A 144179-nucleotide genomic window follows, 5' to 3' on the forward strand; every position below is an offset into this window, starting at 1 on the left:
GAAAATGTGGACACTTAAAAAAAATGGTTCCTATTAACATGTTACCTTCAGCTAGAAGTCTAGGGGAGGAGTTGGTTTCTCCCAGGGGAGCATTAGTACCTTATTCTGCTGGGTGAATTTTCTCTGTTTAGACTAGACCTGAATTTTCTACTGACTTGCCCACTCTTGAGGCTGCCGATGCAGAGAGGCGAGAGGGTGTGGGCAGAAATAAAGTGCCCAAGACTCCGCAGCATTTCCAAGGGTGGGGCAAATCCCTAAAAGGCAAAATAAAGACTTATTTGGAGAGGGGTGAGGAAAGGGAAGAAAATACACCCCTGTGAAGGTGAAAAGCAGAAAAAGTAGAAACACTGTAGGAATGGGGGGGGATCAGAATTGCCAAAGACACACAATTTTGTTTCAGTTAGAGCTGCCCACTAAGCAGTAAACCCATTGGTTGCTCCAAGGGGTGGAGGTGGGGGCACCAAAACCCTATCTGAGTTGATGCTTTCTAGTGGGAGAGGGGAGAGTAGACGATCTCAGTGAGACACAGAGACTGAGGTCATTTACCCCTACTTTATCTAGGCATCTGTTACATGCTTTTCTTCTTTAAGTGGCTTGAGACAATCCTTGGGTTTAAAACCATGAATTGAATTGAAAGCTAAAAATACCTGTCTCAAAAAAAAAAAAAAATACCTATCTCACTGTGGAACTGGTTGGATTAATTAGGTTCTCTTTGCCTTATTTCTAGTTCAGGTATATTTGATTGTCTTTTTTTTTTTTTTTAAACAAAGCTGCACTTTAGTAAGTGAGTGGTTGGCAGTATGAGACCCGCAAGCTGCCCTAAGTTCCTTGTAGCTTCTCTGATTCTTTGCAGTGCCTTCTCCTACAGGTTAACACAATTCATTGTAATAATGGAAACCCTGATTTCCTGGAAAGATTATGCTCTAACTCTTACAAAAATCTAGAAAAAAGCTAAGGACTTCAAATTTTTTCTTCTTTCCTCTTGGCATCCAATCTTGTTCTCAAAGCAAATTTTTGTAAATTTGTTTTGGTTTTTATTATTAATTTTACATTTAATCTTCATTAAGGCAAAGATTTTTTTTCCAGTTCAGCTTGGTGGTTTCCTCTTTATTGATGTGCCTCCTACCTTCTCCCCACAATTTCAGTCCCTTCCATCTACCCCCAAAAAAGAAGGTTTTGAAAGGAAGGGAATGTTGGGGTTCTGAGTCCCTTGGGCAGTTAGAAAGGGAGCAGAAACCAAACAATCGCTGGATGTGACAGATTGACAATCCGGAAGTCTAAAGCAGAGTGGGAAAGGTGGTAAGAGAAAGGGGAGAAAGGGGAGAAAGGAGAAGTCCAAGAGGTCACCTTCCCCATAAGCCCTCCTGCTAAGAGGGGCTGGAAGAGAGCCTCAAACATTAGGAAGTGTAGGTCCTGAAGAAGGGAGGTGGTGGTTGAGCCCCAAGGAGGAGTAGGTCAAGGAAGTGGGGGGCACCTCTCTCTTTGTAGAACGGGACCCCCCATCTCAGGGGGAGCAGCTTCACAGACCGTAGACACTTCCATCACTGTAGGCGATGTATAGAAAGGAGTCTTCTTCATGGTGTTCCTGGTATAGCTGACCCATTGTGGCACTGGTGGGTGGAATGACATTGTTGACAAAGAAAAACAAGGCATCCTCAGCTCGGAGATGATTTCACTTCCGGATCAAGAAGTAGAACAGACCAACTGTGAGATCAGAAGGCACCAGATATTTCTTTTTGTCCAGGTCGCCTATCTGAGCTTCGGGAGCCTTTTCTATTATCACCCGAACCCGGTCCAGGTATTTCTTTCAGATCTTCTCGCCTTCAGAGCGGCGTTTCTCGAACGGATGCTCCTCTTTATACATGAACTTCATCCTCCCAGGAACTGGGCTGGACGGGGCTGGGCTGAGGGAACCCGGGCGGGAGGCGGCGGCGACCAAGGCAAAGATTTTTATATGGTTTGTTCACTTGTTATCCCCAGGGCCTAGAGCATATTAGGTATTCAGTAACTACGCATTGTTGGGGTGCCTGCGTGGCTCAGTGGTTAAGCGTCTGCCTTCGGCTCAGGTCATGGTCCCAGGATCCTGGGATCGAGCCCCGCATCGGGCTCCCCACTCAGCGGGTAAGCCTCCTTCGCCCTCTCCCACTCCACCTGCTTGTGTTCCCTCTCTCGCTGGGTTTCTCTCTGTCAAATAAATAAAATCTTAAAAAAAAATACGCCTTGAATGTAAGGGTGAGTGAATGAACACATGAATTAGACATAAATAGCATTTTGGTACCAATAGATAAAAAATGCTAAGCTAAAATCACATCACAACTTTGAGCAGTATGATAAGGACACTCTAAAAGACATTATGAAGGTGGGGGGAGCCTGGGTGGCCCAGGCAGTTAAGCGACACCCTATGGCTGGGGTCATGATCTCAGGTTCCTGGGATGGAGGCCCACGTCCGGCTCTCTGCTCAGCTGGGAGTCTGCTTCTCCCTCTCATTCTCCCTCTGTGCCCCCCCCAACAAATAATAAAATCTTTTCTTTTTAAAGATTTTTATTTATTTGACAGAGAGCACAAGCAGGGGGAGCAGCAGGCAGAGGGAGAGGGAGAAGCAGGCTTCCTGCTGAGCAGGGAGACCCTGATGTGGGACTCGATCCCAGGACCCCAGGATCATGATCTGAGCTGAAGGCAGTCACCTAACCAACTGAGCCACCCAGGTGTCCTCAATAATAAAATCTTAAAAAAAAAGACAATATGAAGATACTTAATGGAGTTTTAAAAAATGTTAATTACAAAAAAAAATGAAGGAGTATTCATGGAAGCCTTAAGAAATATTCAGCTATATAAATATATTATTAAATTTTTACATATGTATGATTTGCAGTCTTAATGTTTATTGTGCTTGACTTGCAATAGAGTCTATGACTAAAGGCACTGTGCTATGGCCAAAGATGCCAAATGACATTTTTGAGTCTGTGTTAAATATGTGAAGTTTCCACAAATGCCTAGAGGTCTAAACTGTTTCCTAAAGAGGCAGAAGGTCAGTCAATGTGATAAGGGAGAAAATTCCATTTTCCTTGAGAGCTCACTGAGCAGAAACCAACAGGCACAGAGGCAGCAGTCTCATTAAAATGGCTGGGATGCATTCACTTTGCCATTTGAAGGGATTCAGCAGTACAGATGAGAGCTACAGAAGCAAAAATGCTTAAGTGCACACAAGAAAGTCTCATTTGCTTTGGGAATGGTTTGCTTTTCTTGTTTGGAAAGGAAGTCTCTAGGATGTCCAACTTCCACAACAAAGCAGAGCTAGATAAATTCCCATCATCTGGGAAGTAGAGCCTCTTTTTGCTGATCTGGCTGTCTGCAGATCTCCCAGGTGAAAAAAGGTCATCAGATATATAGGTAGATCGGCTGTGATCCCAAGAGGCTTGAAGTACTGGGGGAATGCAAAACCGTTTAGGGATAAAGCTGGCCTTTGTGTCTCTAATCTCAATGATTAAAAAAAATTTTTTTTTAAATCCATTTATTAAGTGTGAATAAATCCCTGAATTCTGCTGTGCCCAGTCCTCGCAGCTCCAAATGCCTGAAATAGGAACAGTGGTAGTGTGAATTAGTTGGCCTAAGCTCTTGGGCTGCTTCCAACTTCGCTATTGCTCATGCCCCACAGGTCAAGGAAAGAAGTGATGTAATGCACTTAGCTGGGCCACTTTAATTACAATGCAATGGAGAGGGGGAGGGCTTATAGGCGGTGACAAGTTTAGCGCATGACTTGCCCTAGGGGTGCAGGAAACAAAAACATGGACAACCATTGGCTGCGTCCACTTCCGACCGGGTATCTAGCTGCTTGTCTGGAACCCTGAAACACTTATTTCCTGGGAAGAGGGGTGGTGCTAGCTTACAGAGCGTCAACCATAAACACACAGCGCGCGCGCGCGCGCACACACACACACACACACACACACACGCACGCACGGAGGCTGGCAGCGTCTTCTCTGCTGAAATGGGCGTGGGGCCGAGTGCTTGGCCCACGGTGCCCAGAAGGTTGCCCCAAAGACGGCCGCAGCAGCTGGGCTCGGCGCTGGGAACCCGCGGAGGACCCGCGTCCGCGGAAACTGGTGTCACCCGGGCCCGTTCCCAGTGAGCCGCGCTCGCGTCATTCATTCGCAGCGTCCGGAGCGCCCTTCCAGCAGCGAGCTGGGCTTCGCTGCGTGTGCCAGTGGCCCCGGCGGGGAGTGTTACCGCGCGGTGACCTCGAGCGCGCGGAGCGGCTAGAGACGGAGGCGGCCCGGAGCTCGGCTAGGTGCTGCGGGAGCAGCCGTGCCCCAGCCCAGCTCGGCCCTCGCCGCGGGGCAGCGTGCGCTCCTGTCGCCCGCAGCCCTGCTCGCCGCGGCCCCGGATCGCGGGACTGAGCGCCACCACTTCCCCCTCCGCCCGCTCCTCGCGCCGCCGTGGGCCGGAGCCGAGCTGCGGGGCGGCGGGCCTGGGCTCGCGGGGGGCGGCGCCGCCGCCGGGAGGATGCTGCTCGCCGCGCCCGTGTCCTCGCCGTCCTCCCCGGCCTCCCGCGGGGGCTTTGTTGTGGCCCGGGCGCCGCGGGCGGCCGGCTGGTGAAGTCGCTCTCCGCCGCCGCACCTAGCAGGCAGGAGGGCGCGCGTGTGCCCGGGAGTGCGCGCCTGTGCGCGCCGGTGTGTGCAGGACCCGACCCGCGGCCCCATTGTGTGTCCGCTCGCGGCGCCCGGGAACATGTGGGTGAACCCCGAAGAGGTGCTGCTGGCTAACGCGCTGTGGATCACCGAGAGGGCCAACCCCTACTTCATCCTGCAGCGTAGGAAGGGGCACGCGGGCGATGGAGGCGGCGGCGGCGGACTAGCGGGTAAGGACCTGCGGCCAGTCGGTGCGGGAGGGTCCGGGAGCGCTGCGGCGCCGCCCGCGGCCCTCGGCTGCGGGCACCCGGGACGCCGCCCGGTCCCCCGGGGCTGGGCGGCCCGCCCCCACTGGGGTGCGTGGAAGGTATCGGGAGTCGTGATTTTTCAGTCTTTGAAAGAGATGATTCTTCTCTTACCCTGTCAGGCTAGGGGGCCCTTCGAGTACCGGGCACCCCCTAAGTGGGTGATGTTGATGAAAATGGAGATGGGGGGGAAGCAGCCCTTATGAATTGAATGCAGTACTTCTCCCTAACCCCCCTCCCTTCCCCATCCCTCTTCAAAAATATCGCTTTGTATATGGGCGAGAAAAGTAGAGGACGGTTAATTTTTACTTCATTCTGTTTGCTGATCATGGCAGGATCAGGTATAAAATGCTCTTTTGTTTCCAGGGAAGCGATCAGTAAGAGGCTGGTGTGGTCATTTCCTCTATTAGTTATGATTGAAGAGAATGAAAAAGGATTTTTATTGTTGTTGTTGCAACCTAATTAGACATAAGAAAGCAAGTTATCTGGTTGTAAAAAGAATTAGCAGTGTAACTGCATTTTAACTATTTTAACTCAATCACTTAGCCGAACCCCCTCACAAGGTATTATTAATAATGTAACTACTAGTAAAACCATGCCCTATCATTTAAGGATTGTAAAATCAGACCCATAGCCCAAGTAGTGCCATATTAGAAAGGTCTTCGTTCTTAACTAACTTGTTTGCTTGCTGGGAGATTACAAAATAATCTTGAACTCATACCATACTAGAGAAATTGGACCTTCCCCTCTCCATGGTGGTTAGAATGAAGAGAACTGGGATACTTTTTACAGTCCAGAAGTTAGCAGAAGAAATAGGAGAGGTTTAACCAGGAAAGAGACTGCAGAAAAGAGATGAACTTTGACCTCTGTAGAGTCCAAACTGTATCACCCTCTGGGAGCTTACATGCTAGCTTTCAAAATGCTGTGCTATGAACTAAAAATTTTTGATAAGGTGCATATGTAGTCATGATTATAGTTTACAGACTAATTTTCTCAAGATTAAAATTCAAATAAATAAAAATATGTTTTATGGCATATATGGGTTTAAAGGATCTTGGTTAGTATATCATATCACTTATAGCCAACCTGATTATTCTACACTTTTTCTGCCATAAAAGAGAAGGCAATATGCAGAGCTCCAGACCCTGTTCTGGAGATTCTGATTAGTGGCCTAGAATCAGAATTTTCCAGTTCATTTTGTAGAAGTTGTCTAACTATATACACTAATCCGTAGCTTGCATATCTAATACTGGGATCAGCCCAGGTTGTCCTTCTTTAAGCCTAAAACAACAAGGTAAATAGGTAGTTTATTGTATTAACAAAGAACATTTCCTGCCTGGAGTTAACCATCCTACGCTGTGTAACTACTAAGTAGTATTTCTTTTCTAGAGTCATATGCAATAGGTTATGAAAAATTCAGAGTTGCAGAGCCTTGTTTTCCTAGTTAATATTTTTATTATGTTCCTACTGACTCAGAGCTGTAACTAACCACAGTCCACCTGGAATCTCATTATTGATAACTTACTTCAGAAAGGTAAAGTTGTGTCTTGAAATTATTATCACAAGTAAAAATATTCCTGCCAACAAAGGCCTTTTTTCAACTAAAAGAGGAAAAATGTCTGCTCTGATAGATTGGTGCCACATTAAATACAGCAGGAACGTTTTAGAAATCCTTGAACTATGTATAGTATATTTTGATCCTGATGTGAGTTCCTTAACTTAATGTGCTTTCATTAACTTACTGAATCATTTAACAAATATTTGTTGGCAGTGTCTGAAGTGCCAGTGTCATGAAACTCACAGCCTTGTGGAGAAGACAAGTGTTGATAAAATAATCATATAAATTAATATAAAATTGCCACTCCACGGGGTCCCAGCAGAAAACAGAACCAAACCTAGTTCAAATGAAGAGAGTTGGTGAAAAGACAACTTAGAAAGATGGAGGCAGGGTTACCCGAACCAGTGAAAGGCCCAGCGGCGGAGGCTGTTACCACCCTAGGAGACAGGAATGATGCTTCTGGAAGCCTTGTGAGCTGGAGCCAGGCAGGAGGAGCTTGGGCCTCCGGAGAAGCAGGGTCCCCTAGAAACTCAGAGTACAGCAAAAAGGAAGTGGAGAGGACATGCCCGGCTTCTCTCCTCCTACCCTGTCGGCTTCTGCCACTGTCTTTCATCGGTGGGACCCAAGAGAAGCCAGCTGGACAGGATGTCCTGGTGCTCTAGTCCCTAGGGATCAGCCTCCTAGGGATGGATCTGGGAGGTGGGAACAAACAGAATGATCAGTCCTAATCAAAAGGAGAGAAACGTGATGTTGGTTACCCTTTCTTTCATATCATCATCATCATCGTCGTCATCATCATCGTCGTCGTCGTCCGTTTAATGAGTGCACTGGTGCAGAGAGGAATTACTAGCTCCTAGGTTATGTGTATCATCAGCTTTAGCAGGTAATACCAAACTGTTTTCCAGAGTAGTTGTACCAGTATACTCCCACCAGCAATGTATGGGAATTTCCCTTGCTCCATACCCTTGCCAACATCATCAGTCTTTGTAATTTTAACCATTCTGGTGGTTTTATAGTAATACCACATTGTGGAGTTTATTTGCTTTTTCCTGACTAATGAGGTTGAGCACCTTTTTCATGTTAATTGGCCATTTGAGATATTCTGACATGCTTGTTCGAGTCTTTTGCCCACTTTTCAATTGGATCGTTTGTCTTTTTCTTACTGATTATTGGTTTTTTTTTTTTCAATATATTCTGGAGGTGAGTTCATAGTTGGTTATATGTATGGCAAAATCTTCATTCTGTTGCTTGCCTGCGTGTTTAGTCTCTTAAGGAGAGAGTGATTTTTCGTTTAATTTTCATGTCTGAATTCTTTATGGCTTCCATTTCCTTTACGGGTAGTGTTTTATTGTGTCCTGTTCAATAAGTCTTTTTCTAGATTGAGGTTATAAACCTGTTATCTTCTAGAAACTTTTCAGTTTAACACCTAAACTTAAATTTACAAATCACTGGGAATTAATTTTTGCATATTGTGTGAGATAAGGGTCAAGTTTTATTTTTAAAAAATTTGTGTGGACATCCAGTTGCCCCACCATGATTTATTGGTAAATCTGTTGTCACTGCTCTGTATGACCAAGGCTACCTTGGTCATATGTCAAGTGCCCAGATATATGACAGTTGACTTGTTAGGGCACTCTAGCCTATTCCTTTTTTTTTTTTTTTAATTAAAAGATTTTATTTCACAGAGAAAGACACAGCGAGAGAGGGAACACAAGCAGGGGGAGTGAAGGAGGGAGAAGCAGGCCCCCCGCGGAGCAGGGAGCCCGATGTGGGGCTCGATCCCAGAACCCTGGGATCATGACCTGAGCTGAAGGCAGACGCTTAACTGAGCCACCCAGGCGCCCCTTTGATCAAGTATTCTTATCTTGTTTTTTGTTCTTTAAGAATTTCTTAGCTTTGTCTTTTACATTTACATGGCATTTTAGAGTCAACTTATTAAAGTTCCACCAAAACAAAACAAAGCAAAACCACAGCAGCAACAAAGACTTAAACTGTTGGGATTTTGATTGCAATTGCATCGAGTCTATAAATAAATTTGGGCAAAATTGATACCTTTATAATATCAAGTCTTCTGGTCCATGAACATAGTATGTTCCTCTATTTAGTTCTGTTAAAATTTCTCTCAGTGATGTTTCATAGTTCTCTGTGTAGAGGGCTTACATATTTTTATTAGATTTGTTCCTAGATATTTCATGTTTTTTCACTCTACTAAAATTTCATTTTCTAGGGTACCTGGAAGTGGGGGTTGCTCAGTCAGTTGAGCGTTGACTTTTGGTTTCACCCCAGGTCATGATCTCAGGGCCATGGGATCCAGCCCCGAGTCAGGCTCTGTGCTCAGCGCCCAGTCTGCTTGTCCATTTCCCTTTGCTCCTTCCCCTACTCTCTCTCGAATAAATACATAAAATCCTTAGAAAAAGGAAATAAATACCTAGGATGCCTGGGTGGCTCAGTTGATTGGGCTTCTGATTCTTGATCTTAGCTCAGGTCTTGATCTCAGGGGTGTGAGTTCAAGCCCCATGTTGGGCTCCACGCTGGGTGTGGAGCCTACTTAAAAAAAGAAATTCTCTCTAAAATTGCATTTTCTAATCATTTTTTTGCTGACCTCTAGACGTATAGTTGTTGTTTTTTTTATATTGACCTTATATCTAGGCTCCCCCACTTGCTAATCTTTTATTTAGGAATTTTGCATCCTTATAAATTAGTAGGATTGAATTGTACTTTTTCTTTTTCATAACATTGTGAAATTTGGTATCAAGATTATACTGGCCTTAAAAATTAAGTAGGAGAGGGGCGCCCTAGGTGGCGCAGTTGGTTAAGCATCCGACTCTTCGTTTCAGCTCAGGTCATGATGTCTGGTAGTGAGATCCAGCCCCTCCTGGGGCTTGGCACCCAGCAGAGTTAGCTTGAGACTCTCTCCCTCTCCCTCCCCCCCTTTCCCCATGCTCTCCTCTCTCTCTCTCTCAAATAAATAAATAAATCTTAAAAAAAAAGTAAGTTGGAGAGAGCTCACTCTGTTTAGTTTTCTAGAAGAGTTGGTGTGATAGCAGTATTATTTCATCCTGACATGTTTGGCAAAATTCACTGGTGAGGAAGTCTAGCCTTGAACTTTTATTCATGGGTTTGTTGAATGGTATGACAACTCTTCAAATAATTTAAAATTTTCTTTTATTGTCAGTTTTATAAGCTATTTCTAGGATTTATCTTTTTCATCTAGATTTTCAAATATTGGCATAAATTTGTTAATAATCTCATTTTTAATATCGGTAGGATGTACAGTGATATTTTTTATTTTTATTTATTTTTTAAAGATTTTATTTATTTATTTGACAGAGACACAGCGAGAGAAGGAACACAAGCAGTGGGAGTGGGAGAGGGAGAAGCAGGCTTCCCGCGGAGCAGGGAGCCCGATGTGGGGCTCGATACCAGGACCCTGGGATCACGACCTGAGCCGAAGGCAGATGCTTAACGACTGAGCCACCCAGGCGCCCCTGTACAGTGATATTTTAGATGTGTCTTTTATATTTAACAGAGTTGATTTTTTTTTCCTAATCCACCTTGAAAATTTTTGCCTCCTAATTGGATTATTTAGTCAATGTACATGTGACTTGGGTTTAACTCTACTTATTAAGTGCTTTCTCTTTTTTTTTTCCTATCTGCTCTATTTTTTATTTTTCTTGCCTTTTGGTAGGCTATGGGATTTTTTTTTTTTTAATGATTACATTTTCAAGCCTCTATTAGCTAGAAATTTTATATTCATTTCACTATTCTTTTAGTGGTTACTCTGGAGATTATAATGCATTCTTAATTTATCAAAGTATATTGTTCATTGGTATTTTCATTTTATTTAATTTTTTAAAATTGGTACTTTAATTTTTTCTCAGATAAGGACCTTGGAATACTTTAACTCCATTAACCACCCCCCCACCCCCAACTTGTATACCATTGTTTTAGTATATTTTAATTCTTATATGTTTCAACATGAAAACATATAATTACTACTATTTTTCAGTCTGTATTGTTACATTTCCACATATGTTTATAGTTTTTGTTGTATTTTTTTCCATTTCTGTGCTTTTTTTGGAACCATTTTTCTATTGTCTGAAAAAAAAGGCCTTTTCTGTTTCCCTTAGAGCCTGCTGCTGAGAAATTTTGTTTTTTATGTCTGAAAATGTATTCATTCTGCTTTTGTTCTTGAAGGATATTGCTGTTTTGAATGGTTGGCAGTTAATTTTTTTGTAAGTAGGGTTAAGATATTGTTCTGTTGTCTAATGATTTACTTTTGTTTTTTTTTGAGGACTAAACTGTCACTCTGAATTATTATTCCTTTGTAGGTAATATGCCTTTTTCTCCAGCTGCCTTTAAGGTTTTCTCTTTGATTTTGGCTTTCTGCAGTTTTTCTTTTTTTTTTTTTTAAGATTTTATTTATTTGACAGAGAAAGACACAGTGAGAGAGGGAACACAAACATGGGGAGTGGGAGAGGGAGAAGCAGGCTTCCCGCGGAGCGGGGAGCCCACGGGGCTCGATCCCAGGACCCTGGGACCATGACCTGAGCCGAAGGCAGACACTTAATGACTGAGCCACCCAGGCACCCCGGTTTTCTGTAGTTTTTTTTTTTTTTTTTTATTTTACTTAAATTCAATGAATTAACATATAGTGTATTATTAGTTTCAGAGGTAGAGTTCGGTGATTCATCAGTTGGCATGTAACACCCAGTGCTCATCACATCATGTGCCTTCCTTAATAATGCCCATCACCTAGTTCCCCCCACCCCCCAGCAACCCTCAGGGTTTTCTGCAGTTTTATTATGACCCAGCTATTTGTGGATTTTTAAAAATCCTGCTTGGTGTAGTAGGACTTCTTTCATTGGTTTTGTAAACTCATCCACTGTCTCTTCAAATCCTGCTTTTCCCTCATTCTTTTCATCTTTCTTTCTGGCGCACCCATTACGTGTATACTAGATCTTTTCATTGTGTCTTCTATGTCTGTTACCTTCTGATTTTTACTTGCTTTATCTCGGTTATTTTCTTTTGATAATATGTTTTAATTTACCATCTCTTTAACTGTATTTAGTCTGTTAAGCCTACCCATTCTGAATTACTTTTTAAATTCTAAAATTCCCATTTGGCTTATTTTTATAAATTCCAGTTACCTATCAAAACTCTCAGTATTTAAAAAAAACTCTATCTTGGGGGCGCCTGGGTGGCTCAGTCAGTTGAGCCTCTGACTTGGTTCAGCTCAGGTCATGATCTCAGGGTCGTGAGATTGAGCCCTTGAGAGTCTCTCCCTTTCCTTCTGCTCCTCTCCTAGTTCTTTCTCTCTCTCTAAAATAAATAAGTCTTAAAAAGAAAAATCTATCTTGAGCATGGCTTGCATGGTTATTTTACAGTCTCTGTTCTCTTCCATATCCCAAAGCCCATGTAGGTTTGTTCTGTTGTCTCTTGTTTCTCCCAGTTTTCATTCATGCTGTTATGTCTTCCTGTATGCCTGGCTACTTTGGATTGTGTGCTGGACATTGTACTTCTACTTTGCAGAAGTAATCTGAAGTAGAAGATGATTGATACAAGAGAGAATTTTTTTTCCTGCCACTTGCAAATCAAAATCACTTTAGTTTTAGGGGCGCCTGGGTAGCTTGGTCAGTTAAGCGTCTGCCTTCGGCTCAGGTCATGATCCCAGGGTCCTGGGATCGAGCCCCGCATCGGGCTCCCTGCTCCGTGGGAAGCCTGCTTCTCCCTCTCCCACTGCCCCCTGCTTGTTGTGTTCCTTCTCTCTCTCGCTGTGTCTCTCTCTGTCAAATAAATAAAATCTTTAAAACAAAGCAAAACAAAATCACTTTAGTTTTAGGTATTGATATATTTCAAAACTGAGCTCTAACCAAGGTGATTTTGTCTACTTAAGATTCACACTTATGATTAGGTTGTAGGTCTTAACAGGTCGCAAAGCAAAGAGAGGGAAGCAACATTGTTTTCTCTACCTCCTTGGTGGCACTGAGTCCCATCCTTGTCTTCCCCATCTCTGATTCTGTTAAAAGCACATCCAGACTTTCCGCCACTCAGCAGCCCCTTCTAGAAGAGGCAAATGCCTCCCAAAATAATAGCTGTCCCATATGTAGGGCTCTTCTCTTTGAGCTGCTCTCTTTCCTAAGTGAAGTAATTTCTCTTTTTTTAGTTCTTTGATATTTTAAAGTATATTTTATCCCTTTTGTATAGTTGTCCTTAGTAGCAAATTATCTTGTGTAGGGTGGATGTTACTATTACCCCATTTTATAGAAAAAGAAAGTAAAGTGTTAGGTTGTGTGACTTGCCCTGGGTCACAGCTAATAAGTTAAAGGCCTATTAGATTTTGTATTTACTTTTCTTTACAAGACTAATTATAATGGTGTGGACTAACATGTTCTTTACTATCCTCCTTGAGAATCTAATAAAAACTATTGACTCTATCTCCAGAAAAATGAAAACACCCCCAGAATCTACATGCAATTTCAGGAGCTCCATGGATGCCACGTGAATTAGAACATAGGTGCTTCAAGTTAGAGGATGTCACCAAGAGATCAAAAGAATTTCTCATTATGCAAATCAAAAGTATAATATTTGCTGTTACCAGTTCTGTCAGAAATGCGTTTGAGGGGGCGCCTGGGTGGCTCAGTCGTTAAGCGTCTGCCTTCGGCTCAGGTCATGATCCCAGGGTCCTGGGATCGAGCCCCGCATCGGGCTCCCTGCTCGGCGGGGAGCCTGCTTCTCCCTCTCACACTCCCCCTGCTTGTGTTCCCTCTCTCGCTGTGTCTCTCTCTGTCAAATAAATAAATAAAATCTTTTAAAAAAAATGTGTTTGAGTACCAGCTATTAATGAATGCTGAACTTTATAAAGATATACAAGAAGGAAAAGGCAAGATTCTCTTGCTGAGCCATTCATTACTAACATAGCGATCAAACCTGTATTAATAAATTTGGGAGAACTGAGAACATAGGCATGGAGATGATGACACCAGCGAAGACTAAGTCTCTCAGATTGTTTCCATCGGAGATTCAGCACTGGACTGTCCAGGAATTGGACTTTTTGAATCACATGGAGACCTTCACAACTAGGGAAATGCCCCATTTGCTTACTGATAAAGAAAACCAGCTGTCACCTAAAAACATGTCCCTTTCACGTAGGAATTACGTTGATCTGTAAGCAAATAAGAAGCAGTAAACACGAAAAAGCTCTCACTTTTCTGCCTCAAGGCAGGACATAAATTCCCCTTTTCCTGGAGACAGATTCTTATTAGCCCAGAGAGGCACCAGAGGAATCTGTAAACAAACCTGGTTAAACTAACCCTTATCTTCCTAATTAAGGAAGATGACGACCATCTAGCTCTAGTTGGATTACTCCTAGCCCAAACCCTTGTGTCCTGTCAATCTTTCACGAAGTATAGTTCTTTGACTAAAAGGTATAAAAGCTTCCTGCTCTGGCCACGTCTTTGTTTCTTTATTCTCTTGTGAAGGCTCCCTTGTACATGTACAAATTCAGTAAAATTTGTATGTTTTTCTCCTGTTATCTTCGTCAGTTTAATTTTCAGACCCAGCTAGGGATCCTAAGAGAGTCAAGGAAAATGTTTCCTCCCCTTCGTGAAGAACTCCCAGTGGTGAGAGAAATAACACAGCAATGCTCTTAAAGCTCTCACCAGTTAACAGGTGCCTGCTTTTAGGGTAAATGCTTTCATCTTGCTAATCTGTAAGTACTGTATCAGCAAAGTTGCTTCTAGTTGCACATAGCAGTAAAAGTTTTTCTTTGTGGATTATATATAAAAGCAAGTAAAATTTGTGTTAGTTCCTTAATGTCATTACGGGTGATTCTGTGTTGGGATGGGCAGCCCTCTACAGCTGTGTATGCAGTTGGCTCATAATACATAATAAGCAAGTTCTACTAGCAAGGAGCATGATTAGATAAAAGCAGGTGTTGCTTGCTTGTTCCATGAATTCTTCCCCCTCTGCTTGTTATTATGAACTTTGTTGTTGTTGTTGTTATGAACTTTAAGAGAATTTCGTCCACGGAATGATTTAATCACCCGTTCTAATTTGTCTTGAGACTTTACCTTATTCTACAAAGAAGCTGAAGAGTGACTGCTTATAATTTGTGTAGGATTTGAGATGGCTTTTGATGTCTTCCGGGTTTTTGTAAACTGGTCTCAAAAAGTAGGGGGGTAGGGGTGCCTGGCTGGCTCAGTCCGGGGAGTGTGTGACTCTTGATCTCGGGGTGGTGAGTTCAAGTCCCACATTGGGGGTAGAGATTACTTAAATAAATAAATACATGAACTTCTAAAAAGGAGGGAGGGGAATATTTACTCCAAGATTCCTTTCATAAATTTGAGGGGTTGGGGCTGACCTCCTGTTCAGGGATACTGCGTATACTTTCTGCTTTGCTGTCATGCATAGGGTTCCCACTTTATGAAGAGATAAGGTTCTCAGTTGTGGGATGGTTCCCACAGCTGCACAAAAGCCTACACAAAACCCGTTTTGTAGTTGTGTACAAATCAGGACTTTGTCATTTGGAACTGGGCAGCTTATGCCAACAGCTCTGGTAGGTACCACCTTGAGTTCTGGGTGTTGGAGGCTAAAGCCCGTGTGCGCTTCAGGGCACAGCGGAGTGTAAGGAATGCCACAGGCAAGTTGGAAAACCACCAGGATTGCTCTTTGCACAACTTTGTGTTCAGTAGTTGCATCACAGGGCTCTGGTCTTTTCCAGTCCTTCCCTTAGTAAGGAGACCTTCGGAATCAAATCCCAGCCCCATCTATTACCAAGAGATAGCATTTGGGAAGTTTCTCTTCCTTGCTGAGCTTGATTTCCTTAAGTGAAATGGCTTAATAATCCTTTAGCGACTGTTGTCAAGATTTTATGAGTTAAGTTATGTAAAGTACAGGAAACATAAAGAGCCATTCACAGATAATGGCCCATCATTGTTCTACCCTTGCAGATGATCTAGGGAAGGTGTTTGGAGGCAGCTGACTTCTAATTAATTCACACCAGTGTGTGAGCCGTGGAAGTCTCCAGTTTACAGAAACCTTGCGTTTTTCAGAGAGTGCTGTTAAAGCAAATGGAAAACTGCCTGATAGGCAACTTAAAAAAGCTGTCATTTTCAGGGTTTTTGGAAGATGGTAATTTTTTTTAAAGGTGATTTTTGATCAGCAACTTTAAAATTGTTTCTACATACCTCCCTTTTTTCCCTTCCTCCCTCCCTCTCCCCCTTCCCTTCCAGGACAGGTACTTTTTGAAAACTGCCAGGAAACCTATTACTCTCTCTCACTCTCCTGCCTCTCTCCTCTGTCTTTCTTCCCTCCTCTCCTTGTACAAATGATTCACTCTGACCATGGCAAGTGGGACTTCTTAGAAGAAGACTGGGGTAGGAGGCAGAGAGGGGCTACCTTTTCTCTCTATATGTATAAATGGTTAATTAGTCCATCAGGAGTTTGTAATTTAGAAACAGGGATTCTAGTAGTTAAACCAGAGAATGATGAAGTCGTTAACCCACTTTCCCCATTTCTTTGTTTTCCTTTCCCTTCAGATGTATGTTCTAGAGAGCTCCGAGGATAGGGCAGTCATTTTTAAAGGTGTTCTAAAGTTGCCACTGGCTTCTAGCTTTCTTCCAGTCTCCTTTCACGCTTTTGCTCTTAGGTTATTTACACGTCCTTTCAGGAGAGCTGCGATCCATTCTAGAGTTCCATTAAGGTTCTTCTAACTCCTCTGGAGACCTGGATTAGAAACTGGCATTTAGATGAATCAACTCTTACTTTCTCTGTGGATCCTAGGAGCACAAAGCTGAGCAGGTAACTTTGTCTAGTCTGAGAGGTGAGGTCTGTGAAACACTCCCCCTCTCAGCTGCATTATTCTAAGGCTTGCTGGGCAAGTCCTTGCCAGAGGGAAGGTCAAGCACAACATTAAGGACTCTATCTCTGTTTACACTCTGAACAACAAAGAAGTGAACTCTGTTGATCCCCTAGATTACCTGCATGTAATACTTCTTAATAAGGCAAACTATTTACATTTCAGTAGTACCAATCCTTTTTTTTTTTTAAGATTTCATTTATTTATTGCAGAGAGAGAGAGAGAGAGAGAGAAGCAGGCTCCCCGCTGAGCAGGGAGCCCCATGCAGGGCTCGATCCCAGGACCCTGGGATTAAGACCTGAGCCGAAGGCAGATGCTTAATCAACTGGGCCACCCAGGCGCCCCTCAGTAGTACCGGTCTTTTAAATCTGTGTTAACCTAGGAATCAAGGTAGTCTTTAATAAAAATAAGCAAGACTTAACAGACCTATATTTGGACTCTTTCATTAAAGCATAAAAGGAAGAAATTATGGCATTTTATAACATTTACATATCAATTGCTATAGTAAATAATAGAAAATACACTGTTTCTAAAAGCATCTTTGTAATAAGATTTCAATCTATGTGATCGAAAGCTAAATTTCAAAGCATTGTTATTGTGGTCCTATTTTTTGTTTAACACTTGATAGTGTATATTTTTTATTAATTTTATAAATGTCATAAAGTATAAAGGCAGAGGAGCTAACATTTGCAGAAAGCCTCTATGGTTCAACTTATGATATGTCACAAATTTGATTTTCAGAGCAACCCTGTAGGTTAAATGTTCCCTCTATTATAGATGAGGAAACTGAATGCTTCGAGAAGTAAGGTACTTGAGGAGGCCCTGCTACTAACAGACAGAGCTTGGATTTGTACTTGAGTTTGATTGAATTTGGAAAGGGAAAAGGGAGATGAAAAAGGAGAGAGGAAGAAGCACTTGGAAAGAAACTGGGGCAAAGTGAGCCCCAGTCGTAGGAAATGAAGAACAGGCAGAGCAAGGCTGCTCCTTTTCCTGGGTTGTGATGTCATTGACCAGTGGCTGTCATGGGCGACCCTTACGTGACTCTGACCACCAGGGTGGAAATCCGAACACCATCTCTGGATTTTCCTAAAAGGGTTTCTAAACTTTTCCCATTTCCAGTTTTCTAGCAAGCTGTCTTTGGGACCATAGTATGGAGCCATTCCAGTCAAGAAGCATTGACTCTCTGGGTGGAGGACAGACAAGGGAAAGGCCTGTTTGTATGAATATTCCACAAAGAAGACCAGTATCCATGCTCATTGTGAATGAGGTCAATCTCAAAGAATTTATGGCCACCAAGGAGGAAAAATGTAAACTTGACATACAGTATTGATTTTTTAGTAGTGTAATGTATGTCAGATGTCATAAAGATTTTCTCTACTTTTTTCTGTGGATATAAAAATAATGAGTTTTTTATGGGATCGTACTCCTCAGACCTTTTTTTCTTTTAGAAATACTTAAGCTGGTGGGGATTTCAGGAGGTCCTTGAATGGCTTGAAATCATGCACAAGACTTAGGGAATTCACTATGAGCGTGTATTTTTCTAGAACTGAGGCTCCGCCACTTTCATGAGCTACTGAAAGGGGACTGTGAATCAAATAAATGAAGAGCTAATACCCTGGAGTCTTCCCTTTCTCAATGCTGAATTTTCCACCGAAGCAATTCTCAGGAATTTATTGCTGTTGCTTGTACCAGGATTACTATGGATTGTAAGAAGGCTTATCCATTTCCGGGTAATTCTGTTGCTCTGTATTGTTGAAACAATAGTAATAACATCACTGTCTTTGAATACTGTGATAAAAATGCTGGTGCTTCTTTTACTCTTAGCTTGATAGCCAGATGTGAGACTGTTCAACTACAGTTCTTGGTTTCTTAGGGTGGGGAAAGCCCTGCGCGCACGTGCCTGCGTGTGTGTGTGTGTGTGTGTGTGTGTGTGTGTGTGTGTGTGTGTATAGGGGGAGAGGGGAGGGAGCTGGCTCTTCCCTACAGATGCCCTTCGCAGGCAGCCCTCCTTGGGATGCTCTGTAATGTAGAGCACACAACTCTAACAGGTAACTCCCCCGTTTCTCCCATGCTAATTCTCCTTTTCTATGGGCAAGTGGACGGAGGAATGGAGTCTACAGTAACAGACCAGTGAGTTGACGTTTCCCTTTTGCTCTCTTCAGGTCAGCTATCGGGCTGTCATTGTGCCGATCCAAGCAGATGGCATGGCTAATCATTACAGAGCACGCACTGCACTCCACTTAGCTGCCGGAAGGCTAATCCTCAGGATAAGAACTGCAGGCTTCTCTTTCTTCCTATTCTCTGTTTTGCAGCTGGACCACCTCTTGTTGCTCGGTGCTGGCCCGAGATGACTGCCCGAGTGTGACCTGTGATCTTTAGGAAGAGGGTGCCACCTGCCCTGTGACTTTAACTATTTATCTGTTCTTACCCGTCTGTCTGAGAGCCCACTGTCCCCTTCTTCCTCGCTCTCTCCCTGGTAAGAGCCAGTTTCCCTCTCATCTGACAACCCCATCTTCATGGCAGATTCCATGGAGTCTTCATAAAGGCCTCCTGTCATTTTGTTTTTGAAAAGATTCGTAGATGTGTGGGCTGTTCTTTTTTGGAGTCCTGCTAGTTTTGTCCATATGATGCCAATTTCAGGATGTGTTTGACCACGCAAACACCCTAGGACTTTTTCACAACTTTAGTAACGTAGGTTGCACCCCGGGTAGAAATATTAGATGTGTTGTGATCTGTCTCCCCTTTCTTAGTGCCAATAGAAACTTCCGGGCAGCAGAGGATACCTCCTTGATCTTTTGCCTTTTGTGGACCTTTCAGTTTGTTACTGGGACTGTATATACCTTTGGATGAACAGCTGTACTAAACTTCAGCACGTGTGCTTTTAAAAGCCACTTGCGGGGGAGCCTGGGTGGCTCAGGTGGTTAAGTGACTGCCTTCGGCTCAGGTCATGATCCTGGAGTCCCAGGATCGAGTCCCGCATCGGGCTCCCTGCTCAGTGGGGAGTCAGCTTCTCCCTCTGACCCTACCTCCTCTCAAGCTCTCTCTCTCTCAAATAAATAAAATCTTTAAAAAAAAAAAAAGCCACCTGCGGGTTTCTGTTTCTATTGTGCTTATAACTTTTTTTTTTAAAGATTTTATTTATTTATTATTTGACAGAGAGAGAGACAGCGAGAGAGGAAACACAAGCAGGGGGAGTGGGAGAGGAAGAAGCAGGCCTCCTGCTGAGCAGGGAGCCTGACATGGGGCTTGGATCCCAGCACCCTGGGATCACGACCCGAGCCGAAGGCAGATGCCCAACGACTGAGCCACCCAGGCGCCCTGTAACCCACATTTTTAAAGTTTAGAAGAGCACACAGATTTTTACAGTCCTTAGCTGAATACTTTCTTTTTCTTGTTCTTATTTACCAGGTAGATCTTTGTCTTAAAGGATCCAGAATTCTTATACAGAATGGGAGAGAGAGTATTTTCAAAAAGCTCACTGGGGGGCGCCTGGGTGGCTCAGTCGTTAAGCCTCTGCCTTCGGCTCAGGTCATGATCCCAGGGTCCTGGGATCGAGCCCCGCATCGGGCTCCCTGCTCAGCGGGAAGGCTGCTTCTCCCTCTCCCGCTCCCCCTGCTTGTGTTCTCTCTCTCGCTGTCTCTGTCAAATAAATAAATAAAATCTTAAAAAAACACACACACAAAAAAACAAAAAGCTCACTGGTAAATGGGAATAGTCATCTCTGAAAGGGCCTTGGAGATGCCCTTCAAATAGAATGTAAATGTCAAAGAGAATATTTGTTGCTATTTGAGATTGTTTATGGCAGAGAGAAAGAGTTTGACAAAAAGAAATTCTGTATTTATTTTTCATTGTAAATTATGTTTGTTGTGAAAGAGTTTAAACATTTTTGGTGGTTGCTCTCTTAAAGGGGTTTCTAGAATGGAAGGAGACCCAGCAATGCTGTCTCTTAAATGTGTGACCACCATTCTTAACTTCTTTTCCATCTGAAAAGGGGGATGGTCCCCCTAACCACCTGACACGTTCACTGGGAGGATCAAATGAGATACTGAAAGTGCTTTGGAGGCTGGAATGATACCAGGATTTTGTATTTCCAAAGAATCCTCCATCCACTCAGCCAAATCAGGAACAGCCGCAGTGACTGGATCCGGAACCCACTGGCCGGCCAGTCAGCTCGGTGGCAGCAAGCACCAAGTGAAAACAGTGCGTAAATAAGACAAACTTGCCCACAGGAGCGGACAGACATTCATTAGAAAAAAGGAAGGAAAGAAAGGAAGGGGAGGAAAGAAGAGAAGAGAAAGGAAAAGAAAAGAAAAATGTTTGGTTTCAGTAACTATCTGGGATGGCAAATTGTCAGGTTCTGTATAAATCCAAGTGAAACTGACTGACTTGCTTCTTTCTTTGGGAGTAGATCACGCATTATTTTTACATCACACACAGTCAAACAGTTTCGTGTACCTTGTTATGATTTCATTCTGGGACAATCAAAGGAGGAAGTGGGGAGGAAGCCTGCCTACCTGTTCTTGGGCGGCCCTTTGTCCAGCTTACCAGGCTCCCAGGTACAGTCAGGAAGAAATGAGTGTGTAAACAGACATAGTAAGAACTTAATGTTGTTTAGTTTAAAGTTGTTGGGTTGTTTGCTGAAATTTAACAGGGAAAATGAAGATCTGGGCATTAAGAAAGACTCACAGTCCCTCCCTCCCCCAAAACCCTGAAGGATCTAGAAAACATCTCTCAGAAAGCAAAATTTCTCTGGGAAGACTTTTTCTTGTTTTCCTCAGGGCAAGTCTGATCTTGACACCAGCTAAATAAAGGAGGGATTAGTACCTGGATGTTTAATAACTCCTGGCATTTTAAACTCAAATAATGATTTTGGAAGGGGAGCGAGGAAGGAGGGATTGGAAGGAAGAGGGATATTGTCTCTATAGTAAAGGTCAGTTTTTTAAAATGTTAAACACTTAGGAATATTCTTTTTTTAAAGATTTTATTTATTTATTTGACAGAGAGAGAGAGACAGCGAGAGAGGGAACACAAGCAGGAGGAGTGGGGGAGGGAGAAGCAGGCTTCCCACGGAGCAGGGAGCCCAATGCAGGGCTGGAACCCAATGCGGGACTCCATCCCGGGACTCCGGGGTCATGACCTGAGCCGAAGGCAGACGCTTAACCAACTGAGCCACCCAGGCGCCCCAGGAATATTCTTTATTGCACAAAGAAATACCTTTTCCCAAATATTTTGACACATATAGTCCTCTCAGCCTGTTTTGGTTTGTTTGTTTTTCCAGCTTTACTAGAGATGTAGTTTATGGTTATAGAAATACTATACTATACTATACTATACTATGAACAATGATTGTAGTTTTTTTGAGTGCAAGGTGGTAAGTGGAAACTGGCCTTCATCCCAGTGTCGGGGAGACCATCAGGAGTGATGGTACCAGGGCAGAGTTGGCGAGTCCCTGCCTTCCTGAGCTAGCTGTTACTTAACACTGGCAATTGTATTGGACAGTTTCACCATGATGCCTATTACTACAATTTACAAATAGATGCTGTTGGTTGGAATGTATCAGTAGGAATGTTCATTCCTTGCTGTTTATTCAACAGCTTTGAAATTAGCCCCAAAGTGTTAACTGCTTCTAATAATCACACTTTCCATACATAGAAAACCTGGTTTCCTGGTAACAGTGAGGGAATTCTGGGGCTCGGTGGAGTGTTACATCCTGTGGTATAAACAGCTCTGGAAAGACTTGAGTTCTATATTGAAACCGCTTCTAACTGGTGGTGGTGTGTGGCTGATGCAAGCTGACCAAGACCAGATTTTATTTCAATTAATGCCATAAACACTTAATGAGATGAGATGGGAACTGAGCAATGTTTTGTTTAGAACTTGGATGAATAAACAATAACAGTGTCCTAATTGGGAAAGGTGTTCTGATTTCCCAAAGGTCTTCTTGTACTTGAGACATCTTACGTTAGTATCTACCTATTAAGGCAGAACACATTTGCAAAATTGAATATATTTGTAGCTGTACAACGATACCTGTTAGTGTTTGGTTTTCTTTCCAAACAAGGCCTATGGCAGGTGTCTGACAAGGATAAGCAACTGTCCATGGAGACTTGCTGTCTAGGACAGCGAAGATTAAGGTATAATCTACCCCATGCCTCTAAATGCCACTCCCCTTTAATAACTTAGAATCCATTACTTATTATGCATTATTCATTCATTCATCAGTGCTCTTTTGAGTTTACATTTTCAACGGGTTCTCCCCATAGGGACAGTGGTGTAGTGTTTAAGGGTATAGACTTGTGTTTAAGAGCATGGCTTTGAGCTGCTTACTGAGCAGGTCCTGCACAGGGCCTTGTGCACTTAGAACAAGTTGTCCCTTCTGAGCTGTGTCGTTGGGAAGGCACAGTCCCCACCCCCATGGAGCTGGAGCTACATTTCAGCACCACCCACCACCCATCCCTCTTACTCAGGTACTTTTGGCAGTGCATACATTGCTCCGAGACCTAAAACAGCCCAGTACTTGAGTTTGAAATCTACTTCTCACTTCCAGACTGGTGTGATATCGGGCAAATGGCAAGTGTTGAGGACAACACTCGGAACCTAGCAAGAGCTCAGTAAGTCATGGCTCTGATGAAGAGGAGTTACAGAATGGGCCGTGAGAGTGGGGACGTTTACCCATGGCACTCCACTCCTTCTGTTAGGTGGTTTCCATTACTGGAAAGAAGTGGAGGCTCCAAGTAGCCATGCTTCTTACTGGCTTCAGCCTTGAGGTCCAAAGCACCAGTTAAGAAACATTTCCACTTCGTGGTGTAGCGGAAAGAGAAGAGGATTTGGAATAAGAAATAAATTGGGCTGGGACGCGTGGGTGGCTCAGTTGGTTAAGCAGCTGCCTTTGGCCCGGGTCATGATCCCAGGGTCCTGGGATTGAGTCCCACATGTGGCTCCTTTCTCAGCAGGGAGCCTGCTTCTCACTCTCTCTCCTTCTGTTTGTGCTCTCTCTGTCAAATAAATAAAATCTTTAAAAAAATAAAAAAAGAAAGAAATTGGGCTTTGAGTCCCAGTGTTACCAGTTTCAGTTTTTCATACAGGTATAAAGTGAGAAAGATAACCGCTCCTCAGGATTTTCACTAAGATCAGATGAATTATGAGTCTGGATGCGATGAGGTGCTTTGCAGATGTTTAGCTTAGTTTCGTTTTACTGTGAGGTTGCACGGGTTTTAGACTGGGTATTCTTCCATGAGACAGGCACCAGCTTGCAAACCATTTACCCTTTTGTGAATCAATCTTCTGGTGATTTCAAAGTCTTGTGTTTTTTTTTGTTGTTGTTTTTTGTTTGTTTTTTAAATGGGTTAGTCAGAAGACAGTGTCTGGATTTGGGCAGTGAGACTCCTCATAATAATTAGTGATCCTGGGCGCCTGGGTGGCTCAGTTGGTTAAGCGACTGCCTTCGGCTCAGGTCATGATCCTGGAGTCCCGGGATCGAGTCCCACATCGGGCTCCCTGCTCAGCGGGGAGTCTGCTTCTCCCTCTGACCCTCTTCCCTCTCGTGCTTTCTATCTCTCATTCTCTCTCGCTCTCAAATAAATAAATAAAAAATAAAAAAATAATTAGTGATCCTAATAATAATGATATGTAATACCAGTTGAATACTTACTAAGAGTCTGGCGCTCTCCTTTGACTAACAGAACCCTCAAAAGTAACACCATTATCCCCGCCTTTGGGTGGAGGAGACTGAGCCTAAGGTCACTCAGCCAGTAAGTGCTTGAGCTAGTGGTGTATGAACCCAGGCAGGCTGCCTTGAGCCCACCTGCTGAAACACTTTGCAGCTTACCTCCTTCCCCCCTTGCGTTTCTGGAACCTCAAGAGCAAGTTTAAATGGCCCCATGGTGTGGGTAACAATGTGGCTGACCATCTTTGGATAATGGATAGGTATCATTTAACTCATTTGACTTGAATTAGTTGAAGACAGGTAAGTAGTGTTTTAGTGATTATTTTTTAAAAGATTCTATTTATTCATCTGAGAGAGAGAGCACAAGCAGTGGGAAGAGGGAGAGGGGGAAGCAGACTCCGGACTGAGCCAGGAGCCTGACATGGGGCTTGATCCCAGGAACTGGAGATCATGACCTGAGTCAAAGGCAGACGCCCAACCATCTGAGCCACCCAGGTGCCCCTGACTGATTGTTTAGAATAGCAGTTCAAAGCCTGTTGAGGGGGACAGTGATTGTTCTGGCAGTAAGAAGGCCTATCTGCAGTGTTCTCCATTTTGGGGTGGAAAGGACCCATCATTCACATTTGCTACCTGTGGTGCTCAGCTCCTTACCATTGTGTGTTGGTGGCTTTGGTGTGCAAGCAGATACATGTTCTGTTTCTTGTGGATGTCTCAGGTAGACAGTGCCATCAGATCCGTCATTTGTCAGGGTATCTGATGTTTGATTTCCCCTGATTCCAACAGCTTAGGGTGGAGGCCTTCTTCCTGACCAGGTGCCCTGGTCCTCAGAGTGGCCAGCTTGCACACACCAGGCTGTTGGAGAGGTGTTGATTGTCAGAGTGGTCTGAAGAGGGAGAGCTGCTCATGATAGACCCAAGCAGCCTTGTTATTTATGTCAAGGACTGAGCACTCAAACAAAGCCTTTTAGTGCCTCCAGGAAGAGTGGGACTAAAGGGTGAAGCTCTATGAAGTTATGGGAAGAGACCAAGCAGGTGAAGGTTTTTTCTGTCTAAAGTAGCCAGGAGTCTATGCAGGGAAAGACATAATCTCTGCCCCTGTAGAGGTCACAACAAAAATGTCTGGACAAGTCAGTGATGATATCCCTCCAAAATAGAGTGCTTGCTCAAATCCCAAATGAAATAATTGCTCAAAAGGGAGATTTTTACAAAGGAACATGGTAAGGGAGAAAATCCTGTTGCATCATTGTTTTTTATTCTACTTTGGGAAAACCAAGAGGAAGGAAAGTAGGGCTTCTTCAATAGAACAGAAGTTACCACCTCCCCTGGTGCCTTCAGTGGGTTCTTGGCTGTTGCGGTGGACAAGTTGAACTTGGGGAATATGGTTGAATGCAATCTCCTATCCACATCATCGGAGTCTTCTAGCGGTAGTTAAATCTCATTAAAACTAGGGATTTGTTCAAACCATGTGCATCCCTAACGTCTTAGGGAAAGCAGATTAGCTGATGTACACCTTTACCCCCATTACTTTTATGAGGGCTTCACACTCTGAAATCCACTGAGATGGCTTCACTGTGTTATCATGTGAAACCTGAAATGTCAACAGAGAGATGGGGCAACCGGTTAACAGCACTTCCATAGCTATGGTGAATGAGGACTGTGACACAGAGAAAACCCAAAAAGGAGAAAGATACAAAGGGGAACAAAGCAGTGCCAGAAGAATCTGGTATGGACCCCAGGATGGCAATACATACTTCCATTTATTTGTATTACATTTGCCTACATTTTCATCAAAGGAAGTAGATTTCCACCTTTTCTAAAGTGGCTAACTTAATCGAAAGCTTTGGCAGAACAGTTACTTCTCTACCATTTGAAGTAAAATAAATAAGTAAATGAAGACCTTCACATAGCTCAGAAGCTGCTTAAGCTTGAGAGAAAATTGTTTCCTTTCCTTCTTAGATTGGATTGTGACCAACATTCCTGACTGATATTGAACGTGGTATCAAAAGAATGCGCCTGAAGTATGTAGCCAGTGACCTTTATAATCACTGTACCATTTGATGGAAAAGTGTTTACCACATTACATTCTTTATTAACTTAGGTCCAGTAGAATCTACTCCTTTTAGTTTTAGTCTTGGTGAGGGCCAAATGTCAGACTGACTCTCTGTAATATATCTGCAAATGCTTTACAAATAAATGGACGTGAAAACTCTAAAAACCATAGTCTATCAGAGAAATATAATAAAGAATACTATAATTGGAGAAAGATTTTAATTAGGAAAGGGTAATACTGCTTCTGTGTAATCAAAGAGATGTTAGAGATATAAAGGAGAGGCCAACTAATGTCTCAAGTAGAGTCTGCCAGCACATAGTATGGTTGGATGAGCTCTTTTGTGCCTTTTCCCTTTTTTTACTCTCTGCTGATTCATCATTCATTCATTCATTTATTCATCCGTTGACTCACTCATCCATCAAACAGATATTAGGTGTTTACCACCTGTTGGGCACTGAGGATGCAAAAATATATGACATCATCCCTACGCTTGAGAGACTGGATTCAGCAAGAATCTGCACAGATGTTTCATGCTGAAATTAGTTTCTTGGTTTTGATTAAGACTTAATGAGAGAGGGGCACCTGGGTGGCTCAGTCGGTTAAGCGGCTGCCTTGGGCTCAGGTCATAATCCCAGGGTCCTGGGATCGAGCCCTGCGTCGGGCTCCCTGCTGGACGGGGAGCCTGCTTCTCCCTCTCCCTCTGCCTGCCTCGCTGCCTACTTGTTCTCTCTCTGTATCTCTCTGCCAAATAAATAAATAAAACCTTTAAAAAAAAAAAGACTTAATGAGAGAGACTTTGAAATGCAGATTGAAATGCATGTGCCCTCTATAGAGATTTGTTATTTGTACGAAATGGGTATTATGTCATGGGGATCATCCACACCCTTATCCTAGCCCACAGGTGGTTTGAGACTCTGCCCCAGGCTAGGGTTTGAAAACCTGGAAGTAGGCACAGGAATGGGACCAGGCTATTCCACAGCTGTGGGCAGTGACCCAAAGAGGGCATTGAAGGTGATGGCAGACTCAGGGGCCAGACTTGACCCCTCAGAAGCTTGAAAACCAGGGCAGAGTCTTCAACTGGGGCAATGAGTAGAAGCACCATCTCTCAAACATAGTAACTGATTACAGTTGTGTTCTGCATCCTAGGGTCTGGGTTCACTCTCAGCCTGAGTTCTTGTCATAATTTTTATGAAGCATTAGTTTTATAGTAAGTGTTTGAAAACACCGTAATTGTCTGTTCTTAGGGGAGTGGTTAAATACATGATAGAGGGGCGCCTGGGTGGCTCAGTCATTGAGCGTCTGCCTTCAGCTCAGTCATGATCTCCGGGTCCTGGGATCGAGCCCCACATTGGGCTCCCTGCTCCCCGGGAGGCCTGCTTCTCCCTCCCCCACTCCCCATGCTTGTGTTCTCTCCCTGTCTCTATCTCTGTCAAATAAATAAATAAAATCTTTAAAAAAAATAAATACATGATAGATTTGCCATATAATGAAATGATAGGCAGACATAAAAAAGAAAAGAATGGCGACATTCTATGTCCTGATATACTGATGTTAAAAATTAGTAATATGAATAAAATAATCTTAATACAAGTTTATCCTGGGTTATTGGAGTGACCATTCTATGAATGATACCAATTTCAGTGTTCAGGTAGCACTTGGCTTTATGTCTGATACTTCCATATCAGCTGTTTTCAGCCATTGAGAAAGTGACAGAGGAGGTGAATACATCAAAGATGCATTTGGCCAGAGGAAGGTCTGATGATTTCACAACACACTACACAAACGTTTCCTGAATGTGAATAGAGGAAGATGGTGGTAGAATCACCGTACTGCATAACCAAAGGTAATGCAATATACTGAATCCCAGAGAACCTCTACAGGATTCCTGCTCCAAGGGACAGTGTAGTTCAAACAAATAAACCTCATCTTTCAATTATAATGCGGTTATTTGAGATTTTTCTTGGTTCTATAATTCTGTATTTAATTTGAAAATGCATTTTGGTTTTATTTATTAAAGTTTAGTTTAGAGAGACTTTTTTTTTTTTAAGATTTTATTTATTTATTTGACAGAGAGAGACACAGCGAGAGAGGGAACACAAGCAGGGGCAGTGGGAGAGGGAGAAGCAGGCTTCCCGCCGAGCAAGGAGCCCGATGCGGGGCTCGATCCCAGGACCCTGGGATCATGACCTGAGTCGAAGGCAGACGCTTAACTGACAGAGCCACTCAGGCGCCCCATACATTTTGGTTTTAGAATTGCAAATGAGCTTTGAGCATAAAAAGTTTATACTTGGTTCTGTGCTTGTGTGTATGTAAGTAATGCCATTTCAAGGAAAGGTACTACTGTGGGTGGGGGTTGTGAGAACGTTTTCACCTTTAAGGTCCATAATTCACGTTTGGGAAGCTATACAAGACAAGAGACTGCAAGTGATGACCCTTAGGAACTTTCTTTCCCTCAGGTATCCTCTAATTCTTGAGGTTAATGATTTATTAATGTTCTCAGGGAAGAACATCTTCAACAGTCAGGAAGACACTTCTTAAAATTTAAATAAGTTTTGAATAATAATAACCTTTCCATGATTCAAAGACCCAAAGATATTAAAAGGTATACACTGCACTCTCTCTCAGCCCCGTTCCTCCCTCTTGGTGACCACTATATTCATTTTTTGTGTATCTTCCCCAGATCCTTTTTTTTTTTTAAGATTTTATTTATTTGTTTGGCAGAGAGCACAAGCAGAGGGAGAGGGAGAAGCAGGCTCCCCACCAAGTAGGGAGCCTGATGCGGGGCTCGATCCCAGGACCCTGGGATCATGACCTGGGCCAAAGGCAGACGCTTAACCAGCTGAGCCACCCAGATGCCCCTTCCCCAGATCCTTTTTTACACATAGAAGCAAACACCAGTATATAGCTTTAGCCCACCCTTCCCTGAACTTCTTGTACAGAAAGGCTTTTCTGCAACTTACTCTTTCAGTGAATAGTATATCTTCCTCTTTCAGGACATAGAATGCCACCATTCTTTTTTCTTTTTTTATGGCTGCCTATTATTCCACTATATGGCAAATCCATCATTTATTTAACTTCTCCCCTATGTTTTCAAACATTTACTGTAAAATTAATGCTGCAATAAATAACCGTGTAAATGTTACTTAGCCAAGTGAAACATATCTGTAGGATAAATACCAAGAAATGAAATTGCTGGGCCATTGGGTACTTGCATTTGGAATTTTGATACATGTTGCCAAATCACCCTCCGTGAGATTTTACTGAGTTCCACTCTCCCAAGCAATATGTGAGGAGTGCCCTTTTTCCCAGACTGGCTATAAAGAGAATGTGTTATCAAACTTTGGATTCTTCCCATTCTGATAAGTGAAAATAGTATTTCAGTATGTTTTTAATTTGCATTTCTCCTATAAGTGATATTGAACATTTTCCATATATTTATAAGCTGTTTCTCTTTCCCCTTCTGTAAATTGTCTTGTTCTTGTTCTTTGCTCCCTTTCTATTGGGTGGCTGCTCTTTTTTTTAGCAATATTTAGGAGCTATTTATATATTAAGGATGTGAGCCTTTTGTCTGATCTGAGTTGCATCTTTTTTCCCTGTCTGTCTTTTGACTTAACTTAGGGTATTTTTGGCATGTAGAAATTTGGGGGTTTAAAAAAAGCAGTTTCTGGATTGTGAATCATAGAAAACCTTCCTACTCCAAATTCAAAGGGAATTTTGAAAAAAATCCTTCAAAAACGTGTACTCAGCAGTGCTGATGAGGTTGCCCTTCTGGGCTACATCATAGCCATGTGACATTGGAGCTCCTGTGGTACTTCCTACCTCATTCCTTAATCTATTGCAGAGCTTCAGGGAGCTGAAGCTGGATGAGGATGTTTTAGTCGCCTCTCAAACCAGTAATAGACCAACTCTGGCCTTAGCCTGTGTCCTGTTTTTTTTTCCTTAGCACTTTTTGAGGGAGTGATAAGAGAGAAAGGTAGAGCAGAAATGGCCAGCTGACCCTGGAAACTGCACAGTGACCTTGCATTAATCAGGCCCGTTTGGTCTCATTTCACAAATATACCATCGCTTGCTATTTTTGTGACTTTTGTTATCTTAAATTTATTCATAAAGTAATGCTGCCAATGCGGTTGAAAAGCAGTGTCGTTGTTGGTTTTTTTAGGGGGGTGGGGAGGGACAGAGGGAGAGAGAGAATCCTAAGCAGGCTCCCCGCCCAGCGCGTAGCCTAACACAGGGCTGGATCTCACGACTCTGAGATCCTGATCTGAGCCAAAATCAAGAGTCAGATGTTTAACCGACTGAGCCACCCAGGCGCCCCCGAAAAGCAGCATTTTTGATCATTAAATTTGACATTTAATAGAGCCTATATGTTAAAATGTTCTCATTTCAGTAATTCTAAACGCCTATCCAAGTTGGAAGGAAGCTGTCAAAGACTGGGAAGTAATGATATAAATCGGTTAGTTTGTTGCCGGGTTTGTTGGTGATACCTTCTTCATAGTAAGTCCTTGAAGGAAGGCCATAATGATTAAGTTGTGGTAGATGGATACCCTTTTATTTATGTCAGCCACCCAGGGTCTTGAGAAGCTGAGAGTGAATGCACAGCATATAAGGGGTAATTACTAGGAGTTATTAAGAGTTTGTGATTCCAGACGCCATAATCACTCAGACACAATAAGGCCTTTCTCATTTGAAAGGACTCTAATGAGTAGATACTGTGCTTTCCATCATGCAATATAATTTGATGGTCGAAGAAAAAATGAAAAGCTCACCCACTCCCAAAGGAAGTTGAAAGAAATAAAGAAGGGGCAGAAAAGCAGGATGAGGGGAGGCATGAAAGACGGTAAGAGAGAGCCCGAAGAGTAATTAGCCATAATTCAATGGACAGGGAGGAGAATTACTGGCAAAATGCAATGCTCTGAGAAGGAAAGAAGAGGGAAAATCCGAGGCACACCTTGGAGGGGATGAGAATGACATTTCAGACAAAATGGTGATGAGAGTCTTTTCAAAGTAATATGGGGGAAAAAAACACCAAATAAGCAACGGTAACATGGAACAGAAAATAGTGGTTTAATTGTTTTAATAATAGCTGAAGAGTGAAAGGTTGAGAATGGTATTACTTTTTTTTTGTAATTTTTTTAAAAAAAGATTTTATTTATTTGACAGCAAGAGGGCACAAGCAGGGGGTGGGGCAGAGGGAGAGGGAGACGCAGGCTCTCCTTTGAGCAAGGAGCCTGATGCGGGACTCGATCCCAGAATCCTGGGATCATGACGTGAGCCGAAGGCAGGCGCTTAACCGACTGAGCCACCCAGGCGCCCCAGAATGGTATTACTTTTGGGAATTAATGTTAGGCCAGAATCATAGGGTGATCTAGCTTATGTTATTTACCAAATTAGTTAATCGCCACTAACCTCGGGTTTAGTTAAGATCAACATAGCATTGCCATGACTTGGCCTCATGCCAGACATCTGATAAGTCACTGTGTAAATGTTTGGTGGATGAATGAATGATTGAATTGATAAATGAATGATCTTTTCGGGGCATGTTTAGATCTCTGACCTAAATTCAGACTGAGTAAAAATATGTATGGCCTTGGCTTTATTATGACAGTAATCTATGTCTTTGAAGAACCAGGTGGAAAGGTTAATGGAAAGGATTTCAGTAAACACACTTGGTGCAGTATACGTGGCAACCGTTCCTTGATTTCTGAGGGCTTATGTTTTTTATGGGAAATGAGTGGAGGTGAAAAATGATCAGTGGAACTTCTCAAATGACCAAATACCTGTTCTTCATGGCATATGTGGTGATCACTTCGGCAAACAATAATTGGTTCATATGCCCAGGTAATGTAACATTTCTTTGATTTCGTGTCATTTGGAGCTATTCTGATTATTGAAGCTTGGCTTGAGTAAACTTTTTCTCATCCACCAAAGGTCCCTACTTCTGTGGATTCAGCACCAGTTATTACTTCCATTGATTAAAAAACAGGTTCCAGGCCTGTGGGAATCCAGGCAGGGGAGGGTTAAATCCTGGGTTGGTGATGGGACAAGCCGGCCCTGGGAGAATGGAGCTAGACACTTAGACACACTGAGGCTAGGCACGTTTCTGAAAAAGTCTCAGCAAAAGGCAGTTGGTTAAGACATAGGCAGAGATGAGCAGGTGTTAGCAAGTAGGAAGGCTGTGTGCTGGGGAATGGGGATGCTGGGCAAGACACCAAGACAGCCATTCAGCCACTGGAGAATAATTCTAGACAGTGGGTCAAAATGACTTTGTTAGTAACAGGGTCAAAATGACTTTGTTAGTAACAGGACCAGCAGGAAGATGGGGGTTCCTCAAGTACTCCTTGTCACAAAACATTGCTGATAGGCAAGTACCAGTGTTCCGCCTTCGGCCATTCTGGGATTTAGGAAGATGGAGAGAGAGATGAAGGACCACTGCAGGCTCACAGGCAGGAGGCTAAATCAGGATCAGTAACAGGCTAACCAGTACACTAAGCTGACTCACAGTTTCCAAGACAATCCTGTTCTGAGTATTTCGTCTTGACTGTGAATCATCTTTATATATGAGAATTTCTGACAGTTCCACAAGTGGAGGTTGAGGAGAATACCACAGTTTCTATAGATTGTCAGTTAAGAAAATCATCAAAATGGTAAGGACGCTATAGGATCTGAAGTACATGAGGACTGAAATAAGGTTGAATTTTCTGGAAACTAGAGAAAGTTCTTATTATTACTCTTTTTATTTTTATTACTTCCTTATGAGCATCCTCCACTCCCTTAAAGAAATGATTCTAGAAGCTGATACAGTAAACCATCACAGGCTTTGGAATCCTCCTGCCCTGGGCCCGGTGACGGGACCTGCCTCCTAAGCTACATGCCACTGGGCAAGTTGCTCCACTTCTCTGAGCCCTCGTGTTCTCATTCATCAAATAGGGATGACTATATATATATTGGGGTGCTTGGGTGGCTTAGTCAGTTCAGAGTCTGCCTTTGGCTCAGGTCATGACCCAGGGTCGTGGGATCAAGTCCCACATCGGTCTCCCTGCTCAGCAGGGAGTCTGCTTCTCCCTCTGCCTGCCGCTCCTTCTGCTTGTACTCTCTCTCTCTCTGACAAATAAATAAATAAAATCTTTCAAAAAATATATACATATATACATATGACATAGGATATTGTGAGGATTAAATTAGAAAGTACATATAAAGTGATAAGGACAGCAGCTAGGATATGGTCACCACCGTTAGCTGTTATTGGTGATATCTGGTGGTGGTTTCAGGGGTCCATTGGAATAATAATATACGTCTGCTTGGCATCTATAACAATTTTTTTTTAAAGATTTTATTTATTTATTTGAGAGAGAGAGAGAATGAGAAAGAGAACACAAGAGGTCAGAGGGAGAAGCAGACTCCCTGCTGAGCAGGGAGCCCGATGCGGGACTCGATCCCAGGACTCCAGGATCATGACCTGAGCCGAAGGCAGTCGCTTAACCAACTGAGCCACCCAGGCACCCCCTCTATAACAATTTTCATTTCATTTCTCCAACCAGAGTATAAACAGGCTTCTAATGGAAATGTGGATTCTGTTCCCCAGACCCTAAGGATCTCCCTTTGGGTCTAGTTACCTGTTGTTAGGTGCCAGGGTAATTATGGAAACTTTCTTTGAAGGCTGGCTGATTTACAGTGAGGATATTTATCCCAGACAGAAAAGCACCTTCTAGGAACCAGGAAAGGAGCTGTGTTTGCTGCTGGGACCACAGTGGCTCCCCTCTGGGTGCACACACGAGGAGCTGGTCTGTGGGCCCAGCTACAAGGGTCCATCTTCCCTTCTGGAAAATAAGCACAAAACACTGAACTTGTGAGGGTTGGACCTGCTCCTAGTGGTAGAAGCTTTTGGGTCACCTTGGAAACCAGCTCTTCAAAGGCCAGTCTGTTTGTGTCCCGTCCCCCCTCCCCCCCCCCGCCACCACAGCCACTGAGAAAGAGTGGATTAAGAAGCCTTGCCCCGATGGAAATAAAAATAGCAGAGAATTTACCACCTTCCCTTCCCTGCGGTGGCCAATATCACCGTCCAAGTAATGAAGCGGCGGTATTCAGTTTCCCTGGCTGCACCTGCAGTCCGTGGCCCTTATCAACCACAACTGTGGACTCAACGTGGTCAGTTAACAGATCTTGGCTTCATCTCTTAATCTCTCTGAGCCTCTATTGCCTCATCTGTGAAATGGGGATAAGGACTTGCTGGGGGTTCACAAGGATCAAAGAGGTGATTCTGTATAAGGAAAGTTCTTGGTATAAAAGGAGGGGCTCAATAAATCTCCTCCTCATAAAAAGTTTCCTAATTTGTCTTCTGGCTTCCGTTCCCCCTTTCCCAACTACTACACAGTGCCATCAGAGGGATTTCTGAACTACCTATGTAGCTCCAGCCCAGAAACTGTCATGGGTAGAACAAAGTCCAAACAGTGTATCACAGGGCTGCCCAGTCACAATCTGGTCTCTCTTCCAAACCTCGTGGTCACTCCCCAAGCATGCCCCATACCTTCCCTCTTGGCTGGGCTACCTTTGCCACACTTCAGCAACCGCAGTAGGTCCTATTATTGAACACTTAGAAAGTGCCCAGCGCTGTGTAAATGTTTCTTACACATCACACCCTTTAATCCTTACTGCAGCCCTGTCTGGGTGAAGAAATTGTGGTTTTTATAAATTGTATGCCTTGCTCCATCCTGACCCTAGGATGTAGTCAAACTGGGATTCCACTTAGATTCTCCATGCTAGCTATTTATGTATTTAAGAATGTATGTGTTTATTTATATATTTGAGGTTTAATTGACATATAACGTTATATTAGTTTCAGCTGTACAACATAATGACCCAGTATTTGTATATATTACAAAGTGATCACTGCAATAAGTCAAGTTAACATCTTCACCATACATAGTTACAAGAACATTTTTCTTTCTTGTGGTGTAAACTTTTAAGATCTACTTTCTTAGCAGGTTTTATCTCCATGCTTTTAAGTATTACCTTCTATCAAAGCCCAGCTCCAGGACACTGTTCAAAACTGTCTGTTGCATGAGAACCCCAGCCCTGGGCAGTCTGCCCCATGGCATCTCTTATATGTGTCCTTGAACTAACTGAGCGAATTGTCATTTTAATAGTTCTTGTCTGCACGAGCTACCTCTGTCTTCCCAGCCAGATCCTGTTTTCCTCCAAGGGAGCAGAGATAGATTATATGCCCAACAAAGTGTCCTCTTCACAGGTGCTCAGTTTCTGTTTCATTTGGATGAGGATGAAAACACACATCTCCAGGACTGAGACCATATTTATTCCTCCACCTTTTCTAGACAGTAATAACCATGGTGACTACTTAGTAAGATTCAGAACATAACCTTGGCAAGCACTTTTTCATCTAATGCTCGGTCTCCTTCTCTGTAATACAAGAAGATGGAAATGTACAACCTAAAGCTTCTCTCTCGCTCTAAAATTAAATATTATTTAAAAAAATCTAGATACATTACACAGGGAAGATATTCTACATGTCATCTGATTTTCCCAACAGCCCTGGGAGACAGACAGAGAAGATAAATTATCCCCTACTTAGTGGCAGGAAACTATGGCTCAGAGAGGCTAAGTGATTTGTCTGAAGCCACATGGCTCCTAAGTGGGGAAGTGGGAACCTAAATCCACTGTCTGTGATTACTTTGCATGACATGGCGTGGGTCTTGCCATGTTAGAAACGTTCCTATTACATCAAGGAAGTAGGCCAGTGCAAACATCTAAACGTTTCCCTTGGATTCCTGGGTACTCTCCCAGGTTTAAGTTAAAGGAGCTGAGTTTTTCTTTTTGTTGTTGTTGTTTTTTTAATTTTTTTTTTAAAGATTTTATTTATTTATTTGACAGAGAGAGGCACAGCAAGAGAGGGAACACAAGCAGGGGGAGTGGGAGAGGGAGAAGCAGGCTTTCCGCGGAGCAGGGAGCCTAATGCGGGGCTTGATCCCAGGACTCTGGGATCATGTCCTGAACTGAAGGCAGACGCTTAACGACTGAGCCACCCAGGCGCCCCAGAGCTGAGTTTTTCTAAGGGGTTTTCCTGGTGATGTTTTTGAAAATAATTTGAAGTAGGCATGTTAGTAATTTCTTAATCATTTGGCTCGCTCTCGGGAAGGTGTTCAGTCACAGTGGTTGTCTGTCCATTAGACTCTCTGGCTAGGGGGCAGGAGGCCTGAGACTTGGGCACCCGTTGTATGGGGTGGCCCTGGCTCACTTCCTCAGGGTCCCTTCAGAAGACTGAAGAAAGGGATCAGAGATCCCAGCACTTAGGGGGAGACTTTTTTGATCCTAATAAGAATTTCCAAGGAACTAGCATAAAGAGAAACAAAGATCAGGCAAAATGTCACATGAGTCACCTCCCACTATACAAATTTAGGTGTATTTTTTTCTTTTTAAAAAATTTTATTTATTTATTTGTTTGAGAGAGAGAGCATGAGCCAGGGGGAGTGTGGGGGAAAGGGAGAGAATCTCAAGCAGACTCCCCACTGAGCACAGAGCCCGATGCTGGGCTCCATCTCATGACCCTGAGATCGTGACCTGAGCCGAGATCAAGAGTTGGACACTTAACCAACTGAGCCACCTAGGCGCACCTATTTTTGTTTGTTATAAAAGAAGAACAATACATATATTGCATTTAAGTAAACTAAAGCATGTTTAGTACCACTTTATAGGCAAAGTATGGGACAACTACATACTGTTAACTCAATTGAATGATGTGCGTGTGCACTGAGATTAAATGTGTAGAAATTCTGTAGTGTAATGTGCTGCGACCTGAAGGCTTGTTGTGCTTTGTTTTGTCTAACAGAGCTTTCCACCGATTTTCACATCACAGCACACTTTGCAAATGGTAGTGTGAGCACACAGGGGAAGACCCCGCTCAGCTCCACCAAGGGCTGAGGAATCCATGTGCCTCTCCAATGCTTTCAAAACCAAACTTGAGTGGCATGGTTTGTCTTCCACAAAAACCCTCGAGAATGGCCTTTCTCTCTATTCAATAAAACTGAAAATGCAACAGACAAACAACAGCAACAACAAACACTTGTCACCATCTCGTGGCCTAGCAGACAGAATTAAGGGGTGGGCAGCTGGGAGCCCAGGGTCCTGCTTTCCTGTCGCTCATAGATTGCACTGTAGAGCTCCCAGGGGAAACTGTGAGTGCAGGGAACATTTGCCTCTCCCGAGTGCATGATCTTCACGATGTGACTGAGCTGTGGGAATAATCTGTTTTCCTAATCCGTGTTCTAGATTTCAGAGGCCCTGGCCCTCCAGCCATGAAGGACAAGTTTTGAAGCCAGGGAGTGCTGGGATGTGGTGCCTCACTGTGCCCGAGCCTCCTCAGCAGAGCATTTACCTCAGCTTTCTGTGCCCAGAATCGTCCCTGTCCCTGCCATCAGCGGGTCCAGCGGACATGCTGTTGGGAAGTGAATTTGGTAGCCATCAACTGTCATAATGGGCACAAAGGGGGAGTCATGTCTAAAAAGATAAGGGATAGTGAATTCGACATCAGGGAACAATCACTGGCATTCTTTTTTTTTTTTTTTTTTAAGATTTTACTTATTTATTTGACAGAGAGCACAAGCAGAGGGAGAGGGAGAAGCAGGCCTCCCGCTGAGCAGGAAGCCCGACGTGGGACTCGATCCCAGGACCCTGGGATCATGACCCGAGCCGAAGGTCATGCTTAACTGACTGAGCCACCCAGGCGCCCCAGTCACTGGCATTCTTGAATCCTTTATGTAGTAACTATGAACAGGAAGGCTGGTGCAGTTCTTCAATATTGTTAGATTAGGGGCGCCTGGGTGGCTCAGTCGGTTAAGCGTCTGACTTGATTTCGGCTCAGGTCATGATCTCAGGGTCATGAGATTGAGCCCCGTGTCTGGCTCCATGCTCAGCAGGGAGTCTGCTTGAGATTCTCTGCCTCTCCCTCTCCTTCTGCCCCTCCCCCCACTTGTGTTCTCTTTCTCTCTCTAAAATAAAATTTTTTAAAAAACATTGTTATTTTATAACTGATAATTTTTTTTAAAAAAACAGGCCTTTTCTCTATCCTTCTCTATTTCTTTTTTCTTAAAAGATTTTACTTATTTGACAGAGAGAGATAGCGAGAGCAGTAACACAAGCAGGGGGAGCAGGAGAGGGAGAGGCAGGCTTCCCACTGAGCAGGGAGCCCAATGCGGGGCTCAATCCCCAGACCCTGGGATCATGACCTGAGCCGAAGGCAGACGCTTAACGACTGAGCCACCCAGGCGCCCCATCCCTCTCTATTTCTATTTCTCTCTCTCTCTCAAACAAATGACAGAAAGGAAAGTTGGGGCAAAACTCTTCTGTCCTAAGGTGATTCTCTACAGAATGATGTTTAGGGCGGCATAACAATCTGAGGGAGAGAATGAAATTTTTATGTTTATTCAGAGAGCATATTGGTTGAGAAACACTGTCATAAAACGAATTCTTTCATGTGATTATCTTTTTAAAAAGCTTGACGGTACTTATCATTGGGTTTCATTAAATCCAAAGATCGAAACCAAACTTTGAGGGGTCTTTCAGAGCCCACCCTACTCTAAACTCAGTTTAAATGAGCATGCTTTCAATGAGCGTAATGTATTAGAATATGTGTGTATACTATATATGTACATACATGTATGTGTACATATGTCACTTTTGCTTACCAATTAAGGAATTGGGTGTAAAAGATACAATCCAGTGTGAAAGAAACATAATAATACCTTTATTACTTTAATTTCCCCATTCATTAGTGAAACAATAATATGAAAAATAATTTCCAGGGCGCCTGGGTGGCTCAGTTGGTTAAGTGCCTGCCTTCAGCTCAGGTCATGACCTTGGGGTCCTGGGACCAGTCCCACGTCTGGCTTCCTGCTCAGTGAGGAATCTGCTTCTCCCTCTCCCTCTGCCTTCAGCTCCCCCTGCTTGTGCTCTCTCTCTCTCTGTCAAATAAATAAAATCTTAAAAAAAAACAAAAAAAGAAAATTCCCTCACCTTTCATCTTTGTTCTTCAGTCTCTTATTTGAGGATGTATGAGGTGGTCACGTTGCTGGGTATCATACTGCTCTGTGTCTCTTGTGTCATGATACTGTTTATCACATGAGAAAAGAACAGTTTCTTGGAAACAGCTTAAAATCACTTTGCAACGGAATCCTCCCCACCTCAGTATACTGCTTTTGTAATTGTCAGTGATCCCCTTTTCCATCCATTATCAATATTTTTCCAAATAGGCTATTTCTAGGCCATACCTGAACTATTTCTTAGGAAATCTCAATTGGATCTCCTGTATTCCATAAGGGACTCGTCTGCATATGCAGGTCATTTACATAGATTGCAAAACGCATAATATCATGATGAACAACTTGACAAAATAAAGGCGTTACTTGCTGCTCTAGACCTGGCTTTGCAAAGTGAAACCATATTTGGGAAGCTTCCTTGTTTAGGTCTTCAGTCATTGGTACCATGATAGCCTCTTTATTTTCAGGTCTTCCCTGCTCACTTTTCTCTTTGAAGTTTTCTCTGGACCTTAGGTGAAGGTTGCTCTCACTTGATGTATCACAAACTGAATGTGTCCCCTTAACCTTATCCAGGTGCAGTAAGGCTGAGCTAGAACTGGAGTTCTTCTATCTATCTAGATATCAATCTATCTTATTTATTTGAGAGAGGGAGTGTGCACATGCTAGCAGGGGAGAGGGGCAGAGAGAATCCTCAAGCCAACGCCCCGCTGAGCAGAAAGCCGGAAGATAAAGACGTAGGGCTTCGTCCCAGGAACCCCAAGATCACGACAGGAGCTGAGACCAAGAGTTGGCGGCCCAACCGACTGAGCCACCCAGGCGCCCCAAGCTGGAATTCTTCTGAAGGGGCAGTGCAAGTGGAGGTGCATGCCTTGCAGGTGATAGAGTCAGAATTCCCAGTGCTCAAGCTGGGCTGCTGTATCTCCCCTGTAAATAGCATGGCTGTTTTAATTACAGTTCTGTAGCTGCTATTTTTGTCTGTTCTGGAATATTGGGATGCAAGGCTGGAAAGCGTATTATTAAACTGCTATTAATGCCCTGATACTTGGTTATATAACACTAGCCTTCTGCCGTACAGAAGGGAATGTTTACTCAGTTCATCTTAGATGAGCCAACGGGGTTAGTTAGGGTTTTCGGTTGGGCGCTTTGGGTTGCAAGGAACTCAGGGCTCTAGTGCCTGGTGCTTGTAGCCAGGATGCACAGGGACTGGAACCGGGCTTGGAAAGCTGACAGAGAGCCAGGCAGCAGTGGGGAAGTGGCCCCTCTGCTCCCTCCTCCCCTGCCGGCTCCTGGGGATCGCGCGCGCGTGTGTGTGTGTGTGTGTGTGTGTGTGTGTGTGCGCGCGCGCTTGTCTGCCCTCTCCATTTCTGTCCCCTTCTCTTTTTGCCCACGGCTGGCTTTCTTGATCTCTGCTTTCTAGCTTTCCTTTACCTCAGTGTTTCTGCTTCCCGGTCATCTGGCTTGTGTGCTACATTCCCTTGCCTTGAAATCCTTTCATCTGCTTCTGTAGCTATTTGACTTTTCACTTACCAGTTCTCAGCTCAAATTCCCCGGAAGAGGGTGTGACTGGCCTGCCTCATCTTTCACCCCAGGTCACCTCTGAGCCCTGTGTGTTAGCCTCAACCATAGTCCCTGGTGAAGGGCAGCCTTGTCTGGTCCAGCGTGGCAGTCCTGCTCTCCGTCCCCAGTCATGGCGAGCCGAAGGTGGGTGACATGTTTCTGGTAGCCACATCCTGGCACAGAGAATACCAGAGCTGATTGGTTACAGAGTTTCATCTTTTATAAAGTCTTAGAGCAGGATATATTCATGATGATATTTTTTCCTTTACTAGTTCTTGGGTTATTATTTTATTATAATACTTGCACACGCGTCTGGTTTTACATAATTCCAACAGCATAAAAATTACTTTTAAAAATACGGTTCTGGGCGCCTGGGTGGCTCAGTTGGTTAAGCGACTGCCTTTGGCTCAGGTCATGATCCTGGAGTCCCGGGATCGAGTCCCACATTGGGCTCCCAGCTCAGCGGGGAGTCTGCTTCTCCCTCTGACCATCTTCCCTCTTGTGCTCTCTATCTCTCATTCTCTCTCTCTCAAATAAATAAAATCTTAAAAAAAAATAAAAATAAAAATACGGTTCTGATAGTCAAAAGAGTCTGACTTCTTCCCAGTGGTGTGTCTCCCCAAATCAATGTCATTTCCCAGAAGTAACCGTTATTAACAGTTTAATGTACATCCTTCCTGGACATTTCCTATGTAGATACAAGCACATAGCATCTTTCTTTGCCTCACTTACATGTAGCCAAAGGCAGCGCCGTGGGTATTTACCATTATAATGAAGACTCAGTAATAAAAGTAGCAAAACGAATTTCATCCGTTTAATGTTTGTAGTTTGTAGATTTTATTATTTATTTATTTATTTTTAAAGATTTTATTTATCTGGAAGTAGGAGAGAGCACAAGCAGGGGGAGTAGCAGAGGGAGAAGCAGACTCCCTGCCAAGCAGGGAGCCCGACTCGGGGCTCAGTTTCAGGACCCTGGGATCATGACCTGAGCCGAAGGCAGACGCCTAACCGACTGAGCCACCCAGGCGCCCCAATGTTTGTAGTTTTTATTTGGGGAATATAAACTTCCTGACTTAAGCTAGTTGTTTAAATATGTAGTCCCTACAATTGAGTTAAGTAATTTGGTGCTGTGTGATTGAGTATGTATCAGTTTATGGTATTGATGCACTTCGTATACTAGAGGGAAAAAATGAACTTTAAACAAATTTCGAAAAGATAAAAGGCAGGCCCCTCTCCATCAGAGTGTGTTTTTGAGGATGCCACTCTTTGAGATATTGACCTGTGGGATTGCATTCTAGCAACAAGATGACTAACCTGTGACTATCTTTTTTTTTTTTAAGGTTTTATTTATTTATTTGACAGAGAGAGACACAGCAAGAGAGGGAACACAAGCAGGGGGAGTGGGAGAGGGAGAAGCAGGCTTCCCGCAGAGCAGGGAGCCCGATGCGGGGCTCGATCCCAGGACCCTGGGATCATGACCTGAGCTGAAGGCAGAGGCTTAACGACTGAGCCACCCAGGCATCCCTAAGCTGTGACTATCTTGAATGAAGTAGCAGCTTTATTATAAACACAGTGACCATTTACTTGCTTAAGGCTATTACCTCTCTTTAACTAAAAAAAGCCCAAAGTAGAAGGTCGGAAGTAATTGAGATAACAAAGCAATTTTTTTGCATCAGAAAAATATTGAATGTACATTTGGAAAACTTTTAGAAATACAGAACAATACAGATAAAAGTAAAATTATTTTACCCACCAATATGTTAATTTTATAGTCTTTAAAAATCATGTATTTTAGTTTATAATATAGTAATATTATACTTATATTTTGATTGGAATCATAGGGAACAAAAATTTTAAGTTTTGTGCTCTTTTCTTCACGTAACATACTAGATATGCTTCATCGTGACATTAAATAATCATTTGAGAGCATGATTTTATTTTTTATTTTTTAAAGATTTTATTTATTTATTTGAGAGAGAGTGCGCGTGTGCACGAGTAGGGGTGAGAGGGGCAGAGGGAAAGGGAGAAGCAGACTCCCCGCTGAGCAGGGAGCGGGGTGCAGGCCTGGGTCCCAGGACCCTGAGATCATGACCTGGGCTGAAGTCCAACGCTTAACTCACTGAACCACCCAGGCGCCCCACGGGCATGATTTAAATGTCTATCATTGCATAAATGTATTGTAACTTATTTAGACGTACTAGGTCATTACCTAAATGTAATTTAAAATTCATGATTGCTTCTATTTCATGATACTGATTCATTGTGGAGAAGGGGTTACATGAATTAGGAGGGTTGGCAATGTTCTTAGGACTGAGTGAGTGGCTCCTACAAATGTGGGCCCACCTGGTAGAAGGTATACGAGGGCCATCATGCCCAGGTTTCCCTGAGGTGGTGGATGTGGCTTATCTCTTAGAAACGGTGGGCTTCACAGTGAGGAGCTACTCCCACCAGCACCAGAAAGGTCCCTTCATCTTCATTCTGCAGGCTGACCTTGGCCAGCCCTGAGCCATCATTTCAGGTTTTCAAACCTGCCTCTATAGTCAAGATTAGAACGAGTACACCTTCCTGCTGCATATATGGAAGCATCAGTCCATGTAACAAAAGTGCGTCTACCTTCCTCTTTCTGGGTTCAGGGCTTGTTTGCAGATTGAGCACACACAGGAGCCTAGAGTGTTTTTTGAATGAATTCAGTTCATTGTCCTCACTGGTCTCTATCAGAGCAAACTTGAATCCCTGATAAAAGTCTGAGAACAACAAGCTTGTCTGTGGGGATGAAATCACCACTGCAGCGCTGGGGTCAGTGACAGCCTCTTGGGGATGTGGCCTTGTGCTGTAGCACAGGAACCCGCATTTGAAAGGGGTCCCGGCTTGGTTGAATGTTCTACTAGTTGTCTTGAACTTAAGAATTTTTGAGCAAGGGGCCTTGCATTTTCTTTTTGCCCTGGGCCCTGCAAATTGTAGCTGGTCCTAACCAGGGTGTTAGGTAAGGTGGTAAACTATTTTAATGATTCCTTCTCAGACACGGCCCCAAAGAGAAGGAAAAATCAATTGCAACTGCCCTCCGTTTTTGTAGGAGGAGGTGCGTGTGACTTTAAGAGACTGGCTTACAGGGTGAAATGGAGCAGCTCCTGGAAGACTGGGCCTTCAAGGGTGCTTGGTTGATTGGAGCAGCACATACTAATTGGCTGTATGACAAAGGCTCTGCTGAGGAGATGCTCTTCAGATTTCAGTTTTCTGCAATTACTTTAGGTATAAACCCGCCTGTGTGCTTTATCTTCTGTGGTGGAAAATATGAAAGTCATGGCTTCTTTCTCTCCTTTTGAGCCCTCACTTTCTGTGTGCCGTAGTTTTCCCTTGTCTGTGGGGGATACGTTCTAACCCCCCGTGGATGCCTGGTACTGTGGGTAGCACTGGACCCCATGTATACTGTGTTTTTCCTGTACATACATACCGGTGATAAAGTTTAATTTATAAATTAGGCACAGCAAGAGAGTAGCAATTATTACTACTAATAAAATAGAACAATTATAACAATATACTGTAAGAAAGTTATGCAAATGTGGTCTCTCTCACTTGAAATATCTCCCTCTCTTGTACTCACTCACCTTCTCCCTGTGATAATGTGAGATGAGAAGTTGTCTACACGGTGAGATGAAGTGAAATGGATGACGTAGGCGTTGTGCGGTAGCGTGAGGCTACTGTTGACCTAACCCCAAATCAGAAAGAGGGTCATCTACTTCTCCTTTTTTTTTAAGATTTTATTTATTTATTTGACAGAGAGAGACACAGCAAGAGATGGAACACAAATAGGGGGAGTGGGAGAGGGAGAAGCAGGCTCCCCGCGGAGCAGGGAAGAATCCCAGTATTGGGATTGGTCTCTCCCTTTTAGCCAGTACGACCCCTACTTGAGAAAGGTTGTTAGACTCTTTGGGGTTGTGAAACTGAGAAAGCTCATTGCCCCCCATCTCCAGCCCCAGGCATCTCCCCCAATACACCTACGTTCCTCAGCTTCTTCCCCAGAGAACAGACATGGCCTCTCTCAGAGATACTGTAGCTGGGCTACAGTAGCCTGTGTGTACCTTCACATCAATCATGGGGACACTGTGAACTCGGGTGCGTTTATAGCTCTGGAGCTGACCCCTCACCTGGCAATTCCAGCATTCCCCTTCACTGCTGGGCACACAGGATGGTTTTCGTAATCTCTCACCTGGTCCCTTGGCCAGTATGGTACGCAAATGAATTGTTTACCAATCTGTGTGTGGGTGCAAGAGTTTCAACTGGTTAAACTTTGGGGTAATTTTGTGCTTTTTTGGCAACAGCTGCCCATCTCTGGACTAGTTCCCAAAAGTAGAATAGAAAGGCTCGTGTTTTCCCTAAATATCTCTTTTTTTGATCCATCTTAATTCCAGATAAATCTCGATATTCATTAAAAAGTGACAAATTACTTCCGAAATTAGAGAAGTTGATCTCCCAGGGTACAAAGTTTAGATGTGAGTTTGATCTGTATTATCTTGCACTCTCTGAAGTGGGATTTTTCCAACCTTTTCTCAAGTATTGGTCTCCATTCATTGAATGATTCTTAGACAATTTTAATTATTTAAGGTCAACTTGCTAGAACTTATTAGGTACTATGGTAGCTGAATAAGGTTTGAAAATAATTCTTGGTTTCCCCCCAATGTCCATCAAAGTGGAAACTTTGTGGCCCAATTGATAAATATTCAGCGTAACTTGAGGGACTTACCGTAGGCTTTGGGAATTCCAAGGTAAAACAAGGCTGTGCCTGCCCTCCAGGAGCTCACAGACTGGTGGGAAGAAACTGCAAACAAGAGTCATTAAGAGAAGTATAAAAACTATGGTGTGGCTGGAGGTTATAATGCTGTCAGCAGTTGCTTCTGGGTGTTACTGTTTAATTACTTTCTGCCTAAGAGCATGTGATCTTAGTCAGTGCTAAGACTTGCAAGGGATGTACCAGTAACAACTTGGGAGCAGCAGGTAGGAGAAGGTGAGAGCCCGTGACCTACAGAAACTTCCCATGGGAGCAATGCAGAGGGGTTTGCAGATACTGGTCCCAAATTCCTCCATTTATATAGAATATATATAAAGAAGTAAGTCCAAGTACACTGCCTGTCTGGCTTTAGGGAGATCAGTGGGTATTTGGTGAAATGAATTGATCGGGGTATATATTCGTGGAAGCCTCTAAATGGTAAACTCCGAATCTCTGAACTGGATCTCCAGCACAAGTCAGTTCAGTGGGAAAGGCAAATAGCTCACAGAATGGAAAACCTGAGTAAATAATAAACAGGAAAAGATACTCAAACTCATTAATAATTAGAAAAATGCAAATTTAAACAACAAATGGAGGGGCACCTGGCTTGCTCACTTGGTAGAGCATGTAATTCTTGATCTCAGAGTTGTGAGTTCAAGCGCCAGTGTTGGGTGTAGAGCTTACTTAAAAACAAAAATAACAAATGGATATTATCTCTCACCCTTGAGATTGGTGAAAATAAAAAACCAAACACTGATAATACTAAGTGTTTGGACCATTGTAGAGAAACATATTGTCTGGCTTTCCTGGTAAGAGTAAGTTGGCACAATCACTTTGGAAAGCAATTTTGTAATGTCTGATGAGGTTTAAAGATGCACTTACCCTATGACAGTTCCATTCTAAAATGTTTTCACACGCTTAAAACATCATATACAAAGAAAATGATTGCAGTGCCTATTACAAGAAAAAAATTGGAGGTAAACCCAAATGTCCTTTATTAGGAAAAAGAGTAACTTATATTTATACAGTGGATATTATATAGCATTTAAAATGAGTGAATCAAATTTACAAGTCTAACCTGGGTAAATTTTATAATCATTTTATTGGGTGAAAACAGGTTGCCAAACAGTATCTACTCATTATCATTAATGCAAATTTTAAAGTGCACAGCAGTGTAAAGTGTGCATTCATGTACATACACGTGGGGCGATAAAAGTTTAAGGACCTGGTTGGGGAGAATACAAAGCAAGCTGACAGTGGTCAATGGAGAGAGGGAAATAGAATTGAGGAGACATTAAAGGGACCTTTGCTATGTGTGTTACATTTTCTTTGTTTAAAGAAAAAAAAAAGGCAGATGAGGCCAGATGTTGAAAGTCAGAGTAGTGGTGCATGTATTTGTAATTTCCTATACTCTTCTGTGGTTTTGCAATATGTCCTTGAACAGTAGTGCTTAGGGCATCCGTGGCATTCTCTGAGGAGGGACTTTTATTGCCCATGCCCTTGACCTTTCGCTTCCATGGTCATTGTAGACCTCTGACTGGCTGCATGGCCAAGGGGGCAGAGAAAGGCCGAATGAGCTTCAGGACCTTGTCCGCTTTGACATTAAGTAATTCCAAGATCGTCAGTAGGTGATTGATCATTGTCACGGGCACATTCCTACATGTCCACACTCTCCTGACACGGGAGCCGAGCAAGTGATGACTCTGTGTGTCACACCCTCCAGTGCCCACAGGCAGATGGGAAGCCTAAACGTACCAATTTTGTAGTGTTTTCTGAATCTCCTTGAAAACAGCATGTTTACGTTACATGATGCCTCCGAACTAATACCATAGGTAGATGTGGGGAAGAGTTATTTTGAGGGCCATAATTTGACTCCGTTATCTCAGGCAATCAAAGATTGTTTAACACCAGAAATAGCTGACCAGAGCAGCTGCTAAAACAGCGCTTCGTGTGGGAAATAAGAGGTTCAGTATTTTGACAGCCATTTCAGAGTTATGAGTAATAAAACTTCTAAGAAAATCTTGACGGCTGGGTTGGTTTTTTTCTTTGGGGGGGTGTGTTGGTGGGGGGATTGGATTCTCCGGCTCAGATTTCCCATCTTGCAGGATTCTGTGTGGATAGAGCCTAAAGGAGGAATATTTTCCCTCTCCCAGAGTCTTGATTCTTTGTATCCATAGCGTTTAGGCAGCACAGTGATAACTTATGTAGGTTTTCAAAAACTAGGGAACTCATCCATTGATCAAACGTGTGGTCAGGGCTTACTGTGCTCCAAGCAAAGGGCAGGACCTAGGAGTCGGAAAGAGTCAGCCTCCGCCATAAGAGGCCGTCTGGAAAGAGGAGGAGATGTGGAATGAGGCAAAATGTACAAGTAATTTTAAATAAATTCAATAGGTACTACAGAAGCAGAACTTGGAGGGGAGGAGGGATAGAAAGAGAGGTATTAAACAATTAGGAGTTTGTCATTTAAGGCGGTGGGAAGGGGGATAAGCACAACATTGCAAACCGAGGGAGGATTCTGCTCAGTGTTACAAAGGGAAAGGGTGAGTCTGGGTTAATGTGGAAGAGTGTAGTTATTGATTTGGCTGGCCACCTGCGTACCTCGATTGACAGTATTACTTTCTGTCTGAATATCTCGTACCTTAAGTTTTCAAAGAATTTTCACAACAGTTTTCTAACTGTACGTGCACCTCATGTGAGTATTACAATGCTATACTGTCTGTAGTTTAAAATATTTCAGCATGGACCCTAGAGTAGGTATGTATGTACCTGTTCGTTTTCATCTAAATCTTAGTGGAAGGTGGTGGTGCCAAGTTGTGAATGCACACTCAGTGTTGATGAGCTGGTATCTCATCAGAAGCCCTCACTCTGCAGAGGTGGCGGCGGGTGGGGGTGGGGGTGGGGTGTCTTCCTTAAACAACTCAGTTTTCTTTGTCCCTGAGTGACACCGGAGATTTTGTTAAATCAGATAATGGGTGTTGGAGGTGGATTTCACTTGGGGACCTTTGTGGTGGTCAAGATGAGTGGATCAGGGTGAACCTTTTCAGGGGCCTTCCCTGCTGTGTGTTACAGAATATACAAGTCTAGTGAGACATTAAGGGTGGGGAAACTGAGGCTCAGGGAGGCTGGGTGTGAGAGTGGGGTAGTGGCAGGGCCAGGACTGAAGAATTCCAGAACTGGGACCACTTCTGTTGGCTGCTCTGCCCGGTGAGCTGTGCTTGCCCTTGAAGAACCTTTATCTGTGATGACACTCCTTTAGAGGCTCATTAAACCATGTAAGCTAATCCTTGACTGAATTCCCTAAGCCCAGACTGTAGTGTGTGTTCCTTAGAACCAATGTATGCGCCATTTCCAGTATTGTGGGGATTTTGTTTCTTCTTTTGATTCAAGAAGAGTGAAGTATTACAAACACTCAGTTACGAATGATGTACTTGTATTTCTAGTTAACAGTGAAGGGACTCCAGCTTAGCTGGCGCACTCTTTTCTGCTCTTCCTGTTAATATACTCTTCCATGAGCAGATAATTGAAAATTAATTAGAGAGGTCTTTGCAGTAAATCCACGCCACAGTAGAGAAAACAAAAATGCATACATGTGTGACATTACGTGGAAATTTACCCCTTGGAAAACTACAGGCCGCAGGGATTTTAATGTATTTCATACAGGCCAGATCAAACAAATGAATTAATTTCCACTTTAGTGAACGTTTGTTTTTCCTGGTGTGTTCAGGTCGGCTATGGTCACTGTGGGTTTGGAGTGAACCTAAATGAATTCCTGTCCTTGGACAAAGACCAAGGACAACTGTAGGACTTGCCCATGGTTAACCTCCCGTAGGCTTTTTGATTAATAACCCTGGTTCAGGAAGGCAAGTGCTATTATGATCACTTTACAACTGAGCCAGTCAAAGCAACGAGAAGTGGCATGTCCACACCACAGAACTGGTTATAACAGAGTCAGAGCCAGAACTGAGCTCGTCTGAACACTAGGTGACTCAACGATACAGCTCTTTCTATGACCCCAGGTTGCCAGAGCAGAAGGAAGTGAATTTCATTGGTAGCATGCCCATCAAGGTATTCCATATGGTGATACGGTGGGAACCAAACCTTAAGACATTGTTATAAGACAACACGTCAGGAAACTGTCACTAGTGGTGACAGTTTCAGAAGAACTTGTGGTTCAGATTTCAGCAGAACTTCATGAAAATCCTCCTATGAGCCAGGCACTGAGCTTCATGGTTCCCAGTATGCTGCTTATTTTTAGCAGGAGCAGAGCAAGGGAGCCTGGGGACCTTTCGCCTCCCCCGCTCAGCCTCAAGCATTTATCAGTAGTATCCCAAAGCCATTTTTGACAGACATGCCATCTAAGTAGAAGTCAAATTAAATAAAGGAGTGTCTTGGCAAGTTCCAGACAGGTTTCTTAACCCCTTACTCCACGCAGCCCGTTGCCCTTAAATCCCATTACATTCAGTCTTATTACAAGAACAATCTCGTAACTGTGATATTGTCTTCCATTTTATCCTTGAGAAAACCGAGGCATTGAAAATAAGATGTCTTGCCCTAAGATGAAAACTATCCAGAGTTCCTAATTGGTTCTTCTGAGTCCAAATCCCACTCTGTGCTAATTTCCACCCGACTTTTGGAATAATTATGGGCATTTACTTTATGGGGATCTTTTGGATTCATCCTGTCAAGTAAGGGATCTAGTTTATTTGACTTCGTGGAATTTGTGTGTCTGTGTGTCCCTGTTATTTTAGAACAATGAAGAAGATGTCCGGTGCTTAATCCCAGGTTGGGATAGATAAAGAAGGCACACTTTCCAGGAGAGGGGGATGTTGGAGGAATGGTGGTTATAAGATAGAGTTGCACTCCTGGAAAGAGAAGACACTGCCTCTTCTTAAGTGAGCATCGGTGCACTGAGTATTTGCATTTCTCACGAATAAATGGGTAAATTCATTTGCTGACTGTTCAGGCCTCCTGGACTTGGATGACATGGGCGAGTTTCCCCCTGGGGTCTGGACAGATCAGTGAGGTTCCTGTCCCACAGAATGCCACCGTATGCTACCCCAATGCCTTTCCTGACCCTCAGCCTAGCTATTGCATCATTGTAGAGGGCAGTCATCTGCAGCCATCTCTGGTTTTAATGACTGATGTGACAAATGCCAAAGGACTCTGCCACTGAGGTGGGGAAATGCTTGTTTCACAGCCCTTGTTCACTCCTAAACAAGTGTGAAAATCACTGCTTTGCCTTCTCCCCTACTAGATTATACATACCTTAAGGACTCTGTCTTACTGTGTTTTGTGCCCACGGGGTTTGCCTTGCCCACAGTAGGTACTTACTTGATGTTTGCTGAGCTGACCTAAACTTTTCCAATACAAAGAAAAGTGGGACAGATTAAAATAATATGTAGGCCAGCCTGGCACACTGACTCAGATAGACATGACTGCTTCCCGGCCTGGACGAGTGACTCAAATTAAGGATTTGTTTCTTAGGTGAAAGGGGGGAAGAAATAATGCACATTGGGCATAATGTAGATAAAACAGAGACACCAACATATAAGTGCTTAATACCCTACTTATTTTTCTTTTAAGTAGGCATTTGTAAGTACGGGCATCTGCCAGGGACCCAGCTCCCAGCTTTGTCAGCCTCCCATTAGTTTTAACACCAGCAGACTGCCTTCCAACTTAGGCAGTTTCTCTTGGAGGTTGTTGGAACAAGTAATGTAGAGCCAGCATCAGACTGTTTAAGATGAAGCTTTGCCAAGGTGGGGTGCAACGGGAGGGGCTGTCGAGAAGGGTTGTATGGGAAGAGTGCTGGGAGGTCCAACAGAAAGGGTGCGTTGACTCTGCCTCTGGGAATTTGGGGGAAGCACTGGGGAAACTCTTAAGCATTCTTCTCTCTTCTCCACCCTCAGGCCTTCTCGTGGGTACCCTTGATGTTGTGCTGGACTCCAGTGCCCGGGTGGCTCCTTACCGAATCCTTTACCAGACTCCAGACTCTTTGGTCTATTGGACCATCGCCTGTGGTAAGTAGCGATATTCAGAAATACGGAGAAATCTGGTGAGTAACAACTTTCTGCCAGAAGGGAAGGACCCTTTATTTGGGAATACAATCACTTGGTATTTTAGGGTAGTTAAGCATAGCCACTTCAGCAGGGAAACTCCAAATCTTAATGGCTCCTTTGTCTACCCCACTCTCGCTCTGGCAAAGTCTCCTTTGGATCCTGTGGCCTTCTCCGGCTGTAGTGACACGAAGCCTCCATGGGAGGGTGACTTAGAAGGGAAAAATGGGAGATAGAGGCACACCCACATTTAACTCCCTGGGCCCAGACGTGTCACGCCCCACTTCCACTCACACTGTGTTGGCTAGAACCAGTCACATGGGACTCCAGTTTAACTCCATGTGCAGCTGGGAAATGAAGAGGAACATGGGGACTACTTAGGTGTACTCAGCAATACTTACATATCTGAGCACAGTACTTCCTACTTGAGGAGGGATTTTTTTTTTCCCTGATCATAATCTATAATAATATCCTGTGTTTAAAGTGGTGGTCAGCAGCCCTGCCATTATGGGGTCTCTCACAAGAATTTTTAATCTAGGGGCTCCTGGGTGGTAGTCAGTTAAGTGGCTGCCTTCGGCTCAGGTCATGGGTCCTGACCTGAGCTGAAGGTCTGCCTGCCGCTCTGCCTACTTGTGTGCTCTCTCTATCTCTCTGTCAGATAAATAAGTAAAATCTTAAAAAAAAAAAAAAATTTAATCCAAAGTGGCCAAGATTTTTTTTTTTAAGATTTTATTTATTTATTTGACAGAGAGAGACGGCGAGAGAGGGAACAGAAGCAGGCGGAGTAGGAGAGGGAGAAGCAGGCTTCCCGCGGAGCAGGGAGCCCCATGCGGGGCTCGATCCCAGCACCCTGGGATCATGACCTGAGCCGAAGGCAGATGCTTAATGACTGAGCCACCCAGCCGCCCTGGCCAAGATTTTTTTAGTTATTTGTTTGCATGTGGCTTTGCAGATAACCATAGGAAAAGCAAGGGCACTGAGCACTTAATTTTTTTTTCATTTTTTTACCTCCATTTGATTTTTTTTATTATTATTAATAGACTTTATTTTTTAGAACAGTCTTAGATCAGAGAGTTCAGAGAGCTCCCATCTGCCCTCCACATACATAGTTTCCCTTATTATTAACATCTTAGTATGGTACATTTGTTTTAGTTAATGAACCCATATTGATACACTGTTACGTTTTTTTTAAGATTTTATTTATTTATTTGACAGAGAGAGCACAAGCAAGGGGAGCAGCAAGCAGAGGGAGAGGGAGAAACGGTTTCCCCACCAAGTAGGGAGCCTGACTTGGGGCTCAATCCCAGGACCCTGGGATCATGACCTGAGCCAAAGGCAGATGCTTAACCATCTGAGCCACCCAGGTGCCGCTTGATACACTATTACTAAACAAAAGCCATAGTTTGTTTACTTTATCTTATTTTTTTAAAAAGATCTTATTTATGTATTTGACGGAGAAAGACACAGCAAGAGAGGGAACACAAGCAGGGAGTGTGGGAGAGGGAGAAGCAGGCTTCCTGCTGAGCATCGAGCCCGATGCGGGGCTCCATCCCAGGGTCCTGGGATCATGACCTGAGCCGAAGGCAGATGCTTAACGACTGAGCCACCCCGGCGCCCAAAGCCATAGTTTATTTAGATTTCACCTAATGTTCTTTTTCTGTTCCAAGACCCTATGCAGGATACTATATTATATTTAGTTGTCATGTGTGCTTAGGCTCTTGGCTGTGGAAGTTTCTCAGGCTTTCCTTGTTTTGGATGACCCTTCTGGTTTTGAAGGATACTAGTCAAGTATATTGTAGAATTTCCCTCTATTGCAATTTGGTGTTTTTCTCATGTTTAGGCTAAGGTGATGGATTTTTGTTGAGGGAGATCACAGAGATAAAGTGCTATTTTTATCAGATTATGTCAAGCAAGGGTACATATTGTTAATTTATGACTGATGAGGTTTTCCTCAATCATCCAGCTGAAGTAGTATTTTTTGGGTTTCTCCACTCTTATTATTTTCTGCCCCTTTCCATGCTGTTCACTCTCTGGAAGTCACTATACACAGCCCACCCTTAAGGAGTGGGGAGTTTTCATTTATTCAGTTATTTTTATCAGTATGGAATCATGCATATTGATTTTATACTTTGGAGAGTCCAGTGCTACTTTATTTTGTTGCTCAAATCATTCTAGCTTTGGCCGTTGGGAGCTCTTTCAGTTGACTTTGCTCAGTCTTTAAATTGATCTCTACTCAGTAGGAAGTGCTGTGCTAGGTTCTAAAGATATAATGATAATTAGATCCGGTCTCTGCTCTTGAGAACATAAGTAAGTATTCAATTATAACCCAGTGTGAACCAGTACCACACAGTGCCAGGTGATTGCAGGGTGCCCAGCTAAATGCAAGAATCTCAGCTGGGCTTTTACACAGTAGGAGAGGTTATCTGGGTGTGATTTCCAGCTGCCAGAAGGCCCTGGTGCCCTAGGAGTGCTTCCTCAAGGATTTAATGGTACCTGACATTCTAGCATTGTAGTCTTGTATCCCTTTCGAGTTATTCTGGTTTAGATGCAAACAGCCCCATGAGAAATGATGGAATATATCAGTCATTTATGCATTCTGGTGAATGAAGGCATGGCATCAGGGTGCAGGGCGTGGAGAAAACCACCTGGGAGTGAAGGGTGGGGATTGGAGTGAGAAGAAGGAGATCAAGGCTACAGGGAGAGGGAAGCTGGGACCCCAAAGAAGACAGGCTTACCGGGCCACCCAGGCTCCTCTAAGCCATCATTGAATACACAGCGGAAGGGCCCAGTAGCTGCTGTTGAGGGGGAAGTGTCCTGAGGTGGTTAGTGGGAAAGCGTCACATTTAGTTGGCAAACATTCTAGAATGTGTTAAAACAGACATTGTAGTCAGCAAGTGACGAAGTAAAAAGAAAGGGAATTAGAAAGCTGGCAGAGCCACTTAACAAGGGTGTGGAAAGGACACTCTGACACATTCTCTCTCACCTTCCAACCTGCCTACCACTTGTGTCCGGAGGCTTTTGAGATCCTTTGGAGCGTGGAGCTCCTTAGAGCCCTCCTTTCTGTCCTTACAGCAATTCTAGGCGCCTGGTCTTGCCAGGCAGTGTGCATTTACACTGAGGGGAGCTTCTGGTTTGTGCCTCTGTGACTCTTCTTTCCCTGCCCCCTCAGGCCTGAGCTTTTCTTTCTTTCCCTGTGACCTGACATCACTACTCCTCTCAGTTTCTGAGGCTTTGCCATTCTATGAAGCAGATGCTCTTGTGAATGCTCGTGTAGGAAAGAGCCCAGAGTTACAAAGCTGAATTATTCCTGAATTATTTGCCAAACCAACATTAAGGAACACGAGGCAGGACATGCTGATGGCATACTTTATACCACAAAGAGATGTACTTTCATTTTCCCAGTAAATAACGCCTGTCACAACTGCATGATCTCATTATAATAAGCCCAGAACAGTTTTAGCTTTTGTATATATTGATTACCCATAGAGATACCTCCAGAATTTCCTTGTGGAAGACTCCACAGAAGTGACATCCAGCGTGAAAAGTCCCATTCACCCATTAGTCCTTCTTATTGATTCACCCATTTAAAACCCAAATTGCCGGCTCCCTTTCAGGAGAGGATTTTAAGAGTGGAAGCTGCCAGCTTTCAGATTTCTCTGATATGCTGACCTTTTGGTTTGTCATTTTAATGGGTTTTTTTTTTGAAAACTACAAAGTTGGTATTTGGTGGGACAGTGTGTCAAGAGCTTTTTAATTTGCTTGACTTTTCATGAATCTTTGCTGTAAGAGAAGTGTCAGCAGAAAACCAGGTGAGTCTAACTCACTGCCCTGTAGAATCCACAGGATTGCAAAACGTTGCTGTACGCCATGCACGTCGTGAATCTGCAACATGTAAGTTGGATTCAAGGGAGCATCTACCATCAGTGACTCGCCTTAGACTTGAGTCACAACGAGTCTTTTGCATTGAGTCTTACTCCCAACGTAGCCGTCAGTCACCTGGCGCTTGGCAATAATATGAACCATACAGAAAGAAGAGTGGAAAAAAAGTAAGAGTTATTTGGTGAAACATTATTTTCATAAGCTGCTTCTAATCTTTTTTTTTTTTTAATATTTATTTGAGAGAGAAGGGAGCATGAGCAGAGGGGAGGGGCAGAGGGAGAGGGAGAAGCAAGCTCCCCGCTGAGCAGGGATCCTGATGTGGGGCTCGATCCCAGGACCCTGGGATCATGACCTGAGCTGAAGGCAGACGCTTAACCGACTGAGCCACCCGGGGGCCCCTGCTTCTAATCTTCTAACAGTTGTATCCAGATTGGTTTGATTTTTTTACTTTTCCTTGGCATTGAGACCTTTAATTGGGAAAGGGAACCAAAAACATTCCTAAGTAATGACTTTCTTTTCACTACTACCCAAATTGAAGCCACCATTCTCTTTGTTTTCTTGTTTTTTTTTTTAATTTTTTGAGAGAGAGAGAACACATGTAAGCACAAGCAAGGGGAGTGGCAGGCAGAGGGAGAAGCAGGAAGACCAGGAACCTGTGATCATGACCTGAGCCGAAGGCAGACGCTTAACCACCTGAGCCACCCAGGCATCCCGACCACCTTTCTCTTCGGTTGATATTCCATTGTGCCATCAATTCTAGCCTGCTGAATTGCATTTTGCTCAGTGGTTTATGCAGTAAATTGCACCTTTTGCCATCTCTTAAGAGCATAAAGGAAGCAGTACCCTAGGAATTTGTCTAGCCAGCTTTGCTGACCTCATTATATTCTGACAGTCTCCTCCTCTCCCCAGCAGTCAGTTGACTATTTTTCATCTGAGGCTCTCATTAGGAAGCTAAACAGCTACAGGTCTTCCCTCAGCAGCTGATGTTTTGTACTTGGTGCTCCAGAGGCAGGAGAGAGCCCAGTCCTCTGCCCTCCTTGGCCTTCAGTGGATTTCAGCAGAAGGCAACCCATTTGGCTCTCCCCATTAGAAGAGCTAGAAGGTTCTAACAGTAAGAAGGGTTATACAGCCTCAGTGAGAATATAGACACATAAAAATGATGGTAACTCCAAGGACGTTGTCTAAAGAGGAGCTCTGGGACCACTGAGAAGAGCAATAAGCAGAAAGAAGGAGATGATGACAATTCCCTCTGGATCTCACTTTTCAGCAGGACTGATAAAGGAAATGTGTGTTTGATGGGCACTTCACTGATGACACAGCCCTGCATGGTGCCTTGATCTGGCTGCCTGTTGATTTAGTTTCTCTTTTCTTTACCATCCCAGAATTTCACCTGGGCCTAGATGCTCATTCGTTTTCAGAACTGAAAGCTATTTTAGCCACCATCTTGCCTAACGGTTTTGTTTTACTAGGATGCGGAGGCAAGGTGAGTTGCCCAAGTTCACAATCCTAGTTGTAGCTAGTTAGTGCAGAGCTGAGACCTAATTCTTAGGTCTCCCTCTTCCTAGCCCAGTACTTTTTGAGTAGCACCATACTGGCCTTTATGATTAAGCATTCTTTTAGTCAGCAGCTGGTAAGACCCAGAGTTTAATTAAAGATTGCTAGTTGGTTCTGCTTCTGCCATTTCTGTACAATAGAGAGAGAATATGTGGGGTAATTTAGTTGCCATCCACATGAAATACATGTAATGTGCAAGTTGGCATTTTATAATCCTTTCTTGGTCTGGGTATCTCAAAAACTATTCTTGCATCTTTGGGAACACAGCAGCTTTTTAAAACAACTTGTGGGGCGCCTGAGTGGCGCGGTCAGGCATCCAACTCTTGATTTGGGCTTGGGTCATGGTCTCAGGGTTGTGGGGTCTAGCCCCGTGTCAGGCTCTGTGCTCAGCAGGGAGTCTGCTTGGGATTCTCTTTTCCTCTCCCTCTGCCTCTCCTGCTTGTGCTCTCTCTCTCTCTCGAATAAATAAATAAATCTTAAAAAAAAACTTGTTTTTTTCTTTAAGTAATACATGTTCATTGCAGAAAATTAGAAAATAAAGATAAGCAAAAAGAATAAAATTTAAAAACAATACCACACTCCAGATCACCTTTTATTTATTTTTATATTTTTTTAAAAAATTTATTTATTTATTTTAGAGAAAGAGAGAAGGAACATACGAGTATGGAGGGTGGCAGAGGGAGAGGGAGAAAGAAACTTTAGCAGACTCCTCGCTGAGTTCGAAGCCCTACATGGGGCTTGATCTTAAGACCCTGAGATTACAACCTGAACCAAAACCAAGAGCAGTCAGTTGCTCAAAACCTGAGCAACCCAGGGGCCCCTCCAAATCACCTTTTAGACTTTGTATACACACACACACACACACACACACACACACACGTATATATGTGTGTATGTACATATATGTATAGACTTTCCATGTCAGTAAAACATATTTCTGACATGTTTTAATGAGTAGATATTTTATTGTGTGTGTAACATAATTTATCTGATACACTATTATCGGAAACATGAGTCTTTTTTCCCCTAATGTTAATTGCATTTTGAACAACCTTAATCAATACCCTCTGGAAAAAAAAAAATCTTTTCACATTCCTTTAATTATCACTTGAGGACAAATTTATAGAAATGAATATGCTGAGTCAAAAATATACATATCTGTAAGGCTTTTAGTGTCCCTAGCTTGATTGCCTTCCAGAAAGATAGCCATTTACTTTCTCCCCATCAGAGTGGGAAAAGACCTTGGCACTTAAGTGAAATTAAAATAAGGACATCAACCACATCCAGGACTGTAGGAATCTTACAGTCAAGGCTGGATGAGTTACCTGGGCTTCTCTTTTCTCAAAGTGGTTATAAAGCGGGACACCTGGGTGCCTTCAGCTCAGGTCATGATCCCAGGGTTCTGGGATCAAGCCCTGCATTGGGCTCCCCACTCAGCGGGGAGCCTGCTTCTCCCTCTGCCTCTGCTCCCCCTGCTTGTGTTCCCTCTCTCTGACAAATAAATAAATAAAATCTTAAAAACAAAAGTGGTTATAAAGCTATGAGCATATTGTTATGGCCCATAAGAGATTTAAGCAGTTATGTAAGAAGCTTAACAGTAGTTACACAAGGAGTTGTTCTATGCACGCCTTACTCCAGTAATGTGTACACCTAGCAGTCCAGACATAATGATGCCATGGCCAGAGAGATTTCTGCTGAATGCATGTTAGTCAGGCAAGGGTTAAACAGCCGATGTTTTAGCGCCCCGACATCAGAAGTTAGAAATACCTCCAGCATCGCAAGTCAAGATGAGATCTTTGTCTATTGCTTGCGATGGTAATAGCAAAAGTAACTGTTTATTTAGTGCTTTGTATATTCTAGACCTGTGCTCAGGACTTCATATGTGTGTATAATCTTCTTTAATCCCCAGCACAAACCAATGTGGCAGGTGTTGTTACCTACATATTAGAGATGAGGCATTTGAAGCACAAAGAAATGAATTTACCTATGATTACAAAGTCAGTATGTGTACTTTTGAAACCAGCTGTACTTTTTTTGACATCAAAGCCTGTGTTCTGATCTGTGATGTGATATTGTCTCCCTGATAACCAGGCTTCTTCTTATTCCAGATAATCTAACCGCTAGTCATACTTACTGTGCTTAAGTAGGTTTTGTTTTTTGGGTTTTTGTTTTGTTTTGTTTTTCTAAATAACATCTTTTTAAAAAAAAAAATTAAATTAGCCAACATACAGTACATCATTAGTTTCAGATGTAATGTTCAATAACTCATCAGTTGCATATGATACCCAGTGCTCATCACATCATGTACCCTCCTTAATGCCCATCACCCAGTTGCCCCATCCCCACACCCACCTCCTCTTCCGCAACGCTCAGCTTGTTTTTCAGAATCAAGAGTTTCTCATGGTTTGGCTCCCTCCCTGATTTCTTCCCATTCAGTTTTCCCTCCCTTCCCCTATGATCCTCTGCACTGTTTCTTATATTCCACATGTGAGTGAAACCAGTATTTCTCTGATTGACTTATTTCCCTTAGCATAATCCCCTCCAGTTCCATCCATGCCGATGTAAATGGTAGGTATTCATCCTTAAGTATAGGTTTTGGAGCTAGGTAATCATGCATCACAAAGAAATATCTGCTGATTATCTATCAGTAGGGCTGTAAGCCTTTGTTCTTAATCCTCAGAGGCCAGATATGACAGAATCAAATCATGGTTCCATCTTAATGCCTCTTCCTTTTCATTTCAAATAGGCTTTATGTACTTTAAGATACATTTAAAGCTAGATGAGAAATTAGACTAGGATGATTTTATATTTTTCATCATCTTAAAGAATGTTCAGATTTTGCCTGGATATATGCACAGGGCCCATGGCTAGTATTCTTCAAAACAAAACAAACGAAACAAAAACCACCACTCTGAAAGATAAAAGATTCCCATTTTTCTTTAAAATTAATTTCTAAGTAACCTTAAGCCAGCCCATCAAGTGTTGATCTAGTTTTTACCACAGCAGAATGCTTTAACCTGGATTAACTTGGATTTTCTTGAGGATTCTCTTTCCCAAGACTGGCTTTCTTTGTTGTGCCAGCTGATTGCACAGTCAGGTCAGTTTTTTTTTCCTGCTGTATCTCTGTAAATGAAGCCTTTCCAGAAAATGGACAGCCAAGCCCTTCCTTTCTGGTTCTGAGCATCTAACACCTTCTGTTCAAACTGCTGAGTAGGGGCGCCTGGGGGGCTCAGTCGTTAAGTATCTGCCTTTGGCTCAGGTCATGATTCCAGGGTCCTGGGATCGAGCCCTACACTGGGCTCCTCGCTCAGCGGGAAACCTGCTTCTCCCTCTCCTACTTCCCCTGCTTGTGTTCCCTCTCTCGCTATATCTCTCTCTGTCAAATAAATAAATAAAATCTTTAAAAAAAAAACAAAAAACAAAAAACTGCTGAGTAAATAGACCAGTCCCTATTCACAGCACAAGAGCTCCATGTTACCTCACCTTAAAAAATAACCAAAGAAAACTTCCAAGATCTTAAATATTGCAGCACTTGTATTTAGTGTCTTAAGAAAGGAAAGAGCTATTTATAAGGAACATTTAGGATTCCAACATTTTTCCTTTGGAGTTTAGCTCATTCCTGAAGAGTGGTCCAGCAAAGTAACAGTGGGTCTCAAACAGCAGGACCTTTGCTCTGTGATCTCTGAGAGGTAATGTGGACTCTTTGGTCTGGAGTGAGAAGTGTACAGAAATGGACACCTGATTTCACAAATAATTTTTACAAGACTGGCATCTTCAGAATTTGTCTTGTCTGCTGGGTCAGGGAATCCAGCTCTGCTTTGTCGGTATTGATCATACTTCTAATCCCCAGAACCTGGAACATTTAGGAAAGTGTTCAGAGAATGTGGTGTTTTTGTATAGTAAGCTATAAACGTAAAAGGTACATTTCATTACTTGCCCTAGAAAGTATTGTTGGATATAGATAAGTATCCATAGTTAATTCCTGAAACTACCATTGGCTGATGGCATTTGTGTCTTTTTCTCTTCTCAAATATGGTGATAATGGTTTTATATAATGGTACAGAAAGTCCTTCCTTATCTAGAGTTCAGTCTTCTGGAACTTTGATATCTTAGATGTAGATAGAGCCAGAAGAAACCTCCAAAACCGGTTTGGTAGTACAGAAGCAGGCCCAAGGCACCGAGTACGCTGAAAGGGTTGCAAGACCTAAAGATGTTGAGATATGCAGTGTCGGCTCCTTTCCTATATGTGGGAGCAGTGAGTGGCTCAGGATAGCTCTAGAAGCCTAGTCTTTTTATGTGACCCTCAGAAGTATGGGGAGAAGCAACAGGAGATGGAGAGCTAAATGGAAATCGCATTAGCAGCATCAGTAGGGGGCAGTGGTAGCAACAGAAGATAGAAATGTGGGGATTTACATTCTGGGCAGCAAGAAGTAGAGAGAAGAGCCAATGGTGCAAATGGTGTTAGGTGGTAGGAGGTAGAGATCATGGAAATGATGGACAGTGCACCGGGGTGGGACACAGCAGGTCCTGGGACAGCAGAGAAGGCAGGAGGTGGGGAAACAATGTTTATAGTAAATCTGAAATTTAGCACAAGAGTGCTCGGCTGGCCTACTTGAAGATGGGGGGGCACCTGGTGGCAGAGTTGGTTACGTGCAATTGATTTTGTCTTAGGCCATGATCTTGGGGTCCTGTGTGTCGGGCTCCACGCTCTCCTCTTCCTCTCTTCTGCCCCCTGTGCTTGGTCTCTTTGAAAATGAATAAATAAAATCTTCAAAAATATATATTTAAAAGAAAAAGTTGGGAATTAGGCATAATGTCTTTGTATTCTATCCACGACAGTTGGAAGTATGAGTAAATGTTTGTTGAATCAGTATATGCGTGCATATACACCATTTTTACCCTGCGTGTGTGGGTGGGTGGGTGTGCTTACGTGACTATGGACAGAAAGAACACTTTGTTTTTTTTATTATTATGTTATGTTAATCACCATACATTACATCATTAGTTTTTGATGTTGTGTTCCATGATTCATTGTTTGCGTATAACACCCAGTGCTCCATGCACAACGTGCCCTCTTTAATACCCATCACCAGGCTAACCCATCCCCTACCCTGCTCCCCTCTAGAACCCTCAGTTTGTTTTCCATCGTCTCTCATGGTTCGTCTCCCCCTCCAATTCCCCCCCCTTCATTCTTTCCCTCCTGCTATCTTCTTCTTCTTTTTTTTTTTTTAACATATAATGTATTATTTGTTTCAGAGGTACAGAAAGAACACTTTGAAGGCAACATGTGCAAAGCTGAAAGCACACCTGTTAGGTCTCGTAGCTGATGGACTTTTCTATCCAGGATAATTGAGGATTAGTGAGGTTGAGCTGAGGTTGGATTCCAGAGCCAATGTAACAGGAACTGTAAGGTCCAGTACCTCGAGTGACTACCTGGTCAAGGGCAGAGCATGGTGAGATAGCAGTCAGTAGCCTGACCATGTGAAAACCAGCCTCTGGAAGGCACATCTGCAATCAGCATAGGCAGGGGCAGGAGACAAGATCAGAAGACGCTGAGAATTCTGCCCGACAGGTCTGCAGAAGCTCAGCAGTCCCGTGGGTCTCCAGGAGTGCCTCTGTCCTGAGGTGCACACATCTGAGAGGCCAGCAAGCACGGGTGGCCATGGTGAAGGGCTCATGGTAGGCATTAACAGGGCTCTATCACAGCCAGTCACAGCTGGTGATAGTAGGGACCTGTTTACAGACAAGGAAGGGCATTGTATACTTCAGAAATTTTTCCAGCAACCAGGGCACATGGGTGGCTCAGTCGGTTAAGTGTCTGCCTTTGGCTCAGGTCATGATCTTGGGGTCCTGGGATCGAGCCCGGAGTCGGGCTCCCTGCTCGGCAAGGAGTCTGCTTCTTCCTCTCCCTCTACCCTACCCCCGTTCACGCTTGCTTGCTCACTCTCAAATCTTTTTAAAAAAAAAATTTTCCAGTAACTATTTAAAAATTTAAAGTGTATAATATTTTAAAGGCCTCTGGTAAACTCCAAAATGACTCATTCTCCTAAATATTTCAGATGGGCATTGTTCTTTGCATCTGAAAAATATTTCCTCTTTTCCAAATTATCTCTGAGGACATTATTCCTTGGGATTTTTATAGCATTGCTCTGAGATGGATAAGGGTTTGTTGTGTGTGTTTGTGTGTGTGTGTTTCATTCATCTCCATTTTACAGATTAAACAAACTGTCTAAAGTCACCCAACTGGCTAGTGGCAGAGGGAGGGGGACCCAGGTGTTCTGAGTTCTAGCTCTCTCCGTGACATCGTAGTTGCCTTTACCCAAATAAGCGGACCATGGGTAATGCCCAAAAAGAGCTGCAATCTGTTCTTTCGTGTTTTCGAAGGCCTGCCTCCCCACTAACAAATCTGCTTTTCAGCCTCTCCATCAGTATTCCGTGTAGGCAGTTTTGGTGTTTAGTCTTAAAATAAAAGAAAATGAACTTGGGTTTGGTTTTGTTTTTCCTTTCCTTAAACAGTGTTTCTGAAACCCCTCAAGCCTACCTCACCTCAAGGAGATTTTAGTTCTGCTCTTACAGTTCTTTTTTTTTTTTTAAGATTTTATTTCTTTATTTGACAGACACAGCGAGAGAGGGAACACAAGCAGGGGGAGTGGGAGAGGGAGAAGCAGGCTTCCTGCCGAGCAGGGAGCCTGATGCGGGGCTCTATCCCGGGACCCTGGGACCATGACCCGAGCCGAAGGCAGATGCTTAACGCCTAAGCCACCCAGGCGCCCCGCTCTTACAGTTCTGAGTATCATTGTAGACACACTCGTGTCTCCCGCCCTTCTTTGTCAGGAGTCAGAGAGAGGTTCTGACTTACCTTGAATTGCTGGTGACAGAGGACAAAGAGAAGAAAAGACACTGTTAAGAAATCAAGGAAAACAAAGCTTGGAAATCTGAGGAGATGCCTGGAGGTTGAACCAGTGGAATCAGAGAATCTTTCCTTAATTCTGGAATGAGTAGTGCATACGATTTGTCTATATGTATATAAACGATTTATAAAACATGGTTTTCTGCAAGATCTTTAACAATCCCAGAGCAAGAATAAAAGGGGAAGGGGAAGGAATTTACCCCAGTATCTTTACAACCACATCCTGACAGCACGCCTCCGTGTGACACCTGCAGTTGTGAGCGGAGAGTAGTGCCCGTTACATATGCTACAAGGCTGGGGTGGTTTCAGTGTGGAGCTTGCCAGGCGAGGTGACTTAATGCTTCTCACCACTGACTGAAGTGCAGTGACTTGCTCGGAGGCTGTGAGGATGACCTCATCCCATTACATTTCAAGGCAGCTGTGCTTGCAAGAGCCAGGCAGCTCTTCTCCAGCGATCGTCCCTTTTCACATCTCATTCATAATTGAAGTGAGTGAGGATCATTTTTGCCCATTATAGGAGGTGGTTACATCAGACCTCCAGGGGCATAAGAAAGCTCTCAAATCATTGCAACTTAACAACTGTAACCTAGTATCCTAACAAGATCTAGGTTACCCTGTGAAATGCAGGTTCTAGGAGGGAGACAAGTGGAGGGTTGTGCTCAAGTCCCAATCCAGAGACGTGAGTAGGAGAAATGTTGCTAACATTTCTAACTGGAGACAGCTAGGAAAGTTTCTGAACCCACCTGATCAGACGAGACTGTAATGCAGTGCTTACTCTCGGGTTTCCATATCTTTAGGTGTCTTCTGTGTCTTGTCTGAAGGGGAGAAAACATTTAAAGGCAGGGCTATTGGGACAGTGGTCTCCTTTAGTGATACTGATGAAGGGAGCCTGTTTAAGTATCTTTTAAATTCCCAAAATTTTATTATTTTTTTTATCATCTTACTGTTCATGCAGGCGGTTCCAGAAAAGAAATCACTGAACACTGGGAATGGCTTGAGCAGAATCTACTGCAGACACTCTCCATCTTTGAAAACGAGAATGATATCACCACATTTGTGAGAGGAAAAATACAGGTAGTGGGTCGTTTGTTTTGTTTTGCTTTAACTTTTAATTGGAAACAATTTCAAACTTACAGAAAAGTTGAAAAAATAAGAGCCTGTAGTAGACCTTTTGCATATTCTCCTATTGTTAACATTTTACCCCATTTACATTATCATTTGAGTGCACATTTACTTTCTATTTGAGTGGAATTTCCCCCATATACTTCAGTGTGTATTTCTAAGAATATTCTGTTAAATAATAACACTGCGGTTATCACCTTCGATAAATTTAACATTAACATTATACTTTAATATTTGGCACATATTCCAATCTTGTTAATTGACCCAATGTCTAGCGTTTTTTCCCTTTCAGTCCAGCTCAGGATCCAGTCTGGGAAGGAGTTGAGTTGGTTTTCATCTCTTGTCTCCTTCAATCTAGAACGTTTCTATAGCCTTTCTTTGTCTTTTATGACATTCATGTTTGTTGTTTTTTTTTTTAAGATTTTATTTATTTTTTGGCAGAGAGAGAAAGAGAGCGAGAGAGGGAACACAGGCAGGGGGAGTAGGAGAGGGAGAAGCAGGCTTCCCGCGGAGCAGGGAGCCCAATGCGGGGCTCGATCCCAGGAGCCTGGGATCATGACCCGAGCCGAAGGCAGACGCCCAATGACTGAGCCACCCACGTGCCCCTATGACATTTTTTTTTAATGGGACATTTTTTCGTCTTGGGTTTTGTCAGATGTTTCCTAGGATTTGATTCTGATTATTCATGCCCAGGTGGAGCACTTCATAAGTAATCTTACATCCTTTTAAGAGTATCATTTCTGGAGGCACGTGATATCTCCCCTCGTGGGTGATAGAAACCCAGAAAGGTGTTACCTACCCGGGTTCTCCACTGTAGAGTGACTAATTTTGCCTTTTCCAATAATAAACAATTTGAAATTTTTTCTTTTTTTTTTAAAGATTTTATTTATTTATTTATTTGACAGAAAGATAGAGAGAGCACAAGTTGGCAGAATGGCAGGCAGTGGGAGAGGGAGAAGCAGGTTCTCCACTGAGCGGAGAGCCGGATGCAGGGCTCCATCGCAGGACCCTGGGATCATGACCTGAGCCGAAGGCAGACGCTTAACCCATTGAGCCACCCAGGTGTCCCCATGTCCCAGACTCATCTTGTAATTTCTCTGTCCCAGTCCTGGAATCAGCCCTTTGTTTCTGTTTGCTTTCAGTTTCAGGCCCTTTCTTCTTTGCTGCATTGTTCGTTTAATTTTATTTTTTACATGCAGAAAATAATAGCATGCTTCCAAAAGCTTAAATTTCCCAAAGTGTTACTCCCTTCTGCATCCTTGCTACCCTGTTCTCCCCAACTTTTTGTAGTTAACCAACTTCCTTGTTATCTGGTCTATCCTTCCTGTGTTTCTTTTTGTAAAAAGTGGCAGATATGTGTATTTTTCTTATATTTCTCTGATTCTTACACCTAAGTCTTCATGTGCTTATGCTCCTCTGCATTTGCTCCTTTCACTCAATAATTCTTGGGTAATACTTCATATCAGTTCATAGAGAGTATCCACATGTTGTGTTTGTTTTTTAAAAAACATTTTCGTAGTTTGATTTTTTTTGAAATATTAATTTTTAGACTTACAGAAGAACTATAAAAGATAGGTCAGAGAATTCCCATAGACCCTATCACTCAGCTCCCATTAATACTAACATCTTCTGTATCCATAGTATATTTATCAAAACTAAGAAATGAACATTAATGCAATATTGTTAACTACAGGGGCACCTGGGTGGCTCAGTCAATTAAGCATCTGATGCTTGGTTTGGGCTCAGGTCATGATCTCATGGGTCATGAGATCGAGCTTCGCATCAAGCTCCACACTCAGTGTGGAGTCTGCTTGAGATTCTCCCCCTCTCCCTCTGACCCTCCCCCTGCTCACCCTTTCTTGCACATGCACTCACTCTCTCAAATAAATAATCTTGTTTTTTTTTAAGATTTTATTTATTTGTCAGAGAGAGAGAGAGAGAGCACAAGCAGGAGGAGCAGCAGGTAGAGGGAGAAGCAGGCTCCCTGCTGAGCAGGGAGCCTCATGTGGGGTCAATCCCAGGACCCTGGGATCATGACCTGAGCTGAAGACAGACACTTAACCAACTGAGCCACCCAGGTGCCCCAATAAATAAATATTTAGAAAAAAATATATTGTTAACTACAGACTTTATTTGGATTTTACCAGTTTTTCCACTTCATGTCCTTTTTTATTCCATGATCCAAACCAGGATCCCACATTGCATTTAGTGCCTGATTCTTTTTAATAGGTGCATATTATGTGGGTATGTACTGTAGAGAATTCAGCACTCTTCTACCCTTGGACATTTAAGTAGTTTCCAATATTTTGCAATTAAAAATACACACACACACACACACGCACACAAACATAATATACAATTATAATTGTACATACGATTATAATTCATACGTATAATAATATACATGGCTGTGTGTGTGTGTGTGTGTGTGTGTGTGTGTGTGTTTGTATTGTGGGGATCTATCTTTAAGATAAACTGGTAGAAGTGGTACTGCCAAATCAAGGGGTAAATGCATGTGTCATTTTGCTTCATATTGTCAAATCCCCCCCCCCGCCAACACACGCACAGGAGTTGTACCAGTTTACATTCCCACTGGTGTGTATGGAAATGCCTGTTTTCCCACAACTTCACCAAGAAAGCAGATTATCAAGCTTTTGAGTTTTTGCCAATCTGATGGGAAAATATTTTAGTGTTTTAATTTGCATTTATCTCACTTATGAGTGAAGTTGAACATCTTTTTAAATGTTTAATGGCCATTTTTATATCTCTCTAGATTCTCTGCTCATGTCTTTCACTTATTTTTCTATGGGACTTTTGGTCTTATTTTTCTTTAATTCTTAAAAGTTCTTTTATATAAAGGCCATTAGCCTTTTACTGGTGATATATATCATAGATATTTTCCTTAAGTTTGTCATTTGTCTTTTGATAAATGTCTTTTGTCTTTTGCTCATGATAGTTTTTTTTGTCTTTTGCCCATGATAGTTTTTGCCATGGAACATTTAAATGTTTTATTTAGTCAAAATTACAAATTCTTTCCAAATTTTTAGTCATCATTAGAAAGCCTTTCTTTACGCCCAGGTTAAGGAAGAATTCTAGGAAGTGATCTGATAGTTCGCTTCTCATTAAAATTACACAGGATGGTCAGTTTCTTCTCTTTCACTAAACTTGTACAGGAACAAGTAGTAGTTTTATAATCAGAAAAAGAAGTGGAATATCATTGGTTTTTAGGGTCTGATATTTTTGAGGGAGAGAACTGGATTTTAACTGGACCACATAAAATTAGGGAGGGCTGAGCAGCACAAAAGCACATATATCAGCCTCTTCCATTCTCCCACCCTTTGCCCCTCAGGGTGGATATTTTTCACTGCTTCAGGATGGCTGATTTCAGTTTTTACTCCGTGGTTAGAATTAAAGAAACTAGACAGGTAGTGAAGAGGGTAAAAATGGGAGCAGGGAAGATGTTGGGCAGGGTCAGTTTGAAGCTGGGAGGAGCTTCCAAACAAAAAAAGTGTTCTGGAATAACTGAGAGTTGTTTTATTGATAAAACCCATCTGATTTTATAACTTCTTCATTTCATTTCTGAGTCACGTGTCTGAATTTCTGGGAAGTAATGGCTGAATTTCTGGGAAGTGATGGAAACGGAGAGAGTGTGAGGTTCCTCATTTGACCGTCATTTGACCGTATTGCAGGGGGCAGCTGACTCGTGCGGGGATGGGCATGAGGCCTCGTGCCCATGCAGGAGCCATTACTGAGGTCCCCAGTTAGGTTTTGCTAGTCCTCCCTCAGATGGTACCGTCTTTGGGCAATAGATACAAATTGCTTAGAAGTGACAATAGCCAGGAGGAAAACAAAAACAAACATACAAAAAAAACCCAGAAAATAAAACAAGGACCAATTATGTCAAATAGCCATTCTTCTCACTGTTTTCATTATACCAAAAATGTCACATTTAATTCCCCTGAAACCAATTATGAGGAAGGAATTGCTATTAATGCAATTATGTGTGAAAGAATGTCATTCATGTGCAAATGAATGCTTTAAGCATTCCAGTTGTCCAATAATGAAGGGAACCAACAAATTTATTTGTTTTGAGATTTAATTAACTTTTATAAATTATGAATGTAATCATTAACTACAGAGGCAACCATAATCCAAACCCATAGATCACATTTTGTGTGTTTCTTTCTAGATTTCTGGAGTGCATTTTATCATAATAGTAGTCTTACTGTGCATATAATTTTATATTATGTCTTTGTTTCCTTGACTGGTATTGTTATATAATTTTTAGTTATTTTAATAATGGAATAAACATCCCACTATTGACCTTACCATTCCTCTCTTTCTAGAAGTCCCTTAGCTTCTAGACCAGTGCGGACAGGCACAAACAGTAATATAATACAGTGAACACTTGTTCATATAAGTTCTCCTATAGTTTTTGTTTCATTCCTTTGGGATAGATTACAAATTACAAAATGTTGATTACTGAATTAGTTTACACATTTTTCATGGAACTTAGTAGAGATTGTCAGTATATTAGAATCACTGTGCAATTACACCATTGCTCACTTTTCAGTATTCTGGTTGTTTAAATCATTTTCCAAATTTAATAGGTAAAAGTTGGGATCTTACTGTTTTAATTTTCTATCTTTTGATTATAACATTTTTTCATGTTAGCTAAGTTAGTTTTCCTTTTTGTGAATTGTGTCAATGTTGTTTATGTATTTAAATTTATATTGGGCATCCCGAATATTTGGATTGTAGTAATTTTTCAGTTAGGTAAAGCTGTTGTCTGGAACCAGGATAACCCATTTTATGTTATGTAGAACCTGTAGAACATAAAGGAAGGAGACGTGCCATCCCTTTGTTCCATTATCCACCTGGCTAAGAAATTACAAGCAAACTAAGGAGAGGTTCTGCATTTCTGGATCCTCTCCCTTCTTAAAGGTGGGGAAGTTGGGAGTTGAACCTTATGGGGACTTTACTGTTGAAATTAGTTGGCAAGGCCTGGTCTGTTATTATGTACTAGGCCCTGGCGTGTTCCAGAGTGTTGTTTCTTAGTTCCGTATCCTCATAAATTCTCTCATATTAGAAATATCTTGTTTTTGGGTGCCTGGGTGGCTCAGTCGTTAAGCGTCTGCCTTCAGCTCAGGTCATGATCCCAGGGTCCTGGGATGGAGCCCCGCATCGGGCTCCCTGCTCCGCGGGAAGCCTGCTTCTCCCTCTCCCACTCCCCCTGCTTGTGTTCTCCCTCTCGCTGTCTCTCTGTCAAATAAATAAAAAAAAGAAAAAGAAAAAGAAAAGAAATATCTTGTTTTTTTAAATTTGGATGAGCATTCTAGAAACATGGTATTTAGTAGATCTGGGATAATGCAGTTTGAATGTTTTTTCACTCAAAACATGGGTATCATTTGCTTTGTTATACATCACTCCCTTCTAATATTCTCCTCACTCTGACTAGGTCAGAGCCCTGCTTAGTGGTCCAGGGGAACAGGTATTAGCCCACTTGAGGGTCTCCAGGCTTACTCTAAGTTGATTGGCCATTGGGGTTGCCTAGAAACCCGACTGCTACTACTTATTAGTGGTTTCCCACTCGGTCAGTTTTATTTATTCATTCATTTTATATATATATATATATATATATATATATATATATATATATATATATATGTATTTGATCCCACTCTAAAGGCATTGATAATTTTGAAATGTCACATAGGCTGTAGGTGTATTTGCCAACTGGGAAAGGTTTTTCCATCCTTCCTCTGAACTGGCTGCTTCTCCCTACCCAGAGGTCCATTGCCCTCATGCCACCTCGTGGTTGTCTGAATTTCCCTAATGCAGCACGCTGCCAAAGCCTGCTCACCCCCGGATTAGCCTCGGTTCCAAATGGATCTCTCCTGGTCTCCATGAAAGCCAGCCATCTCTGTTCTCTTAATGAAGTAGTAATCTTGAGAAAAGCAGAAACTGACCTTTGGGGTGACTTTATCATGATGAGCTAAGAAAAGCAGTAGAATTTGCAAAATCTTTACATCTCCTCATTTGTGGAATAAAACCATGGGCTTCATTCTAAGTGAACTTCTTAAAATGATTAGCAGCAATAAACAGATAATCATATCAATATTGTTATTTGAAGATCTTTTAGTACACATGTGCTCCTCAGTAATGGGCTTAGAATTGGGGGGCTGCCCTTGAAAAATAATGTATCAATTAAAAAGAAATTTTAGCATTAGAAATCGTTTTTTTCCTTTCCAGCATTTATAGCATGCAGAAAAAAGCAGCCCTAGCCGTTTTTTTTTTTTTTTAAAGATTTTATTTATTTATTTGAAAGAGACACAGCGAGAGAGGGAACACAAGCAGGGGGAGTGGGGGAGGGAGAAGCAGTCTTCCCGCCGAGCAGGGAGCCCAATGCGGGGCTCGATCCCAGGACCTTGGGATCGTGACCTGAGCCGAAGGCACATGCTTAACAACTGAGCCACCCAGGTGCCCCCAGACAGCCCTAGTCTTATTAATATTCATCGTGTGCCTCGTTTTCTCCTTGCTCTAGGGCATTATTGCAGAGTATAACAAGATCAATGATGTGAAGGAAGATGATGACACGGAGAAGTTTAAGGAAGCCATTGTGAAATTCCACAGGCTGTTTGGGATGCCCGAGGAAGAGAAGCTCGTCAACTATTACTCTTGCAGCTACTGGAAGGGGAAGGTCCCCCGTCAGGGTTGGATGTACCTCAGTATTAACCACCTTTGCTTTTATTCTTTCCTTATGGGAAGGGAAGGTGAGTTGTCTAGAATTTCAGAGGGAAGCTTGGGAAAGTCTGCTGAGGTTTGCCCCAAACTCATAAACCACATCAAAATGCCAAAAATAGATCTGTAGTGATGACTTGGTCTACACTGTTTTAACTACCTAACAAGTGAAGGCAATTATTTTCATTATTTAAAAAAAAAAAGTTATTAAGTAATAAAGATTCTCCAAAGCTATCATAAGTGTCATTGACATGGGACTTTAATCCATAATAATGATGACTTCAGAATTTACGGGGTCTGAATTTGTCTCTGAAACAAACAAAACAGTAATAAATATGGGGCATGCAAACTCCAAGGAGTTCAGCAAGATTGGGGGCTGGGTTGTTAGACTGAAGGATCCTTTGGGGATTTTAAGGAGCCAGGTGCTCACCAGCTTGTTCCCTGTGCTCAGCCAAGCTGGTGATCCGGTGGGTGGACATCACACAGCTTGAGAAGAACGCCACGCTGCTTCTGCCTGATGTGATCAAAGTGAGCACGAGGTCCAGTGAACATTTCTTCTCTGTATTTCTCAACATCAATGAGACCTTCAAGTTAATGGAGCAGCTCGCTAACATAGCCATGAGGCAACTCTTAGACAATGAGGGATTTGAACAGGACAGATCCCTGCCCAAACTGAAAAAGAAGTCTCCTAAAAAAGTGTCAGCTCTGAAACGGTAGGTGACAGAGACAGAGTCTTACACACTTTAGAAACAAGAAACCCTTACATTCTTTTATGAAGTGTAACTTTTTCTAAACCACTTCAAGGGTTCTGAACGCTTTTCTGGGTATAGATGCAGAACTGAAAAAGACTGTCTGAAGCACTCAAAGGTCAGTGAGTGACACAAAGTGATGGGAACTCTTCTGGTCCTAGGGGCGGGGTGCCTATGGGCAGGTGCTATGGGGAGATGGGGCAGGGTGGTGGGAAAGGTCCTCAGGGGACGCTGCTTGGAGTGGATTCTCAAGAGGTAGTGGAAGTTACCCATACAGATTCAGTAGGATGGAGAGTTCAGGCAGAGGGAATAACACGATGCGGGAATCACAAGGGAAAAGCACAGAGGGGATTCAGTCCATCAATGTCCAGAAAGTGGTAAGGCATGTGATGAGGAGAGGCTGCAGGAAAGCCTGGAATTCTGCATGTGGGACTGGAGCTAGAGAGAGGGCGAGGAAAAAGGTGAGGCTCTCAAGTGTGAGTGTATGCATGGAATTGTCTGGAACTGAGGTGGGGAGTGAGAGAGGGAGAGCATGTCCAAGGGATGTGCTAGCTCAGTTTTGATCATGTTGAGTTGAGTTGTCTGCAGAGCATCGCATTGAAGATCGGTGCGGTAACATATATGGAATTGGAAGTCCCTGGTATTTGGAACCTGACAAGAGATCACTGCAATTAAGATGTCTGGTGATTTGAGGCGTGTTTCAGTAGAGCAGTTGAAGGTGAATGGTGTTGGTGCCGTGCATTGAATCACAAATGAAAGGCAAGGAACGGGATATAGGCAAGTGTAGACTGCTCTTTCAAGAAATTCAGTAGTAAAGAAGGAAGGATTGCTCTTAGAATGTAGGAGATTTGAATATAGCATAGAAGGGGAAGGGTTTGTGGTGAAGGTAGATGCAGAGAAGGAGGGAGCACAGAGCTAAAGCTATCAGGAAACCAGTCATTTTAGAAATGACATCTGATAGGGCACGGAAAAAGTTGCTTGCGTGTGCCGATACCTCTCCCTCTGAAATGGAAAGGAAGTAAGAGTGGGTGAGAATGGAAGCAAGTTGGAGGTAAAAGGGAGGGTATGGGTGTGGCGGGGGAGCTCCTAGAAACTCGACCATCCAGGGGCTGAGGTGGCATAGAAGCTTGAGAGGAGAGGTTTGAGCAACTGACTTGATAAACAGGAAAAAGGAAAAAAAAAAAAAAAAAAAACGAGCTGAGGTTGGAAACTCTCATTGTCCAAGAGGTGGGTTGTTCCTGGGTTTCAGGCAATTTTATTGTCTTTTTAGGGCAGACAGTGATAGCCAGATTCATGAGTCTGGTTTGCATTTTCATTAGATTTTTCTTAAGAGGTAAGGCCTCCAAAGTGGCTCTGGAGAAGTGTGAATGTAATAATCTCTTTAGAAATTATTGTATTCCTTTAGAAAAAGGGTGGGTTTCCCAGCCAGGCCTAGTTTTCCTAAGATTCTTTAACATTTACAGATACTGATTGTAAAATGACTGCCCAAGGGACCTAAATATATTAAAATAATTACACTGTGCTTCTGGGTCCTAGGTTGGAGTTAGCTCCAACAGAAAGCCAAGAAGGCGGGGATGAGTCTGACAGGATGGAGGCACAGAGAGATGGGCCGGGGGACCTCCCCTGCTGCATCCTTTAGACGCTATTGAAACGTTGCCCTTGCATGAGGTGATGCTGTTATTACCTTCCAGCGATCTCGACGCCAGGGCAAAGAGTGAGAGATACCGTGCACTTTTCCGGCTGCCCAAAGATGAAAAACTAGACGGCCACACAGATTGCACCCTCTGGACTCCATTCAACAAAATGCACATTTTGGGGCAGATGTTTGTGTCCACGAATTACATCTGCTTTACCAGCAAGGGGGAGAACCTGTGTAGCCTCATCATCCCACTCCGTGAGGTAGGTGTCAGGTGAAAATGGATATTCTAAGAGTTTCCTTTGTAATACTTCTCTGTGTGAACCACAGATGTTTTTCCCAGCATTTAGTTGGTGTTTAACCATCGGTGAATGTTCATAATCCTTTGGTGTCCCCGGCCACCCCCTTGTGTGTGTTCTTATTGCTCTCGGTGACCTGAAAGAGCTTTTCTTCCTAGAAAAGGCAGCCTAGAGTTTTGGGGTTTCTTTTAAAGATTTTATTTGTTTATTTGAGAGAGTGTGAGAGGGAGCATGAGCAGTGGGGAGGGGCAGGAGGAGAGGGTGAAGCAGACTCTCTGCTGAGCAGGGAGCCCGATGCGGGGCTCGATCACAGGACCCCGGGATCATGAGCTGAGCTGAAGGCAGATGCTTAACTGACTGAGCCACCCAGGCGCCTCCAGCTTAGAATTTTAAAATGGAGATTTTACTATTATTCAGGTGTGGTGAGGCCAACACATCAGGAAGTGGCTGCCACTGGAAGGAGAGCTTGTTGTACTCCTCATGCTTCTGAGAGAGGCCATGGGGGCACATTGGGGAAGCACCACGATTGGTCCATAGGCACAGGGAGTCGGGAATTGGGGCAGGAGCCTTTATTGTGATTTCTATGTGAAGAAACAGGCGAGGCAGGGGAAGCAGGTTTTGGATGGGCTAGTTGGAATAATTTCAGCAGGCTCTGGGGCATAGGGGCTGTCCCTGGCTATCTGGTATCTGCCCCCACCCCCGGGGTGACTAGAGCAAGGATAGTTGACCCTGAGTGTGAGGGCCATGTGGTGGGTTCTGCATGCTTGGTTTGCATAGGAATGGCCTGCTCCCAGGTGAGTCCTTTATTATCTCTTGGAGTTGGCTAATCTGGGAGGGTGGCCCTGCCAGGGTCAGCAAGGCCCGGGATGTCCGAGCCTCAAATACAGAAACTAGAAAACGTAGTTATTACACTTGCTCACAGCCTGGGAGCAGCTTGGTCCCAAGGCAACAGTCTGGATTGTGAATTGGAAGGCCAAGTGTTAGACCTGGTCTGCCAGTTACCAGCAATAGAACCACCACGCTGCTGGCCACAGCAGCAGATTCTTGAGCCTGCCCCACATTTTTTGAATCTCTGCAAGTTTTGGAATCTGTATTTTAATAGAGTCCCAGGCCGATTTCTCATGCAAAATGAAGACATTGTGCATTCTTACTCTCTACACATTCTTACTGTTTTTGGGGAGGAGGTGACTTCTATCCTGTCTCCAAGGTGCTAGGTGGTTCTGGTACTTGTGTGGAGACCTTGCCTTGAGGTCCGGAGTTGAGGAGGAGCTCCAGGTTAACCTCTTGGGGGCTAGAAGTCTTACGGTTTCTAGTCCCGGCAACCACTTTCAACCTGCCCTTGTCCTTTTCTAGAAGTTAAGGTGGTTAGAAACTTTGGTTATGTAATTAAGATTGACCCTTTGTTATTCCCTAGAGTAGAGGATTCATGTAGCCCTCTGCCTTCTTTTCTTTTTTAAAGAGATCATTTATATGAGCAGATTTTTTTTTAAGATTTTATTTATTTATTTGACAGAGAGACAGCGAGAGAGGGAACACAAGCAGGGGGAGAGTGAGAGGGAGAAGCAGACTCCCCGCTGAGCAGGGAGCCCGAGCAGGGCTCGATCCCAAGACGCTGGGATCATGACCTGAGCCGAAGGCAGTCACTTAACGACTGAGCCACCCAGGCGCCCTAAATAAATAAAATCTTAAAAAAAAAAAAAAATTCATCCCTAGTCCCGCCAGTCAAAGATAGCTCCGTTATTCTGCTGTACAACTTTCTAGGGTTTTTCTATACTTCACTGTGTTTATGTCATTTATGTTACTTAGATATAAAACATAGGGAATTTTTATTTTTTGTTTACTTCCTTCAACACTGAGTGTATATTAAACTTTCCCCCATATCATTAAATGCTCTTTGATAGTATCATTTTTAATGACTGCATATTATTCCATTAACTGGATCTATAAAATTTATTCAGTTACCTGTGGTTGGACCCTTGCATTGTTTTTAGTTTTCTTCCAATTATATGCATGATTTTCCTTAAAGTATGAATTATAAATTCCTAGAAGCTGAGTGGGTGGATCAAAAAGAATGCAAAATGTTAGGCAATTGACAAATCTAGTCCTATTTTAATATGAGCAAACTGGTGTTACAACACTGTTTGAGGTGATATGTGGTGGGGTTGAGTTCTGAGGGGGATAATTCGACAATCACTTACATTTGGCTCTGGAATGGATTTCATAACTTTTTCCAGCAAATGTACCTTCTTTGCCATAGACTATTACTAAACTTAATTTTCTTCATTTCTAAATTTCTTCATCAAGTACGACCCAAAAGCAAGTTACCTGCAACAGCTAGGGCAACCCATTCCAGGATTAAGGATGTGCATTGGTGAATCGGAGCGAATCATCACTCTGTTTATCCAAATGGAGATAAGGAGTGGGGAGGGGTCAAGATGTCTGCTCCCCTGTTTACCACGTCCCGCTGCCTCTCCTCACCTTTCAGTGCAGTGTACGGTACAATAGTGGGAGTTCAGGGCAACTGAGAGAACGGGGATTGATGTTCTCAGCCCGTCTTTGGCTTGCTGGCTTTCCCTAACGGCTGCTAGAGCAGCGATCATTCAGTCATATTCCAGGGTAAGTGAGAGGAGGAACAATAGTTGAGGTAGTATAATCGAGAAATAAAGCATGTTATGGTTGGTGGATGCAACTTTTTTTTATTTAAGATTTTATTTATTTATTTAACAGAGAGAGACACAGCCAGAGAGGGAACACAAGCAGGGGGAGTGGGAGAGGGAGAAGCAGGCTTCCCGCGGAGCAGAGAGCCCGATGCAGGACTCGATCCCAGGACGCTGGGAACATGACCTGAGCCGAAGGCAGACGCTTAACGCCTGAGCCACCCAGGCGCCCCGGTGGTTGCAACTTTATAAAGAAGGCAGCAGTGCCCTTCCTTTAACCTGATGAATCTCCAAGCTATATGAATGATAGATCCCTAATCCCAACGAATGGAAGAAGCAAAGGACTCTGTAATTTTTACAACCTTTACGTTACCTTAACGACAGAAAAGCGATGGGCCACCACCCTCCCCTCCCCCCCTTACATGGGGTCTTTCTGAGTAGAGAGGGGTGCGTCCATGAACTGCGTACCTTTTAGAACTGACTTAAGCTGATTGATGAGCAGCAGTCTCCATGGGAACATTACATCCTAATTGAAATGGCCACTTTAGGATTATATCAACTAGAATTGTTTCATTTAATTTTTTATAAATCAGCTAAAATACTGACGGGAGATTGTTAACATATATACCACAGATAGACTTAAGGTAGATCAAATAGACACAGAATCATGTTACTACAGATTTTGAAAAAATTCCTGAGGCAGCAAAGCAGGGAGATAAGGTGAACCCATCAGATTCCTCATTAGATAGAGATTATAGATGAAGTCTCTCTTTTTTTAAAGCATAAATTACCTAGCAAATATTACATATTAAACATCAAGTTTTGATTAAATTCCAGTCTATTTTTATAACCCAAGTTGGTAGTGAAATGTGTCTTATTAAACTAGAATACTCAAATGTTGCTGTTACCCTTTGCTGGTATCACAAAGCTTATGGGATCGGATTCTACCAGAAATAATTTGTCAGCAAAAAATATTTTGTGGTGCATGTGAGCATTCATATGTTTTATATGGGAGCTTTCTGGTTGTTTCTGTATTCATGATCTAGCTAAAGGACTTTCCACTTTGACCTCAAGATCCACATGGCTATATGGGTTTTAGGTGTGGAGCTTGAACCTTTAGTTCCCTTGGCATTTGGCATTTGGTCTGAGACATTTGGTGACCAAAAGAATCAGAAAAAAATGGTTTTGAGAAAAGGAGTTTTTATAGGTCTTTTAAACATAGGTATCGTTTAGCATGTTTTAAATGCCATGGGAAAATCCTTTTTATGATAAAGAAATTTTTTTCCCATTTCTTCAGCTTTTTTTGCATTAGGAAAAAAACTTTTTTTTTTTTTTAAAAACACTTTTATGTACAACTCCAAGTACCTCAGGGGATTCCTTTAAAAGTATATATAGAGGGGCACATGGGTGGCTCAGGTGGTTAAGCATCCAACTCTTGGTTTCGGCCCAGGTCATGGTCTTGGGGTCGTGGGCTCAGGCCCCATGTCAGGCTCTGAGCTCAGCGCGAAGTCTCCCTAAGACTCTCCCTCTGCCTCCCACTCACTCACTCTCTCTCTCTCAAATAAATAAAATCTTTTTTAAAAAATTTTAAAAAATATATAGAAACATATATCTAACTATATGTGCTGATAAAATATGAGAGCAGAAGTCAGGTCCTGCAGTTTTCCCTCTTTGGATCCCATTGTCCGCATTTTGGATTTGGGGCCATTCAGCTTTTCAGGCATCTCCTTCAGGTTCCATAGCCTCGAAGGGGAAAAAGGTTTTAAAATTCTGCTTTGGAGACATTGTATTTCATATGAAAATGTTGATGAAGAGGTTAAAGTTGAATGTGTCCAGACTGCTTACAGGTGGGTGGAAATGAAGAGAAGAGAAACTGAACTTTAAGGATATAGTCAGAGCTGCTGCAAGTAAACCATTTATCTAGGGCTTGCCTTGAGAGTTTTTTTTTCCTACTGTGCTAAAGAAAAATATTTTTATGCATTTATCCTAGTTTCCAGTTGATGGAAATCCTATTATAAAGCCCCAAATGTGTCTTCAGTTCAGAGCTAAAACAAATGTCCTTCTTTCCTGCTCGTCTACCTACCTGATGTGGTAGATTTATGTCACCACACGCATGCGCACACCCACGTGCACGGTCCGCCAGTGCAGATGGGGTGGCCCTTAAGCTGTTTCCGTCATGTCTGTTTGGAATTGAGCCTTTAAAACGTTCAGGTGGTAAGAGGAGAGGGTTGCAAAGCCCTGGAATTCGAAGGAGCTGTTTGAAAGATGGGTGAGGTTTTGAAAACCATCCCAACCTTACGCTTGGTAAAAAGGCACATGTGTCACAGGTTGTTTCCGTCTCTTAGGGATGACGCAGCAACGAGGAGTCCTTTCCTTTAGGACTTGTGGAATTTTAATGAAAACCAGGGAGTTTCTTCACAACGAGTTTTCTAAACCTTGGCCCTGTTGTTATCGTGGGCCAGACTTTGTCGGGAATCAGCTGTCTTGTGCATTGCATGCTGGTGAGCGGCATCCCTGGCTTCCACCTGCTAGATGCCACTGGTACCCTCCACTCGTGACAACCGGAAACGCCTCTAGTTGTTGCTAGATGTCTCCGGGGGAGCAAAATTACTCCCAGTGTAGAACTGCTGATTTAGAAAGACCAGCACCGTCATTCCAGCTTCTGATATGAGCTCCAGTTTGAGTTGTTAGCTCTTATATCGGAACAGAGTCAGAGAATCTCATTCTTGCCTCAGTAAGATATGGGTGTTCCTACACAATGTAAAAGTGTTGCGCTCCTTGTTTGGTGCTGCTCAGAGGCTGCTGTTGGGTGATCCTTGGAAAGTAATGTTCTTTGTTTCGTGTGTTTTTCAGGTGACAATTGTGGAAAAGGCAGACAGCTCCAGCGTACTCCCCAGTCCTTTATCCATCAGCACCAGGAACAGGATGACCTTCCTATTTGCCAATTTGAAAGATAGAGACTTTCTGGTGCAGAGGATCTCAGATTTCCTGCAACAGACAACCTCCAAGATATACTCGGACAAGGAGTTTGCAGGCAGCTGTAACAGTTCAGATGATGAGGTCTGTGGGATCCCCTGCGGGTGTTTGCATTCGTCCTAGTACTCTGCCTGAGAGTGGTCCCCTCCTTGTCCATTTTGTTTGATCCTCAAGCTCTGCTAAGATAAGGCACCTACCCTGATGCCCAGAGCAATATCTCATCTCATTTAAATCTCATGGAGTTGGCTTTGGGGTTGCAGAGCTGGACAGAGCCCTGTAGATCAGCTGGCCTAACCCTATTTCATAGTTGAAGAAATTATTAAGTAATTGGTCCTGTTTACGCAACAAGGAACTCTGGTCCATATAGCGACATTGTTGGCAATGTACAGAGGTCACTAAATTAAAGTCTCGAATCTGAGATGCAACATCATGATGATGACCTTATTATGATAAAATACATACTGTGTCCCTTTTGAATTAGGCCCTGGGCCAACATCCAGGAAAATTAGAGCCTGGGAAAATAAGTGACCAGCTCAAGTGACAGAGTAATTACTGACAGCTGAAATATAAGGATGGTGACCTCACAAGGAACATGCCTGCCCCTGTCCACCCGGTCCAAGCTCATGTGGGCATCAGAAACTAGAGCGGGCATGAGGAGGCGGTCCCATAAGCAGTTGATTCAGCCATGTCATGCTTTGCATGCATGCTAACCAGAAACTAACCGCCAACCAGTTTGTTGCAAAAATGCATCAAAAATAAAAGGAAACCTGTTTTGAGCATTGAAGCTTCATGGTCTATGACCCACGCACCTGTCTAATCTCCGCCGAAGCGCTGGCTTGCTGCCTTCCTCCTGTGTTTTCACATTGCAAGAAACGTGTTGGGAACCATGATGTAGTTGTTGGTGTCTATACAGAAGACACTGAAGAAGTAGATTCTACGGCTCACACTCTTTCAACAAGTTCCTCTGTGCGTCGGCAGGTATATTCTCGGCCCAGCAGCCTCGTCTCCTCCAGCCCCCAGAGAAGCACGAGCTCCGATGCTGATGGAGAGCGCCAATTTAACCTGAATGGCAACAGCGTTCCCACAGCCACACAGACCCTGATGACCATGTATCGGCGGCGGTCTCCGGAGGAATTCAACCCGAAATTGGTGGGTGTCTCCTGCTCTTGCCTGAAATTTTCTGTGTTAGAACAGTAACATTTAAAAATAGTTTTTAATCAAAGTAAACTCATAAATATCTATGTAAATAAATATTTTCCTATAAACAAAGCAGATTTTTATCTAAATCTCTCATTAGATTTTAGAATGGGGATGCCTGGGTGGCTCAGTCATTAAGCATCTGCCCCGGGCTCAGGTCATGATCCCAGGGTCCTGGGATCGAGTCCCACATCAGGCTCCTTGCTCGGCGGGAGGCCTGCTTCTCCCTCTCACTCCCCCTGCTTGTGTTCCCTCTCTGGCTGTGTCTCTCTCTGTCAAATAAATAAATAAAATCTTAGAAAAAAAAAGATTTTAGAATGGCTTCTTCACAGGAGATGAGTTATACAGAGTATGGGTGACTTTTTTTGTCTTGTTTTTAACTGTTAAGTTTAAGTCAGCCAACAAGTAAGTACAAAATTCCTCAGCCCACAATTAAAAAACATCAACTCACTTTCACTTGGAGGTGTGGACATAAAGCCATAAATATAATTTGCATTCTGCTGACCCATTTCGGGTAAGTGGAATTCTCATTCTGGTCCAGAAAGCTTCAAAGCAGAACCACAGCCTTTAAATTAGGTTCAGGTGTCAAATGAGGGAAGCACTCCAGAAAATCTGACTTCTTTGTTCTGAAGAGTTTTGTCCAGAACATAACCACTCTGTTCACTAGGGGAGATAGTCTCACTTTCCATCCAACTTCTCCTTTCCATCCTCGAAGTACTTTGGGATGTAGTAATGTTTCATTATCCCTTTCAGGCCAAAGAGTTTTTGAAGGAGCAAGCTTGGAAGATTCACTTTGCTGAGTATGGGCAAGGGATCTGCATGTACCGCACAGAAAAAACACGAGAGCTGGTGTTGAAGGGCATCCCGGAGAGCATGCGGGGGGAGCTCTGGCTGCTGCTGTCAGGTATGGCCGGGCTTGGGGCTGGGGGCCCTGGCCCCGGAGTATGCAGGACCTCAGCACTCCCCTTCCGCCTTCCATCGCGTGTCTGGGCTCTTTCAAAATATACAGCCCTCCAGTTTGGCACTAAATTGCCTTTCCTCCCCAGAGTGTTGAAGTCTCTCAGTGAAAACACAGAACACATACAACTGTCCAAATATTGAAGCCATCACCCCCCAAATCCGCATAACCTCTTCCATCCCCTCACTAACGCTACTTTGGAGAAAAGAGAACCTAAGGGAAAGAGTATAATTCTTTGTGATTTGGGAAGTTTTGTGGTTTTTTTTCCCCTTTTCCTGCCTGTGTCCATTGATGAGAACACATGATGAGAATACATCTCATTGAGAATGCTAAAGTGTGGCACATGCTCAGAGCTGTCACTGAGGCAGGGAGAGACAGGAATGAGAAAGCCTCATCCTTGGTTTTTGCCACCTCCTGAATTTCCTGGTTATCGCTTGGAGATGTGAAGGAGAGGCCAGCATGTGCCCTAGAACTGAAGGCCTAGATCACCCACTCCAAGCTGGAGACACCAGGAAGGGCAGAAGGGGTTGTGTCAAGGACCTGTGGGAAAGATGTGCCCACCTTCGCTGGTCCACAGCCAGGCTCATGCCCCAACAGAGCCCGGCGGGGTCACACTTTTGAGTCCTGCTGGAGACCAGAGGTTCTTCAGGCTAGGCCCAATCACACCTTCCTCCTCACCTAAAGTGCCCAGTGTATCCCAGGGGTCTGTTCTGTCGTGAACATCCAGGGCATTTTTTTGGTGTCACCAGTCTTTATAAATCAGTTGTTTTACTTGGTTAGAAGCCTGAAATGTAATCATTTTAGATAAACTTATTTGAATATTTTTATTTGAACCCAAAATGATCCAACACAAGTGCTGTTATCAAAACCTTTTATTTTAAAAGTGACATTAAAATTAAAGTGACATTAAAATTAAAATAGTTGCCATACCTATAGGAAAGCATTTTAAACAAACAAACAATCTCAAAGCTCTTTCTAAAAGTAGATATAAAGGGTAATTGCCCATAATAAGATATATTAACATCTCAGCAGTTGGGGGACAGAATCCTGAAAATTACTTGGCTTTGTCTGTTTCATGTAAAACTAGCTTGTTCTATCCTCATTTACGTGGCTTATTTTCCTTAAGTAGACCAGCCTTAGCTCCTAATTTAGCAATCCAAATTTGAATCCAATGATCTCTGATTACAAATTCAGCCCAAGAAGAGCCTTACTGTCCATCTTCTGTCTTCCTTGTGTTTGTTGAACTAGGCACCTGGACAAACTGATTCAGGTCACTGATGTAGTAAATGAAAAATTCCATTTTCATCCTCATTCAAATTAGAAGTTACTTACAGCCCCATTTTGGATGAAAATGGAACTCAAAGTGAGAGCCAAGAAATAGTACACGATAGTACATAGCACTGTTGCAGAGACCCATAGAGAGCTGGACTCCGTATTTTCTTTAATGGTGATGGACAATGTGAGGCCAGGGGGTGGCGCGGCCCACAGCTCCTATTTCCACCCAGCTCACTGGGGGTAGGGTGCGTGTGGTAGGTTGCAAGCCAGCTCACCCCTGGGGAGAGCCCAGCTCCTGGTAAGGGAGCCCCACCTGGGTCCCGCCCTGCTCCCCGTGACTCTTAGGGCCACTTTACCAGGACCTGGCTTGGTGTACACAGTGAAGTGCAGGCCAGATGGTAAAAGATAACTTTGCAGATCCCCCTTGGAAACAAAGCAAAAGCCAGTGTTCGGTTGCTGTCAACCAGACTGCCTTTTCCTGGGTAAACGTTGAGTGGTGAGGCTGTCTCTTCTGGGTGACTGTCATTGACACGGTCCAGGCCAGCCCAGGGGTTCTAATTTCTAATCAGTGAAATATTATCCTGTCATTTAGTGTGTGTGTGTGTGTGTGTGTGTGTGTGTGTGTGTGCGCGCACACGTAATATGTATACATATATGCGTGTTTTATATATGTGTGTATGTATATATATATATAATTACATAAGTTATTTTAATCAGATTTAGATTTAGATGCTTTCATACATACAGGGTTTTCTGTCTTCAGGAATCATAAATGCAAATATCTCAAACCAGTGATTCTCAACCCATTTCTCCATCCTTATCCCCAGCACCTGAGGAACTCCCAGCCATAGTGGTGCTCTCTGTGAAGAATGCCCACACCACCCACTGCAATTCTAAAAATCCTTGCATACATTCTAACACCTCCTCCTACTCTGCAGTGTGGCTCTTTGAACTCTTCAAAGCTTATGCTTTCACAAGCAGTTTTCAAATTTCTTTTGGGAGGCAGAACTCCCTTTTTCAAGTGAAATCTTAAGGAGAACCCCAATAAAACACCAGCAGAACTGCTCTGGTTGAGGGAGGGCTGAGACGGGGAAGCTTTGGCTTACTCTTATTCCTTCCTCCTCTTCCTCTAAGTAGGCCCTCCAGGATCGTCTGTGGAAGTTCTGTGGAAACACAGATTTTTAGCTTGCAAACCTCTAATTTGGCTTACAGTGGAGTTGAAAGAGGGAAGCAGGCCGCAAGTAAATTTACCAAGTCTGGCCACAGTTGTCACAGCCCACTTCACGTGTGGGCTGTCATTATTTCACAGGTGGCTCACTTGGTAAGCTGTGTTTGCAGGCCGAGAGCAGGGCCTGCCGCTTTGGATGTTGTATCTGTTGGGTGTTTCCTAGGTGCCATCAATGAGAAGGCCACGCATCCTGGGTACTACGAAGATCTAGTGGAGAAGTCCATGGGGAAGTATAATCTGGCCACAGAGGAGATTGAGAGGGATTTACACCGCTCCCTTCCAGAACACCCAGCTTTCCAGAATGAAATGGGCATTGCTGCTCTAAGGAGAGTCTTAACAGCTTATGCTTTTCGAAATCCTAACATAGGATATTGCCAGGTAAATGACCCAGCTGGTTTAGATTTTTTTTATTATTTTTGTTTATTAACCAGTAAGTCAGAAGAATGGTTATCAGAACCATCCCTGCACCTAAGTTTCTTGACCTTGGCACTATAGACATTGTGGGCTGGATAATTATTTGTTTGGGGTTGTCCTGTGCTTTGTAGATGTTTAATAACATGCCTGTTTAATGCCACATTTAATAGCATCTCTCCACGAAATGCTAGTGGAACTCCCTAGTTGTGACAGCCAAACTGTCTTTAGACATTGCCAAATAGCCCCTGGGGAGCAAAATCTCCCTGGGTTGAGACCACAGCGCTGAGCAGAGGAGCTGGGAGACAAGAATGCCCTTTCTGAATCCACCACCTCATACCTTGGTGACCTTCAAGTCACTTCTGATTACTCTCTGAGCGACCCTTCATCCCTCCCCGAGGTAAAAGAGAGCGTGCCTGAGCACCAGGCCTGTAATTCTGGCTTCTAAGTTCCACAGTGCTCCTACTTTGCATCCTAAGTAAGAACATACTTGAGACTATAACTTTTATATGCTAGGATTATATTTTAATACCCATTAAAATAAATGCTTAATCCAATATTCGAAAAATGTTGCCCCCATACCAACTAAAATTATCTCTTGTACTAGTACATTGACCATAATTGGGAAAACTCTAAGATGGTGTGACTTTAGACTTAAAGGCCACATATTCAGAGAGGCCTTCCCCGACCATCTAGCTAAAAGTTAAAGCAGGCTTGTGCTCGCTTCGGCAGCACATATACTAAAATTAGAACAACACAGAGAAGATTAGCATGACCTCTGCACAAGGATGACATGCAAATATGTGAAGCATTCCGTATTTTTGTGGGGAATACAGGCTTCCAGTAATGGAATCAGTAAGTGATGGGAATAAAAGACACAGCATAAGGAATGTAGTCAGTGATACTGTAATAGCCATGTATCTATCAGGACACTTGAGATAAACGTAGCATAATGTATAAAATTGTGTCAACTATACTCAAAAAAAAAAAAAAGTGAAATCACAACGGAATACAACTTTTAATATGTTGACAAATACCTCAAACATCCCCCAGATCCAGAAAGATGGCATAATTTTTACTAAATGACTGCTTAACACAAAAGTAGATAAATGGAAAGAGAGGTAGGTAGATAGATAAATGCTAAAGCAGGCTTAATTCCTCTACACATACACACAGTACAAGTCTTCCTATACCACATTATTTTATCTTTTTGATAGCACTTAAATACACCCCCAAAATTGATTAATTAACCTTTACATCTTTATTCTGTCTCTCTGACATCAACATTTAAGTCCTGTGGGACTTGTCACCACTGTATTTTCCCACCCCATTCCCCAATACTTAGTCCAGAACCTATTACAGACTTACCTTGACTGAATGACTGAGGAGCTAACTGTGACCATGATCATGTACTAGAATTGGCAGGTTAATTCTCAAGTGGAATTTTAATAATAATTTTACTTGGGCAAATATTGTGACTTACAAGAAAAAGCCTATTAGGCCAAAATTCCTTTTTTTTTTTTTTTTTAGTATTTATATTGTAGAAGTCTGATGAGCAGTTACTGGTTTGTAGAAGGTCAAAGGAAGTACAAGAATTAGTTGGCCTCTACAATTATAGAGTTCATATTTATCTTTTGATCTTTCTCTTTTTAATTAAGAGTACTATTAAAAGTAGTGGAGCCTTGAGTGGTTATGAGTTAAGTGATCATATCTTTTAATAAAGTGGGTTACTTTAGAATTTAAATTACTGTTACTTATCTCTGCCTTCCTTATCCAGATGGAAATAGTGTGAGGACTCCAAATTTGAAAGGTTTTATTTTTCTCAGAGGAGAGCCTCAGGCCATGTGTACTTGGTTATAGAAACCATTATGGAAGATTAAAAAGGAAATATTTGTCTTGTGAATTAAGGATTAGAAACACTGAGACTTGAGCAGGTTAAAAGCTTTGTCAGATAGCCTTTGGGCAAAGTTTTTGAATGAGGGCTTGCCTGTGTGCAGGGACTCAGTCCTTGGTGAGTATTGGTGTTCCTGAAGACCCTTAACAGTTCCAGGCTCAAGGACTCAAGGTTTGGACATTTTTAAAGGGTTCTTAAAAAAAAAAAAAGAAAGAAACAACTTAGAAGAATATGTGTGTGTAGCTTTCAGAGCCTTTAGATATTTATTATCTGGCCTTCTGCTAAGACGTTTGCTGACGCTGTGAGACTAACGCAGTAATTTTTCAGGTTCACAAAATTTCTTATGTTAACATGTGTCTGATGTATTTAAAATATATTTGATGACACCCTTTTTCGTTGCTTTAGGCCATGAATATTGTCACGTCCGTACTGCTGCTTTATGCCAAAGAGGAGGAAGCTTTCTGGCTGCTAGTAGCTCTGTGTGAGCGCATGCTTCCTGATTACTACAACACCAGAGTTGTTGGTATGTGGGGGGTACTTAACATTTTAACCCATGTCTGGTCACAAAGATGTTTCTAGAGCCAGGATAGTGGCTAGAATGGCATTTCCAGTCACCATTAGCCAAAAGAGTTTCAGACTACTCCACTTTCCCAAAATGGGAATGAGAGGGCTTGAGTTAATATGGGCTGTACACAAAGGAGCCCCATGGAGCTTGAAGGAATATACATGTATCACTGTTAGAGAAATTATTGTAGGAAACACTCAATGTAGGTGTCACTCTGCGGCATGTGGGAACGGCACCAAACATGTCAACCATTGGTCAGATTTGACAAAAAATGTTTTCGTGAAGCCCATGGAATCTATGGACAGCAGAAGTATGCAAAAAAAAAAAAAAAAACCCAAAAAACAAAAATTTGTCCAAGACTAAGTTTCTGCAGTATTTTTCAGAACCGATTTCATTGCAAAATGGCTATAAGCATTTAAACAAATTATTGGTGTTACTCCTTATAATCCTCTCAAGTGTTAGACATTTCATTTTAGCAGGACAAGCTTTTTGTTGCTAGTAGTAAAATGTATGCTTTATGCTTCCCTCTTGTGCTCTTCATTTCTAAACCTTTTCACACTAATTTGATTCACTGGAAAAATTCTCCAGAAATGTCAGTAAGTTGATCATGAGTGTGTATGTACAACTGAAATGCTTTTTTTTTTTAGATTTTTTTTTTCTTTTTTAAGTAATCTCTGCATTCAACATGGGCCTCGAACTTACAACCCCAAGATCAACAGTCTCACGCTTTACCGACTAAGCTAGCCGGGGGCCTCTGGCATAGTTTCAAGTTTAAAAAACATTAAACAAAACAAAACAACAACAACAACAAAAAAAAAACAAAAAAAAAAACCCCTCATATGTGGGGACATGCATCCAGAAAAGTAATAACTTTGCCAAGAAATGGAGTTGTATGATATATCATGAAAACTTTCTTCTTCTTCTTTTTTTTTTTTAAGATTTTATTTATTTTTTGACAGAGAGACATCGAGAGAGGGAACACAAGCAGGGGGAGCGGGAGAGGGAGAAGCAGGCTTCCCGCTGAGCAGGGAGCCCGATGCGGGGCTTCATCCCAGGACCCAGGGATCATGACCTGAGCTGAAGGCAGACGCTTAACTACTGAGCCACCCAGGCATCCCTCATGAAAACTTTCTAAACTGACTTTTCCAACAACCCTTATGGTTGTGTGTTATTGCTCTTTTGTGGTAGGGAAGCAGGACAGGAAAGCTCCAGAAAGAGAAGCACCCAGAACTAATCTGCTGACCGCAGGATATTGACACCTTGGTCTAGTAACATAGTAACTAGTAACCCGGTAGCCCCAGAACAGTTATGAGAAAGGAGCCGAGTTGTCTCAGGAGCAATTGTGAGCTGGGTTATCTTAGCCAAGCCGATTGGTGGGGTCCCTCAGTAAGAAGGTGCAGTGGGTTCACCTGTGGCCTTTTGTGCCCGCCCCTGCTGCAGGTGCACTGGTGGACCAGGGTGTCTTCGAGGAACTAGCGCGAGACTATGTCCCCCAGCTGTACGACTGCATGCAGGACCTGGGCGTGATTTCTACCATCTCCCTGTCTTGGTTCCTCACGCTGTTTCTCAGCGTGATGCCCTTTGAGAGTGCAGTTGTGGTCGTGGACTGTTTCTTCTATGAAGGAATCAAGGTGATATTCCAGTTGGCCCTGGCTGTGCTGGATGCAAACGTGGACAAACTGTTGAGCTGCAAGGATGATGGGGAGGCCATGACTGTTTTGGGAAGGTAATGGACAAAGCCTCACTTTGTTGTTGTTGTTACTGTTTTTAAAGATTTTTTTATTTATTTGAGAGAGAGAGAGAGCGTGCACAAACGGGGAGGAGCAGAGGGAGAGGGACAAGCCGACTCCACGTGGAGACTCTGGGCTCAATCTCATGACCCTGAGGTCATGACCTGAGCAAAAATCACGAGTCAGATGCTTAACTGACTGAGCCACCGAGGTGCCCCCTAAGCCTCCTGTAAACCACCTCTGGTTTCTTCTCTGAACTTGCCTTCTATCTTTCTCCTTGGATTCATGAGTCTTAATTGGCTTGATGGTAATCATAATGCCCACTTTTGTCTGTGGCTGAGGATTTATCTTCATATGCAGGGTTTATAGAACATGGGTAGAGGACTGTAATGGGAGAATTCCAAATTAGCCTCCGGTGACTTCTGTTTCATTTCTTGGTCCAGGTATTTAGACAGTGTGACCAATAAAGACAGCACACTGCCTCCCATCCCTCACCTCCACTCCCTGCTCAGTGATGACGTGGAGCCCTACCCTGAGGTAGACATCTTCAGACTCATCAGAACGTCTTATGAGGTGGGTCTCGTTTCCTGCCTGAGTGTTACAGTGCTCTGAGTGTGCTGGGAGGGACTCTGCCGGATGTGTGGCACCCACTTCCATTGCTCACTATGGGTATACCCGCTTCCTTGCACCTTCGGAGAACTAATTGCCAAAGCAAACAGCTGCCTTCCAGCTGACAGCCTTGAGCTCTGGAGATGGGAACTGCCGGGGGCCTAGGACTCCCACTGGGTCTCAGGCCGTGGAGCAAATGGCATGCATGACAAGCTCTGACCTTCTCGTCCTTTGCCATGCCCACCCTGAAGCCGGATCAAGGAGCAGCTCAGATTCCACTCTGGACGTCTTGAGGAGGAGGGGCTGTCACGAGCAGGCATGGGGTGGTTGACCTGTACACATCAATTCACTTCCAGTTCTCGTGCCAAGTACTTAGGTCTTCTCTGAAGAAAACAAGCCAAGTCTCTTCAGTCCATGACATTCTAGAGAAGAACCAGAGTCCTCGTATTTCTCTAAAATTGCTTGGCCTAGGTGGGGGAGGATGCCTTCTGGTTCACGATGACCTTGGATCTAGTGCTGAATCTCAGAGTAGAACTAAGGGAGTTTCTAGGGGCGAAGGAGCCTGTGTTATGTGCTCAGTGGCATTTGATGGTCTGTGGAGCCCTGGGGACTCAAGTGTCCATAATACCTTAATGGTTTCTTCATTTCCTGATCCTTGGCTCTGAAACCTTTTATAGAAATGATCAGTAAAAAAGAGCATGAATATTCTGCTGAGCACACTACACCCTCACGGATGTTTTGGAGTTGTAGGACTGTGGTTGTCAGCATTCCAACTAGGAACAGCCTAGATTAAGGGAGAAATAGTGAGGGACAAGCTGAGGTCAGAAAAAGCCTCTTTAAGAGAATAAAAAAATTGGTGCTTTAAAAAATATTGGTATAGATCCAGAAACCTTTTCAGAAACGTGTGTCCTTTCACTCATAAAGGGGGCAAGACTGATCATTTATTATTTTTAAAACTTTTCATTGACGATGTGTATTGAAAACAAAACATTTTTTGTATCTTTTAGAATCATGAATAATGTTTATTTTTAAAAATGTAGAAAGTGGAAAAATATGAGGGAAAAATAAACTATATTCTGTAAACTGTATTTACCCTCAAGTATGTTTTTGTATTTGCAAAATACACTTAAAAATTAAGTCCCTAGTAAAAAATGCTTTGTAACATCCTATTTTTAACTTAAAATATACCATGAGCACTCTCTAATATATTAAATATTGTTTAAAGCCATTATTTTTTCTTTTTTAAAAATTTAAATTCAATTAAATATAGTGTATTTTTAGTTTCAGAGGTAGAGTTCAGTGATTCATTAGTTGTATATAACACCCAGTGTTCATTACATCACGTGCCCTCCTTAATGTCCATGAGCCTGTTACCCCCACCCCCCAGCAACCCTTAGTTTGTGTCCTGTGATTAAGAGTCTCTTAGGGCTTGTCTCCCTCTCTGGTTTTGTCTTGTTTATTTTTCCCTCTCTTCCCCTCTGATCCTCTGTTTTGTTTTTTAAATTCCACATATGAGTGAGATCATATGATAATTGTTTTTCTCTGATTGACTTACTTCGCTTAGGATAATACCCTCTAGTTCCATCCGCATCATTGTAAATGGCAAGTTTCTTTCTTTATGGCTGAGTAGTATTCCATTATATGTATGTACGTGTGTGTGTGTGTGTCTGTGAATGTATACACACACACACACCACATCTTCTTTATCCATTCATCTATTGATGGACATCTGGGCTTTTTCCATAGTTTGAAAGTCATAATTTTAATAGATTCTTAATATTCTGCTTTAATGAAGTACCAAAATTTATTTAACTGGTCACTTTTGTTGCAAATTTATTTTGATTACTTCTAAATTTTCAGTATTTTATGTCAAACTTATGTGGTATGATTATATATATGATATATATTCTATATCCTGTGATAAACTTGTACACAATTATCACATCTCTGATTATGTTCTTAGAGTCCATTCTAAGGAATAGATCTATAGCACTAGATAGAAAGTATGCATTATTTCCAAGCTCCTAGCACACAGTGTCCAATTTCCATGAAGATTGTCCCAATTTATATTTCCACCAGTGGAAATTAAGGATGGCTATTTCACTTCAGTCTCTCCAAAACTGGTTATTATCACAACGCAATAAAGAAACATCATTGCCTCAGGACTTTTGGATAACACTCTGTTGGAAATTTTGGATGATTATTTTTCCAGAAAAAGAGCCCATGTGATTAAATGCAATAGTTATTATTATAGTGGTGGGTTGTTTTCTGAAGGCATCCCCTGAAACCTTTATTGTTAAGAGAATTCTGGACCAAAGTCATAAAGCTTACTGTGTGGAAACTCAGCTTTATTCTTGACAACAGATAAGCTAACAACATGCTGAGGTCAGCACGTGAGCCATCTGTAATGGGAAAGAGAATAGAATGGAGGCAAGACCAAGGGCTGGTTTCCACTTACATCCTGTCTGGCTGATCCCTGATGGTGGCCCTTTGGCTGTCAGACATCTTGTCGCAGGATACAGCCGCAGTTTCCTTCCTCTGCCTGGATAGACAACCCCTTTTATTTATACCAATGCCTGTATCACCTGGTCTTTCGATGCACAATGACTGGTTTTTTTGTTTTCTCTACTTCGTGTCACCATGCTGCTCATAACGTTCCCGTGGCTCGCCAGTGCCTTACAGTTCAGCCTAAAGAGACCACCACAAATCCTTTTTTCTGTCCTGACCATTAGATTGGTGGTTCTCGGTCTCACCTGTGCATTAAAATCACTTACAATTTTTTTCAAAGTCAACCTTTTAAAAAATGTGAATTCCCAGGTTCCATTCCAGACCGATTAAATCTGTGTCTTTGGCATGAGGCCTAAGAAATAAGTATTTTTTAAAGGTTCCCCAGTTGGTCCCAGTGCCTGGTGAAGGTTGAGAATCCCTGCCCTAGATGCAGAATGGGGCCAGTAGTCGCAGAAGTTGGTTATAACCTGGTTTGAACTAAGGCATGACACCAGTCTTCTGAGGCGTGCAACAGAGTTATTTCTGTGCTTCAGGATACTTAGCTAGGAAGACAGAAAAGTAGGAGAAACACTGAAAGTACATTCAGCTTTGAGGTCTCATCCAGGACTCCCCCGGTGGCTGGAGGTTGGTTAGATATTGATCAAATTTCTCCTGCTGAGATGATAACTTTATTCATAAAAGCCTCATGGAGAAATTCTTGCTCATTTTAAGTTCTCCCAAGACCCTACTGGAAGGAATTATACAGACAGTTTGAAAGACAGTGTTGTTCTTTGTGCGCCCTGTGTGTGAGGCTCTGCAGTTTTGCAGAGTTATACAAGAGGTACAAGACAAAGCCCCAGCCTTCGGGTTTGGTCCATAGACCAAGATGACCCTTAAAGGCACAGGGGCACATGAATAACCTTACAGCAGGCACATGACCACCACGGAGTCTCTTCATGTTCAAGACAACCCAACCCAGTGGGTTGAATCTGAGAAAAGCAGGGGAAGGGTGTAGCTAATAAAACTCAGGGAGGAGTTTGTGCAGGACAGGCCGTTATGAAAGTTCCGAATAACGTGTTGAGCTTATTAATGATGACCACAAAAGTTACGGCTCACTGAGAGCCTACCTTGTGTGGGCAGGGTGCGGGGTGCTTCACAGATAAGCCCCACCAGGTAAATATTAACCCATTTTTAAGGTGACAATGGAAGCTGAGAGAGCTTGAGCTAGTTTTTCCAGGCCACACAGCTAAAAAGTAGCTCTCTAGCATTAAAGCTAGAGCCAGTGGGATTTGTCTGGGTAGAACGGAGATGGAATTGTAAGTGTACATATGGACGTGAGGTCGGTTGGTCCAGGAGAAGCTGGCTAGTTGGGAGTCTTGAAACCACTGATTGATTTGCAAGGTACTCAACAGCCCTTTGGAAGCGGAGGGGAATTTTTCTTCAAGGACATTATTTCTGCTCCCCGTGCAATAAATTGGGAGTGGGGAGAGCTGAAGGAATAAACTAGCAAAGAAGATACTACAGTTGTATCAGTGGGGAAAGACCCGGGAGATACAAGAAACACTCTTTGTCTATCCATTTATTGAAAAAAATCTTTATTTAAGATGTTATAAGTGCCTGTCTTATGCCAGGCATCATGCCCGGCCCTGGGGATATGTTACCAACACCTCGGTGTGAATATTTTTCTTTCTCATTCTTTCATGTATTGAGGTTTTCCAGCACAGTAGAAATCCAAAGGGTAACCTGATGCATTTCCATGACCTATCACACAGTCCAACAGTTACCAACATTTTTCTGACCTCTTTCATCTAAGTCACTTTTTTTTTTTTTCTGGAGTATTTTCAAGCAAATTCTAGACAGCACGTTATTTTACTTGTAAACCCTTCATTTTTTAGCTCTAACAGGAAGACATTTGGGGCTTGACATTTTTTGCTAAAGCATAGCTTTGATTTCCAAGTTTAATTCTTAAAAGACTGTCCATCCCTCAAAAAAGAAATGTAGACCCCTAAATTAGTTATCACCAGTTGTTTGTGGGACCTTAGTTATAACATTAGTACATTTTGCCTGATCTTTAGATATGTGCTTTTTTCCTCCCCCTTTTGCCAACATTACTAGGAGTAATAACAGCTACCATATAATAGTTGCTTTCCCTGTGTAGCACATAAACTTCTTACCCAGCCCAAAGAGGTAGGAATAATTTCCCCTGTTTTGCTGGTAAGGAAGCTGAGGGTCATCAGTTTTCATGAAATTTCTGTGGAATGTGAGACTTGCATCCATATCTGACTATGAAACTGTACCCTCTCCATAATGCCCAGCTGTCAAAAGCAAGTCTCCTTTATAGAGGCCAAACTTTATGTTGTGGGTTTTTTGGGGTTTTGTTTTGTTTTGTTTTGTTTTGTTTTTAGAGAGGGAGAAGGGTTGTGGGGTAGAGGGAGAGGAAGAGCAAGAATCTTAAGCAGACTCCATGGCCCGCGCAGAGCCCAATACGGGGCTCGATCTCACAACCCTGAGATCATGACCTGAGCCGAAACCAAGAGTCAGACACTTGACTGAGCCACCCAGGTGCCCCAATGGTGTATTTTTTAAAGAAGATGCTCTAGAGCAGGTGGCAAGTTCACGTGACTGTGCATGCAAGGCAGACACCAAGTGGGCAGGGGGTGAAGGCGTGGGGAAAGGTGGCCTCGGGGTCCTAGGTGGTAACGGCCTGTGTGGTGGTGGGGCAGTCTCTTTGCCCACTGGAAATAAGGAGCCACTGTTGCCAGAACCTCTGATTTTTCAAGAGAACTTGGAGATCTTAATTTTATTTGAATTGTCCTAGTTTTCAAAATACACTCTATGCCAAACGATACATGCCATGGTCTTTGTAGCCTACTGGCTGCTGCTTTGTAATTTCCACAACTTTTAAAATAAAATCAAGGTAAATATATATTGATATAGGGCATTGTGCTTTGACTTTTCTGTGTCCTATCAGAATCAATGTCAAAAGACTGAGAGTCAGGTTGTGTTTTTATGCCCCTGTTACAAATGGTAGAACTCAAGAGAGGTTAAGTAGCTTGTCCAAGGTTTCCCGGTATGTTGGAGCTGAGATTCAGATCCCAGGTCTGTTGGTCTCTACTGCTACTCGTTATTTCTTACGTTTTAACTAACATGTTCAAGCTCGCTAATAATTAATCAGTTCATATGGGCTATTTTACATTGAAGCTGACGGAAGTGTTTTTTTGTCAACCTTCTCGTGTGACAGAGGCTTTTCTAGCCCTTTCTGCTAGGCAAAAATCTCGAAAGAGTTAGTACCTTGAGGAGCACAAATTTGGTTATAAAATAAGGGCCTGCTTTTTGACAAGGAGTTACGAAGGTGTTGCATGGATATGAGTACTGTCACGAGTTGAGAGTTCTTTAAAAATCAGAGGACCCTGGAGAGGCAACCCAGTCAGCAAACATGCGACTCCAACAAGCAGAGTCTTCACACTGACTTCATATCCCGATCCCTTCTTATCTTCCTCCTCATTCTTCTCTCCTCCACCTGAATACCACCACCCCACCCAACACATAAGTGAACGGGACAGACAGATGCCGCCACCACAGACGAAGGCAGGGGGAGTTTGCGGGAAGTACTCCTTCAGCTGTTTGAGAATCTATCACCTATCCCTTGGTCCCAGCCTCCCACAACTTCATGCTGTTTTTTCCTAGGTCCAGAGGCTCACAACCCATCTGTTCCTCCTCTCACCCTCCCCCACTCTTCCAGAGCAGAGAGCCTCACTCACCTAGACACTTGGAGATTTTGGACCAAAGAAAGGACCCTCGTGTGTGAATGGTGTTCAGTCCTCTGGCCAACAGCGAACCCCATTCTGTATCCCAGGAAAATAAGTACCCCACAAATTAAGAAACATTTGAGAGGCACTTTTGAGCATAGTTTCAATGAAATACTCTTCTATAAAAACAGAAGCTATAGAGTTTGGATTTTAGAAATGATGCCGCCTTTTTATTTCAATAAATGTCCCTGTGGTAGGCAGGTTTGTTCAGATCATTCCAGGGACTTATGGCCTAAACTAAGTTTTGTGTTGTTTGTTTGTTTGTTTGTTTGTTTGTTTTGTTTGTTTTGTTTTGTTTTTTAAGCTGCAGCATTTGAATATTTCTAGTCCTCTCTGGAGGATTTAGAAAGGAGGAGCCTATTGAACTTGGTGGAGACTGGCCTTGTGACCTCTTTCTCAAATCTGTGTCTGTTCTTCGTCATCCCTGTCTCCCCAGCCACGGAAGGGAAAGCTTGGAGGGATGCAGGAAATCACAGGGAGGCTGCCCAGCATGGACAAAGCTCTTGTCCACCCGGGAACGATGGTGGGGGCGAGAGAGGCCAGGGAATGTGAACTGGGGACTTGAGACGAACTGGTCCGCACATCATTCCTTTATCTGAGCCGCCTGCTCCTTGTCCCAGGTCCATACGGCGAGAATGGGAACATTTGGACCACAGGAGGGGTGAAGTGGTACAAAATGAAGGGCTGAATGCCTAGTTGTTAGCTGGTGTAGGCAACCCCAGGGGAGTGGGGCGGAGCAGCAAGACAAGGAGGCTCTGCCGACATTGAAAATACCTCGCAGCTCGTAAAAGACATTAGAAGGTAGATTGGAAAATTAGAAAGAGGCTATAGAAACATTCAGATAAAAATTGAGTGGGAGAAGAGATGTAAATGAGGTGGATTATTTTGTTTATTATTTAAGGAAGGGTAGATTTTAGAAAAATAAGATAATTTTAGGCTCCTTCACCCCATCACTAAATTCTATTTGTTAGGAAAAGAATTGTTACCTTAGTGAATTATTTCTTTTCATGGAGCTGAAATGTGTAGTGCCTGGGAGAGAGTATGACACCTAGGCCCTTGTTTCAGGTAATGAGAAATGTTGGCTCCAGGATGTACTGAGGCACCTTTTGTTTGCCCTATTTTTAGCATTTCATTCTTTTCTTTCAGAGCCCCTGCAAAAGGTGGGAGAGAAAGGGGGAGAAGGGGAGAGAGAGAGAGAGAGGGACCCAGTCATTCTCATTGCTCATTTTCCTTTAGACATTCTCCGGAAATAGCTAGTCAGGAACTTGGAGTCCATGGTTTCGTTTTAGGTTGAGACTGTTTGCATCAGATGGAAGAGTCATTGTATTTCCATTGTGTTCTGTCTGTGGCCAGTCCCAGAGAGAGGGTCCTGCCTAGCAAACAGGAGGAACCATTTCTAGTTGAGGAACAACTAGATCTAGTTAATTAAATATCAATATACAGGGATCTTTGAAGGTCAGACTTGGGGGGGAAATAATTCTCTCTTTAGCAGTCTGCAGAGATTATCAAGCCAATGTTTAATATTGATTACTATTGTTGGTAGTTTATTTTTTTAATTTATTTTTTATTTTTAAAGATTTTATTTATTTATTTATTTATTTGCGAGAGAGTGAGAGCATAAGCAGGGGGAGCAACAGAGGGAGAGGGAAAGCAGGCTTCCCGCAGAGCCGGGAGCCCGATGTAGGACTCGATCTCAGGACCCTGGGATCACGACCTGAGCCAACGCTTAACCGACTGAGCCACCCAGGCGCCCCTATTATTGGTGCTTTATATTAATATATCTATCTGTAACAGCAGTTGTACAAGGACAGTTTTGGGGGTCTCATTTTACAGAGAAATAAACTGAGGTTCAAAGGACACGACTAAATTGTGTAGAGTCACAACAGCTAATTAGTCAAAGTATGTGAATTTGAATCAAATTTTGTGTAGTTCCAAAAATCTATGTTCTGATCTACATAGAGACAGGGAAGAACTTATTGTCGGATAGAATGGTAGGTCGTGGAGTTACGGAGCTGGTATCTGGGCCTCAGACTAGCAGCTCAGCCCCTGTGGAACTCTGGGTCACTTATTTAACTTCTGTGAACCTTGGTTTTCCCATTTGTAAAGTAGAAGTAACAGTACCAACTCACAAGGTTACTGTAAGGAGCCCACGACATGGCCTGTAATGGCTCTGCCAGTTATTGGTGTGATAAAATTTAGTTTCCTTCTGTGTCACAACCAATGTTTTCTCGTTAATCAAAGGCATACTGTGGCCCAGTTTGAAGTAAACCCAGTTCTCTGTTGTTAGCATGTACTTTGCAATGAATACTTTACCAGCTCTGTGGACTTGGACAAGTCAATAGTTTTTGTTAAACTTCTGATTGCTTGTCTCTGAAATGGGGAGAAGGAAAGTGCTTTCTTCCTGGCATTATCATTGGGATTCAACGTATTCAGCAAGTATTTGTTGTACACTTATTAAATCAGCACTGTCCTCCACTCCAGTGGACACAGCCTCTGTGCTCATTTAGTAAGCGGGGCTGGGCTGGCAGCCGGGGGGGGCGGGGAGGGCAGATAGGTATAAGAAGTAAAAACCAAGTATAAGGTAAAACGATAAATTCAAGAAGAAGCACAGCAGGTAAAAGTGGATGTGCCTTTTCTCTGCAGGTCTGTTTTTCTGGTGAAGTGACATTTAGCCAGGACACAAATGACATGGGGAAGCAAGCCCATGTGTTTTTTTTGTTTTGTTTTGTTTTGTTTTGTTTTTTAAAGATTTTATTTATTTATTTGACAGAGAGAGACACAGCGAGGGAGGGAACACAAGCAGGGGGAGTGGGAGAGGGAGAAGCGGGCTTCCCGTGGAGCAAGGAGCCCGATGCGGGGCTCGATCCCAGGACCCTGGGACCATGACCCGAGTGGAAGGCAGACGCTTAACGACTGAGCCACCCAGGCACTCCCAGCCCATGTGTTTTAGCAAGAAGCACATGCCAGGCCGAGGGGGCAGGCAGCGCCCAGGCCCTGGCTGGCGAGGGGGCCTGCATGACACGTTTGAGGAGCAGCAAAAGGCCACCGTGACTGGAGGGGAGTGAGCAGAGGGGTGGTGGCAGGTGAGCAGAGAGGTAGCTGCTGGAGCAGGGAGCACGTGTAGGACGGCTAGGCCTTAGTGAAGACTCAGAATTTGGCCTGCTGTAAAGCGCCTGGAGTTTTCAGCAAAGTAGTGTCATCGGCCATAGGTTTAAGACAGAACATTCTTGCTTGTGGGAGAAAAATAAAGGTGCAATGCTTCGAGGAAGCAGGATCAGTTTAGAGGCTATTGTAAGAGATAGTAGTGGTTTCTACTAGGGTGGGGACAGGAGAGGGGCTGAGCAGTGACTGGGAATCCCTAGGGAGTAGGTTTTGATAGAGGGAAGAGGTCTAAAGACGAAACCCTGGAGCTCCCCAGGGTTTAGAGATGGGGACGATGTGCAGAGGAGACAGAAAAGAAGTAGCCAGTGAGGAATGAGGAGAACCCAGAGGATGGGATTAAATGGAGTTAAAACAAAAGAGATAAACTTATGCCAAGCACCATAATAAGCAGTTTATAAGTGTTAGATCTTGTATTGCTTGGAACGCAGACCAGGCGGTTGTAACAAGAGACTCCAAAACAGAGTTAAACAAGATAGAAATTTGTGTGTCTTTCACTTTCAGTCCGCGTAGGTGGCTCAGGGCTGGTGTGGAGCCCAGTGGCATTAAGGACCCAGGCTTTTTCTTATCTACTCTTAAGAAATGTCATATCCCCACAGGAAGGAGATAGGGTGGGTGTGCTCTGCTCCTTTAATAAGCCCTTGTTCGTGAAATCTCTACTCACATCCTAATAGCCAGAATCTAGTCACCTGGCCACAACAAGCCACAGGGGAAGCTTGGAAATATCTTTTGCTGAGCATCTGGGTACTCGCTGAAATTTTGAATTATATACATGAAGGGAGAACAGATTGGGAAGACAACTGCCAGTCTGTGTGACAGCCATTAGGTACGTCTCACAGTTGACTTGGCTAGATAATGCTAGTCCTCATTTCAAAATTTCCAAAACTCAGTGTTCTCTCTCTATACCAATAAAGTCTTAAACTCACCAGTAATTTCTCAACTCCCTGATTATCACTCACTTTTCAGATTGATCCATCACGTTCTGTCCTAAAATGTTACACCATAACTTCAAAGCCACTCTTTTACTTAGAAATAATTATAGATTCAAAGGGAGGTAACAAAGAATGGTACAAAGAAGTCACGTGCACTTTTCGTTCAGTTCCCCACCACCACCCAATGCTGACATCCCAAACAAGCTTATTCAGATTCCACCAGTTCCGTATGCATTCTGTGTGTGTGTGTGTGTGTGTGTGTGTGTGTCTATGAAGTTTTGTCACATGCATAGCCTTGCATAACTACCACCACAGTAAAGATCCTCAAGTGTACCATCACAAGACTCTCAAACTACCCTTTATAGCCACACCCACCCTTCCCTCACCCTATTGCTAACCCTGGCAAACATTAATCTATTCTCCCTCTCTATAATAATGTTATCATGATTAATACATAAACAAAATATGCAGTATGCATTCTTTTGAGATTTGCCTTTTTTCCTTCATCACAATTTCTGTGAAAAATAAATCCTAGTCATTTTGTATAAAACAGTTTTGGTGGTTTTTGTTTTTGTTTTTTACCCTATTTCTTGAGTAGGATTCTGTGGTACAGACGTACAAAGACAATGTTTAGGCCCCCTGTTTAACATACTCCTATAACTGTTACCCAGATCAATATGAGCACCCCAGAAATTCCCTTTGTGTCCCCTTCCTGTCACTGTCCATCCATCCAAAGTTAGTAATTCTCCTTTTTTTTTTTTTAAGATTTTATTTATTTGACAGCGAGAGAGCACAGCAGGGGGAACAACAGAGGGAGAGGGAGAAGCAGGCTGCCCACCAACCAGGGAGCCTGATGCGGGGCTCGGTCCTAGGACCCTGGGATCACTACCTGAGCCAAAGGCGGATGCTTAACCATCTGAGCTACCCAGGCGCCCCTCTCCTGACTTTTAAATCCATAGGTTATGTTTGCTTTTGAACTCCATTCATAAATGTATAATTCCATTCATATGGAATGAGCTCTTTTGGTTCTGGTTTATTTTGCTTAGCATTATGAGTGTGAGATTTATCCAGATTGTTCATTTTCATTGCTGTGTAGTAATCTATTGTGTGATAATATCACAAATTATTTATCCACTCTACTGTTAACTAGCATCTGAGTGGTTACTTGCTTTTGGCTAATAGTGGCACTATGAATATTCTAGCGTATGACTTTGGGTAAAAACATACATACTTTTTGGGGAAGGTACTTAGGAATTTATGTGTCATAGGTATATGTATCTATTCAGATTTAGTAGATACTGCAGACAGATTTCCCAAATGGTTGTACCAATTGATATACTCTGAGCAGCAACATATGAGGGTTTTGGTTGTACCATAACCTTGCCAACACTTGATAATATCTGTCATTTTTTTCTTTATCCTTTCAATGTGTTGATCCATGACAGCCATTGCTTCCATGGTTCAAGCTTCATGCTTTAAGCAGAACTTCTTTGTTTTTCTTTTGCACCACTAGGAGATCTAAAACTTTGTATATTCTTTCTTTGGCTTTTGAAGTTTCATTCAACAAACATTCAGGTAATAGGAGGCATTTTGGAGTTTGGAAAGGTAGCTAACCCACAGTGTCTGCCATCCAAAGACAGTGTAGGTTTCTGAACCAGGACAAATGCTATAGAGCTGGAGAACAGGAACAGGGAGCCTCACACAGACGTTTCTTCTGACCTCCCAGGCTAATAGTAAGCTTCAGATACTTCCTTTCTTCTTGTCAAGAAAATTCTTCCTTTGAAGCATTTTTTCTTACACTTCTGACCTCCCAGGCTAATAGTAAGCTTCAGATACTTCCTTTCTTCTTGTCAAGAAAATTCTTCCTTTGAAGCATTTTTTCTTACACAAATGGCCCTTATAGCCTTATTTAACCTTTTCTTCCCTATAAACTGTTGTTGATTTGAGCAACACTCATTTGACTTTGACATTTAGTTCAGTGGTTAAGAAGCATGAGAATTCCCTGTTATTTACTTATGGTTGCTAAATTGTTTTTAAAATAAATGAAGGCATAGTCTAGGATGTCTGTCATTTCATAAGAAATTTCTTCTATGTATCCAGCTTGTGTCTCCATAAATCTTGCATACATGATACTATGTACTTTAACAGATTTCTCAGAAATACTGTTATTGCTCCTTTCTAGAAATTTGGAACCATCCGGGCAGATTTGATTGAGCAGATGAGATTCAAACAGAGACTGAAGGTGATCCAGACACTGGAGGATACTACAAAACGGAACGTGGTAAGTCCTGTAAAAAATAGCAAGTGGCCTTCTTTCTCCATAAATTCCTGCTGGACAGACTGAGATGATTTAAAAGAAGAAAATCAGAAACTTTCCCAATATAATGTCTTTGAGATTGTGAAATTCATTCTGTCTACCTTCTTATAGGTCCGAACAATTGTGACAGAAACTTCCTTTACCATTGATGAGCTAGAAGAACTTTATGCTCTTTTCAAGGTGAGTTTCAAAGTAAATCCATGTACATTCAGGGGAATAAAAGAGTTTACTTTAATGATTCAATCAGTTCTAGGTTTTTCTGTTAAATTGTTAAGGGACAGCATGAGGATCAACATGCATAAATATGTAGAGCTGAGAGTATGAAAATGGAATGCTTAATATGAAAAATAAACATATTCTTATTACTCATTTAAGCTGATGTTTTAGCTTTGTTCCACTCCGTATAATATTTTAGCTGTTTCCTTGGACTTGACAAAGAAGGGTATTACTTTATAATACTCATTGGAATGATGGCAATTGAGTTTAAGTGCTGCCTGAAATTATTGTAAATTGTGATTTTTATATTAAGCTGTATTAAAGCACCCTTCGAGCTTTCCTATATTAAGCTATGTTAGAGCACACTGAAAAAAATATGTAGCTAGAGTAAGCATAAAGCTGTTCAGCTGTCTAAGGAAAAGCCTGATTGGTTAAAGTTCTGTGGTTTTCATTCCATCATTCAGCCCATACCAATCTTAGTCCTGAATGACAAAACATTTTATTAGTAAATAAAGCAAAGTAGAATTTTTTTCTTCTAGAAAAAAAAATACTTGTAACTGTCATTATCAACCTCATAGGCAAAGATGTGGTAATGAGCAGGAGAAAACCTTTAAAAGATGTCTTTTATGCTGATAACCCATTTTATCCTGATTTCTAATTGGGTAGCTTCTTGTTTGTAGTGCCTTTTACTGCCAGAGCTAAACATGACTATTTGGAGGACTGCAGAGGTAGCAGGAAGCATACAAGAAAAAGATCTGTGTTGAATACTAATAGATCTTAGAGTCAGAGCATGTGATAGCTGGGAATGTTTTTGCTAATATTCCTACTTGCGTGTTAGCTGCTTACTGAAGAGCACCACTATTTTATTTTATTTTATTATTATTTTTTTAAGATTTTATGTATTTATTTGTCAGAGAAAGAGAGAGAGAGAGCACAGGCAGGGGGAGGGACAGAGGGAGAAGCAGGCCCCCTGCTGAGCAAGGAGCCCGATGTGGGACTCGATCCCAGGACCCTGGGATCATGACCCGAGCCAAAGGCAGACGCTTAACTGACTGAACCACCCAGGCGCCCCACCACTATTTTATTTCTTCTTGTTTCACTGGGGCCTACTCTAGTGTCTCTGCCTGGCAGGTGCTCTGAACGTGTGTGTTGAATACATAGGTAAATTAGTGATCAGTTATTCATCTAGTATAATTTCTGCATGTTTCTGATGCGGGTGCAGAGAGCTTGAGGTTTCACGGCTAGTTAGTGATGCCCTTCATGCAGCCCAGCAGCGTGACCAGCAGAGTGGACACCACCCCCTCCCCCACCAGCCTCCATTTGGCGCTTGATGGTGAAGTCTTTATAGTGTGCCAGCCCATTCATATTTTATCCATATACCGTAACTAACTGCTCAGTGTAAGCTGGTTATCCATAAGAAAGGGTCCCTCTTGGTTCCATAAGGGAAAAATACAATGATCCAACTTGGATCAAAACAAAAAAATACAACGATCCGATTAAGATCAGATTTTAAAAGGATGCTGAGGACCAGAAGAAAAGTGCTTCACGGGGTGATGTGGGGGTTAGAGCTGGGCTTTGGGTAAGTGAACAGAAGTGGGAATAGCAGCCGGAGGCAGCAAGACCATGAACAGTTAACAGGAAGGGCATTGATATTAGAAAGAGGAGGCCGCCTTTGAGGGACACCCGGGAAAGGAGGGCCAGGCTGGTTGTGCGGAAGTCCCAGATGCAGAGATTGCTGAAGCCATGACTTCTTAGCTGGGCACCCCTGCGCTCTCTGGTCAGCACACCTTCAGGTACCAGGTGTGTCCTGTGGACCCTGAGAATATGCCTGAAGAAAGCACGCTGTTCTTAGACTCCAAAGCCCTGCCTAAGGCTGTGTTGACAAACAAGAGTTCCCCAAATCTACGGAGCACCCCAAGAAAGAATCTGAGACTCGGTGTCAGGGTTGGGAAGGAGACTCAAGAGATAACTGTGGGGGGCGCCTGGGTGGCTCAGTCGTTAAGCGTCTGCCTTTGGCTCAGGTCATGATCCCAGGGTCCTGGGTTCGAGCCCCGCACCGGACTCCCTGCTCCGCGGGAAGCCTGCTTCTCCCTCTGCCACTCCCCCTGCTTGGGTTCCCTCTCTCTCTGTGTCTCTCTCTGTCAAAGAAATAAATAAAATCTTCAAAAAAATAAAAAGATAACTGGAACCCAAGATAAAAACTTCAGTTATGGGGGCGCCTGGGTGGCTCAGTCGTTAAGTGTCTGCCTTTGGCTCAGGTCATGATCCCAGGATCCTGGGATCGAGCCCCACATTGGGCTCCCTGCTCCGCGGGAAGCCTGCCTCTCCCTCTCCCTCTCCCCCTGCTTGTGTTCCCTCTCTCGCTGTCTCTCTCTCTGTCAAATAAATAAAAATTAAAAAAAAATACACTTCCTTATGGACTCTCTTTTGAGTCTTCTGAACACTTTTAAGTGGTTTTAAATCACTTGAACAAACATTTGTTGAGACATCAGTATGTGTCAGACAGTCTGCCAGACTCTTTAGTCCTTTAAAAAGCCAATTTCCAGGGGTTTTTCTGCAGATAAAAGGAAAGATGCAGTCCTCTCCCAAGGAGCTCATAAACTTGTCAAACCACTAAGCCTACATGGGACATTAATGTAACATTGTGTGTCAACTATACTCAAGTTAAAAAAAATAATAATAAAAAAAAAGTTAAACTTGGAGGAAAAATGTGGAAAGGCTGCCACCTTGAGGCACGTTTGATGGAAAAATGTAGTTCAAGGCCCCTTTGCCCTAGTTTCTCTTGAACTCTCTAAATGAGTCCTTTGATCCTTTTTGGATGTCGGGGGCCCTGGTCCCCACATGATGGAGTATGGGAGCTTATCAAGGAACAGGCTCGTATTTTCCTGATGGTTGGGAGCACCATGAAAGTACCTGGACCCACATTCAAGCCTGGTTCCAGAATAACTTGAATGCTTTAGCTAGGAGAAAATGCTCTGGGCAACCTTCATCCATAGATCAGGTAAAGAGGACCCCTCCCCGGGGCGGATCACCAACACCGTCCCACCCACAGAGGGCTGCTGGGCATCCCTTCCCGCTAGATCCTTGCGGCCTTTCTGATCTCAGCCTCGCCTGCCTCCCTCTGACAGCCTGCACTCCAACCTCACCCCTGCAGCCAGGAATGCAGTCCCAAAGCCCTGATGAACTCTGACCCGCTTCCTTCATTTTCCGGAGGCTGCAGTGCAGAAACCTGGCTTTGGCTCTGCTCCCCACCTCTCCTTCCTCTCTTGCCTACTCCCGCTCCTCTCTCTTTTAGTTTATTAGCTGTGATTCCCAGTAAACAATTGTGGTAGAGACATTTGGGCTTTGCTCCTTTCTAAGTGAGAGCAAAACTGAAGTACCACACACACGACGAATTCCCCCTTCACACAACTCCCAGGCAAGGGGGAAAGATCTGTTTCGAAAGTGCTTTTTTTCTGTTGCAGTATTTATACGTTACTGTCGTGAAATACTCAGACAGTACAGTAGGGAATAAAGTGAAAATAAAGTCCTGCTTTTCGTACCTCTCCCATTGCTCCCATCTACGCATCCAGAGCTAACTGTACATGTCGGGGGAGGGGTGTCCTTCAGGGCTTTTCTATTACGGGTTTTATCTTTGTGGTCTTCCTAGAGTGGATGCATATATCTACCAGAATCAATATGACTTCATGAATAAGAGGCTGCCTTGTTTCCAAGGACAAACAGGAAGCTTTTTGTTGTGTCCAGATCTCTAGTCTCCTTACCATAGCGATTCCTACTCATAATTTTTCTAAAGCTATTTTCAGATGTGCGCAATAAGACCACACGTTTGTAGCTTGAATACTGTGACTATGATATTTAAGTAATTTCAGTCACTGAGAGGCAGGGGGTGAGTGGGACACCACACTAGGAATTCAGAAACTCCCAATGTCATCACGCTTCTGCTCTGAGTAACTGGACGACCTTGTGAGAGCCACTCAGCCTCTGGGCTTTCTCACCCTCACCTAGAAAACAAGATGGTCAGATTGCTTAAATTACAGAGCCTTTTCAGGTTAACGTTCTATTTAATTTTTTTAAATAAAAATTTTTGTTTATTTTCATGGGATTTATTTTTTTAAACTCTCGTGAGTGTGTGTGTGAGAGGGAAGAACATAGGCGTACGGGCAGGGATGTTGGGGGGAGGGTCCCTTTCTTCACCTGCCTCCAGGAATCGAACTGGACCTTTCACACCAGATGTAAGCTGCAGAGGTGGTCCACGTGGAGTTAGTGGGGTGGTCGGGTGGAGATCTGTGTAGAACAACGGGAAGACAAGGAGCCCTGAGAGCAGACCAGCACCCTGGGAGACGCACACGGGTTGACCGAAAGCCTTTTTCCAAACGTCAGGCAGGGCCCTTTTCTTCCTGGTCGCATCCCCGATAATCCTCCTGTGCTTTCCTTTTTCAGGCAGAGCATCTCACCAGCTGCTACTGGGGCGGGAGCAGCAATGCGCTGGACCGGCACGACCCCAGCCTGCCTTACCTTGAACAGTATCGCATTGACTTTGAGCAGTTCAAGGGGATGTTTGCTCTCCTCTTTCCCTGGGCCTGTGGAACTCACTCAGAAGTGCTGGCCTCCCGCTTGTTCCAGTTATTAGATGAAAATGGAGACTCTCTGATAAACTTCCGAGAGTTTGTCTCTGGGCTAAGTAAGCATGTGCCGTTATGGCATGGCCTTGGAGGGGCTGATGGGGCAGTAACACCTGCCCCACTCCTGGTGGTCCTCAGCGCTGCCGTCAGGGCCCCAGCCCTGCACTGCCCGCAAAGATTGGGTTTAGAAGGCAGAGGAGCACATTTTAAAGTTTGCAAACTGCTGGTGACATTTGTTTTTAGTGAATGGATACACTATATGATTAAAGCATTTCCTTCTACATTGGTTAGTTCTCAGCCCTAGTTAAAATACCTTATCAGAGAATTTGCAAGACAGTAAAATGCCAACATAAACACTGAAACCACAGACTATGAAAGCTTACAAGAGAAAAAGAAGTATTTGGGTGGATTGTTTTTCTTTGACAAAAACTGTATTTCATAAAATTGTATAAAGGAATATAAAAACATTTCATAATGTTTTTAATAAAGGGCTGAAGAAACCACACAACAGTTCTGCAGTCTAAATGAAGGTCTTTTCTCTCCATTTTGCTTGGAGGAAGGCCCGTCCGTCGTGAGCAAGAGCGCCCCCATATAACAAGGAGCACGCGGTTTCTGCCTGTCAGCCTCACTGACCATGATTCTGTGTTAGCAGGACTGCCCTATGTTCTTTTGAACTCTTGTTCCATTTATAATTGAGTAGAAAAGCTATAGGGGTGTAGAGCTTGGCCCGCCAGATACGAGGTTGTGGTCATAGCAGGCATTATGTCAGGCTGCCAGAATGAGAGAAGAAGGGAAAAAAAAAGTTGATTCTAATTGTGCCACTCTGTGACCTTGGCCATGGCCATGTACTTTAAAACAACATGCCCTAGGAAAGATGAAGAGGTCAGGTATAGGATAGAGCCAACGATGATTCCAAAAAGTGCTCTAAATCTTTAAGAAAAATGACTAGTAAAGCTTTGTGAAAAACCAAAATAATAAAAAAAAAATGACTAGAAGGTATAAAGGCCCCAGGAAGCTGATGGTTTTTAAAAAGGCAAAGGGGTATAAATGAGATGCTCTTAGGAAGGAAGAAATTATTTGTATAAAGCACTCATGTATGTGTTTAAAGGGGGTAGGGGACATGGAAGAACTAGCCTTTTTTTTTTTTTAAGATTTTATTTATTTGAGAGCGAGAGAGAGAGCACGAGCAAGGGGGGAGAGGGAGAATCAGGCTCCCCACTGAGCAGGGAGCCCACCCGGGGGCTCGATCCCTGGACCCTGAGATCATGACCAGAGCTGAAGGCAGCCACTTAATTGACTGAGCCACGCAGGCATCCCCAGAACTAGCCTTTTTTAAGTGCAGACGCTGTTCGTACTTGATCACTAAATCCAAACAGTAGCCTTTTGAGGAGATAATAATGATAACTACCATTTATACAGCATTTACTCTGCTCCAGGCACTGCCCTAATGCTTTATGTACATTTAATCTGCCTAAGGCGCACAACTACAAAGAGTTTGAACCCAGGCATTCCAGGGGCAGAATTAGTGCTGTTACTATTATGCTTTATTACCCACCTGCTTACTATTATCATCCCCATTTTCAGTTAAAGAGATGAAAGCTTTGAAAGTTAAATAACTTGCTGGGACGTTAGTTTTTAGCGAGTCAATACTTAATCTCTTACTGAACTGAACTGCGCAGTCAGTACCTGTTGGGCCCAGGATTCAAACAAGGGCTGTCTGTCCTGATCGCTCACCCTTTTCTCACTAGTCGATGCTGATGGCAAGCAGGATAGTTTTTAGGGAAGGAGGAGCTATCAACTTTTAATACACAAGTAACACATAAGTACCTTGCACTTTTTAAAAAAAGTGAAGCAGTCCAAACAGGGCTAAAGACCCCTTTGACCCTCTTCTAATCTTTTCTGCCCCAGGGTAACTACTTATTACCAGATTGGTGGCTATCAAAAGGAGATTTTTTTAAAAATTATCTTTTGACATGGATAAGGAGGAGGAAAAAGAGACCAGTTCTGCATGTAGAAAGTGATAGAAATAAATATAAATATTGAATTTACTTAAGTTCAGTGACTCCAGTAAGAAAATACTCTTTAAAATCTTCAAGAAAGGAAAGAAGCTTGCAGTCTGGGATAGCGAAAACACTGGAAAAGAGTATTTAGCCTTCTCAAAATGCAATCGAGTTCTTGAGCAAAGTAAGCCTTGCCCTAGATACTTGGGAGGATGCTCAGAGCTGTTGTTAGTTATGTGGGTGAATTATAGTGATGGAGACAGACAGAAAAGAGAGATTCTGTTCATGCTTTAAACACTAAAAAAAGAATTCTGGAAAAGATGGATCAGTAATTTTTTTTGGGAGGGGATCAGTAATTTTAATGTCAGTCCCCCGAAAGTTCCCTCTAGAAATTCATAAACAGGTGGTCTATATGGAATTAGAAATAGATTACTATCAGAAGCCACGAATGAGCTGTATCTCCTTTTCCAGTCGTGTTGCTGAAAGGCAGTCTCTAAATATGTTATAGATGTCATGATGCGGCTGGTCATTTGACAGCTAAAACTCATTATAAATGGAAAAGGTAAGAGTATATAGAAGTTGGTGATTGGGTGACTGGCTGAACACTGCCCCCCAGGTGGGATGGTTAATGAATCAGTTTCAACAGAGTTCTCTAGTACCTTGGGCTTGATATTTAATCTCTGATCATTTCTTCATTTGCAAATGAATTACTGTCAGGATTAAATGAAATACGTCTAGTAGAGTTCCTGGAAGGATGCCTGATTTAAAAAGGGTTAGTTATTATTGTTACTATAATTACTCTTCATCCCCCTCTACTGGACTCAGTCAGCAACTGAAGTCATGGAAAAAGAGGAGGCCAAATTAAAACTGGGAAAGAAAAAAACAAAACAAAACCCACTATTGCTCACCAAATTTTCCAACTAAAGTCTAACGTCTGGTATTTTGAGTATTAGGGATCTGAAAGAATGACTTCCTATGTGAAGTTGACTCAGTAAAGGCCAACCCTAGCAGTTTTATAACTGGAAAAAAAAGGGAGAGAGAAAAGAGGCCTACTCACCAGATGTGTGGGCTACATGAAGCTGAAAAAGACAGCCAAAATGTTGGATGACAAAAATGAGATTTGAAAAAAAAATTCCCCATGAAGAAATGATTGGCAAAACAAATTGGTAAGGATAAACCAGAAATCCTAAATTTTAAGAAATGATTATGAGAAGGAAAAAAGGGGGGGGGGGCACCTGGCTGGCTCAGTCAGTGGAGTGTGTAACTCTTGGTCTCGGGGTTTTGAGTTTGAACTGCATGTTGGGTGTAGAGATTACTTAAAAATAAAAAATCTTAAAAAAAAAACCTAGTTAGGGTTTTTACATATGGTATAGTGGGTTCAGGCATGGGATCTAGAGTCAGACAAATCTAAATCCAAATCCTGGGCTTGCCACTTACTAGCCTATGACCTTGAACACAGTACTTACCATCAATAAGCTCAACTTTCCTCATCTGTAAAATTCGGCTAATATTTATGTCCATCTCATAGAATTATTGTGAGAGAAAAATGAACTACGCATGTTAAGTAGATAGCATGGGACTGAACACAAAGCAAATGATTAATAAATGTCTGTCATTATTTTCATGATAAGTATTAGTTGGTGTGCAAACATCTTGAGGTTTAGTTAACCACGTGGTCAATATGAAACTCCACAGTGAAAGAGTATAAAAAATTGAATGCAGACTCAGGGTATATTAGTAGTGGAGTCAAGAGTATATCCACTATTCTCTGAAGTGGACAAGAGGCTTCTGGAACTCTCTCCAGAGAGATATTGATTGACAAGGTGACACGTAAGGTGGATGTGCATAAAAGTAGGGAAAGGTATACAAACTATGTCACATGAGAAAGTGGAAAATAGATAAACTTGCCTTGAAAAGATAAGCTTGAGGGAGACCGGTGTGTTATCCTCAGAATCTGAAGGGTCGTTGTATTGAGGCAACAGACCTATTCTGTTTGGCTTTAAAGAGTAGAACAAGGGGGGAAAAAAGCAGTTCTAAACCTTTTTTTGAGTCATGGACTCTTGGAGATCTAATAAGGACTATGGACATTTTCTCCCCCACAAAATGACATACCCACATAGAGACAAAATTTTACATTTTAGGGGCTTCCTGGACTTTCTGAAGTTGAGATTGCAGGTTAAGGATCCTAAGACTAAAAAATTGCAGAAGAACTTTCAATTAATTTAAAGAATACATTGGTGGAATGGAATGCCCCTGGTGGTGACGAGCTCCCTGTCCCTGAGTGTCCCAGCAGGTGCTAGACTCTCCTGTCTTTTGCCTGTCTTTTGTGGAGGAGGGGAGATGCCTACATTTAGGGGGACATCGGACAAGACAACCCCTGATGTTCCTCCTAACCCAGATTCTGTGATTCCTCTTTTCCCAAAGCTGATTAATCTTCAACTAGGTGCTCTGAGGCAAGATATTTACAGAGGATTTTCTGATTCCTGAAATACACATGGACTTTAAAGAAAGAAGTAACAGTTCTTTTGATTGAAGTGATGGTGATATAGTGGCAGTAGATTAGGAGGAATTAAACTGAAGAAACATTTAGGAGACCCCAAAAACAACTAAAAGGGATTTTTACAGTGAGTAATTGGAAGCAATCTCAAACATATGAGATTATTTCTGAATTCCATTAGAGTGTTGAGACCCAGTCATATGATTTTTCTTAATAATAACACCTTTATTATGTGCCAGGCACTATTCTAAGCGTTTTATACATGTTAGCATGGTTAATTCACACATTCCTTTGATCCTGATGTCAAGACCACTGGTAGAATCTTCTATTTATGGTCCGTCCTTATATAGGGGAAACTGAGGTACAGAAAGGTTAACTCTCTGAAGGGCATATAGTAAGTACAAAGGATTTGAAACCAGGCATCCTGGTTCCAGAGCTCTTAGCCCAAATATGTGCTGGCCAGACCTGTTACCCAGTGTCTTGATTTCAATTTGCAAAAGGTAGACTTTTCAAGGGAATGCTAAGCCCAGAGGGGTCAGTAGTACACACAATACATTCACATTGGGACTTATGTGATTCTAGGTGCTGCGTGCCACGGGGACCTCACAGAGAAACTCAAGCTCCTGTACAAAATGCACGTCTTGCCCGGTAAGTGAGCTACACAGAGGAGCTCATGGATCTATACCAGGACCCGGTTTGAAATCTCTTTTTTTGATATTTAGAATCACTCACCGGTCACTGAGGATGAACGGAATAGTAATTAACCTACGTAGGTTCCTGAATCATGTGCTTGATTCTGTGGTCATTTTCCTGTCTGAGGTAGGAGTTGTAATAGAAAAGAGCAGACTTCTGCAAGAGAGAGAATAGCATTTGGTAACTCATGGGATACAAGGGTTGTGAAAGAGAAGAGAGGGTAGGAACCTGAGATTTTGAGTTTAGAAGGAGTCGTTTTAACACAGAAACGAGTGGGAAAGTTGGAGACGTTTTGAGCTCAGATTTTAAAAGGTTGGCCTGTAGCTTGGATGTAGCTAGCAAATACTTAAAAAAAAAAATGAGGGATTAGCATTAAGGATAGAGACAGGGTAGAACTATAGATTTGAGAATTATCTCTAATTGCATACAGTTTCCTAAAATTTGGTTTGTGAAGTAGCATTTCACAGAATTTAGGAGAATCTTAAAAAAAGGAAGATGTAAAGGGACGCTGTGGTGTGAGGTTGTTAAAAAGGAAGATGGAGTGAAAAATGGAGTGAGCTCCCCGCCCCCCATAAGGCGTTCAGGGCCCCCGGTGATGTGCCCCACTCCACCTTTGTAACTTCAGCTTCTCACCCTGCCCCTTGTCACTTCTTTAACAATTAAAGCACACTTTCACTGAGTCACCGCTCTGCCAATTTGAGAATTACCTCTCCTCCTCTCTCTAGAGCCATCCTCTGATCAAGATGAGCCAGATTCTGCTTTTGAAGCAACTCAATACTTCTTTGAAGATATCACCCCAGAATGTACACATGGTAAGTGACTTTCCTCGCCAGGGGTACTATATTTCTTTTCCACAGAGCCCTCTGTCATTGGAAAAAGTTGCCTCCAAAGCTAGTCAATCAGAGAAGTATACCAATCCAGTTGCCTAATATGTTACTTTCTTTTCACATTTCTGAAGTCGGGCAACCAACTACTGGGGAGTGGGTACTTGAAGGGTACTGAAGGGACCATGTACACCATGTCCCCCTGGCTTAGGGAAAACATGGCCCAAAGAGCTATGTATTTTACTCCACTCTCCCTGCTATAGTCAGCTCATTAAGGACATCATCCTGTTATTATGCTGCTATCCAAAATCAGGGCATTTCTGCCAGAAAGAGTTCTCTTATTTCTGTCTTTGCTCTGTTAACGGCCATTAGCAAACTTCAGCCCGTGGGCCAAATGTGGCCCACGGTCTGTTTGCACAACCTGTGAACTAGGAATGGTTTTTACATTTTTAAATGGTTTCCAGAAATCAGAAGTAGAATAATAATTCATGATAGGGGAAAATTATATGAAATTTAAACTTCAGTGCCTAGAAATAAAGTTTTAAAGCTGTTCATTTATATATTGCCTCTGGCTGCTTTCATCCTACAGGGGTAGAATTGAGTAGTTGAGACAGAGACAGTATGGCCCTGCAAAGCCTAAAATATTTACTCTCTGGCCCTTTACAAAAAAAAAAAAAATGTGCTCACTTCTGCTTTATGTAGTTGTCAGATCTACATAGACGCGATTCAACTCATTGTATATATCTCCAAATTTATATATTGTCATGTCCTATTTGTCTCGTATGAATTTAAGCAGTGTCTCTCAGCTTGCTGCTGCAGTGAGTTATTTACCTTCTCATCCATCATCAGTGAAGCTTCATGATTTCACCCAAGTCCAAAAGTAAATGTGGTTGCTCCTGGGTCCTTTTGCCTCTTAAATTTGCCATTCCAAAATAAGCAGAGTTTAGACCAGCTTTTTACTATTATTATTGGAGTATAATTAACATACAGTGTTATCTTAGTTTCAGCTGTACAACGTGATTTATTCTGTACATTACTCAGTGCTCATCACGATAAGTGTAGTCACCATTTATTATCAAACTGTGTTATTATGATTGAGTAGAAAGGGGTGAATCGGATCCAGTCTTATTATTGGCAATACGAATTGAGGGTAGGATCTGTGGACAGACTGCTACTCTGCTGTTCTGTATATTGTTACCCAGGTGACCTCAGGTAGGTCCTGGTATTTCTGAATCTCAGTTTCCTTCTGTGGAAAATGGAGATGGTAGCTGTCCTCTTGGGTGTAGATTGGATTTAATGAGATAATATAGGAAGGCTTTTAGCATAGTGTCTTCACATGTCCTACGATATTCTTGGCTTTGTTAGCAATAGTATTTTGGCTGCAGAATGTGAGCCCTGTCTTTCTTAGTAAACACTCATTTCAGAAAAGGATCCACTTGTTTCAGAATGCTTCAGCAGTGCTCACATGCCAATAGCATTTAATAATGATCAAAGTCGCTTTTTAAAAAATGTTTTTCTAACTCCAAAATTATTATTGCTTTGTGTTAAAATTCTAAAAATATAATATATAAAATAAGCTAAAGATAATCTTAAAATTTTATAATACAAAAATAACAGTATCTTGAAATATTTTCTGTCATTTTTATTCATATAACATGTATGTCTATTATAAACCTGGGATCAAACTGCCTATATAGTTTTGTAGACTACTTTTTTCATTTAAAGTCCAGTGAGCATATTACTATGTCATGAAACAGTCTCTGGAAACATGGTTTTTAAATGGCTGTATTATATCTATTGCACAAACTTACCATATATTAAATATTTTTTAATATCTACTGGTTTCCTAAATCACTTTCAACATTAAGAGGTGAAGAACTTCTTGGTGACAATATAGTACATTGTTCTCGCTCTGTCTTAAAACCTGCTGAGATTAACCTGATGCTCAATTCAGTGAAGGTCCCATATCCCAAACCAGCCATCTTTTGGATGATTGAAGAAGTGCTAGAATGCATTCTGACAGCTGACAAATGGAATGGGAATGGGGGTTATATACCTCTCCTTTTTGAAGTCCTATGTGCCCTGTGATGTCCCGTTTTAAGAAGAAAAAGAAAAACAGTTATAAGTGGTTTCCTTGAAAGTCCTATCTTTGAAATGCCAGATTAGGAATGTCAGGAATTTTGTAGGATTTTTTGGCTTCCCTTTTATCAACATCGATTTTAATTTCTTTTTTAAAAAGTTCTTGATCTTTTGCAGGGCCTGACAGAAAACCAGGCTCGTGTATACAAAGTTAAGATGATGTAACAGAGAGGGTAGGGAAATCGACACTCACTGGGCCGTCACCACCATTTTTTTAAGTACGGAAGACTACATCACATCGTTCCTTTAATTCCTAATTCCACACTGAACGCCACTTGTGAAAAATAATTCTGGGGGAAACCATTACCGAGAAATAGGGCTGTCGGATAAAATAGGGAACACCTAGTAAAAGCTGAGTTTGAGATAAATAAAAAAATCATTTCTTTAGCACGAGTGTATTCCATGTGCTCTGTAAGGCTCACTTCTACTAAAGTGTTCTTGGTTATTTATTTCAAATTCAAATTAACTCCATGTACTGGGTTTTGGTTTTGGTTTTGTTTTATTTTGCTGAATAAGGCAACCTGACCTAGAGGCTTTTCTATTTTCTACCACAAATGCTGAATCTGTGGGTTTGTTGGATAACCTTGTAATCTTTTTCTTCTCTTTCTTGGCAGTGGTTGGGCTGGATAGCAGAAGGAAGCATGGTGCAGATGATGGCTTTGTCACAGTGAGTCTCCAACCCGACAGAGGTAAGGATGCTCTCCTCCGCATGTTTACCTTACTGCGGGGTGGATCCTTGTTTCTTGACCTTTGAATACTTATTGCTTGACACTTGGGTTTTAGGGAAGAGGGCAAATTCTCAAGAAAATCGTAATTATCTGAGACTCTGGACTCCAGAAAATAAATCTAAATCAAAGAACGCAAAGGATTTACCCAAATTGAATCAGGTAAGTGTTTAACATTTCAGTTCATTCATTTCGAACCTTGAAGCTCTGTTTTCCAGTCACAGAAAGATGTAGCGTTAAGTCCCCCTCAAAGAGAATGGTAACTCGGTATTTTAATTGGGATCTGTGTGGATCTATTTTGTGCATGTTTCTGTGCATCAAAAAATAGGCTCAGTCATGAGAAGGTGACCCCCGCAGAGAAAATGTGAATCACAAAATAATCAGTTTTGAGGGTACAGGCATTCTCATTTCAGTTATTAGAAATACCCTCAGATACTCAAAAGACAAGCTCATGCTGTTTGCAAATTTCTGTGCTCGGCTATAAAGATACCTAATACACTTTCTCCTTAAAACGCTGAAATGTCGCGAGGCAGATGAAACAATATAAATAATTGTAACACAGGATGCCAATGCTGAGTTGCCTATCAGGAGAGCAGATAAATCCTGTGGGTGGGGAGTCCAGGGACACCAGCAGACGTGTCATGGGAGGGGGCATTGGAGCCTCGCCGCGGGCTGCATACCGAAGTGTGGAGACATGAAATGAGATGAGGTCTGGGGTTTCCTTACGATGCTTAACAGAGGATAAAAAGAGTTAGTGGAGCAACTGTCTGACAGTCGTTCTTGACCTCAGGTGACCGGTACATGAAGGTTTATTATTTCATTCTTTCTATGTTTATGGACGTTGGAAAAATTTCAAGTTAAAAAGATTGGAAACATGAGTAAAGAGACTTTAAACAACACGTCAATCCATCCGACATCTAGGACTTTTCAAGGGTCTTTCAGGAACCTTAGTTTTTTTTTAAGATTTTATTTATTTTATTTGACAGAGAGGGAGAGACAGAGAGAGAGCATGAGCAGGGGGAGCAGCAGAGGCAGAGGGAGAAGCAGGCTCCCCGCTGAGCAGGGAGCCCGACTCGGGGCTCGATCCCAGGACGCTGGGATCACGACCTGAGCCGAAGGCAGACGCTTAACCAACTGAGCCACCCAGGTGCCCCCTAATATCAAATAGCTTTCCAGCCCGCTTCAGTCCTGCCTCTGTGCTTCCCATGAAATGGTCACATCCTTTGTGTTTTTCCGAATCGCTTTTCAGGGGCAGTTTATTGAGCTGTGTAAGACAATGTACAACATGTTCAGCGAAGACCCCAATGAGCAGGAGCTGTACCACGCCACGGCCGCGGTGACCAGCCTCCTGCTGGAGATTGGGGAAGTCGGCAAGCTCTTTGTCACCCAGCCTGCAAAGGAGGGTGGGAGCGGGGGCAGCATCCCAGGCATGCTCTTCCCCAAGAAAGGGCCCAGCCAGCCTTACGTGGTGGAGTCTGTTGAGGCCCTGCCGGCCAGCTTGACGGGAGAGGGTGAGGAGCACTCACTGGGAGGGCAGATGGAAGACATTAAGCTGGAGGACTCCTCTCCCCGGGACAACGGGGCCTGCTCCTCCATGCTGATTTCCGATGATGACACCAAGGACGACAGCTCCATGTCCTCGTACTCGGTGCTGAGCGCCGGCTCCCATGAGGAGGACAAGCTGCACTGCGAGGACATTGGGGAGGACACGGTCTTGGTGCGCAACGGTCAAGGCACGGCGACACTGCCCCGGAGCACCAGCCTGGACCGGGACTGGGCCATCACCTTCGAGCAGTTCTTGGCCTCCCTCCTGACTGAGCCGGCCCTGGTGAAGTACTTTGACAAGCCCGTGTGCATGATGGCCAGGATCACCAGTGCAAAAAACATCCGGATGATGGGCAAGCCCCTCACCTCGGTCAGTGACTATGAGATCTCCGCCATGTCAGGCTGACACCTGCGCCTTCACTGGGGACGGGTTGGGGAGGGAGGGGAAGGGTTTTGTTTTTGTTTTTGTTTTTTAAATGTTCTGTGTTGGGGTTCCTTTCTCCCTTTTAAATTAAATATTTATTAGGACCCGGCTTGAAGCCTAGTGTTTTCATAATATAATACAATGAAAACTGTTGGAGAAATATTTAAACACCTCAATGTAGGTACAGTACGTTGTCTTAGGGGGAGGGGGATTTCCCAGAACACAGTTTATTCAGTGAATTCCCCCCCCCAAAAAAAAAGATGAATCTGTCCGTGATATGTGTGTATTTTAACTTCTTAATCTTGCTGTTGAGCTGTATACATGGTTTAAAAACAGTGCTGTTTAACGCTAAATAAGGCAGCAGCCATTCGTATTTGGGCTTTCTAAATGATACTAGACCCATAAGGAAAATGAAATGCCATGAACACAAGAATGTTCCCAAAAGGAAAAGAAACTGTCAGCTGAGGCAAATCCTATACCATCTTAGGGGGCATTCAAAATATTTTTTAAGATTTGAAATACATTTCATAAAAGTCCTCTATTCAAAAATCCTATTCAATAGATGTTTCCTTTCAAGGAGGAAACGTCTGAGGTTCTAAACAATTATGAACGTGTAAATGATTTTTACATATGCCAGAATAACACTTCTATTTGATCAATCCAGACCAATACCAGACTGATTTTGCATTAGAAAACTGTTCTGATTATTTAAGTCAGCTGACCAGAATTCAGGGAAAATGAACAGTCTTTTGTTACAGAGAATCTGAAAATGGCAACAAAGAAGACAGAGGGCTCTGGATTTTCTTTTTCGCCCCCCTCTGGAAAGAGTGAAAGTACTGATGCTTCTGATACTGGATCTTCAGCTTCTTGTTACTCATTGCAAATAAAGCAAAAACTAAAACAAACTTTACCATTTCTATACTCTACATAGAATCAAGAAATTATGCCATGTATTGCCTATGATCATCTTTCCAGTTAAATCGATGTAAAGTAGAGATCATGTAAACTTAAAAAAACAATCTGCAAGATAATGTACCTGAATGTTTTAAAGCAGAACTTGTCACTTTATTAAAAGAATAGTATGCTCTATCTATTTCCTGAATGGATGTGGAAAAGAAGATTAGCGCACCTGCACTTTGGATTCTTGCTTTTTTTAAAATTTTATTACTATTCCAGTTTTGCCTTTTACAGATGTTGAAGGTTTTCTCTCCTGTTGAATCATCATCATGGTCACATTTTCTTTGCTTATTCAGAGTGTTCGTTTCAACACGTTCCTTTATGATGCATTGTGTTTTTATGTTAACTCTTGCTGCTGTTTTTTATTTTGTTTACAGAATGATTTTTAAACTGTCCAATGAAGTAGTGTTAACCTCAAGTAGGACAAATGTGAAAAATAAAATACATCAAATATCCAGATGTGGCTTTTATCTCAGTGCTTGAGGTCCTAGAACTAAGGCAATAACGTGACTCTTTTGACAACTTTAGGGGAGATTCTATTTGGACAACCATTTGACTAAGTAAACCAGCGCTTACAGGCAAATGTTTTGAGATGAATACAATATGTAGTGATGTGCGTGCGAATGGGTGTGTTTAAAATAAGAGAATGCTTATCAGTTATCTAATTATTATTTTTTGTAAGATTTTATTTATTTATTTGACAGAGACACAGCGAGAGAGGGAACACAAGCAGGGGGAGTGGGAGAGGGAGAAGCAGGCTCCCCGCCGAGCAGGGAGCCCGATGTGGGGCTCGATCCCAGGATCCTGGGATCATGACCTGAGCCGAAGGCAGACACAACCGACTGAGCCACCCAGGAGCCCCAGTTATCTAATTATTTAACTTACCCTGCATAAGAGATTAAAGGATGAAAATCCCTCTGTTTCATCCTCATCAGTACACTGTAATACCATTTAGTTTGTATCTAGTTGAGTAACTAGTCATTTAATTTATTTACCTTTAAGACGGTTACACATTATTCCATCATGTGTTTCTACCTTTAGGGGCGCCTGGGTGCATCAGTTGGTTGGGCATCTGCCTTCGGTTGGGGTCATGATCCTGGAGTCCTGGGACTGAGCCCAGTGTCGGGCTCCTTGCTCGGCGGGGCGTCTGCTTCTCCCTCTCTCTCTACTCTTCCCCCTGCTCGTGCTCACTCTCTCACTCTCACTCTCTCAAATAAAATCTTAAAAAAAAAAAAAAGAAAGAAAGAACAATAAAAATCCAATACTCTTTGCTCACCTCTACCTTGCCAAAATCAAAGATGGATTTGGGAGGGGAATAAGCATGGGTTTAAATGTCTTGCTCCGGGTAAACAAGAGGAGTCAGAATTTTCCATGGTTACTGAGAAAGGGACTTTGAATAGTGTGTCCCTCTGAAAGCAGATGTCTCTCTCCATGCCGGGCTGTAATAACTGCCCTCATCGGTGCAGACACATCATGGTGCATCACAGCAGGAACGTATTACCTAATGGCCATGTTTAGTCCGTCTGCTTCTCTAGGCTACATGTGGAGGAGCCCCGAGCCTTTGAGTTGGTTATTTACAGCTTAGCCCATGAGACAAATGGACCTGTCACCTCGTCCTCCTCAGCCTCCAGAAGGCAGGCAGTGCATTTCAAAGAGCATTTTCTGAAACAAGATTAAAGTTTCTGGCTTGTTTTTAATGGTTGTGTTGGGTCTTTTTAGTATCTCCACGGACTATTCTTTTTCAGTTGATTGTGATTGACTATCTCTGAGTGGTCCCTTTGGATCTGGCTCTGGGATGACTAGATTCCCGAGCTAATAATCATTACACCCTCCAGATGGTGGCTCTTGTGTATACCCTCATAGATTTCAACTGGCATCCCAGTGAGCCCTTAGCTACAGGGCACTGGACCTTGGCCTTAGTGGAGCTTTTACCTATGAAGACATAAAAGAGAAAGCTACTGGCAGGGGAAAGGAAGAAACCATTCGGAGCCTGGATGCTAGGGAAGCGGGTGTGCCAGAGAAACCATAGATCTAGCCTCGATCCGTCCAGCATTACTTCCGGTCTGATTCTGGACGAGGGGGGACAGCTACGTGGAAATGGCACAAAGGGAACCACAGGCAATGAGAAGGCTCACTTGCCAACAGCATCCTCATCTCCCTCCGAGGTATGTGGACTGGGAACCTGCAGTATGTCTTTGTCACAGCAGGACCCACTTTCCTGTCCCCAGAGATTCGATAGCAGCCTACCAGTTTTGGGCTGGTCTCTGCCTGAGGCTTGGTCTTGGGGGCCTACACATAGAGCTATTTTAGTTCTCGAATCTGTTAACAGAGTGAGACTCCTGGGGAGTGTTGAAGCTGCCTCATTTCGGATACCTCTGGGGAAGGGCTGCTGTGAGTGGGTGCTCTTCACTCCCCATCCTGGAAGAAGGCGCCTCTGCTAGAGCCACACTTTTCACCTGAGAAGAGCAGCAGTTGATGTGGTGAGTGCAAAGCATCTCACAGAATTTTCAGCTTTAAGATGATTCTTTACATAATGTTTAGGGCCCCGTGCCTTTTGTTGAACATATTCTAGACAGTCTAATTCTTTAAAAGGAAAGCTTAGGGAGCCAGACAAAGGGATTGACAGATAGGCACAGCGTGAGCTTAGAAGGCGAGGACCCAGATTCTCTACCTGTGGGCTTTTGTTGATGTGCCTGGTGGCCGGGAGGCGGGTCTGCACAGCACCGAGAAGCAGCTAGAAGCACCTGGCTGAGGGCAGAGCTATAGATGAGGGCTTCCTGGATTCACAGCTGCTTCCTCTCCTCCCCCTTCACAGAGAGGCCAGAACTCTACAAACCACAGTCCTGTAGCTCTCCTTAGAATCCTTCAAGGGCAAGTATCAGCTAGACTGATGCCACATCCCTGGGACTGGACTGGAGATAATCTTTTGAGCCCTAGAACAGGTCTGGCAAATTTACTTATTTCATGATTATCGCCCACCTCCCATACGCCGGATACTGTTTTAGGCACCCAGGGTACAGCAGCGAATGACAGATCAGAAATGCCTGTCCTTAAGAGAAATTCACACTCGGATAAGGGAAACAGACAGTGAGCAAGACAAATGCCACATCTGCTATGTGAGTGACATGGGCAATTAAAAAAAATGAAGCAAAGACACAGGACTTGAAATGCTGCGGTGCTCAGAGAAGACCTCACAGAGGTGCCTTTTGAGTGAGCCATGCAGATACCTGAAGGAAGAGCTTTTCAGACTAAAGGAGCCACAAGAACAAAAGCCCCTGAAAGGGGGGGCTGCCTGGCGAGTTCGAGGCATCTTAGGGATGCTGTGGATGAGCAAAGGGAAGAGGTTAGCAGTGAGGCGGAGCGCTAACGGGGAAGCAGATTTCACAGGATCTCGGAGGTCAGTCGAAAGACTCTTGCTTCTAACTCTGAGTGAGATGGAGCATCCTAAAGGCGGGAGCAGAGGAGGCGTGTTCCGACTGAGATGTCAAGAGTAATTCTGAGCATGTGAATGAGAATAATGGTAGAAGCACAACAGTAGAAGCAGGCAAGCCAGTTAAGAATCACTGTCGTGATAAAGGTAAGAGTTGGTCATGACTTTTTCCTCTGTCCTCACTCCTGGAGTAGGGGCACACTCACCACACTCTAGGGGTCAAAGCAGTCACAGGCCAGGTCAGATTGGAATCGAGGGAGCTAGACTCTATGCCTCAGGAAGAGGTGTGTCAGAAAATTGTGTACCCGTCGCATCTACCAACCTGGGTTTCCTTGAGTCCTCACCAGCATTCACCAAGTACTTAGCATCCACATCACAGACTTCCTCTCTGCCTCCCTTTTGTGCCGCCACCTGGGGAACTTTAGCATCTACGGAAAGAACACTCCAACGAACTCCAGCAAACACTCCAACCTTGATTTCTGTGGCTTTTCATCGCCCCCCCGCCTCACTGTGCCTCAGAAACATGAACCTCCTAACTCTGCAGCTCAGTCCCTCCCACATGGCACCCCGGTCTTCTAAGCCTCGGTTAATTTGCCATGTCTCTCACTGAATTTCCTCACCAGATTCGATCTCGAGGTCCTCTCTTCAACCACTGTCTTCCCAGCCCTCTCGACTCCATTTTCCTTCACCTTCTGAGGCCACCACTTTTAGTGGCCACTCTGTAATCCCCAAATCTTGAAACATTACACGCATCTGCCCTCTTCAATCACATCTGGGCTGCCGGGGGCGGGGCGGATTCACACCCTAGAGCTGTGCTGCTACAGTATTATGTTTGTCTTCAGATGAGCCCCGACTGCCACTCAACAGTCCCTTTCCAGGTCCCTAATCCAATCTTCCTGATCCCAAAATAGCTATTTTCATTCTTGACTGGTTTCTTAAAGTCCCCTAATCCCACTCCTGCCCCCTCATACGTGAAAAATTTGATTCACAGATAGAACTGGTGTTATCATTTGCGACTCTCCACTTTTGGTCCCTCGACTACAAATTTATGTGTACCTGCCATCGGATTTCTCCCTCCTCCATCTGGGAGAAAACTTGACATCCTTTCACCTCTGTCTTTTATCTTCAGAATCTTCACATATTCAATTTCTTAACTCTGTTACACACTTTATTTACCATTTATCAACTGTGCTACAGCCCCAAACATCATGAAAGAGTAGTGCAATCTTCCACCTCCATGTTTTCATTTCCAGGCTGACTTCCCTTCACTTTAGTATGATTCGGGGGTTCACCACTGGGCTGAAGCTGCGTCTGCTGAGGGCGCCAGTGCTTTCCTAAATTCCTGAATCCAATAGATGCTTTCTGGTTCTTAATTTACTTACTGTCTCTGTGACATTTAGATCCGTTGACATTCCCACATGAAAATTCCTGCCTCCCTTGCATGATCTTTGTGAAACCAGTATTTTCCAGATTCCCTTTTCTCTCTCAGACAAAGCCTCCATCAGTTGTCCTGGCCTGCCTTCCTTTGCAACCCCTTGAACGATGGGTACCACAAGGATCCTCTAAGATTGTCTTCTCCACTGCTTGCCCTGGAGGAGCTCACCCACTTCAACTGTTTCAACTCCCATCTGTCTGCTGTTGACTTGTGAAGGATAGCTCAGCTCAAGCTTCTCTCCTGAACTGTTTCATTCAACAAGTATATACTGAGTGCCTTGGGAGTTCCAAACTTTGTCCACACTCTCATTTCATGAATGTACCATATGCACCTCAAAAACTGGACTTGCTATGTTCTCCCTATAACATATTCCCCTTTGTTATTCCTTAGCTTAATTAAGTACATTAGTACCTGAAGCCAGAAATGTGAGTCCTCTTTGATTCCTCCTGATAGCATATGACCCACATCTAGTTACCAAGACCTATCCATTGTTTTTTCTAAACACCTCTTAATCTGGGTTCCTCTGTCTATTCCCAGTTATGTGATCAGTCTGGCTTTGTACTTGTCGACAGGTCCGAGGGTTTGTTGTTTGTTTTTAAGATTTTGTTTATTTATGAGAGAGAGACCATGAGCAGGGGGAGGGCAGAGGGAGAGGGAGAAGCAGGCTTCCTGCTGAGCAGAGAGCCCAATGTGGCCTCAATCCCAGGACCCTGGGATCATGACCCGAGCCGAAGGCAGATGTATAACCCACTGAGCCACCCAGGCGTCCCGAAGCAAGAGGGTTTTATGAGGCTCATATTAATATTTGATCTATCCTCATCACTCTGAACTCTATTTTTTTTTTAAAAAGTAGGTTATCATTAAACAAAAGTAGCAATCCCAACTTCCTGCCACATGACACGAGAAGCTCTATCGCTCTGTCCTTAAAGGAATAGAGTATGCTCAGTCTGTGGCAGATCAAATAGTGTCTCAGCAGCTTGTCTTTTCTTGACACCTTTGCACAATATCTGATGGCCAAACTTTATGCCTCAAAGTGTGACCTAGAAGGGGACTCAGAGGTTGATGGTCTGATGGAAGGCTATGTATGGATTTATAGCCCCTGACCCTGGCAACTCCAATGCAACTTTCCTTAACTGGGTCTGTTTCTCTTAATAACTGGAAGGCAGTCATTCAAAATAGCCCTTTGGCTATTGGTCAGGCTGAGTATGATAGAATTACTCCTCCAATCACTGGCAAGCAAGAAAGAAAATGATCAAGTCTGTGAGTTCATGATGTCACACTTTTATACGTGCACATTCATGTTTGTGGCAAGTGTTTGAAAGGACAAAGATTGTGGGATGATGGCCGCTTTATTTTTCTGCCTCTAGTCTCCCTTCATACCCTCCAGTTACTCTTTTAAGCTGCTGTTATATGATCTTTCTAAAACTTCAGTGTAATTGTATTCCCCTCCCATCCCAACTTCCTGCTGAAAAATAAACAAGCACATAGGAATGGTTATGATCAGTCACTGCCTGTCTTATCTAGAGACTAATTTCAGCACTGGTCCATATTCTGAGAGGAGAGGAACCTAGAGTATACAAAGTATTACAGTTTAATCATTTCCCCCCCTGGCTGGTTTAGTACATATTTACAGCATCCTCTGTCCTGCTGTCAAAATCTGTGAGCCAGGGCGCCTGAGTGGCTCAGTTGGTTAAGCGACTGCCTTCGGCTCAGGTCATGATCCTGGAGTCCCGGGATCGAGTCCCGCATCGGGCTCCCTGCTCAGCGGGGAGTCTGCTTCTCCCTCTGATCCTCCCCCCTCTCATGTGCTCGCTCTCTCTCATTCTCTCTCTCAAATAAAATAAAAAAAATCTTTAAAAAAAATCTGTGAGCCATGTGTGCTATTTTTTTTTAAAGATTTTACTTATCTATTTGACAGACAGAGACAGTGAAGAGAGGGAACACAAGCAGAGGGAGTGGGAGAGGAAGAAGCAGGCTCTCCGCTGAGCAGGGAGCCCGATGCGGGGCTCGATCCTAGGACCCTGGGATCATGACCCGAGCCGAAGGCAGACACTTAACAACTGAGCCACCCAGGTGTGCCCCATGTGTGCTATTTTAACCCCTCCTTCAACTCCTGTGGCAACTTTTTTAGGTCTAGAGCAAGATGTAAAGGAGAGTGTTGACTTTTCAAGTTTTGGAAGTGAAAGAGATCTTGGTATAGAACAGTATGTGGTCAATATGACATTTCACCAGGAGTCAAAAAGGGAGTCTGAGCATCAGGTATTTGGACATTAGTCTTGTATAAATTGAAACATCAGGCATTCCCAGTGTGATACAACACGGTATCTCTTCTCACGATGAGAAGTAAAGAACTGTACATCAGAGCAAGGGGAAAAACAGAGAAGTAACACCTGAATTCACTGGGTCCTTCTTGAGAGAAGTCAAAGAAATGCTCACTGAAGCTGAGAAGACATTTGAAAGAGTTCATGAAAAAAATAAAAGCACAAAATGGTTTTGGGATGGGGCACTGGTGATTTCCTCAGCTGTGGGTCTCATGAAGAAGAAGATGCATCATGCAATCAGGGAATTTGTAAATTCCTGCTGAGGTGGAGTTAACCCGGGTATGGGGACTTCCTAAAAGACTTAAGCAAAATATAAAATTATAAACTCCTTTGAAAATGAAGTATTCTGTGAAGTAGCTTTAATAAAACCCACAGGTTGACATAGGGATTTCAGAATCTCCTCTGGAATTCCTTCTTATTTCTGAATAGGGAGGAGCAAAAAGGAGGATTTTTGTGGAGCAAGTTGTCTCTTCAGTGGCTTGACCAGGTTTGGGGATTTGTAGTGAAGAGAATAAGAGCTGGAGGTCCTCAGGCTGTAACTCTGTTGCCACGTTGCCCACCACATCTCAGTCTAGAGCCACATGTCAACAGTGCTGACTTAGGCAGTGACCAGGCCAGGAAAGATTCGGACAGACTATCCGGAAGATTACAGATTCACACATTTCTCCAGCAAAATGTTTACCACAAGAAATGAGATTTCTTGAAAAATGACACTTGGTGGAAAGACTTGTCACTGCACAGCCTTCTACTTTGTTAAATTGAAACTCTCTATACCCTACAGTAAAGAAGTCTCCAATAAACATTAGTGCATCTGCATGAACTTCACATAATACTTATTTTTTCTGTTTGCTTTTTACATACAAGTAATACACAGATGCAACAATCGAAAACGAATACCCATATTGAACAAGAGAAAAGTATGTGGAAAGAAAGTCTTCCTTTACTAGCTCCTCAACTCCTTCTTCCTACATGGAGGTAAGCTCATTTGTTCTATGAATTTATATACACTTCTATTCTGTGATTCCACTTTTTTCCCACCTAAGTGTCAGAGAGAGGTTTTCACGTTGGAATATATAGATCTACCTCATTTATCTTAGTGGCAGCACAATATTCCATAGAAAAGGAATATCCCATACCACACCTGCCTTCCCTCTCCAGGTAATGGGCTTTCACTATGGTAGAGTCTTCTTATTATAAACATATCATTGTAAAGACATTTGTGGCATAGACAAGAATATTTCCTTGGGATAGAATTGAAGGAGTAAAATGCCCATTTAAAATTGTAACAAATATCTGCCAGAGCACCTTTCAAAACCATCTGCTTGTTCTCACACTCCCATCAACAGCCAGTGCTGTCTTCTCCCATGCCTTCACCAAATTTTGAAGTCAACAACCTTTTATTTTTTTATTTTTTATTTTTTAAAAAGATTTTATTTATTTATTTGACACAGAGAGAGAGAACCCAAGCAGGGGGAGCAGCAGAGGGAGAGGGAGAAGCAGGCTCCCCGATGAGCAGGGAGCCCGACGTGGGGCTCAATCCCAGGACCCTAGGATCATGACCTGAGCTGAAGGCAGACGCTTAACGGACTGAGCCAACCAGGCGCCCCTCAACAACCTTTTAATGTGTATTAATCCGATCAGTGAAAGATGATATTTCAAGTTGAATTTTTCTCATAATAAGGATGTTGAATATTTCTTCAAATGTTTACCGTCCTTTAGATTTCTTCTGGATTTATCTTCCAACCTTTGGTGTTTTGCGTTCTACAACATTGCATCATTTCCGTGAGATCAGATCTGTTTTTGTTTCTCTAGTTCTTACATACCATTCACTATGGCAACCACAGGAGGGTAAAATGAAAGAAAATGAGCAGGTAATTAAGCATAATGAATTGCTCCACCTTCTCGGAAGGCTAGTGACTTTCCAAATAGGAAGTGTATTTTTTTATTTTTGTGGCAGGAAGTTTTTTTTATTTTTATTTTTAAGATTTTATTTATTTCACAGAGAGAGAGGCGGGGAGAGAGGGAACACTAGCAGGGGGGGTGGGAGTGGGAGAGGGAGAAGCAGACTCTCCGCTGAGCTGGGAGCCCGATGCGGGGCTCGATCCCAGGACCCTGAGATCATGACCTGAGCCGAAGGCAGACGCTTAACGACTGAGCCACCCAGGCGCCCCTGAAGTGTATTTTTTTTTAAAAGATTTTATTTATTTATTTGACAGAGAGAGAGAGAGCATAAGCAGGGGCAGCAGCAGAGGGAGAGGGAGAAGCAGGCTTCCCGCTGAGCAGGGAGCGCAATGCGGGACTCGATCCCAGGACCCCGGGATTATGACCTGAGCCGAAGGCAGATGCTTAACCGACTGAGCCACCCAGGCGCCCCTGGGAAGTGTATTTTTAAGTGGTATTCTTGGGGTGCCTGGGTGGCTCAGTCGGTTGGGTATCTGCCTTCAGCTAGGGTCATGATCTTGGGATCCTGGGATCGAGTCCCTTGTTGGGATCCCTGCTCGGCGGGGAGTCTGCTTCTCCCTCTCCCTCTGTCCCTGTCCTGCTCAGGCTTGCACACACACTCTCTCTCTGAAATAAATAAATAAAATCTTTTTTTTAAAGATTTTTATTTACTTATTTGAGAGAGAGAATGAGATAGAGAGAGCATGAGAGGGGGGAGGGTCAGAGGAAGAAGCAGACTCCCCGCTGAGCAGGGACCCGATGCGGGACTCCATCCCGGGACTCCAGGATCATGACCTGAGCCGAAGGCAGTCGCTTAACCAACTGAGCCACCTAGGAGCCCCATAAATAAAATCTTTAAAAAATAAGTAAGTAAATAAATAAATGGTATTCTTAAGAGCCCCCGTATTTGCCACAGAGCAGACCGGCTGCAGAGCCTCTAGTTGCACCTGTTCATTTGCATCCCACATACCCTAGTTAATATCTTTTCTTTTGTGTCCCACTAGGGGGTAATGTTGGGCTAAAGACCCTTTCCTGTGACTAAATTTGAGACCCATATTTAATACATTCTGATTAGTTTCACTTCTCCAGTCAAAACTAAATGGTTGCAGGGTGCCTGGGTGGCTCAGTTGGTTAAGCGACTGCCTTCGGCTCAGGTCATGATCCCAGACTCCTGGGATCGAGTCCCGCGTCGGGCTCCCTGCTCCTTGGGAGCCTGCTTCTCCCTCTGACCCTCCCCCCCTCTCATGCTCTCTCTCTCTCATTCTCTCTCTCAAATAAATGAATAAAATCTGTAATAAAAAGTTAAAAAAAAAACTAAATGGATGCATTTTCCCTTAATGCTCCAGACAATCAGAGCAGAGAATGAGGGCAGAGCCTTGAATGCACGTGTAACTGGAATGATATTATTGAGAAGAGTTGACAGAAGCATCGCTTCACTCAGGACTTCACAGACCACGCACCGTATTCTGTTACGAAGAACAGGAAGCCAAAGGACAAAGGGAGGAAAAGATTTAACAGAAGGGACTCGGTGCCCTCCCTGACGCAAACATTACCTAACATTAAATATTTCCACAGCATTTTAGTTTTGCTTAAAATGTAATTTCCTCTTGGGTTCGTGGCCTTAAGCTGGCAAAATTTCCCTTCACAGCCCTGCCTGTGCCAGCCCGTCTCATGGGACACGGAGTTCATCCTCCACAGCCGGGGTGCTCTGGCACCTCCCATCAGGAGCTGGCCTGGGGCACAAGTGACCCCCTGGTGGCCTCCCCTGACAGTCATAGGTTCAGGACGTAGTGGGTGGAAAGCCAGTTTTCTGTACAAAAGTGTGTACTAAAGTCATGTACCAAAGCCGAGCTAGTTCGGATGACTCTTCAACATTTGGAAGACCTTCCATGTCTCCAAGCTCACTTCGTTCCGTTGCACACTTTTTATTTTCTCTGCAAAGGAGGTCACTCCAGTTGCTCTTATAAAAGCTCCTTTAAAGACAAGAAAAGTCTGAAGAAACTTAAACAAAGGTCCAGATGATCCTAATTAATGGGACAGGCCTTTAAGGATTGAAAGGTGCTACTTTTAAAATAATAAAGCCTCGGGCACCCAGCTGGCTCCCAAGTAGAACTTGGGACCCTTAATTTCGGGGTTGTAAATTGAAGCCCCACATTGGCTGTACAGATTACTTAAAAATAAAATCTTTAAACTAAAATAGAATAATAAAACCTCAACCTTGCCAGAGGGATCGATACTGGGTCGCCTTCAGCACGAGAGCTCATGAACAGCGACACCAGCAGATAAGCTGGGAATGTTCTTTCCCAAATGTGGGGGCCGTGAAGGCGGGGAGGGAGGGAGGGGGGGAGGGGGAGGAGAACATACGTGAGAGGACATATGCGCTCACTGAGTAAAACAGCCCTGCCAAGTTTCCAAAACATCAAGAGTCAAGGAGGCTGGCCCCCCTTAGAAATGTCCCCATTCTATTTCTGATGGGCAACCCCTCACCGTGAGGAGCAGGGGTGTGGCAGCGCTGAGAGCCAGGTAGCCCCAGGTAGGGCGATCGTGCGCTGACACTCCCCCATGTTTTCCACGGCTCTCTCCCCATGCGCAGACGGAGCCTTTGGAAACTGGAAGGGATACTGTTCCCCACAGTGTAGCGTCTATTACCTGAGAGCTTGGTGGGAGCAAAAGCAGTAACAATGGGGCCAGGGAGTTGGCAAGCAGAGGGCAGGTCAGTGGAGCCCCCTCTTATGGGAATAAACATCCTTCCCTTCCCCCACACACCTCTGCTCTTTCCAGATCCACCCCCTTCTTAATCTCCCCCCACCACCGCCACCACCAAATTCAGCTGCCATTCAAACTCTTGTGAGAAAAAAATTAACTTGGAGATTTTAATGACCCCTCTGGTTCCTAAGAGGAAGAAAGGGGAAGATTCAGTAAAACCACTCAGAGAAGCTAAACTTGTGGGCAGACTCTACCCTTGATACTCGTTCTTCCTCTCCCTGTACTTAAAAACGCGTATCACTGAATATAATACAGCCTGAAATGCCATGAATCAGAGAGCCATTCGGGTCCAGTACTGTCCTCCGACACGGGCACTTGGTGTCCTGTCTGGGGCCCCATGCTTTAGGGGGCCCTGCTTTGTCCATTCACTCAGGCTGTATGGCTCCCTAAATACCACTCCAGAAGGACCCTGGAGACTGGTCTGTGAAGCTGCATTACCCTCACCATCTAGAGCACATTCCAGAACCAGGCCCTGTTATTCCCTGCCCACACAGCCCTCAGCCCCTGCTCCCATCCTCCTGAGAGCAGATCCGTGTGTTCTAGATGTGGCATCCTAGAACAGAAGGGTGCCTGTGAGTCGTCTGTTGGAAGGATTGTTTATGGAGCCTCCATGTATAAGACAGGATGTCACATCACATGCACAAGGCCCCTTATGGTGAGATATGGAGGGGGTGATAAGAGAAGGGGGTGGGCTCTAGGCAGCACCCAAAAATGCTTACAGCGGGCCTCTTGGGTTAACAATCTTTCTTCAGAAAGGAACCACAGTTATTTACTCATCACTATGAAATCAGCTTATAAAGGAACCATTAGACCATAACATGATACATAAGCAGGGGCAGGGAATAAAAGTGAATCTGGCAATCTTCAGTTTCAAACTTGTTTTATTTCCCGATGTTCAAAGAAACTCCAAGAGCTTTGGATACTTTGCAGTTTGTCAAAGCATACATTAGGCACAGGTATGAATAGTCAGGCTTCCCTGGAGAAGTGCCGGGTCTCACGGTGCTTTTCTCCGCTAGACAGCTGGGGGTGGGCGTCAATATCCTCTCAGAGGGACAGACAGACCACCTCGCCCCCAAGGAACGTCAGAATTCATTTTATAATGGGAATTTAAACCTCTCGGCTGCTTCTTGCTATTTACCATAAAAAGAATCCCCATTGTTTTTAACTGGCAGCCAAAACTGCCCAATTTGTACAAATGACATTAAGGTACCAAGTTATGAGCAGAGAAGTTGTAGGACGGTCTAATTGCTTTCATATAGATTTTGATTTAGAATGCTTCATATATGCAAAGAAAAAATTCAGAGAATGTATGTAAAAGGACATGCTTTACCTGATTCAGTTCATTTGATGTCGTTAAGGGTTTCCAGTACAAATCACTTGTTTGAATTCAGATCAACTAATTTATGTTTCAAGTATCCGTCTATTTTCGTTTTTATAGTTGAATAATGACTTTCTAATGTCTCAAAGATAAAGCAGCCGCCCACCCTTCTTTACTCTTCTTAAAGAACGCTATTGAGGACTTCTGCTTCTAAGTAAGATGGGCTGGCTTGTGTCAGACCAACTCTATTGCAACAACAACTGGACAAGCTGGGTAAAATACCAAAAACCAAAAAACCTAAAAACCAACAAACAAAACTGTTTGAAGGCATAAGAAAGCTATCAAGGCAGCTAGGACTTCAGGGACCACAGTCCTAGAAAGAAGGAATATGCATGGAGCTGATCCCAACACTCTGCTCTGCCATTCCCCTTAAGGAATTTGTCCATTACTTATCAGTGGAGGGCTGAGAGGCTGAGAAGCCAAGCAGAACGTGGTGACAAAGAGGAAAGGTACCGAATAAAGCATTTGGTAGTCTCTTGAGGCTGGAGAGACAAAAATAAGAGTGTAGGAATGACAAGGCAGCAAGGACACGGGGAGCCCAGATGCTGGAGAGAATGGTAGCAAAGAGAAGTCAAGTCTACACCGGGCGCTGCTCATTGCTAAGCAGCATATGGGCAAGAGGTTAAGAAGCTGAGCAGAACTTCAGGCGTTCTCACTGAACAGGGAGATAAAAACCAGGAAGTTCAAGGGGAAATCCCAGAAGGATTTTTTTTTCTACTTTTTAAAATATTTTATTTATTTAGAGAGAGTGAGCACACGAGTGGGGGGGTGGGGGCAGAGGAAGAGAGAGAAAGAATCTCAAGCAGACTCTGCACTCAGCGCATCGCCTGATGCAGGGCCAGATCCACGACACCAAGATCCTGACCTCAACCAAAATCAAGAATCGGACACCCAACCAGCTGAGCCACCCAGGTGCCTCTCCAGAAGGATTTTTAAAACCCAGCCGTGTTGCCACACCATTTGGAGCCTGAGTATCACGGCCATCCTCCCTGATGAGATCCAGAAACAGCTGGCTAGCCACTGGCCTCAGGGAGACGCACTCATACGGCCAGCACTCATAAAGCTCCAGCGGTTCCGTGGGCAGCGTCCTGATCCCATGAGGCCAAGAGGCGGTCACATAACAGCCCAGAAGCCTGTGAGGAAACCTGGACCTTCTGCAGGTTTCCAGGAAGACAGGAGTGGGGAGCCAGTGACTGCCCAAACCCCCTCAGCACTTGGGTCTCCCTGGGCTTCAGTTTGCCCTTGTGTTCCACTACTAATGTGTCCACTGGTCTTTCGTATCTGGTTTGTCTTCATCTGCCTCTTTGTCCCTCTTTCCCTCCATAACTTTAGCAGAGAGATTTGTATTTGTTAATAGCTCTTACCTTTCACCTGGAGCAATAATAATAGCTTCCATGTAATGTGTATTGGCTGTGTGATTGATACCCTTACATACAGTATATTACTCCCAGTTCTTGTAACAATCTTGCAAGGCAAGTATTTATCATTCCCACTTGACGATTACTCCCAATTCTTGTAACAATCTTGCAAGGCAAGTATTTATCATTCCCACTTGACGATTACTCCCAATTCTTGTAACAATCTTGCAAGGCAAGTATTTATCATTCCCACTTGTCGGAAGGGGAGAGTAAGGCACTTGCTCAGTCCCATATCGTAAGTGAATGAGTAAAGCCAAGATTCAACGTCAAGGCTTTCTGACGCCAAAGCCCCAGAGCCTCCTACTGTAACACAACGCCTCTCATGTCACTGCTGGGATGCCACCTCATGCCTTAGAATCCTAGGGATTTGCCTGGCCCCGGGGGTGAAGGCGGTGCTTGCCAGCTGCAGGACCCTTCACTCTACCCTTCAGCTCCTCCTGGGCAACTCTTACCCCCAGGAGAAGGCGTTCTCACAGGCAGGCTGCCTGCCGCACTGGGCAGTGCTCAGTAACGGACACTGGGTCCCTGTTGTTTCCTTGGATCACGTCTCCACTTGTGAGCACTCCCAAATTACAGGTACCTACTCGAAACTTTATGAACAGCCATTTGAAACAAACTCATTGGACTAGGTCCTGCGCTCGGCAACAGAGCCACTGCTTTCGGTTTCCTCCTCCTACCTCGCTGGTCACTCCCGCTCAATCTCCTGTGCTGGTTCTTCATCATCTTGGTGTCCACATGTCAGTGTGCCCCAGGACTTGGATTGGGTCCTCTTCTCTTCTCCAACTGCACTCACTCTAGGTGATCTCATTCAGTCCCGTGTGTTAAATACCACCTACATGTTGGTGATTCACCCCTGACCCCAGAATCATATACTCAGTTGCTTGATTGTAGTGACTTGGGTATCTAATGGATTAAACTCAACAAGTCCAAAGCTGAATTCATCATTTCACCCATTCCCTCAGATCTGCAACTTCCACACTACCTCCGTTCTTCCGATAGCTCAGGCCATATTATCTTGGATTCATTATGGATTCCTCTCTTTTGCCCCCATGCCATAACAAAAATGTCACAGAATCCTATCAGATGGAATCTATTCTAACCACTTCTGCCGCTGCTACCCTCGCCCAGACCACTATCACAACTTACTTGCATTCTGCAAAAGCTTCCTGACGGTCTTTTGGCGGTAAGTATTGTTCCCCTACAGTTATTCTTTCTAAAATGTAAACTACATCACTTCTAGTCTCAAATGTTCAGTAGCTTCCCATCACACTAATCATTCCAGGCTCTTCATCATGGCCCAAATGATCCAGTCCTGGCAGCCGTTCTGACCCGTTCCTGACTGCTCTAAAACATCCACCTTGTCCACTCTGCTCCAGGCACACTGATCTCTTTGCTGTTGCTTGAACATGTGATCAAAGTCTTGCCACGGGGCCTTCGCACTTGTTTTTCCCTCTGCATAGAACACATTTCTCTCAGATACAGCATGGTTGATTCGCTCTGGTCTCTGTTCCAATGCTCCTTTATTAGTAATGCCTTTCTTAAGGACTGTGTCACAAACAACAGTCCCCACTCTGTGTCCCCTTATTATCATCTTTCTTCACAGCACTTATTATCCCCTGTGATATTATCATTGTCTTTATTTGCTTATTATTTCTATTCTTCTCTCCCCTACCCAATGCGATTCCAAGGAAGCAAGTATACTGCTTTATCTTCAGGGCCCAGAATAGTTCTTGAAACATACAAATGTTGAAAAGTATTTGTTAATAAATGAAATATATATGGAGCCCTTACTTACATAAAGCACTAAGGCTAAAGGATGAAGGAAATACAAAGTAAATAGATATGACAAAATTCTGTCCCAGAAGAATTTACACTCTAATCATATATGTCTAAAAAGGGCTGGGTTAGATACATTTTTCAATCATACATGGGAGTGAAAACAGCAGGTGACTCCAGTCATCATATTTATTTATGTAGTTTTAGGATCCAGCCCCAAAGAATGACCAAGATCTAGAGGGGCCCCAGCCAGGCAGGGACAGGGCAGGTTGGGTAAGGCGTTACCCTAAATCCCCATCCCAGGAGTATGGAGGAAAGTAGAGAGTACTTGTAGCCCAGAAGAGATGAAATATCACGAATATCTTCTCCCACACTTTTTTTTTCAGCTCCCCAGGACCGCTATATTCACGGTCAGTGACAATGCTACAGGTACAAAATGTGTTGCTTGATTTTTTATTTTTTAATGAGTGGAATTTTCACTAGAGACGACAAACTTAAGTTCTCAAAAATCACTGTATTTTACTCCTGTAACGTTCAGAACATATAATTTACAGGGCAGAGAATTTCTTTGACGAAATGTGGAAGTTGGACATTTGGAGTTTAAGAAAATGTACTAGAAAGGAATGATTTCTCCTACTTTCCTGAGCCGAGGGTTTCCTTTTCTTTTCATTATGGCCTTGTTAATAGAAAAGTCTATAGTTAGTGAACGTCTATATAATAGCAACTCTAAGTGTTCATTTCCAGGTCAGCAGCTCCCAAATTATGAAAAATTATGATTTACATTAGTAAAAGTTTTGGTTGGTACTTAAAGAACTGGTTGAAATTTAAAGAACTAAATCTTTTAGTTGATTAAAATTAAGAGCACATATGACAAAATCTATAAGCAACAGATGTGGATTCCAGAACAACTTAGAAACCAAGAGAATCCAATCCACTGAAGAGGAACAAAGCCAAGAATCTCTGAAATAGTCACTGCCAATTATTAAAGACATATCTGGAACAAACAATTGATCTAAGGGGAAAAGGCCATTTAGTTGAGTTGCCTACCGGCCCCAGTTAAGTTATTTATCTACAGAAATGAGTTCATTAAAAACATATGCTGTGCTTTTCTTTTTTTTTTTTTTTAAAGAGAGGGCACTGGGAAGGGGCAGCAGGAGAGGGAGAGAGAGAATCTTAAGCAGGCTCCAGCGTGGAGCCCGATGCAGGACTCGATCTCACAACCCTGAGATCATGACCTGAGCCGAAATCAAGAGTTGGACACTTAATGGACTGAGCCACCCAGGTAGCCCAAACTTACTTCTTAAACTTTGAGTATGAAAACCCCAGTTACCACTAAACCATGCATGTCAATTCATTCATCTAAGTAAGCGCTTTTATATGGTTTGAATTATCCTTTTCTGGATATTCTACAATTTTTTTTCTCTCTTTTGAATGCAAAATATTTAAGCTTGTCCTCCACATAGTTAGATACAACAAACTCTTTGGTTTGTTTTAACATGGCAACCTATTAATAATCATTTTTTATCTAGCTTTCCATTTATTCAAGATCATGGACTTTAAATAAGACAAACTACATTCAGAGCTAGTAAGTGGATCCACATATAATGTCTGTTTAATTTACCTTATGAAACCTAAACTAGTAAACTGTAAAAATGAGAAAACTATTGATAACATATACACAAGCGATGTTCGTCTCACTATAAGCTGGAGTCCATACTACTAGAAAAAAATACCATTTGAAATGGTGAATAGAGTGCCCCGTTTCCAAGAAATAGGTAATAAACAAGGGCAGATTACAGAATAGAATCACATCCAAAATAAAACTATGGACAGGCTTGTCCATATTGGAAACTATCCTGGTCCTTTGTACCACAGTAACAACTTCTGCCCGGTAGGTTACAAAAGCCGTATATATGGAAATCATCACACCATAAAAAAGATACGGACAAAACTAGAGCTTGTGTGAATCAGGCTTTGATCGGTAGCTGGATCTTCCAAAAGAAATACAGGGAATTGCAAAATAAAGTTGCTGTAAGAAAATGAAGTCTGTATAATGAATATATGGATGGTTGGTGGGTTTTAGAGACATCTACATAATAAATCAAACAGTTTGCTAATAAACCGACAAATAAAGGTAGTAACCCAAGCAGACAGCTATTTAATAACTCAATGAATACAAATACAAAATCTTGAAACAAGATCTGATGGATAAATCACCAAAAGTGTAAGGATGGTGAATGCTGCTGCAACGCAAAACACGTGCATAACACGTGGGCATTTTTTCACATCCCTATCAGAAGATTTCATTGTGTTTCCCCAAATGTAATCTCAAGAACACCAGGCAGCTATCAACGAGGGGATGGTTTGTTGGACGGCTCCGGTGCTGAAAAGTCTGAGGCTCCGGAAACAGTCACAAGTCCCTTTTGTTAAACTTCAGAAGTGCTGCTGAAATCCAGATGCCTGTTGTACTATATTGCTTTATTTTCTATGTCCGGCAGGAATTTCTAACCCCCAATGGCATTTCTTGGTTAATAATGACTAGATTTCTGTTCTTCTTCCACTGATTCTCTTACTTGTCTCTGTACAAGTCGATGTTGCCATGCTTGAAAGCTGTGGAGCGGTAAGGTGCCAAAGCTGTGGAGCGGTAAGGTGCCAAATCTGTGGCCACCTCCCCCCTGAGGGGAGCTGGCTGGGGCGTCCCTAACATGGTCAACGCCCCCAGCACAGAAGCTCTGGTGCAGGGGATGGCTCACTTACCTGCCCACAGGTGATGGAGGCAGGGAGCGAGCACCGCTGCAGGAGGCCAGACCAGGCACGGGGCCAGGAAGCCCGCACCTGACCCGCGTCGGTTCCAGGCGCTGCAACCAGCCCAGGTAAGCCAAGACTGCAGGGAGCCCTCTCCAGCTTCTTTCTTGGGCTTTTCATCTGGATCCATCTCTCCATGAGCTGGCCTACTTGTTCAAGTAATTTTTAGCAGAGAATCTGGATATATCCGAGATTTGCATATCTTATAATTGAATCACTACTCTTTTTCATGTTTATCATATCACTAACCAGCTTTATTTTCCTGTCCAATGTTGTCTACATTCGGGAAGTTTTCTGGTTTGTTCTCTTTAATCACTGATTAAATTCCATTAGTGAGTATCTTTAAGACATTGGCAAATTCACAGGAGGCAACTTCATTTCTTCTTCCTGTTCCTTCCTGAAGGTCTGGCAGAAAATTTATTTTTAGTTATCCTGGGCCTTCTGCATCCTGGGGTCATGCTGTGGATCTTACAGTGTCAAGAGTGGGAGAAGACTCTTCAAGCAGCCCATCTCTGCAGCTTTCAAGCCCCACACCTGGGGCAGGGAAAACTGCTCTGAAGCTGCTTTTCTTTCCTGGGGCTTGGAGCAGGGGAGGGCGGGTAGGGGGAGGCAGTCTGCTCTGGGTCCACTGTTCTTGGAAGCCATTCTGCCTCTAACCAAATACCCTCTCCCTTTCTGGGACTTGGGTTCTTGAAGACAAAGTTGGGAAGAAAGGGTTTTCATGGCAACCTGTCCATTCCACCCTACTTTATATCTACCTTCTAGAACATTAAGCATAAAGTCAGCTACTTACTTGAATGAGATGAAGGCAAAGGGGGAAATATAGGGAGGACAAAACCTATAAAATAATATTTTGGAAACATTAAGTAGCCCTATGGCAATGCTGTGATTCCTTCCACCAAATCAGATTTCCATTTGGCTACTGAAATTTTTATTTCACTGCCTTTCTTTCTTACCTCCCGCAGATCCCTTTCCTTCTAGACTTGTCTGCCTCTCAACCTCTTTCAACGTTCATCTCGGCATGACTTCTCTTTGCACTTTCTGCTCCTTTTTTTTCAAAATTCATGTCTTCTTTACATCTTTTTGAATAGGCTACAATATTTGTCTTACATTTTCTTCTGGCTCCTGAAGAGAGAAGTTTTCTTTGCCATCATGTCTCCTCTTTGTTTTTCTGTTTATTCCTTTTTAACCCAAAGGTGACTTCTAAGACTCAGGTTTGCCAAAAGAGGCCTGCAGCTTGTCATCGGCACCTGTTACGGGTTGAATTATGTCCCTCTCCCCACCAAATTCATGTGGTAAAGATGCAACCCCCAGTACCTCAGAATGTGACTTTATTTGGGACTAGGGCTGCTGCAGATGTAATTAGTTAAATTAAGGTGAGGTCAGTAAGCAACGGAGATGAACCTGGAGGATCTGATGCTAAGTGAAACGAGCCAGACACAGAAAGGAAAAACTGTGTGACCTCACTTATATGTGGAACTTTAAAAAGGCAAATACACAGAAGCTGAGATTTGAAGAGTGGTCACCAGAGACAAGGAGGTAGGGGAAATGGGCAGATATTGGTCAAAGGGTACAAATCTGTAGTTCTGTAGAAGGAACAAGTGTAGACATCTAATGTATAGCATGATGTAGTCAATAATACTGTATCGAATATCGGGAATTTGCCAACAGTGGATGTCTGTTGCTCTCCCCACAGTGAAAGAATAAAATGGTAATATGTGAGGAGATGGACATGGAGCTTGACTGTAGCGATCATTTCACTATGGATATGTACAGGCATACCTTGTGTTATTGTGCTTTTCTGCTCCATGGCGCTTCGCAGATACCACATTTTTTACAAATTGAAGGTTTGTGGCAACTCTGTGTCCTCAGTTTTCCAATGGCATTTGCTCGACTTTGTGTCTCTGCATCACACTTCGGTAATTCTTGCAATATTTCAAACTTTTTGATTATTATTGTATTTGTTACGGTGATCTGCCATCACTGATTACAACTTGCTGAAAGCTCAGATAGTGATTTACAGTTTTTAGCGATAAAATATTTTAAAATTAAGGTATGCACATTAATTTTTTAGATAATACTATCACATACTTAACAGACTATAGTATAAACATAACTTTTGTATGCACCGGAAAACCAAACATTTAATTTGGCTAGCTTTATTGTGACATCTGCTTTATTGTGGTGGTCTGGGACCCAACCTGAAACATCTCTGAGGTGTTCTTATATATCAATTACCATGTTAATACACCTTTTAAAAAAAGATTTTATTTATTTATTAGAGAGAGAGTGCATGCACGTGAGAGAGCACGAGCGGGGTGGGGGGAGAGGCAGAGGGAGAAGGAGAAGCAGACTCCCCGCTGAGCAGGGAGCCTGAAGTGGGCTTGATCCTGGGATCCCAGGATCATGACCTGAGCCGAAGGCAGACGCTTAGCCAACTGAGCCACCCAGGCTCCCCATCATGTTGCACACCTTAAATAGATACAATCTTTATTAGATGAGAAAATAGATGAGGTTGTTGGGGGGCCCTAATCCAGTAGGACTGGTGTCCTTATAAAAAGGGGAAATTTGGACACCGACACACATACACAAGGACACCATGTGAAGGTGAAGGCAGAGATCAGGACGGTGTTTCCATCTCCAGAGACTGGCAGCAAAGCCCCAGAAGGGAGGGGACAGGCATGGGACAGATTCTTCCTCACAGTCCTCAAGACTTCCCCCGAAGCCACATAAATCTAAATCAAACATAAAACTAACTTTGCTAATTTCATGTTTAAAACCTCCTAATTAATTAGAAGATAATAGGATCAAAGCCTCCCCGATTTGCCTGCCTCCTTAGGCTCAAGTCTCGTCTCCTGCTTTGCCCCACCTTGCCTTTTATGGTCCAGAAATATCAAGAAGCTTTTATTTCTCCAAACTTACTATGCTGTTCCTTCATGCCTTGACTGTGCTGTCTCATCTGCCTGGCATGACAGCAGGGTAGGTGTTACCCTACTCACGCTTCAACACTTGGGTCCCATCTGTGCCTGCTTCAGGAAGCCTCCCAAATGGCCATGATCTGGGTCAGCTACCCTTCTTCTCTGCCCTCCAATCACCTGGGTACATCTCTAACACGGCACTTATCAGATTATATAGTAATCATGTATTAATGTGTCTGTCTGCTCCAACCTTAGCACAGTGCAGCAACGGATGCTCAATAAATGGAATCACATTCATTGCATAAACAAGCAGAATGATAGAACGGCTAGAATGGTCGAACAGCTCTGCCCAATGACTAGATACCCCAAATGCCAACCCCCTTCAGACCCGACCAAGAACTACTCAACCAGAGAGTTTAGCGAAGGATCTAAACAAAGAGGGAACACCTCAAAAGGGAAAGGCCCAGAAACATGCAGTAGAGCAGAATGCTAAAGGAGAACTTCTAAGTGAATGAAACTCCAAGAAAGTTATTTCATTATGGAATTCAGCTCTGCAAAGAGGCCGTCCGGGAGAATGATCAAAAGGTCATTCTACAGGTCATAGGAAAATAAAGCAGAGGAAGCTTTATTTTCTTATCTGTGAAATTCGGACATTTTTAAAATCAGTCACCTCTGTGTTCCCAAACGATCATTTTAACCACACAAGTGTAGAAGAGAGAATGTTTATGGAATTTTAAGCACACAAACATTTGCACGTGATCCAGAGTGCATCTACTCCAGGTGTCTTCCCTCGTCTTCTTCCCTCCAGACCCAGCACCCTGGGCACCTCAGGTGTGGGCCACGCTGGGGAGGTTCTCCATCACCCAACCCCTGGCATTTCACGCACCAGACTCAACAAAGTGAAAATAGTTCAAGGTAGTCATTTCTTTACTTTGCCCTGCTCCGTCATGCCGTGGATGACATAAAATCCGTCTTTTCTTTAGTGTCAGGGCTGTGTCTTTCCCAGACATCTCGCCACACAGGAGCTGCGAGTGGGGCTATTCATTGTCAGGCCAAGAAGGCCTCTTGGCACGTCTCTGACTTCCGGGCAGTGTTGGAAACAGGCAAACCCAAGCAACAACAAGAGACCTCACAAAGAACGCTTCCAAGGTAACCTCAGTTAGTCTTTGCTCCTTCCCCCGGTGTCCCTGTCACATTCACACTAGGGCTGCAATCCGTGACCTTTCACCAAGTCCTCTCTGCCAGGCAGAACGCACCACTCTGAAATTTCCATTTGTCTGGGAGATTGGAGGAGGGATGGGGGAGGGAGAGGGTCCTGGAACAGGGCGGTGACCTCTAACCCAGCACCCGGGGCCTCATCCGAAGAGAGCCCAGGAGCCCCAACACACCGAGAGCCTCAAGGCTGACTCTCAGCTGGACTGGCCCCATTTCACCTTCCTGCCACTTCTGGCTGTCCTCAGCCAAGAGATCTGTGTCCCAGTCTAGCTTCTCCTACGTTAAGAGCCGCATCCCAGGGTGGCTCACAGAATCAGGAACTCAAGATCTCAGAGAGTGAAGGGACCTTCCACATCTTTCAGTAAAACCTTTAGTTCGATGCTCTGGTTCCCTACAACAACCTGCAAAATGTATTAATAAAATGTAATTGTAGTGAACATTTATCACACCTTTTCTAGGTGCCCCTAGTAGTTATTGTGCTAAGATCTTACTAGTATTACTTAATTATATCCTCATAATATCACTCTAAGTGTAATTATGATTACCATCCCCATTTTACACACAGGAAAACAAATGTAAAGAGATTAAATAAATTGCCTGAGGTCACATAGATAGCAAATGGCAGATTCAAATCCAGGTCCTTTTGACAATAAGTTTGATGCTCTGAATTGATATTATGCCAAACTACTTAAAACCCAATACCTGGAGTGATGAGAACTCTTACCCAAAATAGCAGCACCTTCTATCTCTGATCACATCGACTTGTAGAGTATTTTTTACACTTACCTAAAATCTGTTCATCTGCACTTTCCATGCCTCAGCGTTAATGCTTTCCCTTAACTGTGTACAGAACAAAACCCACCTGCCCACTGCATATGCCTTCAAGTATCTAAGGACAGGAGTGTCCTGTTCTCGAGGTCACCTCTTCCTCTTCGTTCTCTGGATCCTCCACTGGGCCTCAATTCCTGTAAATCACATTTTTCTAAATCTCATATATCACCTTCCCTACCTCTTCCACCAGCTTCCCCTGAAGACGAAGTAAAGTGATTTTAGGGGCGCCTGGGTGGCAGCCGGTTAAGCGTCTGCCTTCGGCCCAGGTCATGATCTTGGGTCCCGGGATCAAGCCCCTTGTCCGGCTCCCTGCTCAGTGGGGAGTCTGCTTCTCCCTCTCCCTCTGCCCCGCCCCCCTCTCGTGCTCTCTCTCTCTCACTCTCTCTCTCTAGTAAATGAAATCTTTAAAAAAAAAGAAAAAGTGATTTTTAAAAGTAGAAGTGTTGCAATGTTTATTCTTTTCTTTGTAAATCCCCTCGTAATGTATATAAACCAAGTAAAGAATGTACATTTCATGTGACTTTTTGGAAACTTTTTCTATGACTTATTAAGAAAATATATGAGTATACCTAGCCATTCTACTCCTTCAAAGCATAGGAAAGTATCGTGTCATAAATATGTTGGGGAGGCAGTTTGGGTATCATATAGTGACAGAGGGTTTGGGGGTGAGACAGGCCCTAAGTGTACCATTCAGTGGTTACAGGATCGAAGTTTCTCAACTGC

General features: G+C 43.2%; 1 protein-coding gene, 1 non-coding gene and 1 pseudogene across 2 annotated transcripts; 2 read left to right on the forward strand and 1 right to left on the reverse strand.

Moving 5' to 3' along the window:
- Window positions 1–1512: 1512 nt before the first annotated feature.
- Window positions 1513–1873, reverse strand: LOC114208264 (gamma-aminobutyric acid receptor-associated protein pseudogene; annotated as a pseudogene).
- Window positions 1874–3897: 2024 nt separating this feature from the next.
- TBC1D9 (TBC1 domain family member 9) lies at window positions 3898–119679 on the forward strand. The gene is made up of 21 exons (XM_028102223.2): window positions 3898–4858; window positions 51340–51450; window positions 64785–64903; window positions 71496–71724; window positions 72144–72405; window positions 74133–74340; window positions 79887–80093; window positions 80988–81158; window positions 81960–82110; window positions 84831–85045; window positions 87378–87495; window positions 88978–89263; window positions 89711–89840; window positions 102446–102544; window positions 102692–102760; window positions 107237–107477; window positions 112498–112563; window positions 113334–113420; window positions 116186–116260; window positions 116355–116458; window positions 117546–119679. The coding sequence occupies exons 1-21, from the start codon at window positions 4729–4731 to the stop codon at window positions 118245–118247; spliced, it is 3780 nt and encodes a 1259-aa protein (XP_027958024.1). The 5' UTR covers window positions 3898–4728; the 3' UTR covers window positions 118248–119679.
- LOC114208301 (U6 spliceosomal RNA) lies at window positions 85795–85901 on the forward strand. Its single transcript, XR_003609001.1, has one exon. It is a non-coding gene; the product is annotated as a U6 spliceosomal RNA (small nuclear RNA).
- Window positions 119680–144179: the final 24500 nt, after the last annotated feature.

This window comes from Eumetopias jubatus, unplaced genomic scaffold (genome assembly GCF_037043125.1).
Source record: "Eumetopias jubatus isolate StellerSeaLion01/CBP00866 unplaced genomic scaffold, mEumJub1_p1.0 scaffold_2, whole genome shotgun sequence".
Lineage (NCBI taxonomy): Eukaryota > Metazoa > Chordata > Mammalia > Carnivora > Otariidae > Eumetopias > Eumetopias jubatus.

Coding starts and splice junctions, on each gene's coding strand:
- TBC1D9 (XM_028102223.2), top strand. CDS start 4,729: ATGTGGGTGAACCCCGAAGAGGTGCTGCTGGCTAACGCGCTGTGGATC. Junction 89,264..89,710: donor GCCATGACTGTTTTGGGAAG/GTAATGGACAAA, acceptor TTCTTGGTCCAG/GTATTTAGACAGTGTGACCA. Junction 107,478..112,497: donor AGAGTTTGTCTCTGGGCTAA/GTAAGCATGTGC, acceptor ATGTGATTCTAG/GTGCTGCGTGCCACGGGGAC.